We start from the raw sequence: 144179 nt of genomic DNA on the forward strand, positions 1-144179 counted from the left end.
GGATAGTTTATTAAGAAAAAACTGGTATGTTTGGTCGTCCTCCTTAACTCTGGACTTTGGGGACAGGTGCTTGCTTCCCACCAGAATTCAGAAGGCACAATGTTGATTGGAACAGTGAGCAATAGCAGAGAGATTTGGGAGAAGGTCACAAGGAAAACCTGTATACCAACTATTGACACAGCAAAGTGTGGGAATTTCCCATTGGTTCAAGTGGGGTTCATGGAAGTTAGCCAGGCTGCAAACCATCCTGAAAAAACTCTGCGTTGGAGGGTAGCCTGTGGGTAAGAGGATACCAGCAATACAAAGTAAGAGAGAGAGCCCTGGGAACCAAAGCTGAGGGTGTTCCACGTAGATCAGGCAGAGAATGCATTGCACACATCAGGGATGCATAACTCATGAGAAAATCTCAGGTGATCATTTAAGACGGTTCAACACAGAGAGACCCAGTGGTCATATGATAAATACATATTTTTGCCCTTTTCTCCCCATCCCTCCTCTTTATCTTCACTGTATCTAAGAAAGAAGGGAAAAGAAGAGAGGGGGAGAAGAGAGGCAGAGTGAGGAAGAAAAGGAGAGCTAAATACAGACCTTACCCCCTTCCCCATGTTGAATCTCTTAGCCACATGTCAGACCTAAGTCGGGACGGGGGGCAGGGGAATTGAAATGAATGTGAATTCAAACCTAAATTCAAGATACTAGGTCTTTAATATTTAAACTGCATCTGTATTATAAAAATGAAAGTATTCCCATAACTGAAAGAATCCTGAAAACAATGGGATATGCTTAAGAAGTGATTAAAGAGAGAGTGGAGGATAGTTGGGAAAGCATATATGAAGAAAAATGAAAACAGTTATTGTTTACTCCCCATTGCATTCTGGGTCTTCAATATTCCTTTTAATGTTCACATTAAAAAAAAATACTCTCCACAAACATATGGCCAACTAATCTTTGACAAAGCAGGAAGGAATATCCAATGGAATAAAGACAGTCTCTTCAGCAAGTGGTACTGGGAAAACTGGACAGCGACATGCAGAAGAATGAACCCAGACCACTTTCTTATACTATACACACAAGTAAACTCAAAATGGATGAAAGACCTAAATGTAAGACAGGAAGCCATCAAAATCCTCGAGGACAAAGTAGGCAAAAACCTCTTTTATCTTGGCCGCAGCAACTTCTTACTCAGCACATCTCTGGAGGCAAGGGAAACAAAAGCAAAAATGAACTACTGGGACCTCATCAAAATAAAAAGCTTCTGCACAGCAAAGGAAACAGTCATCAAAACTAAAAGACAACCAACAGAATGGGAGAAGATATTTGCAAATGGCATATAAGATAAAGGGTTGGTATACAAAATCTATAAAGAATTTATCAAACTCAACACCCAAAAAACAAATAATCCAGTGAAGAAATGGGCAAAAGACATGAATACACGCCAAAGAAGACATCCAGATGGCCAACTGACACATGAAAAAATGCTCCACATCACTCATCATCAGAGAAATACAGATCAAAACCACAATGAGATACCACCTTACACCTGTCAGAATGGCTAACATTAACAACTCAGGCAACAACAGATGTTGGCAAGGATGTGGAGAAAGAGGATCTCTTTTGCATTGTTGGTGGGAATGCAAGCTGGTGCAGTATGGAGGTTCCTCAAAAAAGTAAAAGTAGAACTACCCTACGACCCAGCAATTGCACTACTGGGCATTTATCCACGGGATACAGGTGTGCTGTTTCGAAGGGACACATGCACCCCCCATGTTTATAGCACTACTATCCACAATAGCCAAAGTATGGAAAGAGCCCAAATGTCCATCGATGGATGAATGGATAAAGAAGACGTGGTATATATATATATATACACACACACACACACACACAATGGAGTATTACTTGGCAATCAAAAAGAATGAAATCTTGCCATTTGCAACTACGTGGATGGAACTGGAGGGTATTAACTAGTCAGAGAAAGACAAAAATCATACGACTTCACTCATAAGAGGACTTTAAGAGACAAAACAGATGAACATAAGGGAAGGGAAACAAAAATAATATAAAAACAGGGAGGGGGACAAAACACAAGAGACTCATAAATATGGAGAACAAACTGAAGGTTACTGGAGGGGTTGTGGGAGGGGGGATGGGCTAAATGGGGAAGGGGCACTAAGGAATCTACTCCTGAAATCATTGTTGCACCATATGCTAACTAATTTGGATGTAAATTTAAAATAAAATAAAAAAAAAATAACCACTCTTACTCTTTCAAATATTGCTCTTACTCCCTTCTCCAAAACTCCCAATTCTATATATCAGTCCACATTTACTGAGGATAAATTTTCAGACAATAAAATTCCCATTTCAGGTGGATTTTGGTAATTATATACAATCATGTAACCACCACTATAATCAAGCTATAGAACATCTCCAACACCCTAAAATTTTTCCTTGTGCCTCTTTGCAGTTTATTACCTCACCTGACCCTATCCCCACATAATCTCTGATCTGCTTTCTGTCATCTTTTCTACAAGGTCATATACATGAAATTATAAAGTATGTAGTTTCTTATATTTTTCTTTCACTTAGCAAAATATTTTTCAGGTTCACCTGTGTTGTTGCATGTGTCCATAGTTTGAACCTTTTTATTATTGAGCATAGACATATCACAATTTGTTTATCCACTCGCCAATTAATGAACACTTGGGTTCTTTCTAGGATTGAATTATTAAGAATACAGCTGGTATGAATGTTCACACGCACATCTTTATGTGGACGTATGTTTTCATTTTTCTTGGGTGGGATTGGTGGCTCATACTGCCAGGGTATGTCCTCATTTATAATGAACTCTAATACAATCACTTACAGGAAAAAACATCTATGTCTAAAAACATGAGCAAATAATTACACAAAACGATCCCCCACACACACACCAACTTTGCTTGTCTGGAAGTAATAGTTTGTGGGTTTTTTTTTCAAATTTCTCAAAGGATAACAATTAACCTACAGGTGCAGGAGAATGGCTCTTTACTGTGGTGACTACAATTATCACATTTATTCTAATAAGAATAACAGCAGATAAAAGGAATTTATAATTGATGAAATGATCTCAGCATACCAAGTTTATATGTTTATTTTAAGTGAAATGATCTACATCTGTTCAGTTTTCTTAAGTGTGTGATAGGGATGGGGCATCATAGAACTGTGTAGTCATCGTAAAAACTTGTGGGATTCAGGAAGGCTCTCAAAGGTGAGGAGTGGTCATTTTAACTTTGCTACCATATGCCGAGGCTGAGGTACCCCCAGACTGGACAGGGGATATTCCTAAATTTCTTTGAAGAAAAATGGTTTTTGAGTACTCCTGCATAAATCATCTTAAATTTTCTCAAACCTGCACAATATAGACAGCTAATCCGCTGTAAATAAGCAAAAGTGTGAAGTAACTAGAATGAAGGAGCAATGAATTGCACAGGTCTCCGTCTTGCATTGACTGAGAATGACAAATGTTCAAATGGGCAAATGGAGATCCAAGCAGCCCTTTATCAGTGATCATGCATCATGTAAACACATTATATATAGTTTAAGTAATGTTATCTGTATAGATTTGTTAATGGTGCATCCTTGAAATAGACATATCTGCCCTCAAAAAAACCACGGTCCTTTCCTTATAAGGATGAAGATTTTACTGCTAGGCTTACCGAAAGGTCTAGGGCAGGTCAAAGCTCAGGCTTTCCTGAACTTGCAAAGACAAAGCAGCAGGAAATTGTCTAAGCCACACCAATCAGATCATTCACATCTCCCCTAGAAAAGTGCAAGGAGGCAGAGAACAACAAGACCAGTGAGGTTCTACATGAAAACATGAAGCTAGAAAAAAGTGGATTTTGCCATCCCAGATTTTTCCAGCTTTCTATACTTTTCAGTTTTTAAGTCTGTGGTTGACCAAACTTTGACCATCACCATTTGGGGAGGAAATCAGCCATCTATTAGTACAGTCCTGTGATTAGTTTATCAGACTCTTCTTATAATCGCAACCACTGTTTCTGTGTATACTCTTGGGCCAACTATTTAATAAGTTTGATTTTGCTGCTTAGAAGTCTTGAAAATAGGTCAAAAGATCACTTTTATTAAATTAACTACATGACTACTATACCCTAGGCTGCACTTCCATTGCCTAACCTATTTCCAATTTCAAATTAAGTCTATCTGTGCTGTTCAACACATTTTGTGAGGTCCATTTATTTACTATTTTACCAAATATGAGCTGGGAGTTCATGGCAGGCATTGTTACAGCCCAAGGCAGCAACCAGTGAAGAAAACACCATTTCTGCTTTCATGAAATGTAAATGCTATAGGAGAAAAACTAAAATATACCTATGAAGATATAAATGTATATTAGGTTATGATTAGTGGAACAAAGAGAGAGAGGCAAGAGAGGGGAAGGTGGAAAACTTACTTAAGATAAAGTGGTCAAGACGGATTTCTTTGAGGTAGCGACATTTGATCAGAGAATTGAAGGAAGGACGGGAGAACACTGGGGTGTCAGGAAACAGTGTATTCAAGGCCCAGGAACCAGAAAGTATAGAGAAGCAGAGTGAATGGCTGGAGTGGAGTAACAAGAAGGAGATGAGGCTGCAGAGGCGGAGAGGAGGCAGATCACACAACCTTGTAGCCAGAGTGAAGACGGCGGCTGCTACTTTGAATGAAGGCAAAATGGGAAGCTACTGGAAAGTTTGAGGTTATAGATGGCATCGTAAGACTTACATTTTAAATGAATCATACTCGGTTTGGTGTAGAAATGAGAATCTAATGAGGCGATTGCAGGGATAATCAGGGACTGTGGGATTCGGTGGCTTGGATCACAGTAGTCTTAGCGAGAGCGGTGAAAAGTCGTGAAATTTCTGGGTACATTTTGAAGATAAGGGAACAGAATAGTGTAACATCCTGCTATGGAAGAAGAAAGAAAGAGCAGAATTAAAAAGATTTGGCTTAAGAATAGAGGCTACACTTTCTATGATGGGGCATATTGCACGAAGAGCTGGTTGGGTGAGAGAGCTGGTGGAGTAGAAATCAGAAGTTTGTTTCCAGATATGTAGCATTTGATATATTAAGTGGATGCCCAAGTGATCATCTTGAGTGGCTAATTAGATATGCAAGACTAGACTTTAGCAGAGGTATATCAGATTTCATCAAAGAGACCGCATTGAAAGGTGTATGCCTCGATGGGATCATGTAAGCAATGAGTGAAGACAGAGAAAATACTAGTACTGCTTCAAGAGCCCTGTGACACTCGATCACAAACAGGGAAAACTGAAAGGGAGAAATCAGCAAGGAGACTGAGAAGAATACCTCGGTTCCACATCTGGTTCATATCTCACTACCCAGCCCAATGAATCAGCTAAGGTGTGAAGGAGCTAAAAAAATAACACTGAGAAATTCAAGAGTTGGACATATTGAAATAAAAATACCAGAGAGAGTTGGTGAATGTTGCTCAAGTATGTGAAAATGGTGGACTGCTTGGTATTGGCCCATAGTTAGCGCCGAAAATCCACTGACGACGTTGGAGGCAAAGTCTTCACCATTAGACTTACCACAAAATTAAGAACAGGCCAGTGCACAACACTATCTGAAAGCAAATGAATCCCAAAGAAGAAAAGATAGAAGCAACCACCTTTCCTCCCAACTCACAAATTGGACAATTTGTTGTCGTTCCCTAATGCAGTGGTGCCAAATCACTGGAGAAGGGCGGTGACTTTGACCACCAGAAGACACTCATTCAGCAACGTTCAGAAATGGTTTTGGTCATCACAACTGGTTGGAGGTGCTACTGGCATCTAGTGGGTAGAGGCTAGGGCTGCTGCTAAATGCCCAGTTAAGCATAGGACAGCCTCTGGCCCCCACAACAAAAAATAACCTGGCTCCAAATGTCAAGAGTGCTGTCGCTGAGAAACTTTGCCCAAATGGGAATGTTTCGGGAGAGTTATGTAGAGTTATTTTGCATGGTTATATTTGTAACTTATAGAAATGTACTATGTTGTGATTTAAATTTATTTTTCTTTCTCACTCAGAAATTTTTTTTTTTCTTGTGGTAAAATACAAATAACATAAAATCTACCACTTGAGCCACTGGTAAGTGTACAGTTCAGTGGCATTAAGGACATTCACATTGCGACCATACGATTCCACTTACACAAGGTGCTCAGAGTAGTCAAATTTCATCAACCCAGTTTTGAATACACACTTATTTTAGGAAATACTACAGGACTCATTTCATGTAGAAGGGATATCATAAAGGAAGTTAGTTGCAACCCTTTTGGAGAGCTCAAAACACAAAGGGAAAAAAAAAACAAAGGTAACCCATGTCTATGAGCTATAGCACGACATTACAAAATTTAGGGCTGGGCAACAAAAGGAAAGAGAAATCTAAGAACTTAGAGGAAAGGCTCTCATGTTATTGGAGCTCAGACCTCCCTGCTGGTGGTGCCTTCCAGGAACTGCTGATACCTCTGAGGGGACTCAGACAAAGAGGATGCTCCTAGAAGCTAGAGGTGGACCCAACGGCAGCTGTGGCAGCAGTTTTGACAACCGTAGGATAATCAAGAAAACAGGATAAGGGAGAACTTTTCAACTTCCTTTCATCTCTGCCTGATAACTTCTTCTAATGCCTCCTCTTGGCAGAATCTAAGAAAGAAAGATGCCTTTCTGGGGAAAGTAGTTTGTAGCATCTTAGTTACGGCATCACAGAGAAAATTACTGAGGAATGGGCACGGAGCTGACGCATAAGAGGTACGTAACAGCACAATGCGTGTCAACCAATGCGGTTAGCTGAGACGTGATTTGTGTTCTGATGTGCATCCACCATATTTCACCTATGAATTTACCCATCGACTTTCTCAGATTGCCCCAAACATCTGCCACCTGAGAATGATACTGATTGGAATGATACTGTAATAGAGAACTAGCTACTAGATCCCTGGGGTCATGAATATACGTATTTTAATGAGTAGTTCCAGATTAATCTTTAAATTGCTTGAGCCTCTCTAAAATCATGCCACTCATCCATAAAGTTGAATCTTCACATTGGCATTTTTTAAATAGAAGTATCTTGGTTGTTTTATTAGATTTTTAGAATTTCTGAAAAAAAAAAAAATAGAGCAACTATTTGACTCTCCTGAGACCTAGAATGGATTGATCTTACAAACTTTTCGGTGTTCAAAACCCTCTCCTCCAAATCTCTCACTTTCATTTTTAAGTTTATTTATTTTGAGAGACAGAGAGAGCATGGAGGAGGGGCAGAGAGAGGAGGAGAGAGAATCCCAAGCGGGCTCCATACTGTCAGCGCAGAGCTCTATGTGGGGCTCAATCCCGGGAACTGTGAGATCATGACCTGAGCCAAAATCAAGAGTCGGATGCTTAACGGACTGAGCCACCCAGGCACCCCTCTCACTTTCATTTTTATCTAGAAAATATTACATGTTCATCATTGTAGCCACTCCACTGGATGTACTTTACCCAATGCTCTTGCTTTGCATTTGTCTACCAGGTTACATCCCAATCTGTCTACTGCATTTCTGCACCCAGACAGCTGAATACAGTAGAAAAGTCACACAACCATGCTTCTTGGTCTTGCTTTAAATTCTGGTCACTAACTCAAGTATTCTGGCTAACAAAATATCTGCAGAGAAAACTTACAGAACAAAATAAATTAAAATCACTTTAATACACTAAATTGCACAATCTACTCATGATTGAAGATAAGCAAATTATAATTACAAGATATCGTTGTTATCAAATTGGCAAAAGATAATAATATTTGATGATATCTGGTGTGGGAAACAAGTACAATCTTACACTTTTTATTTATTCACTTGATAACACATATTTACTGAGTTTCATCCACATGCCAAGCACATTTCTAGGCAATGAGAAAATAGCAGGAAACAAGATAGAAGATGCCTTTGGCTCAGGAAGTTAATTTTTATAAGGAGAACAAATACAGAATTATATGTAACACATTGATAAAAAGAAATACATCAGAATCAAAGAATGGGTGGTGATTGATAGAACAATATTTTTTTCATAAGGTGATCAGCACATACCTCTATAAAACAGAAGCTTAAATTAAGCGGGACAGCAAGTTACATAAACATTTGGGTCAGAGTGTCCCAGACAGATAGGATAGCAAGTGCGAATGTCCTGAGGCAGAGGTATTCTTCACCCATTGACAATAGGGTGGTAATGGCAAAATGAATAGAGAGGATAGTATCTGATGGGATCAGAGAAGTAGGGAAGTGCCAGGTCATGGAGGACATGGTAATTACTTATATTTAATTAATATTCCTCTGGGATTTACAGTTTTGCTCTTAAAAGTATACATTGGTATGGACTTCCTAAAAGGTAATTTGTAATATTCACAAAAATTAAAAAGGCACAACTCTCTGATCCAGAAGTTCAAGTTACAATTGTTTTTCTCAGAAATATTCTCACAAGTGTGAAAGGTTAAAAAATGTATTTCAGTAATTGTGACTAATAATAATAATATAGAAATTAACAATTTATATGTAGGTGGGTGACCATGTAATTTATCATCTGAACTAGGACAATCCTGAGAATGAATGAAGAGCTGTTAACGATGATGCAAGGGTATCATGTATAAACCAGAATTGACCATGGAAAACATGGAAAACAGAAATGTTCCCTATCAATGAGAAATTGGTTAAAGGAATTATACTATATGTAAACATTGGAGTACCATAGAGCTATAAAGACCTTTGTAACTACCAACAACTTATCTATCTTTACTGAGATTTCCTACATAAAATTCCAATTGAAAACAGACACATAATTTCCAATTATATTAAAGAAGTTATAGGGATATAATGTACAGCATAGGGAATATAGGCAGTAACATTTTAATAACTTTGGATGGTGGCAAAGTGTAACTAGACTTATAACGGGATCATTTTATAATGTCTAAAAATATTAAATCACTATGGTGAACCTGAAACTAATAAAATATTGCATGTTAATTACACTTTTTTTAAATGTAAAGGAGATATAGAGTCATAAGAAGATATAAATATATATACAAATAGACTTTTGCATAGGAAAAAGGGGCAGAAGGTTTATTTGAACAAATTATAGCTGAGAATTATCTGGGAACAGATACAGGCATTCAAGTCCAAGAGGCACAGGGAACTTCCCTTAAGATCAACAAAAACAAATCAACACCTAGACATATCATAGTGAAACTTGCAAAATACAAAGATAAAGAGAGAATTCTCAAAGCAGCTAGGGACAAAAAGTCCTTAACCTACAAGGGTAGACAGAAGGTTAGCAGAAGAACCCGTCCATAGAAACCTGGCAGGCCAGAAGAGAGTGGCAGGAAATATTCAATGTAATAAATGGGAAAAATATGCAGTTGAAAATACTTTATCCAGTAACGCTGTCATTCAGAATAGAAGGAGAGATAAATAGTTTCCAAAACAAGCAAAAACTAAAGGAGTTCATGAACACCAAACTGCTCTGCAAGAAATATTAAAGGGGACCTTTTGAGTGGGAAAAAGAAACCAAAAGCACAAAGACTAGAAAGAAAAGGAAACTATCTACAGGAACAGTGACTTTACAGGTAATACAAGGGTACTAAATTCATATCTATCAATAATTACTTTGAATGTAAATGGACTAAGTATTCTAATCAAAAGACATAAGATATCAGAGTAGATTAAAAAAAAAAGCCCCATCTATATGCTGCTTATAAGAGACTCTTTTTACCCAGAGACAGCTCCAGATTGAAAGTGAGGGATTGAGGGGCGCCTGGGTGGCGCAGTCGGTTAAGCGTCCGACTTCAGCCAGGTCACAATCTCGCGGTCCGTGAGTTCGAGCCCCGCGTCAGGCTCTGGGCCGATGGCTCGGAGCCTGGAGCCTGTTTCCGATTCTGTGTCTCCCTCTCTCTCTGCCCCTCCCCCGTTCATGCTCTGTCTCTCTCTGTCCCAAAAATAAATAAAAAACGTTGAAAAAAAAAAAAAAGAAAGTGAGGGATTGGACAACTATTTATCATGTTAAATGATATCAAAAGAAAGCTGGAGTAGCCATACTTACAATGCCTTAGATTTTAAGTCAAAGACTGTAATAAGAGATGAAGGGCACACTATATCATAATAAAGGGGTCTTTCAAACAAGATCTAACAACTGTAAATATTTATGCCCCCAACTTGGAAAAAGCCAAATATATAAATCAATTCATAACAAACTTAAAGAAACTCATTGATAATATTACAATAATAGTAGGGGACTTTAACACCCCACTTACAACAATGGGCAGGTCATCTAAGCAGAAGATCAATAAAGAAACAGTGGTTTTCAGTGATACGCTGGACCAGATGGACTTGACAGATGTATTCTGAGAATCTCACCCTAAAGCAGCAGAATACACAGACTTTTTGACTGCACATGGAAAATTTTCCAGAACAGATAACGTACTGGGTCACAAATCAGGCCTCAACCAGTACAAAAAGACAGAAGATCATACTACGCATATTTTCAGACCACAATGCTATGAAACTTGAAGTCAACCACAAGAAAAAAATTGGAAATACTACAAATACATGGGGGTTAAAGAACATCTTACTGAAGAATGAATAGGTTAACCAGAAAATTAAAGAAGAAATAAAAAAAATACATGGAAGCAAATGAAAATAAAAACACAACAGTCCAAAACCTCTGGGATGCAGTGAAGTTGGTGATAAGAGGGAAATAAATAGTAATATAGGCCTTACTCAAGAAGCAAGAACAGTCTTAAATATACAACCTAACCTTACATCTAAAGGAGCTAGAAAAAGAACAGCAAATAAAGCCCAAAGCCAGCAGAAGAAGGGAAATCATATAGATTAGAGTAGAAATAAATGATACAGAATTTTTTAAAAAATGATAGAACAAATCAATGAAACTAGGAACTGGTTCTTTGAAAGAATTAACAAAATTGATAAACCTCTAGCCAGACTTAGCAAAAAAGAAAAGCTACAGGACCCAAATAAATAAAACAAAAAATAAAGGAGGAGAGATCACAACCAACAACGCAGAAATACAAACAATTTTAAAAGAATACTATGAGCGATTATATGCCAACAAATTGGGAAATCTGTAAGAAATGGATAAATTTCTAGAAACATATAAACTATCAAAAATAAACAGGAAGAAATAGAAAATTTGAACAGACCCATAACAGCAAAGAAGTTGAATCAGTAATCAAAACTCTCCCAATAAACAAGAGTCCAAGGCCAGATGGCTTCCCAGGGAAATTCTACCAAAAATAAAGAAGAGATAATACCTATTATCTGAACTGTTCCAAAAAATAGAAATGGAAGGAAAACTTGCAAACTCATTCTACAAGGCCAGCATTACCTTGATTCCAAAACCAAAGACCCCACTAGGAAGAATTACAGACTAATATCCCTAATGAACATGGATGCAAAAATTCTCAACAAGATAGTAGTCAGTCAAATCCAACAGTACATTAAAATAATTATTCACAAGAATCAAGTGGGATTTATTCCTGGGCTTGCAGAGGTGGTTCAATACCTGCAAATCAATCAACATGATATACCTATTAATATAAGAAAGGATAAAAACCATATAATTCTCTCAATAGATGCAAAAAAAAGCATTTTACAAAATACAACATCCTTTCTTAATAAAAACACTCAAGAAAGTGGGGCTAGAATGAACATACCTCAAGATCATAAAGGCCATATACAAAAGACCCAGAGCTAATATCCTCAAGGTCAAGAACATGACAGGGATGTCCACTCTTACCGCTGTTGTTCAGCATAGTACTGGAAGTCCTAGCCTCAGCAATCAGACAACAAAAAGAAATAAGACATTCAAATTAGCAAGGAAGAATTCAACCTTTCACTCTTTTTCAGGCAACTTGATACTCTATGCAGAAAACCCAATAGAGTCCACTAAAATATTGGTAGAACTGATACCTGAATTCAGCGAAGTCGCAGGGTATAAAAGCAATGTACAGAAATCTGTGGCATTTCTGACACCTATAATGAAGCAGCAGAAAGAGAAATGAAGGAATCAGTCCCATTTACGATTGCACAAAAAACCATTAAGATGCCTAGGAATAAACTTAATGAAAGAGGTAAGAGATCTATATTCTGAAAACTATAGAACACTTATGAAAGAAATTGAAGAACACACAAATAAATGGAAAATGTACCATGCTCATGGATTGGAAGAACAAATTTGTTAAAATGCTGATACTACCCAAAGTGATCTACACATACAATGGAATGCCTATCAAAATGACACCAGCATTTTTCGCAGAGTTGGAACAAATACTCCTAAAATTTGTAAGGAACCAGAAAGTACCCTGAATAACCAAAGTAATGTTGCAAAAGAAAAAACAAAGTGGGTAGCACCACAATTCTGCACTTCAAGCCGTATTGCAAAGCTGTAATCATCAAGACAGTATGGTACTGGCACAAAAAGAGACACATAAATTAATGGAACAGAATAGAGCACCCAGAAATAGACCCATAATGATATGGCCAACTAATCTTTGACAAAGCAGGAAAGAATATCTGGTGGAAAAAAGCACAATCTCTTCAACAAATGGTGTCGGGAAAATTGGAGAATGACATGCAGAAGAATGAAACTAGACGACTTTCTTATACTATACACAAAAATAAATTCAAAATATATGAAAGACCTAAACCTGAGACAGGAAACCATCAAAATCCTAGAGAAGAACACAGACAGCAGCCTCTTTGACCTTGGCCATAGCCACTTCTTACTAGACACGTCTCCGGAGGCAAAGGAAACAAAAGCAAAAATGAACTATTGGGACTTCATCAAGATAAAAAGCTTCTGCATAGCAAAGGAAATAAACAACAAAACTAAAAGGCAACCTATGGAATGGGAGAAGATATTTGTAACTGATATATTGGATAAAGGGCTAGCATCCAAAATCTATGAAGGACTTACCAAACTCCACACCCAAAAAGTAAGTAATCTAGTTAAGAAATGGGCAGAAGACATAAACAGACATTTCTCCAAATGGCTAATGACATACAAATGGCTTATAGACACATGAAAAAATGCTTAACATCATCAGGGAAATACAAATCAAAACCATGGTAAGATACCACTTCACCCTTGTCAAAATGGACAGAATTAATGACTTAGGAAACAACGGATATCAGCGAGGATGCGGAGAAAGGAGGACACTTCTGCTGATGCAGCCACTCTGGAAAACAGTATGGAGGCTCCTCAGAGAGACAAAAATAGAATTCCTCTATGACCCAGCAATTGCACTACTAGGTGTTTATCCAAAGGATACAAAAATACTGACTCAAAGGGGCACAATGTTTATAGCAGTCTTATCAACAATAGCCAAATTATGGAAATAGCCCAAGTGTCCATTGGCCTGATGAGTGGATAAAAAGATGTGATACACACACACACACACACACACACACACACACACACACACACACGTATATATACATATACACAATGGAATATTACTCAACATGAAGAAGAATGAAATATTTCCATTTGTAACAATGTGGATGGAACTAGAGTGTATTATGCTAAGTGAAATAAGTCAGTCAGAGAGAGACAAATGACATATGATTTCACTGATATGTGGAATTTAAGAAGGAAATAGATGAACGTAGGGGCAGGAAACAGAAAAAAAAAGATAAAAACAGAGGGGGCCGAATCATAAGAGGCTTTTAATTATACAAAGCAAACTGAGGGTTGCTGGAGGGGTGTTTGGTGGGGGGGTGGACACCAAGGAGGGCACTTGTGATGAGCACTGGGTGTTATATGCAAATGGTGAATCACTAACTTCTACTCCTGAAACCAATATTACACTATATGCCAACTAACTTGAATTTAAATGAAAACTTGGAAGAAAAAAAAAATAATAGGCTTTTACAAGTTCTTTTTGAAAAGATAAGAAAAAGCTTTGAAAAATGGGATATGGAAAAGAAAAGGAGAATTTTAATTTCTTTAAACATCATTCTGAATTTTTGGAATTTTTGGCCATAAGTGCACCAAATAAAGCCCTAAAACAATTCTATTCTTTGCATGTGCTAGTCTGTATTAAGAAGATCCCACTGAACCGTACATTAAATGCTTGTTTGTTTGTTTTCCCTTATATCAGCTCACTATAGCTCCTGGCTTCCTTTGCCCTCTGCTTAAGACGTGTACTTTAATTTCACTTCCTCCATCTCAGGTCAATGAAATAACATTTAAAAAAACAGTAGAAACCCTCTTAACCAAGATCCACTTAAGTGACTTGAATTGTCCAAGTTGTCCCTTTTTCTGGTACAACTGGATCTTACTGCTAGTTGGCAAATATGCAAGTTTCTAATGCACCTGCACATTTCTACTCCTACTGACCAGGTTGAATGCTTACCAAGCTTCAGTTTTGTTTGTAACCAACTTGTTCAAGTTAGTGGCATTTGTCCTAGTAATTATGTAACTTAATTAAATATTGCCTCAAAAAACACATGATGTGGGCGTGCGTTCGTGTGTGTATCAATGCTGCAAGCTTTGAGAAATAAAGTAGAAATAAATGCAAAAAGAAAGCAGCATGCCAAATTGGGTGAGCATAGGAACTGTGAAATGAAACTTTCAGGGAGAATATAAAGAATTTTTAATTTTCCACACAGATTGCTCCAGAATATTTAAAAATTTTTACTTTATTTTAAAGACATTAAATTTGGAAATGATAAACACTGCCTTTCTAAGCGTGGTTTCAGTGAAAAAAAAATAAAATTTCACTAGAAAAGGCCTTGACCCCACTTCAAAAGTTTGGCAAATAAAAATACACTCTATTTTTAAGCTAAAATGCAGATTTTGAAGTGGCTATGTATTTACTTATGACTTTCCTTTTCAGCCTACTTTTCCAATTAACATCCCCAACTCAAATTTCCCTATTTATTATTTTTTGGTTGTTATTCTCCAACTCAACTATTTCTTTTTCCATTTCTGAAAAATTTCCTGAACTTTCGTAATTGCCTGTAATGAACATTTACCTGCTGATGAGTTAGAAAGAAAAAACAACAAGACTCTTTCCAGTCCTAATCTTGGCCTTAAGTTTCATGATTTCCTATCCGCATGCCACATCATTCATTCAAAGAGTGGCGTTCCTCCAGTTGTTAAAAAAGTATTTACTGAATGCCTACTATATGCAAAGCACTCTATTCTACACTTGGAAAACAGTGAGTGAATTCTTCAAAAAATTCACGTTTGTGAAATGAGAGTTACAATAAAAAGCACACATTGCAACAAGATGCATAAGTATGAGCTCCTGGGGGAACACATGAGGAGGGCTTTTTTATCCGTCTGTAAGGAAGCGTCTCAAGCAGAACACATCTCAACCACTCCACTGTTCATGGTGTTTTCTGCTTCAGTTGACATCCAAGTGAAGGGGACAACTGTCCACCCAGCTGACCAAGGCAGAAAGCTGTACATCCAACCACAAACCGTGTTCTATTAATTCTATCACTTAAAGATTGTTTGATCCCCTTCACCCCAGCTCAAAAGCCTTCCTTGTGGTTCTCATCATTTCTCTCCCTTGATTCATAAAGTAGGCTTATACACCTCTTCAAAGTGAACTGCTTCTCCTCCCCTCCCCGCCCCTACCTGCTTTACTGAGGTATAACTGACTAATAACATTGTAAGATGTTTAAAGTGTACAATGTGATATTATACAGGTATACATCCTGAAAAGATTCCTCCTCTTAAGTTAATTCACACATACACTACCTCATATGTTTACTTCCTTTTTTTTTGATGAGAACATTTACATTCTACTCTCTAGAAAACTCTGTTCATACAATACAGTATTATCAGCTTTAGACACCATGTTATACATTAGATCTTCAAACCTTCATACCTTATAGCAGAAAGTTTGTACCTTTTTACTGAGTTCTATTTCTACCACCCCCAGCTTCTGGCAACGACTTCTCTACTTTCTGCTTCTATGAGTTTGGCATTCAGGTCTTATGTTCAAGTCTTTAATCCATTTTGAGATGATTTTTATGTATGGTTTTAGAAAAGGGGTCCAGTTTCTTCCCTTTCTCTCTTCCTTCCTTTTTCCCTTTTTCTTTCCTTCCTTCCTACTTTCCTTCCTTCTTCCTTTCTTTTCCTTTCCTTTCCTTTCCTTTCCTTCCCTTTCCTATCCTTCCCTTCCCTTCCTTCCCTTCCCTTATTTCTTTACCTTCCCTTCCTTCCCTTCCCTTCCTTTCCCTTCCCTTTTTGCCTTTGGCTGTCCAGTTTTCCAAACACCATTTAACAAAGAGACTATCCTTTTCCCATTGTGTATTCTTGGCAATTTTGTCAAAAATTTATTGACTATATATGCATGTGTTTATTTTTGAACTCTCTGTTCTATCAATCTATGTGTTGTTTTTATGTCAATACCATATTTTTTGATCACTATCACTTTGTAATATAGTTTGAAATCAGGAAGTGTGATATCTATAGTTTCATCCTTGTTTCTCCAGATTGCTTTGGATATTCAGGGTCTTTTGTGGTTCACACAACTTTTAGAATGTTTTTTTTTTTTAATTTTGTGAGTAATGCCAGTTGATTTTTGATAGTGATTGCACTAAATCTATAGTTCACTTTGTGTTATCTCGACATTAAAAAAAAATTCTTCTAACCTTCTGATACATTCTCCACTCTGGCACCCAGACTGCCTCTCCAGAAGGTAATTTCGGGCATGTCTCACTCTTGTTTTCTCCTTCTATGGCTCTCCACCGCCTTCAGAATGATTTGCCTCATCTCTGATCATCCTTTGACCTGTACTTTTTGTTTCTTATACTTACATTATAGTCTGATTGAGAATTAAATTTTGGAACACTGTTACAGTAAGCATGTTCTTTAAAAAAAATGTTCCGACTAGTTTTTCTCATAACTTCTGCCTCTCAACAAATAGCACTACAGTTTCAATTTTCTCTGGATCCGATTGTAATGGATACATTGCTATTACAGATTTAGAAGCATGGCATGCCTTCATGGTTATGTAATTGAGTGATTATGTGGTCTAATTAGAGCTATCACCAACTTGGACTTGAGCCTTTGTTTCACATGGCTCCCTTCCCTGGAATCAGGATAACAGCTCCTGGAGGGTAGAAGTTTGCAAAGTGTTCAGGGTTTCTCTTAGACATGACACTCAGAGCAGGACGATTAATATTATACTCCACTACCTGGCACAAATAATTATAAAGTTCTATTTTAATGTTACTCTTAGAAAATTAGGAAGTTCCTATAATATCTATTTGTTTATTCACCTAATACATCCTCAATGTCTGCCATGTGAGAATCACTACTCTGCATGATGGGATTCAAGCATGAATACAGTGTAAACTCCATCTTAAATGGGAAGTGGAGAAAATATAAAGATAACTACTGCTTACTACTTTCCACGAATAAGGAGGATGATAAATTATCATCCTTTGCTAACGTTTGTAACCTGAGAGCTGTATAGCAGACAAAGAGGAAAATTTCATCTTTCCCCTCACTTTGTCAATCAGTTAAAAAGCAGTCACTGAATTTGTGTTTTATTCTTTTATTTTTAAGTAAGCTTCACACCCAGTGTAGAACCCCATGTGGGGCTTGAACTCATGACCCTGAGATCAAGACCTGACCTGAGATCAAGAGTTGGACGCTTAACCGACTAAGACTCCCAGATGCCCCTTGAATTTGTATTTTACACCAGGTGTGAGGAACTACAGGAAAAGAGGTGAGTAAAAACCAATAATAATTCCTGGCTCTTGCTTTCAAAGATTCAGCAGCCTACTGTACAGTGAGGCTATTGAAATAGTCACTTAATTCAGTGAAAAAGCACAACTGCATTAGACACTTTCATGTGAAGACTTATGATGCTGTAAGAACATTTAACAGTGGGATGTGATCTGATCGGGGTTGGCCAGGGAAGGCGCGGAAGTGGTGATGGAGCTTAGTTCCAAAGAGTGGTTAGGAGTTTTCTAGACACAGAGGAATGGAAGGGTTTGCTCTTGGCAAAGAGCACTGTGGCAGGAAGCAACATAAAAACTAATAGAGCAATCTAGTCCAAGTAGAGTAGGCAATGGGAACGTAGGCATGGAGCAGGTTTTGAAGAACCTTTAAAAGTAGGAATGGGAGCAGCATGAACAGTGGGTCCAAACAGAAGAGAATGGAGGTGGGAAGGTTAAAAACAGATGTGTTTTCTAAGGATCATAAGCTACCTTGTGGAGAACTGACTGGAAGGGACAGCAGTGATGGTGGGGACACCTACAGGAGGCTTTTACAAGGATCCAGGTATGACACGGTGACACTATGGAATAGAATAATGATACCAGTGCAGTTGAAAAGAAGTTACAATTATGACGATAATCAGGATGTCCAATTGCTACAATTTGTTGCTGGGTTAGTTATAGACAATTAGGAAAAAGTACATGCCTTGTTTTCTGATTTGGTAACCCAGATGGAGGGTGTTAGTGTTACTGTTCTCTGAGAGAGGGGGCAATTTATGTAAAAAAAAAAAAAAAAAAAAAAAAAAAAAAAAAAAAAAAAAATCTGCCAGACTCCTTTTCTCCTGTTGTTTTAATTTTTTCTTAACATTTATTTATTTTTGAGAGATAGAGACAGAGTGTGAGTGGGGGATGGGCAGATACAGAATCTAAAGCAGTCTCCAGGCTCTAAGCTGTCAGCACAGAGCCCAATGCGGGCTTGAACCCACAAACTGTGAGATCATGACCTTAGCCGAAGTTGGATGCTTAACCGACTGAGCCACGTAGGTGCCCTTCTCTTGTTTTAAATGTCAAATGCCCAATAGCATCAAACCTGGATTTGAATATATTAAACTGATTTCATTTTTCTAATTGTTCTTGTAGAAATTAAATCAATCTACTCTAAAACATCAGAGAGCACTTAATACATCATATTTGCTTGAAAGGGTAGCATGTAAGTAGACTGTCATGGGTTGGCATCCAAGCAAGCTCACAACCCCATCGGCAGTTCACTGGTTTGATATGATCCAAATGTAAAATATCCAGAAGATGATGCCAGAGTTTTGACTGTTAAACACGGGATTCTTAAATAGCACTGACAACTTAGAGGCAAACTTATGTCTTGAGCTCTGTATGCCAGGAGTTAAAAGCAAGAGGTAAGGTTTGAATTAATTAATGTGTCAGCTCTTATTAAGGCAGTTCAAACCTCTCGAATGATGGTAGTTTTAGAGGATGTCTTTTGCTCCTAGGGAACCCTTATTTGTGTTAACCACAAAATGAAAGAAGCAATCCCCACTCTGCCATTTTTAAAACTCTAATCAGTTTAGAGAACAGATTTAATTTCTAAATTCAAAGGCCAGGGCATCCTTTAACTATCAATGTTAAAGTTTTGGTAAAGGGGTATTATATTTTTAATTGAAAAATAATTGTAATTTTGATATCAAATCACTCTTTTATGTTAAGGAGGCTGACTATAATAATTATTTGAAGCTTCTTTCTTATTTCTAAAGAAAAAGGGATCGTATGCACAAAAGTGAGCGAAAAGAACTGGATGATGATGATGATGTTGAGGTTGATAATGACAATGAGCCCTAATAAAAAAAAAAGTCTACTAAATGCCAGAATACAGCACATGAATTAGCTCATTAATCTACCTAGGAACCCATAGGGGCAGATACTACTATTCCAGTTTTACATGGGATGGGGAAACTGAGGCACAAAGACACTAAGCAGTTCGCCACAGGTGAGACAGCTTGTGTAGGTGAGCAAGATCTTAAACCTTAGTAAACTCACTTTAGAATCTGCAATGTGCCCCCACAATCATCCCTCTTGATGGTAACTTTAGCTTAGAATCACTAAATTCCTCTAGTGTTATTACGGGTTAGAAGTTTTGAATGGAAATGAGGAGAGGGACAAAACGTTCCCTTCCCTGATGTAACCTACTGTGAAACCCTGAAACAAAGTAAACAGGAAACACTCTACTAATACAAGATTGAGGTGGGTTTTCCCCCCTCTAGTAAAAAGCTCCTCTATAATTCACTACGAGGCTGGGATTCTAGTGGAATGCAGAACACATATATTTAAATACAATAATTGAAAATTTAGAGTTGACTTTTTATCTCTGTGGTGCGCCAAGCACTGCGACCTGAAGTGCAAAAGCCTGCTGTGAGGAAGAATTGACAAATGACTTTTCCTCCAGGGAAAAAAAAGAAAAAAAAAAAAAAAAGAACAGAAAGAAAAAAAAAAAAGGAAAAACACCTGCAAATTGTTGTGGGATCCTAAATGTAACCTATAATCCCCAACGGTGGCTGTGGGCTGTTCTTTCACACTGCTCACCTGAGCTCATTAATTAGTGTTTCAGGGGGTTTTTGTTGTTGTTCCCGGGGAGATGAAGACGCGAGTCCCGTAGGAGGGGGAGCCTGGCTTCTAGTGTGAGAAAGATGGTGGCTCAAATCCACCACTTAAGCAGCTACATGACTTAAACGAGTTACAATAATTCCTCTGTTGTTTATTGACCTCATATGCAAAATGGAGATTCTAATCATGACTACCTCTAAGTGCTGTTTGGAAGTTTAAATTACAGTTGATAATACAAGTTATCAATTAATATGGATATCATAATATACGCTATAATCAAAATTAAATATTAATTATATAAATATATATGATATATAATATATGAATATCAAACATTTAATCAATATTAAATCAATATATATATATATGTATAGCTCAAGCTCTTAAAACAGAGCCTGACAGATAATAATACTCGAGAGATGCTCACAGTTACTACTGTCATCTGACCTTAAAGTTCTATTTTGTTAGAGGCTGCAAATAAGAACACATACTGTTATTTATTCATTGATAAATGCTAACTTTGGGAGAGAATAAAAATGTGGCTTTTTTATTTCTAGACTTTAAAAAAAACACATTTCTGGTAGAATAAAAACAATTGGGGCAATTTAAATTTAAATATTTCATTCTCTAATTAAAAATTGCTCATGGTTGTATTGACTACAAACGGTAAAAGAGAGACAGCTTTCCAGACAGCAGCCTGGAGGCTACGACTGAGTGGGTGCCCACAATCCCGGGCTGTGCACTAAAGCTCTGACTGCTTTGTGTCAAAGCAAAAAGAGTAATTGACATGCTAGGAAACACAGGCTGAAAAATGACCTTGATTTTCACTTTGTCCCTGACTCAGCAGGATAGTTAATTCTGCTATCCTTTACCTGGTTGAATAAAGTCCATAAAACACTATTTTAAAACAAAATCAACAACATCCTCATGGGCATAGGCTGAGCAAATATCTCTTGTATGTATATTACTCTTTTTAGCGTTCACATTTTATGGATTGATATGAACAAATATAAATGCAGTTGCTCAGTAGTTATCTGCCTCCATGCTAAATAAAACCATGGGGGAGGGGAAGGGGGAAAAAAAGTTACAGAGAGGGAAGGAGGCAAACCATAAGAGACTTAAATACTGAGAACAAACTAAGGGTTGATGGGGAGTGGGGGAGAGGGGAAAGTGGGTGATGGGCACATGTTGGGATGAGCACTGGGTGTTGTATGGAAACCATTTTGACAATAAATTATATTTAATATAAAAAAAGGAAAAAAAAGGAAGAAAAACACACACTTAACATTATACTTAATAGTATGAGTGCTTTCCTCCCAAGATCGGGAGCAAAGCAAGGATATCCATTCTGAGGTGTCTAGCCAGTACAATAAGGCAAGAAAAATGAGGTCAACGGCCTCTAGATTGGAAAGGAGAAGTGAAAATAATAATAGTAATAATAAAATAAAATAAAATAAAATAAAATAAAATAAAATAAAATAAAATAAAATAATATCTATATCCATTTGTAGATAAAGGTATACATGTATATGTTATATATATATGTATATATGTGTATATATATGTATATATGTGTATATATGTGTATATTATATATGTACATATTTACACATATGTATATGTGTAAATTCTATATATGTATATTCATATATATATAATTTTAAAAAACCATAAATTCAAAAGTTATTATTGTAATATGCCCTATTCCATTTAAACAGATACCAAAATTCTCTAAAACCTGATATTTTATTTTATTTTTAATATTTTATTTTATTTTTGAGAGACAGAGAGACAAAGCGCAAGCAGGGAAGAGGCAGACAGAAAGGGAGACACAGAATCCGAAGCAGGATCCAGGTTCTAAGCTGTCAGCACAGAGCCCAATGTGGGGCTTGAACTCACGAACCATGAAATCATGACCTGAGCCGAGGTTGGACGCTTAACCGGCTGAGACACACTAGTGCTTCTATGACATGATATTTTAGATGTTTTTAGTTTGCACCCTAAATTTAATAACTTAATTATTTGTGCTTTTTTAAAAATTTATGTTTCTCACCAAAATCTAGTATTTCACGATATTTTTCTCCTTTGATCATATGCCATGGAACAGAATACTTAGAAGTAACATTATAATGGGGTTTTTCTACATTGAGATTTACAAGGCTGAAAACTCATTATCTTAAGGCTTTTCCTTGCAAATAACACATTAGACAACCAAATTTGGCATATATCTTTATATTTTCTGATCTTGTTGGCATCCTCTGTTTTCATGGTCACTGGGTACTGCTGCTAAAGTCTGCAGCTAATAAATTATGCCTGGATTTCTTGCTTGGGCAAGATCTTCATTGGCACATAAGATAGACGTAGAAAGTTCATTTTAACATTAGTAGATACTTTGTCAGGTGGTATTAAACAGGATTATTGTCATTCCATATGAAGCAAACTACAGTAAGTTGAATAATCATGCTCTTAATATAACTAGTACATTTAAGAGTCAAAGCAGTTGAAATTTTTCAGTTAAATTCTTGTTACGGCATCTATTTTGAATTTTACTATAGTAATTTTTTTTCTTGCTTGAATAGCAAAAAATAAATGGAGCATTCAAATAATAAATTTGATATTTGTCATGACACTTAATAACTGACTTTTAAAACAGCACTTGTGTGGATAGTTATTAGGCATAGACTGCTACCATTCATGGAAACTTCATACATCACTGAGATCAAAAGAAGCACATTTAGAGGGCTCAGACATAAGTGCAGGTAAGTGTGAGGCAACAGGTCCTACTAAATGGAAGAAAAAAACAGGAAAAATCAATGTTATCTACAATCAGTACAGAATGGTTGAAGGACCAAGGCAGTAAGCAATATAAAATTACACTGCACTGTTGTCAGAGTTCTAGAAATGCTGGGATATGTTCAATCTACTCAATCCTGCTATATAAATGTCCTTTGTTTCCTAGAGTTTGAATCAAATGTGCACAGAAATATTAGCTTTGCAATCACAACCTCATAGCATAGAACTATATCTCATAATCTAGTTGGAAAATCACAAGATTAGCTCCATGGCATACAATATACAGCTACTGTGGATAAACACTCACAGTATAACAGAATTAATCAAAATAATGTTTAGGGTGCTCCCATTATAGAATCATTTGCTATTCATTAAAATATTATGGTTCAGGGCGCCTGGGTGCCTCAGTCAGTTAAGTGTCCGACGATTGATTTCAGCTCAGATATCACGGGTTCATGGGTTTGAGCCGCACATGGGGTTATGCATTGATAGTGCAGAGCTTGTTTGGGATTCTCTCTCTCTCCCTCTCTCTCTGTCCTTCCCAACTCATGCTTGAGCGTGCTCTCTCTCACATAGTAAATAAATTTTTTAAAAAAAGGAAAAAAAAAGAAAATATGATGGTTCAAAGTAACTTCATTTGGTATTCAAAAATGTCATACGGCCTTCCATTGGTTGTTCATGGGCACTTAAAGTAAATTGCTCTTTTCCTTTCTTGACGATAAACGAATGCAAAATACGTTTGCATTAACAGAGTGTCTACCAATCCGTCTGGTATATGAGCACCAATACCATTCAGTAGCTTCTGGAATATTAAGGTAAAGAGTGATCTCACTTCCTGAAACTGTAATCTGGTGATCTGAATGATAGAAAGACTATGGAAACCTGATCCCCTTATAACTATGATTCACTTCAACTGATATGATCTACTCATCAAGAGAATAATTTCAAATTTTCAAACATAAGAACACAGAAGCATAAGACTGTATTGTTTTAACTTAAGATTCCAAAAACAGGTAGCTAAGACAAGATATTAACAGTCTTTAAATCTCCTTTGGATTTCATGGAAAAAACACTGTGATCACCACTGTTATGATTCCTTCCCTAAAATGCCAAACTATAAATTGGCACCTTGGAGCTAGTTTTTGTTTTGTTTTGTTTAAATCTCAGCTGGCACTTTAATAAAGAACTCTTTTTTTACATGTACTTCCTGTCCCAGGAGACTTGTATACCAGCTTTTGCATCCGTTAGAGACTAAGGACCTCACCCATAAAGGAAGAGTGTGGGATAGGCCTTGCAAAGCTCTCATCTGCTTTTGCCTATTCAGGATAATTTCATACTCCACCTATAATAAGTACTTTTTTTTTTTGAAGTTATCTGTATATCCTCCCTGACTTTATTTATAAACACATCCTTCTTCTCCTTTTAACAGTAAGTTTCATGAAGGCCAGTGACCACATCCTAGGAATACGTATATGGTACTGAGATCTTGGCACTGGAACAGAATATAGTATATCCTCAGTGGCTTGAAGACCAAATTGGATAAAGATATACTAAAATATTAAATATTAAGAATAATGAGCAAACTGGGGCTCAGTATAATTTTAATATTTCAACTAAGATATAAAGCCTGATGGTTTCTAAACTGAATAAACATGGAAGTTGACTTTTTTTTCAATGTTATAGGCCTTGTGCATGCTTAGAAACATTAATCTGTTCTTAGATTTCCAATCTCTATTTTGAAATAGGCTGAAGAATCTCATACACTTAACCTTGAAACATAATTGCATGTATTGCTTTCCAAAGTCAAAGTATAAGGATGTATCATCATTGTTAGAGATAAAGTCAAAAAATTATGTATGACCTTGTGAATGGAGTTAGAAAACACAGTAAAGATTCAAGATGATTCCCATTATTTCTGAAGTATATGCTACTATCCACAGGAATCTTAGGGTGATATTTTACTAAATTCAGTAAAACAGAAATCTAAGTTTTACATATTACAAAGAAGTGTAATTCAAATTTACTTGTAACAAATTTTCAAAGACAATGAAATAATAACATAGAGTCCATAGCTCATTGAATGACCTACCAATTCTATTTATGATTTTATATTATTGAGAAATTTCCCTACATGTGAACCAGGAGAACTGTATCGTATAAGCATATTGTCAGGAGTATAACCTTTAATAATAAACAAGTTAAATCCTCATAATTAGATAAGTGCATAAATAAAATTTAGTACATGTAAAATGGAATAGTATACAGAAAATACAAGCAGTCAATTCAATCCATAAAAGAGATTTCAAAATGTAATACTGAGTTTAACATTAACATGTGGAATGATAGATGAAGGTTGAACATATTTATGTAATATAAATATGCAAACACACACAAAAACAATAACATTACCTATCAGTATGCACACATACATGTACCAAATGTGTATGTATATGGCACTTAAAATGGATTGGAAGGTTTAAATTAGGCTTGTGGTAAGGATTCTTTGGAAAGAGGGAAGGAGATTTAGATTCAGGGTAGCAATAAAAGGTGATTTAGATATACTTATCTCTCTCTCTGTCTCTCTCTCTCTGTCTCTCTATTATCTATCTATCTATCTATCTATCTATCTATCTATCTATCTATTTATCTATCTTTCTATCTATCAATCATCTATCTAAAAAACTAGAGGGGCACCTGGGTGGTTGAGTTGGTTAAGCGACCAACTAACTCTTGATTTTGGTTCAGATCATGATCTCATGGTTCGTGGTTTCGAGCCTTGCTTGGGGCTCTGCCCTGGTTGTGCAGTCTGCTTGGGATTCTCTTTCTCTCTCCCCTCTTTTTCTGCCCCTCCCTAACTTGCACATGCACTTGCTCTCCTCTCTCTCTCTCTCTCAAAATAAATAAACATTAAAAAATGTAAATTTTTGTGTCAAGAACATTTTCCTTTTTTATTTTCTTTTTTGAATTTTTAAATGTTTATTTATTTTTGAGAGAGAGACAGAGAGAGAGAGCATAATCAGGGGAGGGGCACAGAGAGAGGGGGACACAGAATCCAAAGCAGGCTCCAGGCTCTGAGCTGTCAGCACGGAGCCTGACGCAGTGCTCGATCCCATGAACCAGAAGATCATGACCTGGGCCAAGGTTGGATCTTTAACTGACTGAGCCACCCAGGCAACCCTAGAACACTTTTTCTAAATGGCAAACAGACAGAAGGCGTGAACTCTTGCTCAAACTATGCTTTTGATTCCTACTATGAGAAATGGAACCAGTCACCAATGATGTGTAAGCAGACCTTTCAACTTGTGCGATTCTGCTTTCCTGTAAGACTTAAGAGTAGGTCCTATTGCACTCATGTCCAGGTTCAGGGGCTTCTCTTTACATTTCTCTAGAATTTGGGGGGAAGTGAAAGTGATGAGAACTAATACATTTTAAGTAACTGTTGTGGACCTAATATTTCATATATGTTATTTATTCAGTTTTTAAACCAGTCCTAAATGGCAGATACTATTTTCTCCATTATTGCAATAAAGGACGAGGGTTCACTGAGGTCAAGTGATGATTAGAATAAAGACACTATCTAAATCTGAAACCTACTTTTTATACAGGAAAGTGCATTCAGAGCTCCTATTAAAATATCTTATCACCAGAATACCAGAATGCATAGAGTGATTTAAATGATTTGATGTAGTTGTGACCATCTTAACCCTTACAATTTAGCTAAGAACAAGGGTGACATATTTAAGGATGAAGAAGGTGTTTGCTAAAAGGGACTTTGAGTTTGTCTTAAAAAAATGAATACATATATTCGCGTGATTTTGATAGACCCATCTTAACCTCTCTGTTGAGAATCTGATTTAGAGAAAAAGGTTAGAGGCTTGGCTCTTTAAACACATTATCATCATCTAGTGGCTCTGGAAATAGGTAAATGACAAGGTGACTGAGCAAATGCTAGGTCTCCTAATTCACTGAAAGCTGATAGCTATTTTGCATACTTTTGCCCACCATTTGCCCAAGCCAAGGGAGCAATTGATGTCTTAAGTATTGTTTGCTTGGGCACCAAACCACACACATACCTATTCCTCCTGTTGAGTGTAATTGAGCCTCATTTGATGGGCAAAGTGGGGAAACAGTTCAGGAAACCTTCCGGGACTCATCTGTACAATTACCTTCAAAGATAACTTTACATGGAGAAAGGTAAAATTATGGCAAGAGAATTGGGTCAGTTCAAGTAGTTGGTTTTTGGAGCAGGTAAAATATTTAAGAAAGCAAAATAAAAAAAAAAAATTTAACCATATATTTGAAAGGGGGGCATTTGGGAGGTTTTTAACTTTACGTATCACATAAATTTCTTATAAACATATTATAAAAGCTTTGATGTGATCGTTTTAGCTAACAGTATAAAAGATACATATGGTTTTCTTTTTAACAATTTGCATATTTCCATAAGTAAAAAATATTTAATAGATTTAACAGATCTGTATTCTAACTCTGTACACCTTGTTAAACTATGTCAGAAGTTTTCCAATTTTGTATGATTTAAGGGCTTTTTTTAATTTTTATTTTTTTTCTTTAAAAACTGGGGTTATTAAAAGTAGCTACTTGCCAGTGACTAACCCAGCATACAAAACATATTTGTCTTGGCGGGTTCCCAATCCAATTAAGTCAGAATCCCTGGGGGTGGAACCCAGGCAATTGGTCTTTACAAATCATAGCAGGCACAGCCAATTCTAATGTGCAGCCAACATAGAGAACCACTGATATGTTCATCATTGCACTGACCATCTGAAGCTGGCCACCTTGCTAGAGTTTACAACACTGCTATTCTCTCCACACGTATCTCCACAAACAACTGAATATATTCTATGGCAAATATAAGGAGATCAACTAAACCTTTCTGATAACATTTAACTTTATCTGTTTCATTAAAGTAGAGGTACATGATCTTCAAAAAGAGATCCTATTTTTTTTCAAAGTTTATTTATTTTGAGAGAGAGAGAGAGGGAGAGAACGAGTAGGGGAGGGGCAGAGAGACAGGGAGACAGAGAATCCAAAGCAGGCTCCTAGTTGTCAGCACGGAGCCTGACACAGGGCTCTAACTCACGAACCATGAGATCATGACCTGAGCCAAAGTTGGACACCTAACTGACTGAGCCACCCAGGCGCTCCAGATCCTACTTATTTTAATCTCCCTTAATAGATTATTTTACTAGTGAAATATTTTAACAAATTATTTAATGACCTAACATTTTACAGCTTCCATCGAGAAGTGTTCTGTTTTGTTTTTACTTAAGAGGATATTGCCACATCCCATTATTTCATATTTGGTTATTAGCAGATGCGTTTAACACGTCTTCCAAATGCACAGGTTTATCAGTACTACAGGAAATGTACTATAATCTATTATCTTTCCCAGATAAGTCTCATCTCATTCCATAAGCAATAAAGCCAATTAAATATACTATTACATATGAACAATTCTTAGTTTATAATTTCCTATTTGCATATCATTATCCTATACAACTTTGACAACTTAAATATTAATTTTATATATTATTATAATTATAAAGCTTGTGAAAAAATTTTCAAAAGGTGAATAACTGACTCTTACTCCCAGATGTACATATATTGTAGGTACACACAAATAGTGTCTATCAATTAGTTTAATACAGAGGAAATGATAGAAACAATTGTTGAGAAGTAGACATTTCTGAGACAGAGAAAGCCTGGGTAGAACAGCATCATTATTAAACACCAAAACACTAGCAAGGCGAAAAGATTTGAATAAATTTTGTTGCACACATATTGTTTCTCTGTGACTTCTATTATTTCTACGATCTTAATTTTTGTATAGTTTAGAATTTTAAGTAAGTCTCTTAACCACTATCAAGAATTCCACAGATGTTGTTCTGTGTTATATTTGTCTCTTTTTCTTGCTAATGACAGGATTGAAATGTTGTTTTGGTGAAGTCAAATTAAATTAGAAGTTATTCAAAACAGATGACCAAAACTCAGTGTAATGCTTCCCTGTTCTGCTGAGATCTGCCTCAGATGATGCCTAATGTCTAGGGACTAACCAAACATGTATTCGTTCTAGTAGTGGTATTAGAATTTACATACTCATGGTAGCATTATTATGGTTTTGTCTACAGAATGGATAATACAATAGGAGCCCTAAAAATTATTTGTAATTTTCTGAGTTCTTTAAATAAAAATGGCTAAATGCAGGAATTTCATTTAAAAGCTATTTTTGCTCAACTACCTTCAGTTATGATTTGGGTCTTCTGTACATTCACTAGCAACATATTCAGAGACTGAGATAAGAGATTTATTAAATTTTGAGAATTTTGCTTTATGTTTGCCATCAAATTTCAGTATAGATTTAGATTGGTGAATTTAGATATAAGGAATCCCATGAATGACAGAAGCCATAATTGCCTCTAATCTTTTCAAGGTTTTTTATAATTATAGGTTATAATTTTATTCCAACTCAAGAAAGTTTCAGGTCACTTCATAAGTATCTACCTTTGATTTATTTTTCAGAATTCCTTACCAGCACATTGTTGAATAAACATCTTTAATCCACAGATACCTTTTTGAGATGTCTACATACCATTATTTCAATTGTAACGAGGCCAATTCACCTATGGAAATAAATTTTAAATAGAACATTTTTTTTCTCTGTGGCTCCTAAGCTAAATTGAGGATGGATTATATTAAGGAATCATTTGTGAAATATAACAAATACAGTTACTGATGCTTGGCACCCAAGCTCTATAGAGTTGACATTGATCCCACAATGATCACCAATACCATTTTTTAAAGACATCTTCTTCCCCTGATAAAAATAAAATTTATCAGGAGATGGACAAAATATAATTCACAGTCCTAACTCACTAAAAGAATTGTATTCTTCTTTTGCTTTGAAATGCAAACAAGTGTATTAAGTACAATGGGAGTACATCTTTGATGAAAACAGTCTAAATGACATATAAACATATCAGATAATCTATCAAATCCATTTTCCAGTGGAAATCTTTCTTACAGTCTTTTTTTTATGCTTTAAATTCGATTTTAGCTCTCTAAGCCCAGAAATTTCTGTAACCTCTCTCTGGTGGAATATGCCCTGTTTGTTCAGTCAACCTCTGCCATGACTTCAGTCCAAATCTCAGTCAGCTCTTGACCAGATCACTGTGACGTTCTCTTCTATCCCTACTTTTTCTACATTTGCCCCATTGTAGTAGTCACAATCAGCCTTTAAAAGATAAATCAGATCATTTCATAACCCTGCTCAAACCCTTCAGTGGTTCTCTACACATTTAAATGAAAACTCAAACACCTTATGATTAGAAGGCATCCCTTGCTTACCTCAATGGCTCCTCTTGGTATTCTCTCTCTTGCTTTTTGCTCCCTTGAAGACATCATTCTTGTTTCTACTTCAAGGATTCTAAATTTGCTGTTCCTTCTTTCTGGAATATTCTTTGTTCATATATCCACATAATGCTCTCCTTTCCAGACTTCATCTTTCCTCAAATGTCACTTCCTCATGGCAACCTTTCTGACCATCCTATCTAAAAAATTATTCGACTTGCCTTTCTTTATCCTTTGACCACGCTACCTTGAACCTGCTATCTGAAAACATGATATTTGTTTGTTTGTTTACTTCTCTGTCCCCTCCAACAGAGTTCAAGTTGAATGAAAACAGGGATCATGCCCTATTCATCCATGAATTCGCATAGAAACTGATACATAGGTAGAGTACAGTACATTTTTTTGAAATAAGTAAATTGATGAATCAATGGAAGCATGAATTGTGTGACAATCCATTCACACTTTTTATTGATTAAAAAATATTGTCAGAAAAACAGAAGAACTATTTCTTTACCTAGACCTATTCCTAATTCTTTCTGGATGTACATAGCAAGACTACATATATCAGGCTTCTTGATCTAGGTGTGGCCCATGGCTATCAGCAGACTTTATTTATGATATGCACTATTCCCCACCTAAATTAACAAAAGCTCCTAAAGCATTCTCCATATTCTTTGTCCTTATGTCAAGATGTCCGTGCCCACAGCAAACTTGGAAGCCACATGTTGGAGATGTGAGAATCTCATCAGCTTGTGTCTAGGGTTTACTGTGTAGAACAGAGCATACCACCAACTTCAGAGTCTTAAGGACTATTTACATAAGTGAGAAATAACTTCTATTGTTTTTACTTTTTAATGATTATTTTTTAATGTTTATTCATTTTTGAGAGAGAGACAGATTCAGAGCACAAGTGGGGGAGGGGTAGAGAGCAAGGGAGACACAGAAACCGAAGCGGGCTCTAGGCTCTGAGCTGATTCTGAGCTATCAGCACAGAGCCCGATGCAGGGCTCAATCTCATGAACCATGAGATCATGACCTGAGCCAAAGTCAGACACTTAACAGACTGAGCCACCCAGACACCCCAACTTCTATTGTTTTTAAAGAAGCGTATGTTTTTCAGTCTAGTTTTACAACAATTTGACTAATGAAGTTGTTATCATAACTGTCCAATTTCTGCCTGAAGGGATGAATTCCAGACACAATATTCCTAGATGTCAGATAAAGAAGGTAACTATGGTTCCAACACAGAGTACGAATATTATTATGTATCCTGTATTTGCATATCTGAGCCTTCTGGTAAGCCTCATATGTTCAAAATCAGAGCTATTCCAACTGATTCATTTTTTCTAGGAGTAGGAGAAGGACTTCAATCCCCTCATTGGAATTTGGGAAGTAACCCCCTGGTCAAGTACAAGTGGTTGAGCACAGGTGGAGAGACGACATGTAAACCGAATCACTCCAACTTCAAACTTTCAATCAATTCCCCCACTTTTATCTCTGTGCATCACACATACTTTCTGAGCTACCTTTGACCTTCTGGTGCTTGGGTGGTAAAGTAAACGTATTTCTGTGGAAACTTAAGTTATGGTTTCCTCTGGTCTGCTACCTCAGTAATCACTCCATCTCCTTTCTGGCTTAAAAAATAAAAATCGATTTAAATTGCTCATTTGTTCATGTCTATTCTACTATTTCCTTTATCCTTCTGAGTATGTGTGTATCTCTTTTGACCCTTTATTATCACTGTAATTTTAGTGAGGCTTCAGGAGAACAAGGAGGCAATTACATACAGTCAACCTTCCATGGATAATTAGAAGTTACTCTGCCAACTTTAAATATACTCAAGCATCTTCCATCCTAAAGCAAAACAAAACAACTTGAAAACACAACACTTCACAGGACATTATACCACTCTTGTGATACTGCTCAATTTCTCTTCTTTCCTTTAGAACAGTGGTTCTCAACCGGGGGCAATTTCGTCCCCAAAGGACATTTAGCAATGTCTGGAGACATTTTTAGTTGTCATGACAGAAAACACTACTGGCATTTGGTGAGTAGAAACTAGGGATGCTGCTAAATATCCTAGAATGTATAGAACAGTCTCTCCACAAGAAACTATCGTCTGGCCCCAAATGTCATTAGTGCCAAGGTTGAAAGCTCTGCGTTAGAGCCAACCTTCTCAAAGCCTAGGATCCACTTTACCTTCCATTCAGATCTCAAGCCAGATCAATCTGGATTTTTCCTTCCTTCTCTCTTCTGCCTTCTTCATTTGAGGGATGGAACAGGCAGAGTATATGGGGATATCTACCAAAAAAAAGTCTAAAACTAATAAACAAGATCTGATTGAGTCTCCTCTAGCCCCACCATATTAGTCTATTAGGATCTCACAGCCCAAAAGGCAATAAGGCAAAATACTTAGGGCTGGGTTTCTTGCTTTATGAAAACTTCCCTCTCTAAGTAGGAGACACTTAAGTTGTGGAAGTTCATTTTCATATAATATCTGGAGAAATCACAAAGGTCATCTCCAGGAGAAGGAGAAATAGACTGACAGGGTTCACTTTCATGGGGTTAGAGGTGAAAGGATACACTGATGAAGGCACACTGGCTAATCCCACATGTCTAGGACCTGAGGTCTTGTCTTAGTATTATCTAGATGAACTAACTATTCCTTAGCCTTCCAGGTCACCACCCAGTTGTTAGTATTATAGGGTCCCCACGATTGGACCTGACATGATCCTTGTTATAGACTGAATTATGTCGCTCCCCACAATTCATATGTAGAAACTCTTATTCCCAGTGTGAGTGCATTTAGAGATAAGGCCTAGGGGCACCTGGGTGGCTCAGTTAGTTAAGCATCTGACTTCAGCTCAGGTCATGATCTTGTGGCTCATGGGTTCGAGCCCTGCGTCGGGTTCTGTGATGATAGCTCAGAGCCTGGAGCCTGCTTCAGATTCTGTGTCTCCCTCTCTCTCTCTCTGCCCCTCCCCCACTCACGCTCTGTCTCTCTCTCTCTCTCAAAAATAAACATTAAAAAAAAGAGGGAGAGAGAGATAAGGCCTATAAAGAGGTATTCAGGTTAAACGAAGACATAAAAGTGGGACTCTACCCTAGTAGGCCTCGTGCCTTTATAAGAACAAGAAAGACATCAGGGATGCATTCACACAGATGAAACACATGAGACCACAGAGAGAAGATGTCTGTCTGCAAGCCAAGGAGACAGGCCTCAGGGAACACCAAACCTTTTGACACCTGGCTCTTGTACTTGAAAGCTCTAGAACTTTGAGAAATCAATGTGTGTCACTTAAACCTCCTGGTCTGTAGTATTGTGTTATGGTAGCCCTAGCAGACTAAACCAACCCCCTAGATTCATGGTGGCTTGGAAAGACCAAAAAAATAAATAAGTAAATAAAAAATAAGGCTGTTTATATACCATGGTATCCTCTATTAAAAAAAATAATGAAATTCTGCGTCTTTGCATTATTTCTATCTGTATTTTAAAAACAGCTTGACCTTATCAGGGAAATACAAATCAAAACCACACTCAGATATCACCTCACGCCAGTCAGAGTGGCCAAAATGAACAAACCAGGAGACTATAGATGCTGGACAGGATGTGGAGAAACGGGAACCCTCTTGCACTGTTGGTGGGAATGCAAATTGGTGCAGCCGCTCTGGAAAGCAGTGTGGAGGTTCCTCAGAAAATTAAAAATAGACCTACCCTATGACCCAGCAATAGCACTGCTAGGAATTTACCCAAGGGATACAGGAGTACTGATGCATAGGGGCACTTGTACCCCAATGTTTATAGCAGCACTCTCAACAACAGCCAAATCATGGAAAGAGCCTAAATGTCCATCAACTGAGGAATGGATAAAGAAATTGTGGTTTATATACACAATGGAATACTACGTGGCAGTGAGAAAAAATGAAATATGGCCTTTTGTAGCAACGTGGATGGAACTGGAGAGTGTGATGCTAAGTGAAATAAGCCATACAGAGAAAGACAGATACCATATGGTTTCACTCTTATGTGGATCCTGAGAAATGTAACAGAAACCCATGAGGGAGGGGAAGGAAGAAAAAATAAAAAAGAGGTTAGAGTGGGAGAGAGCCAAAGCATAAGAGACTCTTAAAAACTGAGAACAAACTGAGGGTTGATGGGGGGTGGGAGGGAGGGTAGGGTGGGTGATGGGTATTGAGGAGGGCACCTTTTGGGATGAGCACTGGGTGTTGTATGGAAACCAATTTGACAGTAAATTTCATATATTAAAAAAATAAATAAATTAAAAAAATAAAAATAAAATAAATAAAAACAGCTTGATATGTCACAAGTAAAAGGGAAAAAAAGGAGAATCAAAGTATCTATAGAATTTTATTTTATTTTTATTTTTATTTAAAAAAAATTTTAATGTTTATTTATTTCTGAGACAGAGAGAGACAGAGTGTGAGAGGGGCAGAGAGAGAGAGGGGAACACAGAATTCGAAGCAGGCTCCAGGCTCTGAGCTGTCAGCACAGAGGCCGATGTGGGGCTCAAACCCACAGACTGAGAGATCATGACCTGAGCCGAAGCCGGACATTCAACCGACTGAGCCACCCAGGCGCCCCTCAAAGTATCTATAGAATTTTAATAAGTCTATTTTACTGGGAGAAAATGGGAAAATTAAAATAATAATAATAATAATACTTAAATAGGTGTTTATTAAAAAGTGGAATTTTACACAATAATATACTGCCAGAGTTTTTCAATGACAATATAGACAGATATGCTCTCAACAAGACCAAATGTATAATATAAGCATGCAAGTTTCTTTCCTACTACATTTTTGTGGGGTTTTTTGAGGCTATTTCCCATTTCCATTATTCTACTCTCAGATGGTTTCCATTTGGCCTCCTTAATGAGGTTTCTTAATTCATGTTTCAAATGCAAGTACTTTTCAGTGAAGCCACTTCAGAGCTTTGTTTTCGGAGTATTCAACTATCACCATTATTTAAACCAGTATTGTTCTTTAAGATTTTCTGTGGTTCTCATACATTCGCAAATTCCAAACAGCACTGCACAAACATACATGGGTTGCTTTCTCCCCATTCATTTGCCCTTAATAATTTTGGCCAAATATATTCCCTTAGGTTCCAAAATTAATGGAGTCACTTTCCCAAATGAAGTCACTTTCCCAAAATGTTTCTCTGATTGTCTAGGTATTTCTCATTTGCTTTCTGTTGTTTCACAGATACTCAGTATTTTTTCATTAAATTCCAGATGAAACTGTTCATACTTGAGTTAACATTTCATATTCTGATCTGTTAGCTCTTTCCAAATGCATCTGGCAATTTTGGTTTATATCAGTCTTTACAGTCACTGTAATTCCTGTGCAAAGCTTCTGGCAGTGCTTGACTTTTCCTCTATAAAAACAATTTTAGAGGAGCATTGCCATTGCTTGGTCCTTACCAAAGCAGTAGTTCCGGGTAGAGTCCATTTCAGCTATATTTCTTACATGATCAAAATAATCTGCCTTGTTAGAAGTCAATTACAGAGCCCCAGAGGTACTCTTATCCTTGTGAGGACAACGTGGGGCCCAAATAATGAAATTTTTATGTTTAGTCTATTCTCATGACTGATTATGTAACCCACTATAAATTAATAGGACTAAGTCCCTAAATCTGAGCCTGCTCTCTTTTGTAGCTCTTTGAAGAAGAAAAGTAAAACATGTTTGGTAACTTTAATCCAATTTCTGTCCACCTACTCTAGGATATTGCTCTATCAATACCCTTTGTTTATTATTTTTTAAAGTTTATTTATTTATTTTCAGAAGCGGGGGCAGAGACAGAGGGAGAGAGAGAATCTCAAGCAGGCTCTGCCATGTCAGCACAGAGTCCGATGCAGGGCTTGAACCCATCCAGGATCCGTGAGATCATGACCTGAGCCAAAACCAAGAGTCAGACATTTAACTGGTTGAGCCTCCAGTGCCCCTACCCTTTCTTTAAAACTAACGTTTTCCTCTCCAATCTTCTTTTTTATGTTAATGTGTACAAGGCTTCCACACTATTTTGTTATTTTTTTTAATTTGTTTTTTTAAGGTGTATTTATTTTTGACAGAGAGAGAGAGACAGAGCATGAGCAGTGGGGCAGGGGGGAGAGGAGAGAGAGGGAGACACAGAATCAGGAGCAGCCTCCAGGCGCTGAGCTGTCAGTGCAGAGCCGAAAGTGGGGCTTGAACCCATGAGCCTTCAAGCTGTGAGATCATGACCTGAGCCTAAGTTAGTGGCTTAACTGACTGAGTCACGCAGGTGCCCCCACACTATTTTAAAACAATGCTTCCTCAGCCTTGTCTCTCATCTCTAGATATTTGCCTTTACCCCCTCTCAACGCAGGTAACCTTCTATAATATCATTTTTCACCTGTGTTCTTCCTATCCAATTAGGTTTCTTTTTGCCTTTGATTAAAGAATAATTTACATACTATCAAATGCGAAGTAGACAATTGTATGAGTTTTCACAAATGCATATAATTATACAACCCGCACATCTACCACAATATAGAATAATTCCATTCTTCGAAAACTCCCTAGGTCTCTTCCCAGTCAATCCCTCACCACCACAGGCACAAACACTGTTCTTACTTCTATCATCGTCATTTAGTTGAGCTTGTATAAAACTTCACCTACACGGAATCACACAATAGTTGCTCTTATGTCTTTTTACACTTAGTGTAATGTTTTTGAGATATACTTATGGTGTAACCTGTATCAGTGTTTTTTTTTTTGTTTGTTTTTTTTTGTTTTGTTTTGTTTTGTTTTTTTTTTCCTTTCTATCACTGTGTTTTACTTCATTGTATAAATATACCACAGTTCATTCTCTGGTTGACAGACTCAGGGGCTGTTTTCAGTTTTTGCTATTTTGAAGAAAGCTACTATGAACATGTGTGATCATGTTTTTGCTGTTGTGTGATTTTACTTTACTTGGATAAATTGCTAAAAGTGAAATTAGTAGGTGATAGGGTAAAGGTCTATGTCAAACTTTATAAGGTACTTCCTAACTTACTTTGCATTAACCTTTATGATTTTATAATCCACATAACCCATTTCCACTGTAGCATATCAGACAACAGAGTTTGGAAACTCAAAAAACACTCTCTGAGACATCTTCAAATGGCTTTCCCCACACTGCTCATTTTTGTGTTAAGACTAGTAACCATTTCCAGTTGTCATGTTTACTGGTCATTTAAAGAACTCGTTTTCTTTTAGTTCCATGTGTTATTAAGCATCGTCTATTACTCATCTGCTGAAATTCTCTCCCTCTTAGACTTTTGGGATATCTGTTTTCCTTTCCATCTTCAACCTCGTCAAAAATTGCTCTCACCCCTTTGTATAGCTCTTTAAAGTTTGAATTCCACAGGCCCACCCCTAGTGTTCGTCTCTCTCTTTTTTCTGGTTATTGCCTTGAAAATCTCGAGCGAGACCCTGGTGTTCTTTGTGATCTCCGTGGGCGTGATGCCTAGATTGAAATCAGACCCTTTGCCATTTTGGAGCTCTTGACTTATATTCTTTTTGTTATCAACTGGTTATTTTCGTGTGGATATATTACATATTTGTCCCATGAAGGATATCATTCTCATCTTAAGACTTCTTCCATAGTCATAAATGGCTTTTTCCTCTAATATGCGGAATGTGGTCAATAAAAGAGAGCCAAAGTCTGGCTCTTTGATAATGAAACAACATGTGGATATACTGTCAGTGACTGATGATTTAAAAGATTGCTTTCTTGAACTCTGATTTAGAGTTTCTATGTAACTGAAAGGATGCCACTCACAATTTCTCATCACTTATTCATTGGTCAATGAAAACCTGTAATTCAACTGAACCCGAAGATGAGAAAGGTGGGTAAAGGTTGGAGGTAAAAGCAGCAACTGAATAAACTGGCATTTTAGGCAGAACAATCCATCCATGTGCCTAAGTAATTCTGAGACAGATTCCTAGTATCTTTTGGAAAGGGACGAGACCATTCTTCTTTTAACAAAGAGGAGTTGATGAATTAAAGAATCAAAGGGAGTTTTTTGGAAAGGAAGATGCCACACTTGTTTGTGTGTGTGATTGTGCATGTGCACGTGTTAAGCCTTAAGACAGATCTTATTTCAGTGATAACGCCATAAATACACGTTCTCAGGTTATTTTTTAAAACTCATCCTCCTTTTTTCATCCAGTTGATCAATTTTGTTTGCCACTCTTAAAATTTACGTTTTTTAAATGTCTATTTATATATTTATCGAGAGAGAGAGAGAGAGAGAGAGAGCGCGCACGCAAGCAGAGGGGAAGAGAGAAAGAGGAATACAAAGCGAATACAAAGCAGGTTCCACACTGTCAGCGCAGAGCCCAACACAGGGCTCCATCTCACGAACCGTGAGATCATGGCTTGAGCTGAAATCAAGAGCTGGGCACTCAACTGACTGAGCCACCCAGGCGACCCTTGTTTGCCACTTTTAAGCTTTACATACCCAGCGAGCCAATTTCAACTGTAAAATACTGTCGAATCTCTCTTGTACACTTTGTTCCCATTCCTAAATCCTCACGTAACATATCTATCATTCTTGTCTGTAATCTTCAAATGAATTCACTACTCTACATCCAGGTGCCTTCTTCTGCAGTGCCTAACATATGCTGATTGTGGGGTAAAACTGTTTTAATACTATCGGTATTATGTTACTACTCTATAAACCCATTTGGCCAACCATCACCACCAAGCTTTGAAGACTGTTTTGTATCCTGAACAAAACATGCCAGGATTATTTTGATAGCAGCTATACCTCTGTGCCCTCCATTTCATCACCAAACATTTGCCCATCACTCTCCCACTACCATTCACTTTAGCCATAACTGAAGTACTTTCTCTTCCCAGACACAAGACACTCTTTCATATCACCTCGCCTGTGCACACGCTACTACACTCTGCCTTACATCACTTTCTCCTCTCTGTCTACTTTGCACGCATATATTCAGCCTTCATAATTCAAATCAAACATGAGTAATTATGTGCAGCCTTTATTCTGACTGGTATTACAATTCTGCACATATGATATGAAAACAAAAGTCCTGTTAGTCTTGGTATCTCTTTCCAGAGAATGTAATTGAATTTAGTAAAACTTAATAGACTTTAAAGCATATTCTTCATAATCACTACTACTGAGGTAAGCAAAATGAATTACATTTTTGAGGCACCTTACTTGAGTATGTATAAATAGAAGAATTAAAGAAATTTGATCCTCCTTCCCCCAAAACGTGAAGATTTCACAAGAGGTGACTTATCTAAAAACCCAAGTCAAGTTTAAAAGTAGTCATTTCAAAACTGCAGCTTTATTTTGTAGTTTTAGAATGCAGCCATTAAGAGGAGTCTCCTTAGTAAAGGTATCATTTGATCTAGGCATAGGCGGACAGGGAAAAGAAAAAAAAAAAACAAAATAATTATGGAATGATGCAGAGGATTAATTTCACTGTGGAAAAGGCAATATACCAATTATGGTGGAAACAGAAAGATTTTTTTCCCCTTATAGGTTAGATTAAGACTTGGCTGCAAACTTATGTTCTAAATACCTGGAAGGTAAGAGACAAGTTGCTGACTAGAAGGACATACACGTGTATCATGTGAATGATGGAGAGGGTATAAACGGAAAGCTTAAGCACTGTCAAAAGTACACCATTGCTCAGATCCAATGATTGTTACCACATGGGGGATGTCAAGGTATTGCTTCTGTGGTGAAGAATAAGTTGTTACATTTGACCCCTCCTATAAGCAAAAAAAAGAGGTACCATGCTTAGTGGGACTCTTTGGATTTTGAAAGCAACATATTCCTTATTTGGGTTTGTTATCCTGGCTCAGTTAACAGTGACCTGAAAAGTGACTGGTTTTGAGAGGGGCACAGAAAAGGAGAAGGTTCTGAAACATATCCAAAATGCTGTGAAAGCTGTTGTTACCACGTGGGCCCTATGATCCAGGAGATCCAATGGTGTTTGAAGGGTCAATGGCAGACCGGGGTGCTGTTTGGAGCCTTAGGTAAGCACCTACAGTTGTGACTTGCACCACAGACCTTCAGGATTTTACAGCAAAGCCCTACAATCCTCCACAAAGGACAATTTTCCATTTGATAAATAGCTCTTGGCCTGCTACTGGGCCTCCGCAGAGACGGAATGCTTGATCAAGAGCCACCAAGTGACCATGTGACGTGAGCTTCCCATTATGTACTGGGCAGTGCTATCTGGGCTTCCAAGCCATAGAGTTGGACACACACAACAAAATTCCATCATCAAATGTAAGTGGCATATCTTGGATTGGACGTAAGCAGGTTCTGAAGGTCAGAAAGTTGTATGACATGGCCCAAATGCCCATGGTCACCACTTTTGCTACACTGTCTTCTCTCCTCTGGCCTATACCTATGCCCTGATAGGGTGTTCCCTATCATTAGTTGACAGGAAGAGAAAACTTAAGTTTGTTACAGAGATGGATTTGCGTGATATGTGGACACCACTTGCATAATGTTGGACAACTGCAGTGAATACTAGTGATGCTTTCTGGGACAACCTAGAATGACAATAGCAAAAGGTAATCTTCTCAGTGGTCAGAACTTTGAGTGGTACACTTGGTTGCTGGTCACAGGGAAGGAAAAATGACCAGACACAGGTGATTACATACTGATTTAAAAGCTAAGGGAAATGATTTGGTTGAATGATCAGGGACCTAGAAGAATCATGACTGAAAAACTTGTGACAAGGAAATTTGAGAAAGATGTATGTAGATAGATCTCACTGCATGGGCAAAAAACAAAAACAAAACAAAAACAAAAAAGTGAAGATATTCATGTTCTCCATGAATGGTCACCAAAGGGTGATTTTAACTGAGGAAAATTTTAATAAGCAAGTAGAAAGGATGACCTATTCTGTTCTATGGATATCAGTCCATCTTAGCCACTCCTGTCATTGCTTAATGGGCTCAAACTGGCCATGATGGTATAGATGGAGGTTTATGCATAGGCTCAACAGCATGAATTTCAATTTACCAAGGCCAACTTGGCTACAGCCACTGCTGAGTGCCCAAACTTCCTGCAGCAGAGACCAACACTAAGTCCCCAGTATGACACCATTCTCCAGGGTGATAAGCCACATACCCAGTAGCAGGCCGATTACACTGGACTGCTTCCATTACATAATGGGAGTGTTTTGTTCTTACCAAGATATCCACTTAGTCTGGATATGGATTTTCCTTCCCTGCATGCAAGGCTTCTGCCAAATCTGTTATCCATGGACTTATAGAATGCCTTTATCCACCATATGGTACCCCATACAGCATCACTTCTGATCGAGGAACTCACTTCATAGAAAAAGAAGTCTGGCATTGACTCATGCTCATGAAATTCACTGATTTTACCATCCTTAAACAGCTGGCTTAGTAGAAAGTTGGAATGACCTTATGAAGACTCGTTACAGCCCCAGCTAGGTGGTAATACTTTGTAGCCTGCAGGGATGCTCTTCAAAAGGCTGCTTATGCTCAAATCAGAGTCAAATATGTGGTGGTGTTTATCCCATAACCAGGATTCATGGGTCCAGGAATCAAGGAGTGGAAACAGGAGTGGCACCACGATTACTCCTAGTGACCCACTAACAAAACGTCTGCTTCCTGTTGCCATGACCTTTGCTCTGCTGACCTAGAGGATGGAGTTCTGCTTCTACTAGGAGATACAACAATGATTCTGCTCAACTGAAAATTAAGACTGCTGCCTGGCCACGTCAGGTTCCTCATGCTTCTAACTAAACAAGCAAAGAAGGAAGTCAATGTGCAGGGTGGGGTAACCCAGAGCACCATGGGAAAATATGGACTGCTATTCCACAATGAAGGTAAGGAAGAGTATGTCTGGAATACAAGAGGTCTCTTGGGGTGTCTCTTAGTATTACCACACCCAGGGATTGAGTTAAAAAGCTATAATAACTCAGACCAGGCAGGACTATTGTTGGTCTAGATTCAGAAATGAGGTTTAGGTCACATTTTTAGGTAAAGAACCATGGAGTATTAAAAGACCTGCTGAAGTGTGGAGGTTCCTCAGAAAATTAAAAATAGACCTACCCTATGACCCAGCAATAGCACTGCTAGGAATTTACCCAAGGGATACAGGAGTACTGATGCATAGGGGCACTTGTACCCCAATGTTTATAGCAGCACTCTCAACAATAGCCAAATCATGGAAAGAGCCTAAATGTCCATCAACTGATGAATGGATAAAGAAATTGTGGTTTATATACACAATGGAATACTACGTGGCAATGAGAAAAAATGAAATATGGCCTTTTGTAGCAACGTGGATGGAACTGGAGAGTGTGATGCTAAGTGAAATAAGCCATACAGAGAAAGACAGATACCATATGGTTTCACTCTTATGTGGATCCTGAGAAACGTAACAGAAACCCATGGGGGAGGGGAAGAAAAAAAAAAAAAGAGGTTAGAGTGGAAGAGAGCCAAAGCATAAGAGACTCTTACAAACTGAGAACAAACTGAGGGTTGATGGGGGGTGGGAAGGAGGGGAGGGTGGGTGATGGGTATTGAGGAGGGCACCTTTTGGGATGAGCACTGGGTGTTGTATGGAAACCAATTTGACAATAAATTTCATATATTAAAAAAAAAATTAAAAAAATAAAAAATAAAAAATAAAACTCATTTATATTCCAAAAAAATAAAAAAAATAAAAAAAAAAAATAAAAGACCTGCTGAAGGCAAAGGGAATGCAGAATGAATAGTAGTAAAAGGCATTATAAATACCAACTACAACCATGTGACTAGAAATGAGTTATAGAAATGAGTACCCTAATTGTCAAATCTTCTTCCTTATTTTGTTATGAATGTTTCTTGTATATATTTTAATATATATGACATATTAATCATGTATTAATATAATCAATAATATATATTAATATTATATAATATATAAGGATATATTTTATTAGTATATATCTTTCTTTTTCCTCCGTGTTTTATTCCTTTATCATATATGATGTACTGACTTATTTTCATAATTAGCAATTTGCTGATTATCATATCATGTACTAACTTATAATATTTAAATATTACAAATTTTACATCATAGTATTTAATATTATAGTACTTAAGTTGAGGAGAATAAACATCACTTGCGGACTTTACCTCCTCCTGGGGAAGGGGTTAGTGTGTTTTTGGTTGGACACAGGATAGTTGTATCATGTTAGGTGGAACTATGACCCTATCATTGTCTTTATAGGAAATTAAGTGTGGTTTCAAGATATGTGTATGAGTGCCAAGGTAATGAGATGTGGACTTATGATGGTTAATTGTATGTGTTAACTTGGGGCCAGTAACATTATTCTGGCTGTGGTTCAAGAGTGTTTCTGGATGCAACTAATCCTTGAATTGGTAGACTGTCCTCCTCAAGATGAGTGGGCTTCATACAATCTACTTGAGTTCTGAATAGAACAAAAAGCAGGTAAGGGAAAATTTGCTTTCTCTGACTGTTTTCAAGCTGGGACATTGCTCTTCTCCTCCAGTTGGACTGGAACTTACACCACCACTTCTGGTTCTTGTGCTTTAGAACTAGAACTGTACTACTGGCTCTCCTGGGTCTTCAGTTTGCAGAAGGCAGGTCATAAGACTACTCAGCCACAGTAACATGTAAGCTAATTCCTTTGTATATATGTAAAGGAATCATGTAAGCCTCCATAATTGCATGAGCCAATTATATATATGTGCGCGCGCGCACACGCACACACACACACACACACACACACACACACACACACACGTATTATTAATTCTGTCTCTCCAGATCATTCTAATATAATCCAAACATGTGTTCCAGGGACCTGGAAGGTAAAAGTGACAAGTAGCTCGTTGGAAGGGCATACACACACTTTGTGTGAGTGATGGAGAGAATGTCAAAATGGAGAGCTTACGTTCAGTCAAAAGGATGCATCATTTTCAGATTCATCCATCTCTTGCCGCTTGGGAATGTCATCCTGATGTAACAAGGTCATATGAACTTTAAAAAAAGTCAATATCTTGAATTTTATGTGAAGTTTCCTGATTTGTAAACTTTGATTTTTTTTAATTTTATAGGGTTAAAAAGAATACATTCTTGCAGTTCATAAACAACTTGCTTCTTTGCACTTTGATTTAGATCGATGTGTCTTTGAGAATTTGTTTTTATCCATGAGATTTATGTATTTTGTGTGTGTGTGTGTGTGTGTGTGTGTGTGTGTGTGATAGAGAGAGAGAGAGAGAGAGAGAGAGAGACATATAAATGTGAGTCACTGCAATTCAAACCGGCTAGATACTTAGGAAATGATTGATCCTCAATGACAAATAGGAAAACGTATGTCTTCCACTCACATTACTGAGAAAATCTGAAAGATGAACAGAATTATTACATCTTTATTCTTCCTAGACTGCTGTATGGGACTTTCCATATCAAATATCCTTGTGAAGTCCTGTGGGATTTTTATTCTAGACTGAAAAACACCTATTTTTGTAAATGTATTCTGTGGATGGATTGGAGGATGAACAAATTATGTGAATAGGAGGTATGTTTCCCTGAAAGGTAGATATGAGAAAAGTTAAGAAAACAGTATTTCTGTGAAAGAAGAATAATTCAAGGAAGGTAGCTCTATCATACTAAAGAGAGCAGTCCAAGAATTTCAAGCTATGTTCTTGATCGGGGAGATTTGTGTCCAAAGGCAAGCAGGCAGGCACGCCCAACTCAGCAACAGCTGAGGGGCAAACTCAGAAGCACTGTAGTGTGCCTTCCCTTCCCCATTTTCTAGAATCTGTTTGGGCAAAGTGTCTCTTACAAGAGAAAAGGGAAAACTTCCCCTTGATTTATGGATTTTTATTGTCTTTGGGGTTCTACACACATACACACATACCATTTTGTGTTATCTTAGGTCATAATAAGGGTTAGACAATAAGGTAAAAAAAAGAACCATCAATTTGAACCATTCTGATATCTTGGAAATTACTATAAAGAGATGAAGAATTACATGATGCATCACATTAATACAAATTACATGATGCTTTAAAAATATTATAATGTCTTATAATTACTTCAAACTTAAGAACCATAGTGTCAAACATAGGCCAATTCATCTCACAATCCCCAAATAAGCCACCACTCTTTCCAAGCCTTGGAAATACTTAAATTTTAACTCTTTATTGTGCCATTTGTTGGAAAAAAATTACTAATTAACAATGTAAAAAAAAAAAAACCAGTAATAGAATAGCCATAGCATTCAGTAAATTTAGTTTAGATTTTTGGAAGACTAGTTTTATAAGAATAGGTGGCTAGAGCGAACTAGCTACAAGTACTATGAAGTGCGATATATTTTCCTTTATCTACAATTCTTTTATTCCTCAGGGAAACTTTTTTTTTTTTAAATAAAGCAGGATATACAGTCTCATTCTAGGAGTGAAAAAAAAAAGTATTCATATCAAAAAGATGAATGTGGGGGCGCTGGGTGGCTCAGTCGGTTGAGCGTCCGACTTCAGCTCAGGTCACGATCTCGCGGTCCGTGAGTTCGAGCCCTGCGTTGGGCTCTGGGCTGATGGCTCAGAGCCTGGAGCCTGCTTCCGATTCTGTGTCTCCCTCTCTCTCTGCCCCTCCCCCGTTCATGCTGTGTCTCTCTCTGGCTCAAAAATAAATAAACGTTAAAAAAAAATTAAAAAAAAAAAAGATGAATGTGGTATCTTTCTCCTTTTTACTGCTTAGGACTGGAACAAAAATAACATTTTGGAACTTCTCTCCTCTTTGCCTGCTTATCTGTCATCTGCCAATTTGTTACTACGTAAAGATTAATGGGAAATAAATGGGTAAGCTGCAACCGGCGAGATCTGTGTAAGGAAACAAAGGTAGAAATTGGCACCAGTAGCATTAAAGCATGCTGAAAACATTAAGAAAACTGGAGTCAGGAAGAAAACAGTGGTACTGTTGGCTTTTTTCATTTAAACTAGTAGTGTTCACATCTCCAAACAAAAATTTGGAGGAAAATTAAACTTTAAATTAAATGGCATTGTTTTTGCAAATCTGCTTGTTTTTCATTCTTTTTCTGAATCACCCAGAAACATATAGCACTATGAACTAAGTGAATTAGCGATAACATTTCTCTCCATCATCCATCTGTCCATCCAACCTTCCACTGGGGATGGCTCAGTAAACTACAGATTTCATTTTTCAATTCAAAGCTTAATTGAAATCTGAGAGATGGTTTTTTTAAATTTAAATAGTTGTTTAAAGGAATGTATGCGAAGAAACCAATATCGCAACCCCATTTTCACTATGAAACAATGGGCAGGATCCTGTCTCTTCAGCAAGATTCCATTGACATCTCAAAGTGTATTAGAATATACTGAGCATAATAATAAGCTCTGATATTTTAAATGAGGCTTGCTAAAGTTTACTGAGCATAGCCAAATTTCTAATTAGATACCCAGTGTATTTTACAGAGAAAGAAAATGTCAATGATGGGGGCAATTTCAAAAATAAATGTATGAATGATTGAGATCTAAAAGTAAGTTCATTATCCAAATCTCTTTTTTGATTTAATGATCACTCAATTTTCAATATTAAGTAGTGCTGGCATTTACTTTCCTCTGTGTAACCTCCTACTCATTACTGCTGTAATATTTGAGAAGTGACATTTTGTAGCTGTCCATTTGGCAAATCTCTGACAAACTATATTGAAAAAAATATGTGGGCTCCTTTTTTGGGTATTTGTTTGTTTAATAAGTAAGATTTGGGGAGTTGAAAGGGATCTTGTGATTGACTTGATTCCCACACAAATTTTACAGTTGATCAAAAGTTAGCCTCCAAACAAGCATTTGATTCTACACGTCCCTGAGAATCTCACAGCAGAACAAAGGCCATACAACACTTTAAAAAAATAATCTAACTGGGTGTTGTATGGAAACCAATTTGACAGTAAATTTCATATATTAAAAAATAAAAAAAAAAATAATCTATCACACTCAGTTTTCTTTTTTTTCTTTTTTTAATTTTTTAATGTTTATTTATTATTGACAGAGAGAGAGACAGAGCATGAGCAGGGGAGGGGCAGAGAGAGAGGGAGACACAGAATCCAAAGCAGGCTCCAAGTTCTGAACTGACCAGAGCCCGATGCGGGGCTCAAACCCACAAACCGTGAGATCATGACCTGAGCCAAAGTCGGACGCTCAACTGACTGAGCCACCCAGGTGCCCCACACTCAGTTTTCTGTAGAAAGTTTAATCCTCTTCAAAGAAAAATAAGGCAGAAGTTTATTTTTTCCCTTTTATCCCCCTAATTCTGGTTTGTACACATGTTTACAATTAATTTGCCTGTTAATTTGTTTTGTTCATTTGATTGTTTATTTTTTCTTGGGAGGTTTGGCTTTGCTTTTCTCCTCAAGTCTTTATAAATAAGGCACAACTAGGAACTTAGGAAACTGTGAAGTGTTTTTGTCAAAAATGCATTCAGTTGGAAAAATTGGTAAATAAGTTAATGGGAAAATCACCCAATTGGTGGGTTAGGAAGCCAGTTCCCAGGTTCACATTGTCATACCCGACCATGCAATTTGTTCATGCGGCTTTTCCAACTAAATGAAAATGTTGTAATAGAATATCTCTATGTTCCCTTCCAAGTCACATCTCTCTGATTCTATGAAACAGACACAAATATGTGTCACTGCCCTTAAAAATACAACATTTTATAAAACAAGGCTTAACACCCCTCCAAAGAATAACCTAGTTTTTCCCTCATTACCAAAGTATAGAAAAGTCAAGTCAAAAAATGGTTAATATTAGTAAAAGTTTGGAGTAGGGAAGACTTTTTTTTTTTTTAACCACAGTATCTATTTATTTGGACCCACACTTGTAAGTTATTCATTAAGATTTGCCAAGCATGAGAATAAATGTTCTTATTATGTTTTAAATTCACAATAAAAGAAAAGAGCTCATTTAAGCAGATAAATTCTGCTGTTTTACTTCACCAAGCCAGGCACAAAATCCAGAAAGTCCAAGAAAAATGTGTATAGATTTTCTGTAGAAACACTGGAAAATGGTAAGATTAAAAAATAAAATCTCGTTTGGAATAGGAGTACCAAGTATCTAGGTAAAGGTGATTATTTTTAGTGCTGTTCAAATTTGAATTTCAAAATCACTTAACCAATTTCCCTATGTGGGGGGTGGGGGAGAGAGATAGAGGGAAAAAAAAGAAAATTATGTAGAGGAAGAGGAAGTGCTTAAAATTTGTAGTATGGCTTTTGGTCATTGTTAGTTATGTATTTTATCCATGTTTTTAACATGAAAAAAGATACATATTAATCTCATAAAGAAAAAAAATTGCAATGATTTAAAATACTAATAAGTAATTATATAATTGTTATTTTTCTGTTTCAAAATCTTAATTTTATAAGCCAATAAATAATCTTGCTCTGAATGGAAAATAGAAAGAATATATAGGTTTGGGTAAAAACGATCAAATGATAATAGTAATATAAATTACGGTGGAAAAAGCAATTTGAAAAATATTTTAAATATCCAGTATCAGGGCACCTAGGTGGCTCAGTCAGTTAAGCATCTGACTCTTGATTCAGCTCAGTCATGATCTCATGGTTGGTGGGATCGAGCCCCACGTGGGGCTATAGCTGACAGCACAGAGCCTACTTGGGATTCTCTCTCCTCTCCCTCTCTCTGACCCTTCTGTGTGTGTGTGCACACGTGCTTTCTCTCTCTCTCTCTCTCTCTCAAAATAAATAAATAAAGTTAAAACAATAGCCAATACCATAATAAAAGTGTGTACCGTTGAACTAACTTTTTCAGATGTCTCCTCTTGGCTCTTTAACTTTCTTTCATGAAAGCAGAAATTTCGGCTTTAATGAAGAATGGTTATTTAAGTAATAAACAAACAAAAAACCTACTATGTGTCTGAAATACATGTATAAGGCAAATACATTGACAAATACATTTAAGTTTATCTCAACTCTAAAATTTAGTTCATTCAAAATAAATGTTTAATATGTAGATTTAGAAGCACACTGTTGAGAATTTTCCACATAATAGATAGATTTTCCACATAAATAGATTTAACATTCAGAAAGAAACAATATTTCTATAGTTTGGATTGTTGCCTAAGAAAGAAGAAATGAGCATAATTTTATTTTGGTGGAATCTGAAAATTATATTCATTTTTTTCCATTAAAAATTTATTTTTCTCTTTAAGAAATTAATCATGACTTTATATTCTGTTTTGCTTTTTTTTAAATGTTTGTTTATTTTTGAGAGAGAGAGAGAGAAAAAAAATACAAGTAGGGAGGGGCAGAGAGAGAGGGAGACAGAATCTGAAGCAGGCTCCAGGCTCTGAGCTGTCAGCATAGAGCCTGATGCGGGGATCGAACCCACCAACTGTGAGATCAGGACCTGAGCTGAAGTTAGATGCTTTACCAGCTGAGCCACTCAGGTGCCCCTCTGTTTTGCTTTTTTTCAAAAATTAAGTTACTTAACCTTTATAGTTATATTTTATTGTTCACCATCACTGATACTTCAGTTTCTATTCTTTCATTAAAAAAATATTGCTCCTAAACTTAGCAGTTTAAAATGACAATTTGTTTTGTTCATGGTTTCTGTGGGTCTCCATGATGTTCAGGTCCTCAGCTAGAAAGATCCAAAGGTAGGGGTGACTATGCAAAGTCCAGAAGCAACTGAAGGCACAAACATTCACATCTCTGGCCCCTAGAATGAGATGAATCTAAAACTAGGACTACCGACCAAAACACCTTTGTGTGGTTTCTCCATATGGCTTGGAGACCGTATGGAGAATGGTCTCCATAATGTCAGAAGAGTCAGACATTCTGCATGGTGGCTCCAGGTGTCAACTTCCTGTGCACGTGTGCACACATGCGTGGACATGAACACGAACACAACACACGCACACATGCACACACGCATGCACACACACACGAAGAAGCTTTTTATAAGTCTGCCGCAGAAGTTACACTCCTTACTTCTATCTTACTTTGTGGAAGGACGATACGCCTTCTCATAACCAAAGGAGAGATTACAGACCAGGATGTCCATATCTTTATCCTACAGGACTTTATCAACTCAAGATACCACAAACACATGGAAAAAAAAAATAGCAAAGATACCCAGGGTATGCTTACGGGTGTGATTCTTCTTTTGGATTGTCAAAAGGGATATTTACACATTAATCGCTCTGGGAAGGCTCTTAGTACAAAATTGTTTATTTTTTAATTATGAACTTCATGTATATATGCATATATATATATATATGTATATATATATATATATAAACAAAAATCTATGAAATATTTTAGAAATTGCCAGAGAATCTCACTGCATTTCAGAAAATTATGCCTTTCATCAAATCTACACCAAATCACTTACAAAATGCTTTGCTGAAGTGTTTCAAATATTATCTAACAGAACATTTTGATATTTTAGCCTTTATGGTTTATTTATGCATTTTTTGTTAATTGAGAACGGACAGGGTTTAGCTCATTCTTGACCACCCAAGGTTATAAAATCATGTCATAGATAGCTGTGTAAGTTCTTATAAACAAGAAAGATAACTATCTGTTCTGAACTGTTCAACCCCAAGAGAAATTCTGGATCTCTCAAGTATTTTCCAGCTTCATTATTTTTGTGTTAGGAAATTTTAGGAAGATATTACATGCTGACGTTTAAGATCAAAATATTATAAATTTGCAAACGTCTTCAATACAATGTTTCTTTATTGTTGGGTGGAACAGAATGATGGAAATGTAGGAACGGTTGTACTAGGCTTCCTTTACTTTCTCTAACTAGCGGAAAATCACTGTGCATATATTCTCTTTTACATTTGTATTTCAAAAAGAAGGGAACGCTAGAAATTCATTTATTTTACGTTAGCTCTCCTTTTGTATTACTGTGGCTTTCATGTATGGAAAAATAAAAAGAAATTTGGGTGAGAGGTTCATGGCATTCATGGGGTGGGGGCTGGGGGCAGAACATTAAATCCCATTATCTAAGTTTCCATTTTGCTTTGGTTGCTAAATTTAATGTCTATTTTAGTCATTCCAAATATTTGACAGCCTCTACGTTTGCTGACTCCTTTTTAAACTTATAAATGTTGTACTCTTTGTTGTATTTTAATTTCTAGGTGCTTTTAGTAGATATAAAAGGTGGAGTAGAGTTTGTATGTAAATATAATAATAACCAAAATGTCTATTTTTTTGAAGTTCCATACAAGTGAAGATGAGGAACATATTTATTAGAAGGATTTATCTCTGGATATTGAGTTTTTGAGCTGGAGCATGGCAAGTAATCCTTTGGGGTGTACTGAAGAAGAGTTTGCTGCATGAAAAAAAAAAAAAAAAGTTGAAAGGCATATCCTAAGGGCAGATTAAAGTATAAGGCTAAATGATCTAACCATTACTTGCTAAGGGGTGAAAGCCACACATCGACATTGCATGATGTGGGGGAAGTCAAAGAAGAGAAGTTACGCTCTGGAGTCAGAGGTAATCAGCAGCAAAGCACAGCTCAGCCTGTGTATAATGGTAAGGACCCCTATCATCTTTCCCATGGAGGGAACTGTGGTTAGCTCTTAGATGAGCTTCAATAGAGAAAGACATAAAGAAAATTACCCCCATTGCAACTCCAAGATGGTTCTTGTATTACATAACTAATGGTACTGACTGCCTTAATCCTACATAGTCTCTAAAATATAAATGTGTCTATGAATGTAACACCTAAGTCTGAAGGAGTTTTTCGAGATACTGCTACTCTGAGACAGAAGGCTAAATTAACTTAAGCATACAAGAATGCAAGTATTTGTTAGAGGTTGAGGAGAGGCTGAAGTTAGAGGGAAGGGAAAAACAGGATGGGCAAGAAAGGAGAGGTAACGTTTATGAAGAAAATGTAGCATATTGAGAAGGGTATTAGCATTTTCCCACTGGAAGATGTTAATGTTGTGAATTAAATCAGTTAAGCCTTGCCTTCCTATGCTAAAATTTACTTCATCATCATGTATTGTTTTTGCCAGTTACGATCTTAGGAATTATGTTCAATGCTCTTGTCCAGTTTGATCATCAAAGTTATTTTAGATCTTATCATATTATGAGTTTGGGAGCCTTACATTTCATGGAAGGCTCTGTATATAGAACAGAAGTGATCAGTTTCTTTAAGGTTTGGTATAATTCACCTGCACAATTTTCTGGATCTGAGGGAACTAAAGACAAAACTTTTGAATTTTCGCACTTACCAGACACTTGTTCTCAATGTGAACTGTTTACAGAGATGTTCATTCTACCATACCAAAACAGTCAGCAGAAAAATCTGCAAATATGAAAAAGAATGACATCACCTTAAGAATTTTAGCAACACTAATGATTTTTTTATATGCTTATTTATTTATTTTTGAGAGAGACAGAGTGAGCAGAGGAGGGGAGGAGAGAGAGAGACAGAGAGAGGGAGAATCTCAAGCAGGCTTCACGCTGTCAGTTCAGAGTCTGACATAGGATCTCACAAGAACCATGAGATCATGACATTAGCGAAAATCAAGAGTCAGATGCTTAATCAACTGAGCCACCCAGGCACCCAGTAACATTAATGATTAAATGAAATCATCATGTATGTTGGTTAAGCTGTTTAAGAGTAAAACTCTTCTGTTTTCTAATATCCAAACTTAAATGATTTAAGCAAATATATAAATATAGATATTTCTCCTCTTCACTTGAAATATGACCTTTAGCAACCAATGACATTGTGATTTTGAAGTTTGCTAAGAGTTTAACCACATGCGATCTTAAATCTAAACCATCAAAATGCAGCAAATGTTTTAAGTCAAACTTTCTGTTTTGGGATTTTCTTTATTCATTACCTTCATTGAACTTGAAATGCTTTTAACTTTCACATGGTATAGCTGTAGTCATATTTATTAAGTAGCTTTTTCCTTTTTAAGATAAAACATTTATTTTTATAGAGAAGGGAAGAAATGAAAGATCTCTCTTTAAGTCTTATTAGAAATTATGATAAGAAGGTTTGTGGCAAAAAAATATCAAAGTAGAGAGTGTTAAGATTTCTTGTATTTGGTTGTTTAAAATTTTCTTAATCAAAACAAACTTTTTGACACTATCCAAGGAAACATAAATTTTGTCTATAGAACACCAATGGTTCAGAATGACAAAAGGAAACTTAGAGGAAACATTATGGTTTTCTTTTTTAATTGGTGTCCTTTTATATAAACATGATCAATCACTACAAAATCCTAGAAGTTATCTTAATAATATGTTGAAGTAGTAAATATTGTAATATTCAAATGTTTGGAAGTATTTGCTCATTGTATGTCAGACTGTAAATAAAGTTTTTGTATTGTGTATATTGGCATTGTATAAATTCAAAATACACTGACATTGTATAAATTCAAAAATAGCATGAATATGGGGCGCCTGGGTGGCTCAGTCGGTTAAGCATCCGACTTCAGCTCAGGTCATGATCTCACGGTTCATGGGTTCGAGCCCCCCATCAGGCTCTGTGCTGACAGCTCAGAGCCTGGAGCCTGTTTCAGATTCTGTGTCTCCCTCTCTCTCTCTGACCCTCCCCTGTTCATGCTCTGTCTCTCTCTGTCTCAAAAATCAATAAACGTTAAAAAAAAATTTATAAAAAAAAATAGCATGAATATGCAGCTTTACAATCTGAGTTACCCTTTGAACAGCATTTTAGAGTTTACAAGTATTTTCACATATCTGTTTTCTGCTTTGCCCTCCAGTGTATTTGGAGTAGCTATAGGGGACTATAAGTTACATCAGCTACTAATGGCATTTAACACATGAAGAGCGAAGTTGAGAGAGTTAAACCACGTATTAAGTGGCAGAGTGAAAACTGGTATTGACATGTCTCTTCAAATTCAATCATTCCTATAACAGGAAAGTCATGGCAATACCCTGTAATGGCATGCAGATCTAGAAAGGAAACATGACAGTAATAATAGGGATAGACATTAATAGAGTTTGTGTTATGTGTTTTACAAACCATATCTCATTTCATGCTAATAACAACTTCGTGAAGGAGAAAAACTTATCACCAATGATCAGACAGCAACTCTAAAATGTTAATTAATTTTCCCAAGGTCATAAAGCTAATCATTTTGCTTGTGTGATATATTTTCAAATCTGAAACAATCAAAATGACGACTCCTTACAATTTAATAGAGATGCTGTTAAAAGCTTCAAGTTTTAAACACTAAAGGGCCAAATCTGAGATTTGAAACCCATTCACTTAAAGTAGATAATTGAAGTTACAAATATGTTTCCATATGCTTGATAGTTGCCATTTTTGACAGTCCAGGAAATGAAGGAAAAAGGTATGAATAACGTTCCAGAATTTTAGAAAAGCAACATCAAGAGGCTGGGTCTCAGTTTTTATCTTAGCCAATTCATATTTAAATTATTCCATTTTTCTGATTAGAAGTCACCATTAAAGTCTTCCTGACCTGCCAACCACTCACGTCTATTACTTTGTCCTATAAAATTAGAAAACAGAACAAAAAGAAAGGAGAAAGTTAATATATCCGGTGATATGGGCTATTGTTGCTTTGAACATTTTAAGACAGAATTTATGTGGAACCAGATTAATTTTAAGGAACTCCCTGTGGGTTCTGTTTGTTGTTTTGAATTGCTTTAATAGTAAACTTGCATTATTTATGTTTATTAATATTTAGAATGCACTCTGCGAGGATGATTTTCATCTGAGTTATAATTAGTCTCAGCTGATGAATGCAATAAAATGATTATAAACAACTTTGTGAGATCATTATCAGTATCGTGGGAGAAAATGTTAAAACACTGCTCCAACATTTTACCTTCAAAGATCCATTGAAATGAGCTTCAACCCATTTAAAATCTTACGTAGATCATATTGAATTTATTTTCTTCCTTATATTGAACTTCATATACTGGCTCATTCTTCCAAAATCCAACTCACATTTCTTCTGTCTAAAATCCTTAAGCATTGTGTTTGTTATTTATTTCTGAATTTAGATATATGTTCTTTATGAAATATTTAGAAAATATACAGTGATAAAAAGAACTAAATATCATGCATAAACTTATCTTGCAGAGAAAACAATGACAGGCTTTAATTAGGACTTATGTTGATTTGCATGTTGGTGTGGTATACATATGGTTTATGCCCTTTACAGAATTAATATTTTATGTACAATATCCTATGAATTATTTTCACTTAACTAAATAATACTATAAAATTTAATTATGTGTTTATTACAGTTTATTCATTTCTTTAAGTAGTTTTTTTATTTAAATTTTTTTAATGCTTATTTATTTTTGAGAGAGAGAGAGAGACAGAGACAGAGACAGAGACAGAGTGCGAGGGAGGGAGGGTCAGAGAGAGGGAGACATAGGATCAGAAGCAGGCTCCAGGGTCTGAGCTGTCAGCATAGATCCCACGCGGGGGTCAAACTCATGAACTGTGAGATCACGACCTGAGGGAAAGTTGGACGCTTAACCGACTGAGCCACCCAGGCGCCCCTAAATAGCTTTTTATAACACTGTTTTTACTAACTAAATAATGCAGATATACCATAGTGAAATTAACCACTTCATCATGATATCTTTATGTGGTGTTTTTGTCAGTACAATGATATAATAATAATCAGCTTGCTTGAATATTTGCCTAGATAAATATGATTTTTGAATTAAAGCTTATCATATAATATTTAGTCTTTCATATATATTGTAATTTATAGTCCAGGAAAGTCTTATCTATGTACATGACTACCAGTGTTTGAGAATAGCTACCTTAAGATTACTAAATATTATCAGCAACAATATTTGCATATTTAGTAAATGTAAGAGCTTTCCACTTTATATTTAATCTGTTTACTTCAGCTATATGTAAGGATTTTCTTCTTATTTCAAATAACCATTTATAATTTTTCCAAATATTTTCAAAATAGTTATTATAAACAGTTTCTATTTACTTTTTTTAAGTTTATTTTTATTTATTTTGAAACAGAGATAGAGAGCTAGCAGGGGAGAGGCAGGGAGAGAGGGAGACAGACTCCCAAGCATGCACTGTCAGCACAGGCCAGGTACGGGCCTCGAACTTGCAAACTGTGAGACCGGCACCTGAGACAAAATCAAGAGTCAGACACCTAACCGACTGAGCCACCCAGGTGCCCCAAATGGTTTCCTTTTTCTAAAAATAGATTTTTCAGAATTTTACCTAATGCATTTTTGTTGTTGATATTTAAAAACAAACAACAACCCCCACATAATGGGGCTGCTTTTTGATATTTTATAGCATTATTAAATATATTTCTCCTGTTTCTGCTTCCTTGTTTTTTCTTGTTATTTAGCCAAGGGCATAGTCTACATTTTTATTCTTTTTATTAACAAAAAATATATATACACCATTTGTGGGAATCTTTGAGTTTTGGTAAGTTGTATTCTTACATTTTTTTTTGTTTGTTTGCTAAAAACTAAATAATTTTAGCCAACCAATAGAACTTATTTGGGATTATTTACATTTTTTGGCAGTTTAATTATTTTTTTGTTGTTGATACATTTCTGTAGTTAAGTAATAATTATGATCAAATAAATGGCATGCACAATTAGTTCTGTGGAAATTTTTTATACAAAATTATAATTTGTCTCTAAACATTTTCTGGATATTGTGGGCCAATGAGTGCAACTTTATTTTATTTATATTATTGATTTTTCTACCATGTATTGATTCTCTTCTTGATACACCCGCTGTAACACATTCTTCTCTGGTTTCTCATCTTTAGTCAATCTCTTTGCATTTACTTCAAGGCAAAGTCCTAGGACTCTTTTTTCCCCCTCTCTCTGTCTATACCCCTTCCTGAACTGACTGAATCGAGTAGTCCTGGGGATTCAAAGAAAATCAGTATGCCTATGTTTCTCCTACATTTATATCTTTAGCTCTCATCTCTCCATTTAGCCTCTCAAATCTAGAACATGCTAGTTTGAGTGATATATATATATATTCGCATATATTATATATTATAACAATATCACATACACAGTATATATATTATATATATTATAACTACTGTTAAACAGAAAACGACAGGCCCAAATGGCATCACTTAGGCCAAGTCACCAAACCAGGGCTTAATACCTAATCTAACTGCAGTTTCAAGGTCCCCAGAAATGTAACTCTTAACTGGCCCATTAGGTATTTTCTCACTAGCACCAGTGAGGCAATTTATCACGTGGGGCCCTCTCCACTCCCCAAAGGAAGATGAGGTAACTTGCATGATAAAACCCGCTGCTCTCCCCTCTAAGGGAAAAGGACCTTGTTTGGAATAATCCCTTTTTTGTGATAATTTTCTTGACACACCCTCCTTCCTATAAGAACCTTCCATTTCATACAAATCCTTGGAGATTCCCCTCTGTTGCTAGATGGGATGCTACGGAACTCATGAATCTTTTAATAAAGCCAATTAGATCTCCAAATTTACACAGCTGAGTTTTATTTTTTAATGCTATACATACACTGTGTGTGTGTGTGTGTGTGTGTGTGTGTGTGTGTGTGTGTGCATATTTTTATTCCCTCTCTCCTTTCCCTCCCCTTCTTTGTTTTGTGTTCACCAGTGTCTGGTCTAGTGGTTTGTTTTGTTTTCCCAGTACCTATACTTGCCACTCCCTCTCCTGCGACTTTCCAGAATGATTTTGCATATCAGCTCTCACACTGAGGTGATCTTGATGATTAGTAATTTGGTCAGCAAGTCACTTCCTGTATGTCGGGTTGTGTCTTCATCCATTACCTTCTCAGGTCCATAGCTTTCCATTAAATTGTAGCACTGGCTAGCAGGGAAACAGGCTTATCTGGCTTATTTCCTTGAGTGGGAAAGCCCTATTGTAGTTCCACAGGTTGACTCTGGCCTCTGCTCTCCTGCAGAATACTTCCCCTATATCACAGGACACAGCTCAATCTCATCCTCAGTCTGCTGCTTCCAGATCAAGAGCCAAGCCAGCCTGTAGTTTTAACCACATGCCACGAGGTGTAATAAATGCCTTGGTGACTGTGTTTACCAGACTGTGGACATGTACATGCTGTTTTTGATCCCAGTGTGTTTTGTGATTTCACTTTTTTTTTAAAGTTTACTATTATTTATTTTGAAAGAGATACAATGAGCAAGAAGGGTAGGGTCAGAGAGAGAGGGAGAGAGAGAATATCAAGCAGGCTCCGCATTGTCCACATAGAGCCATAGAGCCCGATGCGGGGCTGGAACTCACGGATGTGTGAGATCATGACCCGACCTGAAATCAAGAGTCAGATGCTTAAACGACTGAGCCACCCAGGAGCCCCAATGATTTCACTTTTTTTAATCCCCCTCTTCATCTCCATCAATAAGCCACTTAAGTTAAAATTTAAATCAAGACAGCCGTTAAAAGTAACAGAGATGATTTTGCTGGTTAAAGCACCACAGAATAAAACCAATGACGTGAATTGTAAAATATTGAATCTAAATTCGTAATTCAACATTCAAGGTTTACACTTGAAATATTAGCTTCTCTTTACTTCAATACCTAATTTATATAAGCTTAGTCTTGTTAAAAGTGACACCATAATTTTTTTTTTTAAAAAGGCCTCATTTACTTCCATGCTTTGCTCATGATCACTGGAGGATTCTGTGTTCTGAAGATACATGTACTGATGTGGAAAACAAAGACAAAAGAAAAAAAGTCAATTTCCTTACAACTCACAGCCCGCTGACAGGTCCTTGAGACAGCAGAGTGACCTTCCTCTAGGAGCTCAGCTGCCTCGATGTTAAGACTTTAGTAGGGGCATAAGGCAATCTTAGCTTAACATTATCTTGACCTCCAGAATCCTGTAAGTCTACTTTAACATATAAAAAATGCCTTCAGAAACTTCCTTTATCTCAAACCACCCCACCCCCACCCCCAACCACTAAGCTCTAACCATCCTCCAAGCATATGGCCCACTAATATACATCTGAAGGGTCTTGTGAGTAAGGTTTTCTTAGACAGTAACAAATGGCCTTTTCCTAACAAAAGCTAGCCCCCTCAAGGTCTTGGAAACCTTGTTTCCAATATTCCTTAGAGACTTATGCTATCCCTAACCCCTCCCAACTTTAAAGTATACATATCCCTAACCCCCTCCCAACTTTAAAGTATACAATCAGTCACTCCTCACAACCCCTGTGGAGCTCTTTCTGCCCACAGGTCCTGTTCCCATGCTTTAATAAAACCACCTACTTGCAGTGAGGATGTCTCAAAAATTCTTTTTTTTTTTAATTTTAATTTTAATTTCTTTATTGTTTTATTTTTAGAGACAAGAAGGAAAGTGCAAGCAGGGGAGAGGGTCAGAGGGAGAGAGAGAATCTTAAGCAGGCTCCGTGCTCAGCAAGGAGTCCACCACGAGGCTTCATTCCAAGAATCAAGAAATCATGACCTGAGCTGAAATCAAGAGTTGGACGCTCAACCGACTAAGCCCCCCAGGCACCCCTCAAGAATTATTTCTTGACCATTTGTTCTGAATTCCAACATTTTCATATCACGTACCACCTTGGGTGGTCAAAAGAAAAGTTATACCAGATCTCACCTATAAATTTAACATAATTGGTTTTCAGTTCTGTATACTTTATTCCACACACGGTGTCACTGTTTTATGGCTCTCAATGCAATGTCTTGTCTATTATCAGTCCCATGTAGCTTGACATTTTACATATTGAAATCACCGAAGTATAACTGTATCTACGTTTCTAAGGAAAAAAAAAAAAAAAAGCTTTTATTTTCCTGATCGGGCAGGATCAAGCCATTTTGGCAAGTCAAGTATGCTGATTGTGAAAATGTAAAGTTTGCCTAGACCAAAGGAATCCTTGCCGAAAGAGATATCTCTGCTTTTTCCAGGATCTAACAATAAAAAACTTTAAAGTTCTTATTTAGCTTCTTAATATATAATGGTTACATACTTAGCATGACTATGACTCAGCACGCTATTAACCATGGTAGAATGGATAATGGAGACTTAATGTGATACCAGAAGTACCCTAAATGAGGAGTTTGTGGTTTAATTGCAGAATGCAAGGTTTTAACAGGGTTAGGAATGACACTATCATAGAGGCAGGAGGTCAGCATGGAATCAAATCTGAGTTTTTCCCTTTGAAAAAGTTGTTCTTGTTCTTCTACCAATAATAGGTATATATCAAAGTAATTGAAAGAGAAAAACGTGTCTAGGATCATGGTGGAGACTAAAGAACTGGTTATAGACGGCACAGAACAGTAAGTAGCATCTCCCATCCTCTTGCAGTGGGTTCAGAGAGAAACAAACCAACTCATATTCAGTCAGTGGGACCAAGGTAAACATAGGTGAAAACAAAAGAAATCTGGTAGAGTTAGGGATTGGTTCATCAGTTTCATTTTTCACCAAATGATTTATGGTTACAGCCTCTTTTCTGTTGATTAGGCTTCGTAATAAAACTTCATAACAATAATGTTTGTTAAATACTATGACTAGGTACTATATATCTGATTCAGTGAGAGTGTGTGTGTGTGTGTGTGTGTGTGTGTGTGTGTGTGTGTTTAATGTTTATTTATTTCTGAAAGAGAGAAAGCACACAAGCAAGGGAGGGGCAGAAGAAAGAGAGAGGGAGACACCGGATCTGAAGCAGGCTCCAGGCTCTGAGCTGTCAGCACAGAGCCCAACCCAGGGCTCAAACTCATGAACCATGAGATCGTGACCTGAGCCAAATTCAGAGGCTTAACCGACTGAGCCACCCAGGTGCCCCAGAGATAGCGTGTTTTATGGGGATCATAACCTAGGGCCTTCATTGCAGCACCAGTCAGAAAACAACTTCCAGATCATTGTGTATTTGCAAAAGATTTGGAATATAAATTAGCTTCAAAAAATAAACATGATTTCAAGTATTATACCTACAGAATGGTTATATCCAAAGTGCTTTAAAAAAAAGATTTTTGTTCTGCTTTCAAATGACCACATACACGAAAAATTATTTAAATTCTACCAACATTCCAATAAATGTATCAAGGTACACTTTCTGCCTGAAGATTCACCACCACAGCGTAAAATAATCCTTCTTCCTGTGCATCCTTCTGAATTCTTCTCATTTATTATATGTTTTATTAATTTGGCATTGGCCCTGTACCACATTATATTGCTAGTTATCCTGGAACTTGCCTTTTGTTCAACTTAATTGTAAGCTTCATTAGGGCAGAAAGTATGGATTATTTCAGTTTATGTCTCTAACTTTCAGTGTAGTATATTCCTATGACCAGTGCTAGGTGTTCAGTAAATGGTGCTTAAGGTATACAAATTTCATTAATAGTTTATTACATCCAACATTATTTAAATATTATTAAAATATTATTAAATATTATTAAAATAGATTTGATGACTAAAAAATATTTCCTCTGTTCATCGGATAATGTGTGAAATAAAATTTAAATATATACAGAGCCTAGATATATATGCACTGTCACTTAAATGGGGTTGGTTTCATTTGTTTGACAATGGCAAGATTCCCAATCTACAAAGACACATTTGAACTTGGTTTTATATTGAGATATTACTCACATAAATTTCCATTTAAAATCCAGGATTTTCTGTGTCTTTAACTTACACTCATTTTGAAATATAAGGGATGATACATTGCTTTGTTCTGACTCAAAGTAAGGGTTAACTACATCGAAGATATCCAGTGTGATCGGGGTTAACTAAAAAAGCTAGAAGCTTCTATTCTCTTTAACAAACTTATCTCTAATTCAATTAGCTTTCCAGATCTCTCTTCCTTCAGATATTCACCTCAGTCCTTTGGAGAAGACGTATGATGTCATTGTCAATAGTGCCAGAAAAATACATTTTCTCCAACCAAACTCATTTCCAAAAAATTCCCCAAGTTTTGAGTAAAGAAGATAAGCTTCACAAGATGAGTATCTAGAGGGAGGATGATTCTGCATTAGTGTCCTTTGCTCTCCTACAATCACTCTTGAATCTCAATTGCCACAAATATCCAGTACTCCCCTCCCCTTTAGATTTCTTGCTCACATATCCACAAAACCCCATTTCCTCGATTTTCATGAGCATCTATCAAACAGACTGACCTCCTAAAAGATTTCATGAAATATTAGCTATAAACATAAACAATCAGAACAGACAGCATTTATCAGCCCTCCTTAAACTTGCTATAACCACATGATTAAGTCTGGCCAGTGGGATAGAAGTAAAGGTGTTTTATGTGTCTTATGTAAAGTGTTCCTAAAGATGAGGGTTGGGGTGGAGAGCTATCCTTCCTTTTTATTTTCCTTCTTCATGCTGGCCAAAATACTGTCTTCATGGATAAAGCTTCATCCAGGAGTCACATACTGAGACTAATAGAACAGCAAGATAGAACAAGCTGAGATTTTTACATGTGATAGAAGGAAACATCTATCTTAAGTTATTGCAGCATTAACTTTCTGAAATCCATACATGAACTTGACCTGAATAATACACTCATGTATTCCAAATATAAAGACATACTTATTTCTCAATAAATATTTGTCATATAATGCTACAATACTTCATTGGGTTAACTAATTGTGTTTTAATACCCTTTTTAGGAAGCTGCTAATTGAGAATTCTTAATTGTGATTTCATTCTTTTTCCACTTTCTTATTATCCAGAATGGACATCTTATATCTAGAGAACACATTATACTCCCCAGAGAACACTGAGATAAAAAATCTATTCATCACTCTTTCCTGATTACAAACCTTCTTATTTTTTACCTGGAACTGGTTATCATAGAAAGAGAAAATGTCCAGGTATAAAGAAGATACTACCCTTGCCACAACAGAACAGTTAGAGAGTAGGGCTATACATTTATAGTTCATGTTCTTGTTTCTACAATTTATTGCTAGAACTATTCTCAAGACTTTTCATATTCTTCAGGCACTAAAACTATTAAATATAGTTATACATATACATATATATGTATATATATACACATACATAACATATGTATACATATACATATATACACATATATATGTATATGTATATACACACACATAAATAGTGTCTGGAATATACAATTTTATGATTATATATTATATAATTATAATTATAATTATGGAATATATATATATATATATATGTATATGACACAACCAAGATATATATATTCTTGGTTGGGAGTAGGTGTATGTTAAATCATTTTCAGGGAATGACCTCGTGAGTGTCAGGGACAGCTTCCACTTTCCCATAGTTCTTATACAATTTCAGAAGAGACTATCAAACCCCCCTCCCCCCAGTGGTGGCATCAATGATCTCTCCCTAATAAAAATTTTTTTCTGCACTGGAGCTGGGAAGTTGAGACTCACTTCTGTTTAGCCTTATAAAAGTATTCATAGGTAACATCAATCTAAGAGGAAAGGCATACAACATACATTATGCATTTTGAATGCAAGAAAAGCAAACCTTAAGGACCACCTGATACATAAATTATAGGGATCACATTTGATATATAACAAATAGATGAGTTTAGATGAGTTTAGCTATCCAAGTAAAGTTTATAGAGACACAACATGAAAAGTGAATACGAACATAAAAATACATTAGAATTTTGTTTTCTATTATGTTAAGACATAGTTGTTTGATTATTTTCAGATGAGATAAAACAAGCATCATAAACTAAAACAGTGTCCTGAACAACCAGACCCAAATAAAATAAAATAAAATAAAATAAAATAAAATAAAATAAAATACAATAAAATACAATACAATACAATACAATAAAATAAAATAAAATAACCTCAGCAATGTAAGATGATTTACCAGTACTAAAATAAAAGGCCTCCCAAACTTTGGCCTCTAATGAATAGAATGTTCTTGGCTGTTTTGAGAAATGATTTTGACCACTTTGTTTCTGTTTCTTCTCTGCTTCCCCAGGCAAGTCAAAGCCATGTAAGCTCTTTAAGCATCTGGCAGGCGGGTTTCCAGAACTGCTTTATCTGGATTTAGTATCACTTCATGAACTGGTCAATGGGATCCACACACAACTCCCAAGTTCCATCAGAATAGCCCAACATTTCCTTGAAAATGTCAAAAGAACTGCTCTTGGCATTATTTTGCCTTAAGAACCTCAATTTACCTCCCCAGAGATTAGGAAAAAGAGGGATTAAATGAATCCACTCAAGAACAGAGATTCTATAAACAGATTATTAACTAAAACCTAAGATTTCAAGCTAAGTACTTTCACTAAGTAGCCCATACTTTGGGAAGATGCTAATATTCACTCCATGTTTCCTTGATTTGTAAAAGTTACATTTTATTTGAACTTACAAGATTCAGGAAATAAAGCTAATATTAAATGAAAATACAAAAATATCCAAAAAATAAGAGTTAATCTTGACACATGTGCCTCTTTTAATGAAATTCATGATAAAGCTGTAAGAGGACCTCCCTTTAGAAAAATAATCACTTAAAGCAGAGAATGATTTTTTTTTTTTAGAGTTTAAAAATGTCCCCTTTTCTTTTCCTAGTTCTTTTTTCCTTTAGTTGTCATCAGGATGAAGGCTCCAAACCTCAAAAAGGGAGTCTTTCTGGCCTCTGAGTTTAGTCAGACTCTTAGCCTTATTTTTTCCTTATGCAATGTTTCCCTTTGGTTCTGATGATTCAGACCATGTCTCTGTTTTCAGTGCTAAGGTTTTTGTTTGTTTGTTTTAAATCTCTGCTTATATTAAGCCCTTTTGTACACTCAATGAGCTCATCATAAGCTCAAACACTCTTATAGATTCCCTTCTAGTAATATATAGCACTTTGCTTAATATAAAACAGGAATTAGAAAGAGAGACAGAGAGACAACGAGAGGGAGAGGGAGGGGAGAGAGAGAGAGAGAGAGAGAGAGAGAGAGAGAGAGAGAGAGAGAGAAATCTGCAGTTGGTAAGTTGGAAACCCAGAAGAGCTGGTGGTGTAAGTTCCAGACGGAGGGCAGGAAAAGACTTAAGTCCAAACTTGAATAGTCAGACAAGCAAAGTTTCCTCTCACTCAGCTTTTTTGCTCTATTTGGATCTTTGGCTGATTAGACGAGGCTCACCTACATTAGAAAGGGCAATCTGATTTACTCAGTCTAGGATCTCATCCAGAAATACCCTCACAGACACACTCAGAATAATATTTGACCAAATATCTCAACATCCTATGGCGAGTCAAGTTGACACATAAAATTAACCATTACAAATGGCCTGACTGTACACAAATCATGAGAATAAGTTAACTCAGTTACACAATGCATTTGAGTCAGAATTCAAGATTAATAAGAAAGGGATCTTTATCAAAAATTGTCATCCTGGTTGACTAGAGTGACCAAAATTTCATCATCATGGATTTTTTTTCCATTGTATTATATATCATCTATGGTTTAAAAAATCTAAATGCCTCTGGGTCATACACATCTGCTTGAAAAATAGATTATACTCTCGGAACCATTCTCCCTACTGGCAGTTACAGGTAGTAATAAAAATAGCATTTGTTAGCTGGTGGACACCATGTTAAACGTTTTCATGAATCATCTTATTGAACACTCATTACAATCTGGTGCTATAAGGCAGGCACTATCACCATTATCATTTGACAGAGAAGGAAACTGGAGCATAGCAATATTAAATAACTTATCCAAGTTTATATGGCAAGTAGGTGATAGAGTTGAGATTTAAACTCAGGACTATTTGACCCCATGACCCTAGTTCTTAACCACTGAATGGTACTAACCCTTTGCTAAATTAGTTATGTGGAAAAGCACAGTTTCCTTGTCCTAAACAAGTCAGAAAGGTTGTGAACTAAGGTGCATTACTAGGTAACAAAAGGTATAAGTGGTACAAAATCCAACTGGTAGGACTTAGAAGTATAATTGAAAAGAAAAGAACCATTAGATGGTTCTTTCAAAGGAAAAGATGGTTCTTTCAAAAAAAAAATTTTTTTTCAAAAAATGTTTCTTGGTTGTGTGCCTTTGGGAAATTCACCAAACTTCAATAATCTTTATTTTTTTATCATATATAAAATATAACTATCTCCATTATATAAAATACACTTTCCTAGAATCTACTGATGTGATATATTAAAAACAGTTATTGCTGATGCTTTTACTAAGATAAAATTTGTAAAGCAAGAGCAAAATAACATGATGTTTATTTGTTTAGAAGAATACAGAAGTGATTTACGTACTTCTGTTGTGTATTAGAAACAAGGATGAAAATAGGTCAGAAGGAAATAGAAATGGTAGAAACTACTGTAGAGTTTTGGCAAACGACATGTCGGGACGGTGAGAGAATTAGCCTTCCTGGAGGTAGAAAGATTTTCATTAGAGAAAAGTGATAGATGATGTGGAAAAAGTGAGTAAGGGACACATTTTGGAAGGCTATACCTGCTAGGTTAAGGCACCCCGTTTCTTCCTATAGTTTAGATTATGAGATTCCTCAAAACTTTCTCAACAGTGGATGAGATGTAAAACTGAGGATTTTCATGTCATGGTGATGCGCAGGTTGATTAGACTTTAGAAATAAGAGTATAGTATGAGGTCCAGACATGAGGTGAGAAATCAGAGTGAGAACAGTAATTCTGAGATCAGAAAGTAAGAAATTAATTAAAAAAAAAAAAAGAGTGGGGAGAAGATGAACAAGGCTTGAGTGATCAGATGTAGAGAAAAAACTTGTTCCTATTTTTCAGTCTTAGATAACTGGGGGCAAATGATTAATATTAGCAGAAATTATGAGAACAGTTTGTTCTGTTTTGATGGAGAAAGATATTAAATCTTGAATTTGAGGCAGTGGTGGGGACAATCATTGGAAATATTCAAAATGGAAGTGAAGGTTGGAGGTGGAACTTGGGGGAGAAATAACAATGTGTTTGCTTGGTAATCATGTAGAAGTGACCCTTGAAGTCAAGGAAATCAATCTGTTGAGAAAAGACAATTAAGAGAGAACAAAAAGCAAAAATCTAGACATAGCTAAACCATGCTTCTTTTCTATGTTGCAAAGAGTTAAAACTTTTTGACATGTGGGCAAATGTTCTTCCTAGATGAAGAGCATCTATCTTGTCAATTAAAAACCTTTTCTGCAACTACATGTTAGTCCTTTCAAATACATGCAATGCATTTTTTTCAACATATTACAAAGAAAGTTGACCTTTCAAACAAATCAATATTAAGTCATTTGTTTTGAAGGGATTGCTCCTTTTCTCTTAAAGGTAATTTTGTTTTGTTTTGTTTTACAAATATAATATATGGTGCCATTAAAATGTTGAAAATTAAAGATTTCAAATCAGTTTCATTTAAAAAAATGCCATCTTTCTTTGTTTTAAAATATGGAGATTGTTTTAAAGTTAGCGTATTTTCCTCCATGAGGACCGTCATCCTGTTTTAAACTAGTCAAAGAACTAGTCAAGGAATAATCACTGAAAACACAGGAATAATCGCTGGAAAATTGCTTTTTGTATTTGTTTGTTTATTTATTTATTTTTACCAGATTATCTGTTCTCTGCTTATATCTCACAGTAACCCAGATGGTTAGCCAGTATTTACAAGGCAAGGAAACAGACATTACCAGGATGACTTTGCAAATGACAAAATAAAATAATTCTGGAGATTGGGAGTCCAGCTCATATTACATTATTGGGGATTATGAGTTCAGAAGTAGATTTTTAACTTTTAGATAGAAAAAAAAAAGAAAAACAAAACACTGTTCTTCAAAACAGAGATAACAACTGTATCAGGAAACCCGAGAGTCTCATTATTCTCTAAAAGAAGCCAGGAACAAAATATCTAGGCACAAACAAATATTTATTGTATGCCTGTAAATTGTTTAAAGTGGTCAACCATGACTCTGCTGCAACACGCAGCAACCAATCAATGAACATTCTAGATTTGGGCAAAAGAATGAGTTGTTCACTTTTTTGTAGTCTGAACAAAAATCAGAGTTTGCCAAATTTAGGCCAAGTCTCCATGGTATTCAGGTTTCTACATATTTGAGGGGTTCTGACTATGACTAACATGGATTGGCCACGTATTTATGCCAAAGCTCTAAGTTGGAGAGTAAGAAGATAATGTAGATGACAAGCCCCTTGAGGTGTAACAGGGGTAAAAAGATTAGTATGGACTAAGAACACTATCCACAACCAATGACTTTCCAGATCCTTCTCAACTCTCTTTGCATTAATGCAATCTTTAATTAGAACTGAGTAGGATGAACAAAGTATTTACCAGAATCCAAGTGAGTTCTCCTCACACAACAAAGCAGTCAGAATAGAAAACTGACCACACTCAACAGGGTAGTATAGGTCAGGAGCTCGGGCCTTGGAAATGGTTAAGTAGAGTGTGAGCAGTACGGGGGATGAGATGGGCAAAGTGGGAGTTTTTAACAATACAGATTAAATAACACCAAGACAGTAAAAAAGGGTGTGTGTGTGTGTGTGTGTGTGTGTGTGTGTGTGTGTGTGTGTCGGGGCAAATAATTACAGCAGATACTACAAGTGTAGAAAGTTGGAAATACTGTCTCTGAGTTTCATTGGTTTTGTTTTTAATTACGACTTTATTTTTTAAAAGACATTTTAGGTTCACAGAAAAACTGATAGTAAAGCACAGAGATTTCCAATATACCCCCTGTCCCCATAAGTGCATACCTCGCCCCCATATCAATGCCCCCCACCAGAGGGGTACATTTGTTACAATTAATGAACCTAAATGGACACATCATTATCCCTCCAAGCCCATAGTTTACATTAAGGTTCAGTCTTGATGTTGTGATTCTATGGGTTTGAAAAAAATGTATAATGGCATGTATCCATCATTGTGGTATCATACAGTTTATTTGATCTGCTCCAAAAATCCTCTGTGCTCTGTCTAGTCATCCCCAATAAAACTCCTGAAAGTTATTGATCTTTTTACGGTCTCTTCAGTTTTGTCTTTTCCAGAATGTCATATAGTGAGAATCCTATAATATGTAGCTTTTTCAAATTGGCATTTTCACTTAGTAATATGAATAAAAGACTTCTCATGTTTTTTCATAGCTTGACAGCTCATTTCTTTTCAGTGCTGAACGAACAGTATTTTATTGTCTGCATGCACCATAGTTCATCTACTCATTCACCTACTGAAGAATATCTTGGTTGTTTCCAAGTTTGGGCAATTATGAATAAAGCCAGTATAAACATCTATGTGCAGATTTTCGTGTGGACATAAATTTTCACCTCCTTTGGGTAAATAGCAAGAGTGCAATTGCTGTATCATATGGCAAGAATACGTTTAGTTTCATAAGAAACCACCAGACTCTCTCCCTCAATAAATACTTGCACAAGAATCCCCTTCTCAGACTCTGAGTGATGTCTCAGATATTGCCTCCAATCTTCTCATGAGGAAACTTCAATAAAATCAAATAATAAAATTCCAGGACTTTGGGGGACTATCAGGCTTGTGTTTCTTCCAAATAAGCCACCTTGCTAATACGTAAGACAACCTAATTTTTACTCAAAGGCCAAAAGTATTATTCTATCTTTTTAATCAGTAATGGCTCTCTTTGCAATTTTGTGAATAAAAAAAATAGCTCTAACGTGGTCTTCATTTCTGCCACTGACTACAAAAACTGACATCCATTTAGTGGACTCAACCCATCATCTCTATGTCCAGGTGACACTCTTTATTTTCTCTACAGAACCACAGAATGAGGAAAAAATGACACAGTATAAAAAAATTAGTAAAATACTGTTAATTTGTCAACTTAACACAAAAATACATTTCCCAGAATTCCATTTCCCTAGTTAGCGTTGGCTACAAAAGACATTTGAGAATCACAGAAGTGAAGCAGAAGCCACGTTTCTTGAGCTTTGGTTGGTGAAAGATCCCAGGCACTGTGGCAGCCCATACATGTTGCTATGGATTTGATAGCTCCTTTATTTGGTGTGAGGCAGCTTCTAGAACCACACCTTCTCCAGTTCTCGCCAGGTCTACCTTTACCTTTTCCATGTCCCGAGTCAGTATGTTCCCTCTGGTGAAGCATACCAGCTTCTCCTGAAAGTCAGTCATGCAACACAGAGTTTCACTTACAAAGGCCACGTTAGCTACAGCCACTGTGGAATAATTACCAAACTTCCAACGGGAGAGATCTGCAAGGAGTATCTGACAGGACACCATTCTCTCCGAGGGATCAGGCAGGACCTGGCGGTTAGCTGATTACATCAGACAGGCAGCACTTAATTCTCTCTGGAATGGGTATCTATTCTGGATAGATGCCTTCCTTGCCCAGATATTGTTCTTACCAAACACACTATCCTTAGACTTACTGAATGCCTTAGTCTCCGTCATTGCATTCCATGCAGGATTGCTTTTGATGAAGAAATTCATTTTCTAACCAAGGAACTTTACATAAAAAATGAAGCACAGCAAAACCCACAGGATTAACTGACATCGCTGTGTTGTCCATCACTCTGAAGCAGCTGAGCTAAAAGAATTGTGGGATGAGGGGCACCTGGGTGGTTCAGTCGGTTGAGCGTCTGACTTCGGCTCAGGTCATGAACTCACAGCTCTGTGAGTGCGAGCCCCGCGTCGGGCTCTGTGCTGATGCCTCGGAGCCTGGAGCCTGCTTCAGATTCTGTGCCTTCCTCTCTCTCTGCCCCTAACCCACTCACATTCTGTCTCTGTCTCTTTCAAAAATAAATAAACATTAAAAAAAAAGAATTGTGGGATGAACTTCCAAAGATTCAGTTATGCAAGCCTGGGACGGTGCTCTTTAGGATGCTTATTTCCTTTAAATGAATGACCGCTACATGGTCACCATACCAGGCAAGAAACCACCTACAATGTGGGTGCTTGCTAATAGCAAAAGGAATATGGGATGGGTAGTACAAAAAAAAAGTCATAAACAATGACCACCACCATAAGACCAGATGCAGAAAAAAGGACCACAGATGGATCACCTTACCACCTGACATTGAAGAATATCCTCTGATTAGATGACTCTGTGTTTAGAATTCAACAATATTGTTCGCACGCCTTGAACCCATTATGGGTATTGCTTACTTACTTTGATAAGTGGGCAAACTTAATGAGCTGGTGACTCAAGTATCAGCTGTCTTTCCACATGTAGTTTCACTTCTGGAGTAAATCCACACATTCGCTGATACCTGATATATAGATATAGCACTGAACTGATGGATGTTTGTCTGTCTGTTTTTCCTGTACTGGCTAGAAGACAAAAATCAGATGCAGTTGTATTCAACCTGGTAAGACCAGCAGTGCATCTCCAGAGTCCTACCTGACAGCTGTATGAACTCTCCAGTTCTGTCATGCTCTGATTTCCAGGATTATCAACTGCCTACAGTCCGCAGGATACCACACTGACCCATGACATTGATGCTCTGCTCTTGTATGGACTTGGTGAAGAGTAGGTAGCATGACTCTAGAAACCTTTGTAAGACAAACGAGTGCCAGAGGGTAGAGAAAAAATCCCACAAAACTTCACAAATGTGCTATCTGATGAAATTTCTAGGTGTCCTTTGGGCTGGGTCCTAGAATTGGTTCTCTATTGGTGCCATTCAAATTTCCACAAACCTGATGGCTTAAATAAATACAAGTTTATTATCTTACTGTTCTGTAGGTCAAAAATCTCATCCAGTTTTCACCAGACTAAAATGAATGTATCATCAGGCTGCATTTCTTTCTGGACGGTTCTGGCAGGAAATCTCCAATGTGGTGGCATTTTTAAAAAGATCTAGAGGAAATCAAGAGCCGAAACGTGGATAGCTTGGGTACAGAATTTAGGCAATAGGAAAAACAAGTGTCAAGGCCATCAGGTAAGAGCATGTTTTTATCAGGTCTGAGGAACACTGAAGAAGCCAGTAAGCACAAGGGAGACTGGCAGGAAGTGAGTCAGGAGCAAACAGGAGGAAACATGTGCTGGCAGGAAATGTAACACCTGGTTTATATGGGATCTAATTTACTTTTTTTATTTTTATTTTTTTTATTTTTAGAGAAAGAAACAGAGACAGAACACAAGCTGGGGAGAGGGGCAGAAGGAAAGAGAGAGAGAATCTTAAGCAAGCTCCAAGCTCAGCCTGGAGAGCGACTCAGGGCTCAATCTCATGACCATGAGATCATGACCTGAGCTGAAATCAAGAGTCAGGGGCTCAACTGACTGAACCACCCAGATGCCTATGGGATCTTATTTCGAATGACATGGGAGCGGAAGGGTATTAGAAGAATTTCAACAAAGGAACAGCATGACCAAATACCATATTCTTATAAGGAAACACAACATAAGAATTATTCACAAAATATATAAAATGAAATATTGGTACCTGAGAAATAATCTAAGAAATGGCATCTTTGTGTTTAAACAGCCCTGGATTAGATACCAGCAGACTAGTTTTCTTGTGAATTTTGTAACTATCTATTTGTGTGACATTGGATTTAATGCAAACCCGATTGTTTCTATGTAACAAATAGGATGTGTATGTGCAATAAAAAAATAAGATTTATTAAAGGAAATCAGTTTCTTCCCCATCTTACCCTAGTCACGTGTTGAAGTTTCTGATAATTTTTTATATCTTTCCCAGCTTATTTTCAAATTAAGTCAAATGTATCTGTAATTGTAATCTAGTGATTCATTTCCAATAGTCCTATACAGGAAGAAGCAGGTAATAACTTTCTCAAATGAACACAATGATTTCTACAGCACTGTCTCTATTTCCTTGGTTTGACTTACCTTCCCATTGAACTATCCACAGTAAGTCTCCACTGAGTGCAAAGCCCCCAAATTCTGAGCCATTAGGAAGCTGATAATTTTCTGAGCATATAAAATAATTTTTTTTAAAGAATGTAACCACAGTATCTTTATTTTTTAGTTCCAAACTGAGATTTTGAGGAGAGCTAGAAAAATCTCTAGGCTCACTTTGTCAAAAACCTCTGGCATTTCATCCATCGTTGTTATTTATTTGACTTTGACTGCAAAGTTGATAAAGGTTTCAATCTCGGGTTATAATAAATGATATTTTAATGTTGAAAAATATATCATTACATAGAGCAAAGTATAGCCATAATGTGATAAGGCCGTTACTTTAACAAACTAACCAGCTACAATAAATTCATAGAAATGGTGACCTTTTCAAGCTCTTCACTTTAACAAGGTGCCTCTGATTGCAGTGTTGTTATTATTTAATTCTCTAAAATAGGTCCATTCTTTGTTGATAATTATAATTGTTTTAATTATAGGACCAGCCGGCTTTCGCAGTACAATTAAAATTCCATGTTGAACAGTTATAGTGTGCCAAGTTCCTCCCTAAGTGCTAAGAACATAAGGTAAATAATACAGATTTGAGCATTTGCTTAGTGCCAGTAACTTTCCTAGGTGTTAATCTATCCATTCAAAATGCAAAATTCTTAAGGGACCCAGCAGAAGCTGTTATTTCCTACTACATCTAGCAGGACTTAACCTCATCACTTAGATATGGTAACTACCTGACCAGATCATTTTAAAACTAGCAAAACCGAGATAACAAAAGAGCTGAGATTCATTTACAAATAGTGAGTAGATACTTTTGGAGAGCACATAAATGCTATTTTATAGGGAGAAAATTCCTTGTGATGCTGTTTGACATACTGGAGTCTCTTTTAGTCATGTTTTGGCCATAACTTCGATAAAGCTACTAGTCTTATTTTATTGCCAATAAGTCTTTTGAGTTGGCATGTTCTTTGGACTCCATTTGAAAGAAATATGGGGAAAAGTGACATTTTATAGCACCATTTTTAATGTTTTTTTTTTTTAATGTTTATTTATTTTTGAGAGACAGAGTGTGAGCAGAGAAGGGGCAGTGAGAGAGGGAGACACAGAATCCGAAGCAGGCTCCAGGCTCTGAGCTGTCAGCACAGAGCCTGACGCAGGCTCGAACTCACGGACCACGAGATCATGACCTGAGCTGAAGTCGGATGTTTAACGGACTGAGCCACTTAGGTGCCCCAATAGCACTATTTCTTTATATCATGATTGTAAAGGATAGCCCTGGACAGTGATACTGATGGCCAAAATATAAAAGGATGATTATAATTTTAGTTAAATGTTAATATCATAGGTTCAATGCTTTTCTTTCTTCATTTTTATTTAGTGGATTTTAGCACTGACCATCTAATAATGTTGCTTATTAATATACCAATAAAATAAAATAATCTCCTATGAGATTTCAGATATTTTTAATTGTTGTAATCAACTGCTCATGAAAAACTAGAGGCCAAATACAATATCACATAAAAATAACAGCATTGAATCATTTATATTTTTAACTATAGCTTGTTAGTCTTTTTTTTTTTTTTTTTTTTTTTTTTTACTAATTAAGAATAAAGCTACAATAAACATTCATACTGATGAGTTTTTTTGGTGTGTGGACATAAGTTTCATTACTTTACAGTAAATATCCAAGAGTAGTAATGCTGAATTCTATAATAAGTGTATATTTAGCTTCATAAGAAACTGCTAAACTTTTTTCTGAAGTAGCTATATAATCTAAAAGGTCTGTACTTCAAGACTACCCTGGTTTTAGTCCTCTGGCCAGACTGACATGTTCAGGTTGTTGTTTTTGCTCTTGTTTTTTTCTCTTTGCTTGTTGAAATGTCTTTTTTTTTAATGCTTATTTTTGAGACAGAGAGAGAGAGAGAGAGAGAGAGGGAGAGAGAGGGAGCTCACTCACACTCACACAAGTGGGGGAGGGCTGGGAGGAGGCAGGAGATCCAAAGCGGGCTCTGCACTGAGAGCAGGAAGCCTGATTCAGGCTGGAACCTACCAACCTAGAGACCGTGACCTGAGATAAAGCAGGATGCCCGGCCAACTGAGCCACCCACGTACCTCTCTTTGCTCACTGAGATTTCTGAACCGTGGGCTGCTGTAGCACCCAGGCCAAGATGTATACATTTTCCCTCTGCAACTGCCCACTGGGGCATCCGTAGCCATCTACTGTGAGCTCTCCGCCTGTTAGAGGCTCCTGAGAGTTGTTCTAGAATTGTAGTTGTAATTAGTGGGTGAGGTCTGGTGGAATGTGTGTACTCCATCTTAACTAGAGCTCAAGTCGTCAGTCAAGATCATTTCTATTCAATTCTCACGTATCATGAGAAAAATCACGGAGTCAATCCTGTCACGTTGAAGCAAATTGTTTTCGCTATTCCATACCCCTGTCTGAGAGGGAAACGTGTCTCTAGATGAACATGTGTCCCAACATCTCACATTACAGGAAGATTCTACATGAGCAGCTCTGAGCACTGCATGAGTGTATCAAGGGCAGAACAAGATTCACTTTAAGAATGAAAACAAACTTCCACATGGCTGCCTTTTTTCAGCTTGCGAAAATTCATAATTTAAAATTCCATTTAATTGAACTGAGAAAGTGCCAGCCTCTCCACCCACATGCCCAAAAGCCATTCTGCTCACACTTTCTTGTTTGGAGCACTATACTTTTATCCCCTGCTTGAAAGAACTCACAGGACATCTGTCAAATAACCCCACAGAAGCTTTACGCCAGGGTATCAAAAATATTCTTTAAAAGAATTTCATTCCAAAGCCACAGCTTTTCAAAATTAGCATGAGTAACTCACAATGCCTTGTCATTAATATCTATTAGTAGAGTTTAATTTGTTAAATTTTCACATTGCTCCTAATGTCTATGTATTATTTAGAAATTAGTAATTCATGCATAATGGATGTACAGTTTGCTAATCTCTTTTAAAAGTATAATTAATCCACTATTTGTTTTTAATAAGGTAATTATTTGATATAATTACTAATATACATACTATATGCATGTGTATGTATATTAAATGTATGTGCATATACACATTTATTATACTTATTGAGAAATGAAAAGAACATTTGCTTGGGGTTCTTAAAAAAACATTCATATTACTTAGAATCTATCTAAGTAAAATATAATAATGTCTTATCTGGATCAAATGTAGACAAACTGAAATCACTTAATATATCTAGATGTGTGTTTGCATTTGTCTTTATCTTACAAGGTCATACATCAACATTCAGCTGTTAAAGCAACATGAAGGATGAGAGACAGTTTGGATTTTCAAAAGAAAGTATACCTTTCTCAAGAGGAATAGCATTGGTTGAGGATATACCAGTTGGTTATATGATATTCTTTTCCTAGTGTTTATTCCCATATGATATTATGGCTTATAGGAGTTTCAAAAAAAAGATATTAAAGATCACATGAAATCGTGACCTAAAGATGCCAATTAACTAACATGTCGTTTGTACATTTGCTTGTTTGAAGCCATAGTTAAGCCAAATTTTATTTGAAGTTCATGTTCCATAGAAGATCATATTTTCATTTTCATTTTATGTGACAATTACACATGTCAAGTTTCTTTTTCCAGTCTATTCCATAGGTGCAGCCTATGGAATAGGCAAAGCAAAGCAGAAGAGTAAAGTTCTGGTCCAGTATAAAAGCAACTCATCTGTGACATCCCAACTAATTTTAATGGATATTTGGCAAGAGAATCTCTGTATGTGACCTTGAAAGTCTTTTTTTCTTTCTCTAAAAGGACAACTATTAATAAATACTATGGAGCTGGAAGCAGAAATTGTAGAAGCTCATCCATCACTTTGACATTTTTCTCTATGGTATGAGAGGATTGTATGTGGGTACACACACACACATTTACACGCATGCTGTAATTTTCACTCATGAAAATAACAATAATTTATAGCAAATGATTCACTTTTTAATTAAAACACACAATTATCTTTTCACTGTATGGTTAAAAAAAAAAAGGAGTTAAAATCAGTATCAGCTGAAGCCTAACCATCGTGACCCTGAGTCAACGAGAGAGCAAATAATCCTCTCGTGGGAGAAGTTCAAATAATACTGATGTGGTAATGATAAAGCCACTGATTATTGATTTTGGTTCTCTGCCTTCATGGGACTTGAAAGGATTGTACACCCCAGATCTTATAAGTTAAGCATGGCTATATGCATTGCCTGACTAGTGGAATTAAATTGAAAGTGGCATAGGTTGCTTCTAGGCAGAAGCATTTAACTGCTGGTGTTGGACTTGCCTTTCTCTACCTCATCAATCCTAAAGGCAGATGTTGATAGGGAAGGGCAATAATAAATTATAACAGAGACAACAGCTGGCTTAGAGAGTCCCACAAACTTGTAGAGGATTTTGCATGAGGTAGAAAAAACATTTAGAATTTTTTGAGCCGCTGAGATGTTTGGAGTTTCTTGTTACTGAAGCATAACCTATCCTATCCCGACTAAGCCCATTGGCAGTGTGTAACTAAGAGGATTAACGTTTACTGAGTGAGCCTAGTACTGTATAAGAGGCTTTTGAAAGATTAGCCAATTACTCTTCACAATAATCCATATAGGGTTTGTATTACTGTTGTTTTACAGATGGATTGTCAATACAGCTTTGTCACATGTGCCATTAATTGCTGTGGCACACTCCTCAACTCCATTTCTGATGAGTTCCAACAGTGGAGTGCATGATATAGTTTCATACTTTCTAATGAAAAGCAATTTTCTACATAACCAAGGACCATCCTTGTTCCCTGTGAGTCTCTATCTGGCTGCTCTGAAATTTGCAGAAGAGTGATCCCAAGAGGAACACGTAAGAGTATAAGAGTATAAGCCCATCCTCACATTTTTTGTTTGTTTTTACATGGATTTGTTTCCTACTTAATGTGAGTTAACAAAAAATGTAAATGATTTACGACAACAAATATACCCAAGTAAATCACACTTCTTGGATCTAGCAAGTTCACATTTTAACTCATGTTTATGGGCAGGGCAGTATGTTAAATTAGGTAGGCACTGGTCTCTGGGCCCAGAATAGCTGTCACTAATCCAGACTGCCACTGACCGGTTTTCTGATTTCAGGTAAGCCTTGCAACTACTCTGTGCTCTTTTCTTCATATGAGTGCTGATATTGCATAGGAGTTGATGGAGGATTAAATGAGATGATCAATATGAAAAGTTTACAACATAGCTTGACATATAAGAAATAATCAACATACGTTGGTTATTATTATATACTACACAAGCAGAAAATAAAAACAGCTTAATATTATAGTTACTTTTGAGCACTTACACTATGCTAACACTGTACCAAGTTCTATTCCTAAATGACACCATCACGTTTTCATGATAACGCTGACACCTCATTGTTCTCACACTCATTCCATAGATGAGGCAATTCACATTTGTGAAATGATAAGTTGATTTTAGGTGGCTTATTCTCATTTCTACGTTTTATGCTACCAGTCTGAGGACCCGTAACCACCATTCCGAGACGACCAGCCAGACCAAGGCCCAGGGTCTCAAGAATATTAATCTGGCTATTGTTAAGATGAGAAGAAAAAAAAAAAAACACTAAAAGACATAATGTGCCAAAAGAAATGTACAAATGAAGCACTGTGAGAGTTCTGAGGAAGGAGCTTGCCTCTTACTAGGCAGATGGTTACACGGAGAGGGAATTTGGAATTTCAGCAAGCACAGAAAGATAGGTGGAATTTTGACAAGTGCAAAAGCATCCCTGGAGAATGGAACAGCAGGATAAAGGAGCTTACAAAAAAAGTGTAGGGCTTATTAAAAATAAAGCTAAGAGACTTGAATTTATGAAAGTATTTTCTTTTTTTTAATTTTTTTTTCAACGTTTTTTATTTATTTTTGGGACAGAGAGAGACAGAGCACGAACGGGGGAGGGGCAGAGAGAGAGGGAGACACAGAATCGGAAACAGGCTCCAGGCTCCGAGCCATCAGCCCAGAGCCTGACGCGGGGCTCGAACTCACGGACCGTGAGATCGTGACCTGGCTGAAGTTGGACGCTTAACCGACTGTGCCACCCGGGCGCCCCTATGAAAGTATTTTCAAAGTAACTGTGACTAAATTATTCTCAGTAAATGGTCGTATTATTCCTATTAGCAGTTGTATTTATCTATTGCTGAGTAAGCCAGAAATTCGTGCCTTAAAACAAGAGATGTTTATTATTTCACTTTTTCTGCAGTTCAGGAATTTTGGAGAAGCTTAGTCAGATGGTTTTGGCTCCGAGTCTCTCGGGAGGTTGCTTTCATTCCGGATGTTGGCTGGTGCTGCATTCATCTGAAAGTTTGACTGGGACTGGAGAATGTGCTTCCAAATTAGTTCATTCACCTACCCGCTATCAGGATGCCTCTCTATCTCTTGACATGTGGAGCCCTGCATCGGGCGGCTTGAGGGTCCTTACCACACGGCAGCTGGCCTCCTACAGAGTGAGTCATTCAAGAGGAAGTGAGATGGAAGTCTCAATATTTTCTAACCACCTAACTTTGGAAGTCACACATCAAAATCATTTCTTCAAAGTCCTGGTGGTTACACAGGCCATCTCTATTCACTGTAGGAGGGGAGTTTATTTACCAAGGTGTAGATACCAGGAGGTGGAGTATCACTGGGTCTATCTCAGAAGCTGGCTACCATAGCTACTTTTTACTTTTAGAATAAAATCCTACGTCCTACATTATTATGAGAAAACAAGAAATCAAGTCAGGAATCATACTGAAAGAGTTATCTAACAAGGATATCTACTTTCACACACTCAATAGCACGAGATTAGAAATATCTAATGTCTTCTCTTGTATACCTTCTTCCCATATTTCCTTTCTCACCAAAGTTTTAACTGCCGTGTGTCTTCTAAACCATCACAAAGCAGCTGTCGTGTAAGATGATATACGTCTCAGTCCTTCATCACTTTCTCAAATCTGATTTCTGTATTCATATTTTTTTTTCAATAAAATGCACATCTGAAAGTTAGGAGCTCACCATGACTACTGGGAATCAAACTAAACATGAAAGGTTGGCAGACGATTTATCTTGGGGCAACTTATCAAGACCACTGCTTGAAAGGAAGGAAAAGACAGTGATGAATCCTGGAGACACTGTGTTCTGTGAAGTGATGTGCTAAAATGGCCCAGGTAATGAAGATGGGCCAGAGTTAGACCTTACTACCTTACCACCAATCTAACAATTTTGAAAATAAAGCAATCTAGGATCTGTCACTTTATAGATTATTTTTTTATCACTACCAGCTTTAGTTATGTTCCCAAGCCATAGCTATTTCCTCTTGCTTTATCTGGTCTCTTGCTTTTATTGGTCCCAAGTTCAATCAAATGAACTGCTGAAAGTGAAACTCTTGAACTAGCTCATCTGCTGAACAATGAACTCAAAACAAGCCTAGGGCAGCAAACGGGATTTTAATTGCTTACTTCTATTTCTCCTGGGCCTGGCTCTCTAGGTGACTGTGTGACAAGAGGTCTCACTGAATTCAGAATTGCGGGACAAAATATCTAAGCGCAAGTTGTAACCATCCATGACCTTGATCTTCCTGTTTGCATGTCTTTCCTTAGTCCAGGTAATGCTACTTAACACAGTCACCTGAAGATATTAAGAGATTATAGACTGCCCTCACTTCAGAGGGCTCTTGAAAGGGCGGAGGGGGTAAATAATCACATCATCCTTGCCATTATTAAGCACTTATTGAAAGCCACCAGAGGGCTAGACATTACGCTGAGAGTATCCATTTTGCACACATTAGGAAATGCATACGCCTTTGACTTTACAAACATATTAACACCATTGCTCTTTCTGTCACTTTTACTTTCATTTCCTATAGAATCTTTTGGGACGTGTTAGGTAGTAAGAACTCATTTGGATTGTTTCTCTAGAATGACCTCTCATCCTCCTTGTCAGTTTATCTCAGCTGGGAAATATGTCTATTCCCAGAAATGCTCTTCCTCCTCAGCCATTTCTATATTGTCAGAAGGGCAAGGATTCAATTCATCCCGATACAGTTTAATGGAAAGAGTAAGAAGTGACAGAGACGGATAACTGTTTGCAGCATTTGCTTATGGCTGGCCGCTAAAGCTCTTAATATTTCCAGGGAGCCATTCTGGATTCTGCAGTATACCAGACACTTTTGCATTAAGTACTTACTTAAAATACACAATGACCAGTAAGGTGGGAAAATGCCCCCATGCTGTAGATGTTGAACTTGCGATGCAAAGAAATTTAGGAACTTTCTCAAGGCTAAACCAACAGTAAATAGTGGAGGCAGAACCTCCACTTTCTGTCTAGCATAAAGTGTTGGTGATTTCCAGTTGGCCGACATTGATAGAAATACAGAAAAATAAAAAAAAAAAAATCAAAATCTACTTAAAGAGTTTTCCACTTATAATTTTAGTATGAAAAATCATGAGCAACTAATGTATGGATATGATTCTGAGTTTGTAAAGTTGTGTTTGTGCTTATTTCTTTAAGAATATTGTAATTTTAGGGAACAAGTCAAACATATTAACATATGGGAAAGAAAAATGATCATGGCTACCTTCACTATTTGTGCTTATTATGACATCAGAATTCATAGATACAAAAAGTCTAGTCATTTCTGAAGCTTATATAATTTTTAAACTCTAAAATAATATCTTTGCATATTTTGACTATTTTGTTTGAAGGCTTACAATTTTAAAATCACTTTAAAAGACAAAAATAATCTTCCTAACATGATAATCATGCTTACCTTTACATGTCCATATTAATAGTTCTTCCAACATTAAAAAAAAAAAAAAAACCTCAGATTTATAAAATGTCCACATTTTCATTCTGCTATACTTAGTATCATACATTATTAAAATATATATATTTCCTGCAGTTACTAGTTTTTACAACAATTTACTTATGTAGGTATACAATATGTAATTGAACAGTTTACTACCATGATTCTACCATTATTTGTTTTACATTTAGATGTATTGTGTTTTACAATTATAAACACTGTTGAAATGAGTATCTACTGGCATATAAGATTTGTCTTCTTTTTAAATTGTTTCTTCACAATATATTTCTAGGACTAGAGAAGATACAAGAATATTTGGTATTTGTGAACATATTTAATGATAATTCTTTCTTTTTTAATTATCAAAGTAACACATATCAATGCAAAACATTTGGAAAACACTGAAAAATATCAAGAAAAAAATTAGCAATGGTAGTATATCTTGGTGTTTTGCCTTGCCAACATTCTTTTCTATCTTTATTTCTATCCAATTTGGAGTGTCAGGGGGCGCTTTTTTCCAACACCTGATGAATATGTTATATATTCATTATGTCAGATAATGGTCACCTCTCCACTTTAGGGTCAAAATATGTATTACCCAAATCTGACCAATTAGCCCAACATATGGTCTTTAAATCATGCTGATGGGTATGTGTATATATATATATATATATATATATATATACACATATATATATATGTGTATATATATACACACACACACACACACACACATGTATGTATGTACACATACATATATATAATGTATGTATATACATATATAATACATATATATTATATAATACATATACATATATACATATGTACATATACATATACATGTACATATATATACATATAATATATATATTATGGGTACATATATACATATATATACATATATACACATATATATACATATATACATATAATACATATATACACATATAATATACATATAATATATACATATATGTACATATAATATACATATACTATATACATATATGTACATATACATATTATATATATGCATATATATACATATAATATATATATTATGGGTACAGGGGCAGCAATTAGTGGTCCGAGCAGAGTGACTTCTGGGAACTTATATAGAAGTTGCTGAAAAGAGATGCTTTTATTTTTCTTTACCCTTGGATTCAATCATGAGAAGACAGAAACTTGGAGATACCAGGAACAATCACTTGTAAATAAAGGACACACACACACACACACACACACAGAACAAAAAGAGAGCAGGGAGCTGAAAAACGAAGACAAATGAAGTCCTTCTAAAATTGTTTTAACCTTGAACCATCTTTGCTAGGAAGCAAACCTATCCCTGGAATTTTCAGTTATATACAGCAATTAAATATTATTTTTACTTGTCTTTTTGAATTAAGAGTTCTGTCACATGCAATCAAAAGAATTCTGACAAATACACCTACTACTCTACAACCAAAAGAATAATCACTTAGAGTATATCCTGCCAGTCTATTTTTAAATATATAGGACACATGGTTCTGAGTTTGTAAAGTTGTGTTTGTGTTTTATTTCTTTAAAAATACTGTAATTTTAGGGAACAAGCCAAACATCTTAACATGCTAGGACACTAAGCAGAATATATTTTATCTAAGACACTAAGTAATATATATTATATCTAAGACACTAAGCAATATATATCTAAGACATGAAGAAATATATAAGACACCAAGCAATATATATATTTATTTCTAAAGAAATATTTATTTAGAAATAAATATTTCAAAATATCATTATATATTAACCTTCTGCACATTTTAATTAACAATGGCATAGTCCAAGATATAGATGTATAATCAATTCTCTACTGTTGGATATTTATGAAACTAACACATTATTGCCATTATAAAAGCATAATAGAAAAAGACATCAGATCTGTGTTGACCAGAGGTGGGGGCAGGAGTGAAGAGGACTTGGAGGAAGGTGCTCAAAAGGTACAAACTTACAGTTATAAGATATAAGTACTAGGGATGTAATGTACAACATGATAACTTACAGTTGACATTTAACTTAGGAAAGTTAAATACATGTTCACCACTGACTATTCTAAAAGGGTAAATGACTTAGGACTAAAAGGTGAAAACTAGAAACAAAATTGTTTTTTTTTTAAATGCATACCTATTTTTAAAATACATAAAATTCTGCATCTCTGAAGACCCCATATTTACTCTTGATAAAAGGGTTTTTGTTTATAACCTTTCTCTGATATTCAAATTACCCATCCTGTTTTCCTTTCCTCAATATTTTTGTCCATACTTAAAAAAAAAAAAAACTCTTAAAAAATCTTATTTTAAATAACTTTCCTATAACTAGCAGATTTTATTTCTGACCCAATTTGATATTCTTACTCTTTTAGTACAACAAATTCATTTTTGCATTGTTACAATGAATATGCCTAGTTTCATTTTTATCCTCCTAATTTCCTGGTTAGCCTATTTTGTATTTTTTACATTGTGGGGGCTTCACTCCCCATGTGTTCCATGTCAAGCAGCATAAACTCTTCCCTGTTCTTAAGCTAGTCATTTTAAAAGCATACAACCTGCTTTAAATTATAGTAGTAAAGCTCTGTAGTTTTAAAGAAAATCATTGGACTGAAATTTCTCTGTTATCATCAAATAAATGGTAAGAAAACTCCTTTCAATTCTAGCCTATTAAGATAGGCAATTAAACCACCTTTACTGACTAATCTCAGCCTGGCAGTTTTTATTGATATTCTCATAGCTTTATCTTCATTTTTATTGTTAATTATTATTTCATGATACATTGTAATCTCCAGAAATTATTGTTAACATTTTTATTGTATTGTTATCTATATGTATGAGTCATTTAGATTTTATTCAATATTTACATAGTTACTTCTCTTTCTTTCATAATTTTTTCCATATCCTTCATGTAATTTCTTCATTTGTGTTTTTATTTGTTTTTACTTTTCACTTGAATGAAGTACATTTTTAATTATATAGATGATGTCTTTTGCATGTGAATAATTGACTTTCGTAAGTAAAATATTTAGAAATTACCCTCTGCTTTGCTCAAATTCCATAAACCGTGTTCCATTATTTTCTGTAGATACAAAGTTGTCTTTCTTCTAATTTTTTTTCTTTAAGTAGTTACTCCATATTTCCTCTGGATGTTTGAAGATTTTTAATTTATCCTTTAAATTCCAATATATCACTAGGTTATGTCCTGCAGTTCTATCATTCCACAAGTGTGCTTCCATGATAACTAATCATGATTCCATGTCCATTTGTCCTAGTAGCTTCACTAGGAATAACATTTGATGTATTGGGTTTTTTGTTGTTGTTATTGGCTGTTGTCAAACTTTATTTTCTCTCACAGTTAGCTTTTGCCTTTCTTTTTCTTTTATGTTTTGGAAAACTTTCTGGCTTCTTATGTACTTTCTGATCCGGTCTTCTTCAATGCAAATTCTTGATTTCAAATGATGTCATTCTAATTCTACTATGCTTCATCCATTTTTCTATATTCTTCCTTTATTCTTTTTGATGGCTCCTTTTCATTTTATTCTGTAATTTTACCTCATCTTTTATTTCTCAATATTTTCTTTAATTAAGTAAACACAGCAGATGATACAAACTGAAAAATATGATTTATATTTAACAAATCTTATGGGATTTGTTGGGTGCCTGGGTGGCTCAGTTGGTTAAATGTCTGACTTTGGTTCCGTTCATGATCTCACTGTTCATAAGTTCGAGCCCCACGTTGGGCTCTGTGCTGACAGCTAAGAGCCTGGAGCCTGCTTTGGTTTCTGTCTCCCTCTTTCTCTGCCCCTCCCCTACTTGTGTGTTCTCTCTCTCTCTCTCAAAAATAAACATTAAAAAGAAAGATTTTTTCCTTATATTTTGAGTGCGATCTGTATTTGTTATCTTTTAAATTGCACTTCCTTCACAGATTCCATTATTTTATATTTTAGTCATTCATCATGAAAGGAGACAAAATACCTCTGGGTATTTAATTTGCACACACAAAAAAGAGGAGTAAATCCTTTTGCAGGTCATGTCGCTGATCAACTAGGTGACACTAGAATTCACATCTCAAATATAAAGCTCGAGATCCAGATGATAAGCTTTCGTGTTACCTTCAAATGACTCAGTAGCACAAAGGAGAACAGAAACATAAAGATTATAGATATTCTTTTGAATACTGTCTGAATTCTATACAGGGCCAGTTTCCACAACCAATTTTTCGTTCCGACTTTCACTCAAGTGGATAGATGTAGGTTCATTATTTGTTCTAATTCTCTGAAATGTGCACCATGGTCAAAACAAAGCAATCACTGACTTTGTATTCATTTTGGCTGTGTTTGCATTTAGAATTATATCTGCAACTAACTACTTTTAGAATTGGTAGCAAATGATGTCAAGCTAGACAGATCAATATTTATACAAATTTCCTCTTGATTTTTCATTTCACCATTTTTGAGAAACTTAGAGATGGAATTTCTTCACTTACTTTGCCATCTATCCATAATGAGGGTTGGGTTGAGTAGGCGAAAATAACACAAAAGAAATGTCATCCATTAGTGATGCCCCAAGTTGATTACACTCAACTGTAAGACATGAAATACCCAAAGTGATACTTGAAGGAAGGGAAGAAATACAGTATTTTATAAGGGTGTTGGCCTACTCTGAGCACCAGAATCTGACAACAATGAGCAGATAAATTTTACTGTATCTCTCTATAATAATTACTAAGACAAGTTCTTTATGAAGAAAACTAGCCAACTCTTTGACAATCTCTAGGCCAACATTTATAAGGTTATAATGATAGTGAGGTTCTCATGTACAGTTTCAATCATTACTAGTATCTGAACCAATGTTGTTTTACTAACATTAAAACGAATAACCCCATATATCATAAACACCCTGTCAAGTATTCATTTGCGGTAATTACCCAGGATCTATCCCCATGCCACTTTTAAGCTACTGACACTTTATTTCTGTTAACTAGTGTACTGCCCTGTCAAAACAATAAGGGAAATGCTGGCCAACTATTTTGCTCTAGGTTATGAGCAGGACTGTGACAGTAAAGAATCTCTTCCTTAATCCGCATTCTGAATCCTTACTGTGTTATAGCCAATTCATTTCACCCACTGTTTTCTGCCAAGGGAATAAGGGCTATATTTAGCACGATGATTAATTTTTGTTGTTTTCTAGAGCAAAGCAGATCTTCCTTTAGTTCTACTTTTACATCAATCCCCCCGACCCGCACACACAAAGATAACTAAGCACATATATGAATGGCTAGCAAACCTATATACTGGCTGAATATGATAACTAAACCCATTTAGTAAAGAGTTGCCTTTGAAATTATGATGTTACCTACATCCTATTTTTCTAAGAATTACCCTTATCTCTTCGTAGAATATACCTGGATCTGATTGGACTGGAAAAATAGACTCTTCTTTCTACCCTTATTCTTCTCTTAAAAGGGAATTTTCCTTGGAAAGTGGTGGGTTTGAGGTATAGCCCAAATCTCTCATTTAAAAAACAGTATAAATTTTGGAAAGCATTTAATCTCGCTAAACCTCAATGTCTTTACCTAACAAATAATAAAAAGATAATATAGGTTTAATAGATTTTTTAATAAATGGTTGAGATAACATATATAAATAAATTTAGCACAATTACTGAAAGTTATGTATTCAATAAAGTTAGTTTCCTGGGTGCACCTGGCTGGCTCAGTCGGCTAAGTGTCTGAGTTTGGCTCAGGTCATGATCTCAGGGTTTCTGACTTTGCATCCTGCATAGGGCTCTGTGCTGACATTTCAGAGTTTTGAAGCCTGCTTCGGATTCTGTGTGGGTTTCTCTCTGCCCCTTCCCTGCTTGTGTTCTTTCTCAGAAAAAAACTAAACATCAAAAAATAATAATAATAACAATAAGGTTAGTTTCCCTGAAGAACCAGACATAAACCAGAACAAAAAGTGAGCCTTGAATTAAAACTACAGATACTTGCAGTAATGAAATACTATTTTCTGAATTCTAAATGCTGGAGATTTATTTTAAAATCTTGAAGCTTCTACTATTATTGTTGATTAAGTTTTACATAAATTATATCTAAACTAACTTTATTTATATTAGAAATATAACTTACCCTTTGATGGTAGAATGTGTGTTACTATCCAAATATTTTGGCATTTTCAATTCCTGGCTTATTAGAAATTGGAGATCTACATTTATTCACAGATAGCTCAGTGCATACCAATAGTTGATGAGTGAATGAATACCAATTATTCCCCCTTAGGAAGGTAAGTTTATTTATCGTACTTGGTGGATTTGAATTATTTTCAAAAGTTAATTTGCAAGCTTTTGATCTTAATTTTAAAATCTTGATTCTTCAGAGAGAACTCTGACCTCAGAAATCTCTATTCTGAACAGGTAATTTGGTTACTAAAAGACAACGATACATACGAACAGTTTCTACCCTGTGCCAGAAACAATTCTGAGATTAACACATTTAATCATCACAACGAATGTATGAAGTAGATTCTGTTCTAGTCCCCTATTTTTTAGATGATCACACTGAGCTCTGAGAAATGGCAAGTTACTCACTTGCCCAGAGTCACGTAGCCAGTGATGGAGTCCCCACACTGTAATGCTCACATCAAAACAGACATCCTAGGTTCTGAAGAGAAAGTTTGCTTTTGAATAATTATGTGAGACCAAACCTGCTGTTTAGGACACGAGAAACTTGAGTCCTTATACTAATTCCTGAATTATGGAAAGGACCGGAAATTGACACACGACGTTAGATGAAAGACTAAATGCAAAATAATCAACCTTGTTCATCAGCATGTATTTGAAACCTCACAGTTGCCACTGAAAGTTGGTAAAGCACAAGGCTGGTGTATATATGCTGTCCCCAACTGGAATACATCAAGAACTTTGCCTGATTACAAAAATAAATGGAGTAATTGAGCCCATGACTCATGTGAAAACTCATGTTTCTAGCAATTATTCCCCCTTAGGAAGGTAAGTTTATTTATCAATGTCTACTTGCTACACAGCTCAAATAAATCTTTTTCTAAGTGAAGCGTCTGACTTGCAGCCCCTGACTATCTGAAAAACATGACCATGCAACCCAACCTAAGATTTACACCTTCGCTCAAAACATGCTCAAGTGCAGTATGCTGCCTTAAGTCCTGGCTGACAAAATGTTGATCTTTTATTTGACATTAAAATCAATTATCGCGAAAAGGAGGAGCAATCAGCCCATTAAGGAAATTGCCACTATTTTATATTCTGTCACATCAAAGCCAACTGGAGATAAATATTCTCATATTTTATTGTTAAAACATTTTAATTTCTTTTGAGTGTGCATTTCAGGTTGTGAATCCTTGATGAGAACCAGCTCCGTCGTTCCAATTTGCATATGAAAGCTACAATATTGTGACACCTACCTGTCAGTGGGTACCTTACCCTCTTGAAGGTGTTCCCCTGCCAAAAGTTCTTTAATCTTGGGATCTAACTGGAGAATTAAGGAAATAAAAAATATATATATATATAAATAATATGCCTAATGCTTATTTAAAAACTCTTCCAGATTTTCTGATTTACTTATTATAGAAAAGAAAGAAAAAGATATTTTCACTTTCTGGAGTGACTAAAGAAAGCATTCAACTTTGTTGGGCCTAAATTTGTGGATAACTGTTGGACCCTCCCATATGGGACATATTTAAATGCTCTCTGAGCCTGTTGTATTCTTCTCTTTTTATTTTAAGAAAAAGGAATCTCCAGCCAAAAGCGGATTCTGTGCCCTAGCAGAGATTGTACTGGATGTACTGGGCAGAATAAAATAAAAAAGAACCCAAAGTTCCATTAAAATCTATCTTTCTAAACCCCCCCCCCCCCCCGCCCCACCGACTTCTCTGAAGTCTTCAAGTTGAAGTGTCACAGAGAAAAACCACAGCAGCCTAAAAATTAAGAGGATTGATTCAAAGTTTATTCAAGTAACTAGACCCCAAGAAAAGCAACTTCTCCCTGGTTATAATGCCCCACTTCTTCTACTCAAAGACTCTCTTGAAAAACACATTTTTGAGTCTAAAGTACTGGAAAGGTATGTCTGCCTCTGCATTCCTTCCTTCCTTAGGTCCTTCCTTCTTTCCTGCCTTCCTTTCTTCCTTCATTCCTTCTTTCCTCCCTCCCTCCCTCCCTCCCTCCCTCTTTCCCTCCCTTTCCTTCTTCCCACCCTTCTCCCTCCCGCTTCTCTACCTCCTTCCTTCCTCTCTCCCTTCTTTCCTTTTTCCCTCCCTTCCTTCCTTCTTTCCTTTCTCTCTCCCTCCCTCACTCTCTCCCTTTCTTCCTTGCTTGCTTTCTCCCTTTTTTTCTTTCTTTCTATTTTGCCTGGGATAGCTGTGGGAATTATTCACACTCATTATATTTTCCTCCCTCTGATAACCCTCACACTCCTCCACTAAGGAGATCACAGTGCTCCGGGGCCAACAGGTTTTTGTGCAAACAGATATTCTGATATTCATACATGTATCCATCCATTTGTTCTTTCCACAAACTTCTACCCTGTTGGTAAAGTGATGCAATAATAAATGCTGGGGTCAGACATATGTGATTGTGATCCTTTATTAACTATGTAAACACAGGCATGTTATCTAATCAAGGGAATACCAGCATCTTTAGCCGAACAAAACATGCTGTAACGATTAAGGGATACCGCATATGGAAAGTGCCTAGAACAGTGAGTGCCTTTATCACTGGTACACGTTCTTCAAATAGTAACTTTAAAAATAAGGGGAAGACTTACAGAGAGAAAATGAAGAAGTTTTAGTCAAAGAAATTATACAGTTTCTATTTTTGCCATTAGCCATGTGAATTTGGCAAAATAATCTATCTCAAGTTTATTTTCTAAATGGCCTTAACCATAATATCGACCCCCAAAACTATTGTGATATGTGAGATAAAGCCAGACAAATCTCCCAGCGCAAAGTACATAAACACCTATACCCATTATTAGATTACTGTTATTGGGAACTGATTATGTTGGTGACAGACTAAGTGAAGAAAGAATATGCTCTAAGGCCCTGAACAGAGACATGTGACATCACAAGGGCTGTGACAGCATCTTACTCTGCAGGGGGGAATCTGAAAATGTCCACAGTGAGTTACAGATTGACTTCAGGTCATCGAGCCCAAAGAGAAAGCAGGACTCCCAAAAGAGATTCCCCAAACTCTGGAGAAGACAGAGATTGTAAGGTTCAGTTCAACTTAATAAACACCTCCTTTCTGTGTGACCCGGCCACTATGCTAGGTGCTGTGACTATAAAGATGGGAGCAACTAATTTTCCTCCAATGTGCTAGAGTGCTTAATTTGAGGTACATATCCTAGAACACTGGTTAGAGAGCTTAATTCTGAAGAAATGGGAGGAGAATAAACACTGCAGAGAACATGGGATTTGGGGATCAAAGAAACAGGCATTCACAAATTGCACAAGGAAAGAAAGGATGTATGCAGAGACAGAAAAAAATGAAAGTGGAAGAGTTGGAGATTTCATAGTATCCTCAGGGAAGACTTAAGAACATACACCCTACTGAGATTCTGCACTCTCTTCTCCATGCAGCAGGGTCTCTATGCAGCAACACCATGATTAGAATTGCATTTTCAAAAGATGATTCTGAGAGTAGTGAATCAGAAAAAGGGGTTTAGGAGAAGGTGGACCCCGACAAGGGGTCACTTGTTTCTTACAGAAACATGTATTAACTACCAGCTAAATATGCGAGATGGGTGCTAAGGATTCAAAAGTAAACAGTAGGGTCAAGGCCTTGCTCATGTCTTGTGCATGGCTATAGAAGGATTAAGAATCATGGTGAATTGGGGTGCTTGAGTGGCTCAGTCTGTTAAGCATCGAGTTTGGCTCAGTCTCATGGTTTGTGAGTTCGAGCCCTGCTTCGGGTGAGCTCGAGCCCTGCTCCAGGCTCCTCACTCTTTCTCCCTCTCTTTCTGCACCATGTGGGACTCTCTCTCTCTCTCCCCTTGTTCACTTGCATTCTCTCTCATAAATAAATAAATAAATAAATAAATAAATAAATAAATAAATTTTTAAAAAGAATGATGGTGAATTGTTTTGTTTTGTTTTAACTTGGGCATGACGATGTAGAAAAGTACTTTTCAAACTTTGAAGTTGAAATACTCAAATGGGTAAGGAAACTTGATGCATAACTTCAAAGGGATTGTTATGAGGGGTAGGTGTTTGCTTTGTCATTGCTTTCAATGTCCTCGTTAGAGTGATAACATGCAGATACATGGAATCTTAAACCTCTTTCCCCTCACTATTCTTATTTTTCATCCCTTATGAGCTTATCTCTGCCTTTAGTTCTTTTACAATACAGGCAAGCTCTTAGTTTTGGCCCTTGGTGCTTTAGATCTGATTCTCCTCCTCCTCCTCCTCCCCCCTCCCCCTTCCCCACCTGTTCCTCTTCCTCCTTCTTCCATTTTTTTTTTTCCTGACTTCCTCACTTCACTATCAGATTGACATCTTTAACTGAAATCATCCAGTGCCATTGCTACTGGTAAGATGCCACCCTTCCTAATGCAACTAAGACTTTCCTTTTTAATTACAGAATGAGTTGCCAGATGTCACAGCAGTCAGAGTTCTTTAAGTTAAGGTGGGACCTTTATGCTTAGAGGAAGCAAGGGGTCCATGCAAACAAATTGCAAATCATACTTAAAGCCAATTCTTCATTAATTATGGGCAATATTCACATTTCATTATTTGCATTAACACATTGGTATTAAGATTTTTAAATGGTGCAAAAGATTATACAGCAAAAAGTCCCTGTCTACTCCTGTTACCGAACACCCACCCTCCTTCAAGGGTGGGGGTAAAGGAGGGTAGTATCTCTAGTCCCTCCACTGTCCTTCCAGAATATTTTATGCATATAGCAGCAACAAAATAGAGACTATTTTACTTTTATAAACTATATATAGGGTTGTTTACAGTTTGTTCATCACTGTGCTTTTTTCACATAATAATGAAGAGTGTTTTCACTTTTTTTTTTTACAGCTGCATAATGTTCTCTTTTATGTGTGCATCATAAATATAACAGTTAAGTTATATTTAGGGACTGCAGTTGGAAAAAATATGAAAGTTTTATCAATAGTCCCTTTTGGGTCCTAAACTGAACAGAGTTATTTGAGATGACAAGCTGAAAAATTAGAAAAGCTCTATGTTCTCCTGAACACTACCGACTAGACAAACAGTCCTACACGTTTGTGCAGTCAGACCTTGAAACACATCAGGAAATTGCCAAACCCCAACATTCAAAAACTGAATGTTATAATACTAACAAATTCACCTATGCCTTTATGAAAAGGTTCCCCAGAAATGACCACTGATGGATGTTTATCTTTAGAGTATTAAGCACAAATGGTTGAAAACAGAAAGTTACAGAATTTAATTAATATCTGCCTTTTAAAAATAAAACTCTTCAGGAATATCTCCTCAATACACAATGTGTTTAAGGTTTGTGCCTGTGTTTCTGCTCAAAAGGCTACAGTGATTCACAAAAATTAATCTGTATCACACACAATTAACAAATTTTCACTAGATATTTTCACAAACATTATTTAATTTTGACATACACACTTTTTTTTTTCTATTCTTGGGCATTGTTTCTCAATGTTACTATTAAGCGAGATACATTAAGGCTTTTAGAAATCCCCAAACCTACAAACTCCAAATAGTTTTAACACTGCTAAATATAATACCCATTTCATAGCTCCTAATTTTCTGGGTCTCACAACAGGATAGTATTTTCATTAATTCCTTGCCTCCAGCTTATCTTCAACCATAATTCTGTTTTACTTAACTACATTTAAAAGAATCCCTTTTAGCACTAGGGAAAACATCACACAAGCCAAGTAATTTTCAATGTGGCTTACTTAAAAAAAAGAAGAGGGGGGTAAGACACTCAAATGGCTTTTAATGTTATTATTAAATGACCTTAAGTCAGTAATTATTTGAATAAATAAACATTCATTTCTTCTCTGCCAATATTTACAAGCAGATGTTTGTTGTATCAATGCCAAATTGATTAAATGTAGGTTGGGTAGGGCTAACTCATTTAGTTCAGCCATTACACAAGTGTTCATCAATAAACCATGTTAGCATAATTTTTCTAGGTAATTTGGGGGAAAATATTAATTTCCCTTAATGTCCTCACACTTAAATCATCAAGAGCCCTTACCATCACCTCCACTCAGTCACCAAACATATGCGTGCGTGCACACACACACACACACACCCACACACAAAATCCACTGTGCCTCAGTAAAGTTTTACTTAATAGTTGTGGATACAGGAGAGGATGCAAACACAAAGCACCTACAGGTAAGTTATATTTGGAAACAAAATATATAAATTTGATAGCCCTTTTCTTTGTCTTGTAAACATTCGGTTCCAGTACACCCACGGGGGGAAAGAAGTGATATGGAAAAACGATTGTAGATTATTTGAATAGTAAACTAAAACAAACCAAAACAGTGAAAGGGCTGATATGTTCTGCATTTACACACGAAGAATTTCAGGGACTTAATTTTTCAGGAAAAGAAAAACAGGTTAGGAGATTGCTTCACTCTGTTTTCCAAGTATAGAAATTAACTCCAGCAAGCCTGAGACACTAGTTCAGCGGACAGAAAGCCGGCTAGACCCAGGATTTCAAGAAAAGACTTAAAAATGGTGTGAGCACTCAAATATCATCTGAATCTGTTGACTTGTTTGTTTTGTTTGGTTTTTACCAGTAAGAGTTGGAACAAAACAAAGGTTTTCACACCGGTACCAGTGCGCTACTGAGCAGCTAGGTTTGAGATGTCCCACCTCCACAGGGATGACTACATCAAAGTCTTTTTTTTAAATCCCTTTACCATATGTACCTTTAAGTAACATTTCACTTGAATAAAAAATCTAGTCCAGTGAGCATGAAAATCACTAGAGAAAGCCTCTTTCCACTCAAGGATCTAAATGTTCTGTAGCTCTCTAATCAGGCAAACTCACAGTTGTGTACAAAGCAACGTTTTGATTTACAACTTGGAAAAATTGAAGAGTGACCTACTGAGTGAAGGTGAGGCCAAGGAACTGGGGAACATCAGCCACATTTTTGCCGCCATTTATTCTCCACTGCGTAACCATAACAGATTTGTAAAGAGTCAGCGTTTATAAAATGTAGACCAAATCCCCCTTTAAAATCTTCAGAGGCTACTGGTTACTCTTGGATAAAATTTATTCTCCGTGGGCCAGATAAAGGACGTCCTGTGGCCTGGGCGTGAGGCCTGCCTCTAGCCTTAATATCCATCACACCCTACAAAGGCCCCACTTTCCAACCTCCTTAAGCTACTACACCTACAGTTATTGGGACTCGCCATGCTTTTTACTCGTCACACCTTTGCACATGCTCATACATGCTCCTGCTTCTTCCTAAACTCCCACTTCCCTGATTCCTCCTTCTTTTTACGTATAATCAGGGAAGATTTGGGCTAAGGGATTTTATTGCTTTCAGGAATCATCCTCTGACTTTCTTCTCCACAGGCTGGATTAAACGCCTCTCAAAGTGGTGATCATAAAACCTAAATTTACCTCTGGCAATGTGCTTATCCTTCTGAGTTGTGATTTTGTTTAAATTGCCTTTGTCATGGGCCGCCTGGTTGCCTCAGTTGGTTAAGCCTTGGACGCTTGATTTCATGCTCTAGTGGTTTGTGAGTTCAAGCCCCATGTCAGGCTCTGCTCTGACAGTGCAGAGCCTGCTTGGAATTCTCTCTCTCTCTCTCTCTCTCTGTCTCTCTGTCTCTCTGTCTCTCCCTGAAAATAAAATTTAAAAAATGTTCCCAGAATAAATGAATGAAGAGATAGTTAAGGATTACATACTCTGAAGTTATTACGATCAACAGGCCAAAGAATAATGGTCTGTGAGGCTTTTATATTCATACTGCACTAACTGCAGCAATTTTCAGCTGGGACATAACCATGCACCTGTCAATTCTAAGATACAGATTTTTAAAAAAAATATTTTAGTATTTCTAATATCTATTGGTATTGGTTATTGCCATTGCCTGTCCTTCAGTAAAAATAAAAATGGCTATGTCAAAATTTGCAGATTGCCAGTCAGTAGCTTGAAAGAAAATCTCAGAGACAATTGTGAAGCACTGTTTTATCCCCTCAAAACCAGATAGTTGCAGGGAAGGGCTGGGGATGGGTGAATTGGAGGGGTCTGTCATTATCGATGACTGATCAAAAGTGGCCCACCTCCAGATAACCACAAAACTGATTTAAGGGTACTGCCTTGATGACACTTAGTTGTCTCTCAAATAATTCAAGAAACATCTTTTGTTAAGTAGAAGACCACAGGCCTACAGTGATGTCACTTAGGCCAAATCACCAAACTGGGGTTTAACACCTAATCTAACAGCAATTTGAAATGTAAGTCTTCTGGCCAGTCAGGAATCAGCACCAGTGAGGTCATCCGTCAAAAAACCCTTCCAATCCCTCAAAAGGAGATGAGGTAATTCACCTGAAAGGCCTCTAGTCCCTTCACCCCGGGGAAGGTGACTTTCCTTGGAACAAACAACTTTCTTACCTCACCCTCGTATCCATAAAAATCTTCCATTTTGTACCACTTGTCAGAGCTCCCCTCTGAGGGGATGGGATAGGATGCTGACTGATTCATGAATCGTTTAATAAAGCCAACTAGACCCTCAAATGTACTCAGTAGAATTTTGTCTTTTAACAACTTGATGGGACAGAAGACCATATTGTATGGGGAAAAAGTGGACAGCAGTATTCTCAATTGAAAAGAGATTTTAAATGTGGATACCTGAAATACTGTAAACCGATTTATTTCACTTACATTTTTTATATGTGCTCAAAGTAAATACTCATTTCTAATTGATTATGAAATGGTTCCTTCAGTAAGTATAAAGGAAAAATTCTAACTTATAGAAAGTGCTATATCAAATTTAATTAGCCGTGTTTTGTTGTTTTCTTCCTCTGTTAGTGATACACGAAATAATGGTGGGATTTCTGATCAATGGTACTTTAGGCTTAATTTTAGGGAGTCACTTATGGGACAAGGCATTAGGTCAACATCTAAAATTTGGGCACTTTTGTTATTTAAGTGATTTAGGGTCACAGCTTAGGCTTGGTTAAGTTATCCTATACTTTGTTAAATTACTTCTCAGTTTCTCATATTTAACCTAAACTATCAGTGAGATTGAACGGATCATGCGTTTTGTTGTTGTTGTTGTTGTTGTTTACCACTCAAAAGAGATTGTGGAAATGACGTGTTGTATTTTTACTCAAATTTGAAGTCGTGATATAGAAGTAAATATGCAAAGCGGAGAGTTTCATTAGGAGCTAGCATGAAACAGAACATGGGCATTTTAGCTACTAGTATTTCCAGTGAATATACCCATCCACATATCAGATTCACTTTACTTATCCAAATCTGCTTTGATTTCCTTACCACCCGTTGAGAAAAATCCATTTTTTTTGTAGCCTTTTAATGCCTTGGTTGTTTGTCTTTCAGCACAGGGATAATTCACTGGCAGTGAATAGCTGGGATAGAAATCCTGGTGCGTTTCTCCTAAGCATATGCTGCATGTGGCACAGCACTTCATATTGTGAAAGGAGATATATTTAATGGATGATTCATACCATTTTTTTAAATAAAAAGGAAATAGCTTTCTTTCAAGCACAAAGGACTTGGAGTGAAATTTTAAAGAAAAACAACAAAAATACATGTAAAACTCACTTGGTAAATAAGATTTTTAACAGGCATATCGCTGTTGTCTTGTTTTCTTCATCTTTAGACCTATGTGATTAATAATTCAAAGTTTGCATTTAGATTAATTTTGCTGGAAATATTTCTAAATAAAGATACTGTAAATAACGATATTTGAGTGCCCCCAATAGCGCACTTTGTTATCAAAAGATATGGCAAATCGAATAATTGCTAGAAGAGCTGAAAGTCATAATCAAGATTGCAAAAAGCCCCAGAGATTGTGTGTGTGTGTGTGTGTGTGTGTGTGTGTGTGTGTGTCTGTGTGTGTGACTTTAAAGAAGGAAGATAGCCCATCTTCAATGGGAACCAAATGTGTGTGTGTGTGTGTGTGTGTGTGTGTGTGTGTGTGTGTGAGACTTTAAAGAAGGAGGATAGCCCATCTTCAATGGGAACCAAATTATCTAGAGCTGGTTCTTTAGTGGGGTCACCAGCGGACCAATTTTGTAGTCAGGCAATGTTTTCCTTCCGTGAAGACACTGCCTTTTCCCTTTCCCACTGCTGCCTCTCTGTGCCAATGTTACCCTTCAGCTTGCATTCACTCACTAACCCCAAACACCTTATTTAAATTTCAGACAGAGAATGGACTTAAGTTTAAGAGTTTAAGATCTGGATTGCCTTCATTTTGATTGCATTTCACAACCACTCTTTCTTCTCTTGCTAACATTTTGGTATTTATTATGTTTGGGACACAAACTGTTTTTATTCATAGAAAACATTATAGTAAAACCTTGGATTGCGAGTAACTTGTTCTGCAAATGTTCCACAAGAAGAGCAAACATTTCTAATAAATTTTAACTTGGTAAACAAGCGATGTCTTGGCAATACAACTAGTGTGCGAGGCCGAATGTTACATGATCACAACTGAGGCAATGGGTCTTGAAATTCACTTTGATATACAAGTGCTTTGGATTACAAGCATGTCTCTGGAGCAAATTATGCTCACAAACCAAGGTTTTACTGTTTTTTATTATTTTGATTACAGGAAAGGAAAAAAGTGTCTCCCAATGATTCTTTTTGAAAAAAAATTAAGTTTATTCATTTTGAGAGAGAGAGAGAGTGCAAGCAGGGTATGCACTATCCACACGAAACCCAGTGTGGGGCTCGAACCCACAAAGATCATGACCTGAACCAAAACCAAGAGTCTGATGCTTAACCAACTGAGCCACCCAGGTGCCCCCCAGTGCCTCTTTTCGGAAAATGTACAAACACACGCATGTGTGTATATATGAAGTATGAAATGTCTCAAAAGCATATTATGGATTTTTTGAATGACAAAGGAAATAGTAGATAAAGGTGCATAAATCCTACCATGTGACTTCTATCCTGCAAAAGCAGTTCTCTGAAAGTATACCTCTTTACGATGTATAATCTGAGTTAACATTCATTTAGTATTTACTATGTACCAGATACTACTCTAAATTCTTCATATGTTAAATTATTTCATGTTGACAGTGTACCTATTTTATATTCAAGGAAACTGAGATGCTGGGAAGCATACAGTTAATAAGTAGAAATCCTGGGATTTGAAGACAGTCTGAGAAGAACCCTTACTTTTATTCACCATACCACAACATCTTAGTTATTCTAGACTCATCTATCATTAGTTATTCTAGATCTCAACTTGTCTGGCTTTCATCTAATTACTAAACATCTCCTGTTTTCTAGATACTTTCTAAGGACCTTTCCATCTTCTAGCTTTAAAGCCACATACCTGAGAGGTTGAGCAGCAGAACCTGCAAAATTTGACTGCTCAGGAAAGGAAACACATGCCTGAGGAAAGATACTATTTCCCCATCACAGGAAAGATACTATTGCCCCATTATATATCGCTTGTCTTCTGAGGTTCTGCCCCGCAACAGACAAAGAAGTATATTACGAACTTCTAATCCTTAAGAACGATTATTCCAATACATAGCAGGCAGTTAAAACACATTATTAGACACTCCATTCCAGGTATAAGCACTAAACACAAGGGATGACCAGAGGTGATCACTCAATTTAGGGAGGGAGTGGTCAATGCATTTAATTCACTCTCCTTGTTCTGACTTCAGAGGATGTATTTGGTCTGTGTGACCATACTCTCAATCTCTACTTTCTTTCTTTTTTTAAATCTTTATTTATTTTTGAGAGAGAGAGAGAGAGAGAGACAGACAGACAGAGTGTGAGTGGGGGAAGAACAGAGAGAGAGGGAGACATAAGATCCGAAGCAGGCTCCAGGCTCCGAGCTGTCAGCACAGAGCCCGATGCAGGGCTCGAACTCACGAACCACAAGATTATGACCTAAGCTGAAGTCAGACGCTCAACCAACTGAGCCACCCAGGCACCCCTAAAACTCTACTTTCAATGTCTAAACTATGATCACTCAGAACGATAATGGTACGTTTGAGTAAATTAAATTATACCCAAACATAACAATCTGCAATTTTATTTCATAGTCAAAGAAGAGTTGAAACTAAGTGCATAGGAAACAAATGAAACATTATTTCTCTTACATTGTGACTTTTTTTACTGGAAAAGAAAGTTTTTGTTTCAAATGGGAACCCTAATTTATTAAAGCTATGACTGCAAAAAAAAAAACAAAAAAAAAAAACAAACAGAAAATGCTTAGATCTAATGTATATGTGTGAAAGTAGCATAATGATAGGGTTTACCAAATACAGGATCTTAAAATCCTATTATACTTAGTACTTTTGGTATTAATATAAATTTCCTAAGGAAGGTAATATTAGGATCTGAAGTGACAGATTAATGATACCTCCTCTCCAGCATTCATTTTATACCAACTGAAAAGTAGAATACAGGTCAAGAAAACAGCACTGGCATTAGTGGATATTTTAGACAGTACAGTTTATATGGGTGGTACTGATGAGCTGTGGGGTTACTTTCAGAGATGTTCTTGAAGAATTCAAGCATCAGATGAGAACAGAGATAAGACAACTTTCATATTCCTTTCAATCATGTGATGACTGATTCTAAACCCAATATGTTCACTGGATTATTTGATATTCTCCATACTCATGAATAAATTATCATGCTTTGGGGCACTTAGAAATATGAAAGATAATAAAATGGTATATAAACAAACAGAAATCCATAATTTTATTCAGCTTAAATATAATACCTACCATCAAATCATTTTTAAGTTGTAGAGAGTAAGATATCAAGCAAGTAACGAAAAATATTAACCTCAACCTAATGTACTGACTTGAGGGACAAGACGATATCAGTAAAGATAGAAATGATGGTGGGTTGCGGTAAAGGGAGATGCCTCATACTGGATAAGAGTTTCAATCTAAAGCACAGAGGAGGAGGTCAGAGAGGGGAACAGAACAAGGAAACAAATGTTCAGATATGCACACAGTGTATGCTCGATACGTACCTGATGAATGAGTCGAGGGACACTTGTAAAGGACAGGGAATGATTTAGGCTGGGATAGAGGATCCATGATGAGGACAAAGAGTAGCCTGGACCATGTAAGGTGAAAACGGACTTACAGGTGCTTGAATGGCAAAAAGAGAAAAGCCCCTTTTGCTCCTGAATGGGTCTTACATAAAGAAGCTATTGTAACAATATTGTCCTAGAGGGGAAAATCTAGAGATGAATAAGAAACAGAAAGGCTATATTGGCAATGCAGGTATGAAATAATGAAGACCTAGAAAAAATGGGCAGCGGTTTCAACATAAAAGAGGGTGAATCTGAGAGACACTGGGGGACAAGAGACTCTACAATGGGTCTGGCAGCCTATGCTTGTAGAATTGGCACTAACTGGAAAGTCCTCATTAGGACCTGAATCTTTGAAAATAGATGATATATGAATTTATAAGAAAGCTAGAGATGCAGTTCTGGATATTTTTTCTAACCTGTGAAACATGAAATCTTGTTACAACTGAGAGAAAGAAAGTTCTCTGACCAGGAACAGAACTTGTTTCTTTTCTGTCTCCTTTTTGCTTCCAACTAGTTTCAATAGTATGAGTGCAATTATAACTAAACAGGGAAAGACAGACCTTCAGGGTGTTCAAATCCATACGGAAAACAATCAGATATTCTAGACTTAACGGAAGATTCCAGTTGGCTTTTCAAGATGCAAAGAAGACTGAGGTACATGCCATTCATAAAATGGGGTGTCTACAATTATTCAAAGGATACTTAGACTCTCACTAGAGTTAAAAGGGTCGGAAATGATAACCGTGTCTTTTCATCTTAAATGAAGCAAGTATAAATAGCACCTGATCATTTATATTTTTTGTAAATACCTCCTTCCCATCATGTAGTTATATTTATGATACAACCTATGTTATTACCCCATGTATCTGACCAAAAATATTCGTATTGCGGGGCACCTGGGTGGCTCAGTCGGTTAAGCATATGACTTCAGCTCAGGTCATGATCTCGCGGTTCATGAGTTTGGGCCCCGCATTGGGGCTGACAGCTCAGAGCCTTGAGCCTGCTTCAGATTCTGTGTCTCCCTCTCTCTCTACCCCTTCCCTGCTTGTTCTCTCTCTCAAAAATAAACATTAAAATTTTTTAAAAAAATATATTCATATTGGATCTGATTTTTATAAGTCTGCCAAAAATATATGGTCCCTTCTTTGCTAAAGGCAATTTGGTTATATTTGCAAAGGAAAGGTTCTATTCTGCTCTTAAGTAATCTTCACAAGTATGATACAATTTATCACAATTCTCAGAGACAAAGGGAATGCGCTTGCACAGCCATAAGCTTTAAATTATAAGAAATAATCCTAGATTTCAACTCTATGCAATTTGTAACATTTATGCATATATTATACAGTTCTCTGATTAATTTTAGTTTCATTCGCTCATTCATTCATTCATTTTCATTCATAATTTTCCTGAGTAAAGTTTTAAGTACTTCTAACTTTTTAAAATGTGATCTTTTTAAATATGATCTAAGGTTTTAAAAATGTGAGCCAACTGTGCTAAGGATTTTAATATTTTAATTTTTATTAACAAAGTTTAAATCTGGAGAAAAGGATTTTCAGTGCGTATTTCCCTCCATCGTTACATCTGCTAACTGATTAAGTTATGCTGATGAGACAGTAGCTCCTATAAAACCAGCACTGGGCATTTTTCGATAAATGGAAACAAAAGTCTGTCAATTTGGTACTTGTCAATTTGCATTCTTGTAAACAACAACAACAACAAGGGGTAGGAAGAGCTAAGGTGAAAAATGTGCAATTTCAAAATTGTCTTAGTCGGGGTAGTATTCTGCAGCTCATTGGTAAGGTCAGCTGACACAGGATTTCAAGGCAATTAGAGTAATTCAAACCGCAGAACATCCCCATGGGCTAGTTTGGAGGTACCTTGGAAAGATGCTCTTTTCTTCCCGCTAACCCTGGTTGCTGCCACATCTAGCAGCTGCTTTCTTTTTGACAATTCGTCACTCCTGAAAAATGTTTGCAAGCAGTTTGGATAATTTCCAATTCATTCTTGCAGGAAATGAGGATTTGCTTCCTCACTTGGGATACCTGCTGCTAGGTTTATTCACTAATAAGCATGATAAATGTTTTAGCCTTTGATCAGTGCTAATTTAACAAGTAAGTTCCCCAGAAAAAAAAAGTCTTTGAGGCTCAGAGGCTCAAGACGGCACACAAGTTGGAAATATGATTGATTGTGTTGCTGTGAGAAATTTCCATAAAAAACTTTTATCACACTGCTATGTTCTGAACAATTAAATCAAAAATGAAAGATAGTTACCCTCCAAAGAAGGACAGAGGCAGCCCAGCAAACTTCACAAGACACTGAAAAAAACAAAACAAAACAAAACAAAACAAAACAGCTCAGGCTAATCTTCCGGGGAAATATCAGTCTTTTCAAACTCCATCCACATTACTTTATCTATTTCTTTATCCTCATCCTGACCATCCCCTTCACACAAGATTCTTTTTTCTCCCCCCTTGCCAGACCTATAATTAATACTTTTATTTTTTTAAAAAATTTTTTTAACGTTTATTCATTTTTTTTTGAGAGAGAGACAGCACAAACAGGGGAGAGGCAGAGAGGGAGGGAGGCACAGAATCCGAAGCAGGCTCCAGGCTCCCGGCTGTCAGCACAGAGCCCGACGCAGGGCTCGAACCCACGAACCCTGAGATCATGACCTTAGCCAAAGTCAGGACACTCGACCGAATGAGCCACCCAGGCACCCTTATAATTAATACTTTAAATAAACTTTAACGCGGTATGTATTATGAAAACTGAACAAACCAAAAGGTGGAGAAATAGATGTCTGCGAGTTGTGCCTTTAGAAGTTACTGCTGTCAGAAAGACTCAGACAAAACCTACTACCTAAATACTAGAAATTACTATTTATTAATTGAAGAGCAGTCCACATATCCATTCACCCAAGTAGACACCAAAAGTGAACAAACACAGAAAATGCCAAGTTCTCTTGGTTCCATACCAAGTTTTTGAACTCTCTCTAGCATGAGACCATACAGTTTTTTTTCCCACCATATGGAGAAATTATGTTTTCAGTTTACCATGAAGAAGTAATCTGAACTGCTACCTTAAATCAGTTATTGAGAATAGCAAGGGTTGTTTTATGAACTGCACTTCCAAAGCACGTTTGGAAATGTCTAATTTTTGTAAAATAAAAGATACACAACCAAATGAGTCATCCCCTTGTCATTGAATTCACTCAGCAAAATGCTCTCTGTGGGAGAAGCAGGCATAGGGATACAGGGGTCTGTAGAATCTAGTCATCAGTAAGAACCATTTTCTGTTATTAAGGTTTGGACTCCAGGATGACAACATTGAGAAGTAATTCCATTTAAAAGAAGAATCTGAAAAGTAAAGAGGAGAGAGAAAACCACCTTCATGATCCAAGGATATAAGGGTAGCTCAAAATATTAAGGCGATACAGGCACAGTTTACTACATACAGACATACATAGCAGTAAAGTTTAGAAACAGAGAATAGTGGCTACTGTATTCAGTAAAGGAGGCAAATTGTATCAAAAAAGGTTATAAAGAGGGCTCTTCTTGTATCTGCGTTTTATTTTCAGAAAAACAAGCAGAACGCTTTTTTTTTTTTTTAATCTTAATGGTAGGTAGCCACATAGGTGCTCATTATTTTTTTTCTGAACTTTTCTGAAGGTTTGAAATATTCCATAATAACATATAAAATATTAAATGTATTACAGTTTATACAACAATTATTCTGATTTGAAAAAAGAAAAGGCTGGGAGGTTGCTAGATTGGGGAAATGTTCTAAATTTATTACATTCCCTTGACTAATTTGACCATATTTCACATTTTATCCTATGGGAAAGATGGAAAAACATGCAGTTGAAAAGTTTATAATCAAAACATGTTTTTTTTTCGATAATCAGTTTGCCTAAAATTGTGTGTTTATTTATATATATAACCTGCCAAAAGGATATACAGATAACTTTCCCAGCTTATATTGGAGCTGTGATACTATATTTTGATATTATGTAATAAGAAATGTTTAAAAAAAACTATTCATATATACTCTGGATGAGAAAATCTAGTTTTAGGGGGTTATTAGGTCCCTAAATGCCATTATGAAATATGTGAGGCTTTAGCATATGGAAGGTGAGTAGAAAAATAAGTTAATCCTAAATATAAAATTAACATCAGTTGGTGAAAGTTACAATTAGATATATTTTGGTTTGGCACAAAACTCTAAGACCATTCTGGTAATTCAATAATAAGACATTTTGCCTTATGAATTAGTGAGTTGTTAAAATGTATCACAATATATAGCACTTTGCAATCTCGGGGTCTATGAATCAAAGTTAATATTTGTTTATTTATAAACAAATATACTATGTAGTGTTTAAGATTTTTTAAAATAATTTTTTAATTAATTAATTTATTTGGGGGAGGGGCAAAGAGAGAGGGAGGGAGAGAGAATCCCAAGCAGGCTCCACTCTGTCAGTGCAGTGATGTCTCTGGTCCTTATGAATTTTATTGTATTGCCTCTTTATATTTAAATATCTTCTGAATGACAGCATTAAAATGATTGTTAGAATCTTTGCTACTGAAAAAACAAAGAAAAACAACAAATTTTTAAAAACCCACAAAACTCTTCCACAGTATGTATATCCTTTCATCGTTTCTCTTTCTCTTTTTTCATCTTTCCTTCACCAAACATCTTAAAAGTGTATTCTACCCTCTCTCATTTAGCTCAACTTTCTATCGTCTGTCTTCTGGCTTCACTACTCAGCGCGAAAACATGGTGAAGGCTGCCAGTGACTTCTGGAATCCAATGACCTTCTTGTACACTAACTCCTCCTGACCATATCTTCAGCATTATTTTTTTTTCTTATTTACTATCTCGATACTAGAATCTGTCTCTTACTCTGTCCTATTGACTTTGAATTCACATATTTTCTTCTCGACCTTTCTGATCAGCTTTTATCCATCTCATTTGCTGCCTTGTCTTCTGAAAGTCTCTCAAAAACAAAAGCTCTTAAGCTCGCCTTTGGCACTCTGGAAAATCCATGGACTCAACAATGAGCGTTATGTAGACAAAATCTAAACAGAGAGCACAAATCTCACCCACGCTGAATTTCAGTGTTCCCCTTTCAATTTGTTCTCCCATCAGCACATCAAATTCCTCACACAAATGTTACACACAGCCTGTTCTCTCTTCTTCTTCAGCTTTCTTCTGCCTCTTTCAACTGCTACACTTAGCTTTAAGGACATCTGGAACTCTCCCATCTCTCTTGCCTCCTGACAACACTCAGGTTCCCCATCTCTAGCCATTCTGTTTTGTTTCCTGCTCAAACATTCATTCTCCCCACTTGAACCGCTATTACTCAAGCCCAAGTCCTTTTTACCTTTCAACTTCTTTAACTGATTTGCATAAATCCATTTCTCTTTTCATTCTGATTAGAAAGTGTCTCTATTCTAATTATAAGATTCTTTCACAACAATATTCTGAAGTTGTTCCACTCATATTAATTCCATGATGGAAAAAAAAAAGTGTCGGGTCCCTTCTCTGCATAGAGAATAAAGTACAAAGTCTTTGACCTGGACAGTAAGTCTTGCGATGATACTGACCCCAAATATTTTGTCAAAGTTTTTTTTTAACTGTTCTCTAACGTATTCCATGTTATTTTCACTCTCTGTCTCATTTCATGTTTTCTTATTCTTTCTCCACATCAGCATGCGATTTAAAACCAAAAATGTCTTTGGTCTATTTCTTCTTTCTTGTGTCACGAAATCACCCGCACATAGGAAATGCTCGATAAATATTTCTTTCCTTTTTTCTTTCTTTCTTTTTTTCTTTGCTTAACTATCCTTTTTTAAAAATTTTTTAGTATTTAAAAATTTTTCTTTTACATTTCTTTCAGGTTTTATTTGGATTCCCATTAGTTAACATACAATGTAACATTAGTTTCGGGAGCAGAATTCAGAGATACATCACTTAACCTCTAATACCCAGTGCTCCTCACAACAAGTGCCCTCCTTATTACCCATCACCCATTTAACACATCCACCTCCCCTAGTTTGCCCTCTATAGTGAAGAGTCTGTTTTACAGTTTGAGAGTTTGTCCCTGTCTCCCCCCCGCCCCCCATGTTCATCTGTTCCATTGCTTAAATTCACCATGTGAGTGAAATCATATGGTATTTGTCTTTCCTTAACGGACTTACTTCACTTAGCATAAATATTTCTTTCTTAAGTTAGAATGTTAATAACATGGATAAAATACCAGCCAGACTATGAACTTGAGGTTGCACAGTATTTTTTAAGCTAGCATTTTACTTTTAACATCGTTTATTGCAATGAGATTTGAGTTTTCCAACATGTAAGTATTATTACAATTTTCTCTCTGAATTATAATATCTTTCCAATTACTGGAGTGCTGGAACATATTTAACCTAACAGACCCCTCCAGGGAGCAGAGGTAGAAAGGCACTAGAGGTTCATTACATGAACACTTTCATACATGTCGTGGTACCCTCCTGAGGAGCTCAGTGGCAAGGCTAATCCTGTTGTAAGAGCTCATTGACAACAGATGCTGCAATTGAGATGAGTTTCCAAAGGTTAATGAGTTCTACACACAACTATAAATAGCATCATGTTTTCCTTCAGCATCCAGTTTTTCGGTAAGAGAGAGTCTTCGCGTGGAGCTTCTCTACAAAGGAATTTTCCCTAAGAGTTCACCGCTAGGGGGGCTTTTGAGTCAAGGAGCATTTGATGAGAAGTGAGCACATTGCAATGCGTGTAAATTACTGACAGTGACAATGGTAGAGATTTTATATCTAGAGATCCTGTTCGCCCTGAAACTACTGGAGGGCTTACCTTACAAAGCTCTAGTCTTTTGAGGGTACCTTCACCATTTCTCAGCTTGTGCCACGTTGAGCATAAAGTGTGAGATACTTTTGATTTCGTGATTCTAAAACTTTAGATGGCATCAGAATCACTTGGTGGGTTTGTGAAAACACTTCAAGGGCAGGGAGCGAGTTGGGAGGTACCCCCAAAGTTTTTTTTTTTTAATTAGCATGTCTTCAGTGGGATATACAAATTTGTATTTGGTGAGATTCAATAATTTGAATTTCTAGTATGCTCTTACATGATATTGCTGCTGCTGGTCTGAGGACCACACTTGAGGACCACTGTTCCAGTCCCTAGTCCTCAAACTTGGTTGTATACTGAAACTACCCAGTGAGTTTTAACCGCCACCCCTCAACTTCCCCTTCTCATCCCACCCCAACTTCCTGAGATCCTGAATGGTATAGGGTGTGGCCTAGTCATAGGGATTTTTTAATTCAGGCGATTCATGATGGCAGGTGTGGTCCACCGAATTAGTCTCGGAGGGGTTATTTTAGGTAGAGATTAGGAAGTCACCCTCTGAAGCTGAACAACAGGGACAGGATATGATGCAGATAAATAAAGAGAATGCCACACTGGCAGCTTACTGCTAGTCCACATTAGTAAAATTCCTTATGGGTCGATAAAAAGTGCCAAAAGAAAATCACACTGCCTATATGGAATGGCTACTGGTAACATTTTTTCATCTTTACAGCATCTAGTAAAACCAAACATAAAGTCATCTGTTCAGGAATTCAGAGAATCAAATTTCTTCAGGTCAGTTCTCTTAGTTGTCTCATCCAGAGGTATTACTAAAGCACAGAGCACTGAGTACCACCTCCTGAGTTTCTGGGTGTAGGGTCCATGAATTTCATTTCTATTTCTAAGTTCCTAGGTGATGCTGAGGTTGTTGGTTGGGTACCAAAGTCTGAGAATAATTACTCTGGAAATGAGTTCAGCAAGACCTTCAATATAAAGGCAGTTCTTGAGACTACCAAGCAACAAGACAAACTCTCTTGACAACCTCACCCAGTTGGTTCCAGGTTAACTAGGAATCATTAGTGAAGGTCACAGGGATATATGTGGATAAGATAAAGATATCATATACTAACCTACTCTGTATTAACTAATTGCAATCTTTTTAAAAGCTTAATGTTATATGTTATACACTAATATTTTTATTTTAAATTATTGGAACAAAAAAAAAAACAGTCCTAAACACATCACACATATTAAATCACTAGATGAACTCTAATTTAGTCCAGATCCCTTTCATAACTCTTCAGAATTGATCTGGCTTCAATCCAAAGAAAGAAAAGATGACTAGTGCCAAGTGGTCTTTACCACTGTCATGATGCCAAACCAGCAGTTTTGTGGGGTTTTTTTTTTTTTTTTTGGTATCTAATATTGACTCTATTTTTTGAATAATTAGATGCTGAAATCTTTGAGAATACCCAAATTTAAGAATGCTCTTTAGCACATAATTCACCTATTCATTAACTAATGAACTAGACATTCTGCTAGGCAGAATGATAAGATAATCAATCTGATAATGATAAAATAATAATTTTAGATGGTAAAATGGCCAATTAAACATAGGAGACATTATGGCTACCTTTATGGATGTTAATAGGGAAGATATGCATTAATCAACTAATTCACTAAGTATATTACAAACTGTGATGTTGCAGTGAGAAGGTTTATAAATAATTTACCTGTCACAGGGAGTGTTTGAATACTCAAAAAAACACCCTGTGCTCTCAAAGCTGGTGAACATTAAAGGAGATAATGAACACACTGAGTGGCACACTCTCAGCTCAGTGCCTGACACACAAGGCCAAGAAGGTTCAAATCTGTGTCTTAAGAAAATCACAGATCAATATATGTCACTGACGTTCAGGAATTATTCTTAGTGATTGCAAATAGGGATATTAAAGCTACATATGCTAAAGGTCTACCGTACTTCACAAAGCTGATTTTTAAAAAGATAATTGCGAGCAGAAGGGAGTCTCCGGAGTCAAGCGCAGACTAGAGGCCCACGGAAGAGGGTAGGAAGGGCGGCGAGGCGGTGCACGCTCCACGGACTGGCGGGAGGGAGCCGGGGCGGAGGGGCGGCTCTCCGGCCAAGCAGAGCCCCCGAGTCTGGCTGGCAAAAGCGGAGGGGCCGGACAGACTGTGTTCCGACAGCAAGCGCGACTTAGCGTCTGGGAGGTCAGAAGTTAACAGCTCTGCTCAGAAAGCGGGAAGGCTGGAGGACAAAGGGAGGGAGAGCTGCTGAGCCCCCGGACGGCAGAGCTCAGCTTGGCGGGGAACAAAGGTGCCAGCGCCATCTCCCCCGCCCATCCCCCAGCCAAAATCCCAAAGGGAACCAGTTCCTGCCAGGGAACTTGCTCGCTCCGCGCAAACACCCAACTCTGTGCTTCTGCGGAGCCAAACCTCCGGCAGCGGATCTGACTCCCTCCCGCTGCCACAGGGCTCCTCCTGAAGTGGATCACCTAAGGAGAAGCGAGCTAAGCCTGCCCCTCCAGCCCCCGTGCACCTTGCCTACCCACCTCAGCTAATACGCCAGATCCCCAGCAACACAAGCCTGGCAGTGTGCAAGTAGCCCAGACGGGACACGCCACCCCACAGTGAATCCCGCCCCTAGGAGAGGGGAAGAGAAGGCACACACCAGTCTGACTGTGGCCCCAGCGGTGGGCTGGGGGCAGACATCGGGTCGGACTGCGGCCCCGCCCACTAACTCCAGTTATACACCACAGCACAGGGGAAGTGCACTGCAGGTCCTCACCACGCCAGGGACTCTCCAAAATGACCAAACGGAAGAATTCCCCTCAGAAGAATCTCCAGGAAATAACAACAGCTAATGAACTGATCAAAAAGGATTTAAATAATATAACAGAAAGTGAATTTAGAATAATAGTCATAAAATTAATTGCTGGGCTTGAAAACAGTATACAGGACAGCAGAGAATCTCTTGCCACAAAGATCGAGGGACTAAGGAACAGTCACGAGGAGTTGAAAAACTCTTTAAACGAAATGCAAAACAAAATGGAAACCACGATGGCTCGGCTTGAAGAGGCAGAGGAGAGAATAGGTGAACTAGAAGATAAAGTTATGGAGAAAGAGGAAGCTGAAAGAAAGAGAGATAAAAAAATCCAGGAGTATGAGGGGAAAATTAGAGAACTAAGTGATACACTAAAAAAAAATAATATACGCATAATTGGTATCCCAGAGGAGGAAGAGAGAGGGAAAGGTGCTGAAGGGGTACTTGAACAAATTATAGCTGAGAACTTCCCTGAACTGGGGAAGGAAAAAGGCATTGAAATCCAAGAGGCACAGAGAACTCCCTTCAGACGTAACTTGAATCGATCTTCTGCACGACATATCATAGTGAAACTGGCAAAATACAAGGATAAAGAGAAAATTCTGAAAGCAGCAAGGGATAAACGTGCCCCCACATATAAAGGGAGACCTATAAGACTCGTGACTGATCTCTCCTTTGAAACTTGGCAGGCCAGAAAGGCTTGGCACGATATCTACAGTGTGCTAAACAGAAAAAATATGCAGCCGAGAATCCTTTATCCAGCAAGTCTGTCATTTAGAATAGAAGGAGAGATAAAGGTCTTCCCAAACAAACAAAAACTGAAGGAATTTGTCACCACGAAACCAGCCCTACAAGAGATCCTAAGGGGGATCCTGTGAGACAAAGTACCAGAGACATCACTACAAGCATAAAACATACAGACATCACAATGACTCTAAACCCATATCTTTCTATAATAACACTGAATGTAAATGGATTAAATGCGCCAACTAAAAGACATAGGGTATCAGAATGGATAAAAAAACAAGACCCATCTATTTGCTGTCTACAAGAGACTCATTTTAGATCTGAGGACATCTTTAGATTGAGAGTGAGGGGATGGAGAACTATCTATCATGCTCCTGGAAGCCAAAAGAAAGCTGGAGTAGCCATACTTATATCAGACAAACTAGACTTTAAATTAAAGGCTGTAACAAGAGATGAAGAAGGGCATTATATAATAATCACAGGGTCCATCCACCAGGAAGAGCTAACTATTATAAATGTCTATGCGCCAAATACCCGAGCCCCCAGATATATAAAACAATTACTCATAAACATAAGCAACCTTATTGATAAGAATGTGGTCATTGCAGGGGACTTTAACACCCCACTTACAGAAATGGATAGATCATCTAGACACACAGTCAATAAAGAAACAAGGGCCCTGAATGATACATTGGATCAGATGGACTTGACAGATATGTTTAGAACTCTGCATCCCAAAGCAACAGAATATACTTTCTTCTCGAGTGCACATGGAACATTCTCCAAGATAGATCATATACTGGGTCACAAAACAGCCCTTCATAAGTTTACAAGAATTGAAATTATACCATGCATACTTTCAGACCACAATGCTATGAAGCTTGAAATCAACCACAGGAAAAAGTCTGGAAAACCTCCAAAAGCATGGAGGTTAAAGAACACCCTACTAACGAATGAGTGGGTCAACCAGGCAATTAGAGAAGAAATTAAAACATATATGGAAACAAACGAAAATGAAAATACAACAATCCAAACGCTTTGGGATGCAGCGAAGGCAGTCCTGAGAGGAAAATACATTGCAATCCAGGCCTATCTCAAGAAACAAGAAAAATCCCAAATACAAAATCTAACAGCACACCTAAAGGAAATAGAAGCAGAACAGCAAAGGCAGCCTAAACCCAGCAGAAGAAGAGAAATCATAAAGATCGAGCAGAAATAAACAATATAGAATCTAAAAAAACTGTAGAGCAGATCAACGAAACCAAGAGTTGGTTTTTTGAAAAAATAAACAAAATTGACAAACCTCTAGCCAGGCTTCTCAAAAAGAAAAGGGAGATGACCCAAATAGATAAAATCATGAATGAAAATGGAATGATTACAACCAATCCCTCAGAGATACAAACAATTATCAGGGAATACTATGAAAAATTATATGCCAGCAAATTGGACAACCTGGAAGAAATGGACAAATTTCTAAACACCCACACTCTTCCAAAACTCAATCAGGAGGAAATAGAAAGCTTGAACAGACCCATAACCAGCGAAGAAATTGAATCGGTTATCAAAAATCTCCCAACAAATAAGAGTCCAGGACCAGATGGCTTCCCAGGGGAGTTCTACCAGACATTTAAAGCAGAGATAATACCTATCCTTCTCAAGCTATTCCAAGAAATAGAAAGGGAAGGAAAACTTCCAGACTCATTCTATGAAGCCAGTATTACTTTGATTCCTAAACCAGACAGAGACCCAGTAAAAAAAGAGAACTACAGGCCAATATCCCTGATGAATATGGATGCAAAAATTCTTAATAAGATACTAGCAAATCGAATTCAACAGCATATAAAAAGAATTATTCACCATGATCAAGTGGGATTCATTCCTGGGATGCAGGGCTGGTTCAACATTCGCAAATCGATCAACGTGATACATCACATTAACAAAAAAAAAGAGAAGAACCATATGATCCTGTCAATCGATGCAGAAAAGGCCTTTGACAAAATCCAGCACCCTTTCTTAATAAAAACCCTTGAGAAAGTCGGGATAGAAGGAACATACTTAAAGATCATAAAGGCCATTTATGAAAAGCCCACAGCTAACATCATCCTCAACGGGGAAAAACTGAGAGCTTTTTCCCTGAGATCAGGAACACGACAGGGATGCCCACTGTCACCGCTGCTGTTTAATATAGTGCTGGAAGTTCTAGCATCAGCAATCAGACAACAAAAGGAAATCAAAGGCATCAAAATTGGCAAAGATGAAGTCAAGCTTTCGCTTTTTGCTGATGACATGATATTATACATGGAAAATCCGATAGACTCCACCAAAAGTCTGCTAGAACTGATACATGAATTCAGCAAAGTTGCAGGATACAAAATCAATGTGCAGAAATCAGTTGCATTCTTATACACTAACAATGAAGCAACAGAAAGACAAATGAAGAAACTGATCCCATTCACAATTGCACCAAGAAGCATAAAATACCTAGGAATAAATCTAACCAAAGATGTAAAAGATCTGTATGCTGAAAACTATAGAAAGCTTATGCAGGTAATTGAAGAAGATATAAAGAAATGGAGAGACATTCCCTGCTCATGGATTGGAAGAATAAATATTGTCAAAATGTCAATACTACCCAAAGCTATCTACACATTCAATGCAATCCCAATCAAAATTGCACCAGCATTCTTCTCGAAACTAGAACAAGCAATCCTAAAATTCATATGGAACCACAAAAGGCCCCGAATAGCCAAAGTAATTTTGAAGAAGAAGACCAAAGTGGGAGGCATCACAATCCCAGACTTTAGCCTCTACTACAAAGCTGTCATCATCAAGACAGCATGGTATTGGCATAAAAACAGACACATAGACCAATGGAATAGAATAGAAACCCCAGAACTAGACCCACAAACGTATGGCCAACTCATCTTTGACAAAGCAGGAAAGAACATCCAATGGAAAAAAGACAGTCTCTTTAACAAATGGTGCTGGGAGAACTGGACAGCAACATGCAGAAGGTTGAAACTAGACCACTTTCTCACACCATTCACAAAAATAAACTCAAAATGGATAAAGGACCTGAATGTGAGACAGGAAACCATCAAAACCTTAGAGGAGAAAGCAGGAAAAGACCTCTCTGACCTCAGCCGTAGCAATCTCTTACTCGGCACATCCCCAAAGGCAAGGGAATTAAAAGCAAAAGTGAATTACTGGGACCTTATGAAGATAAAAAGCTTCTGCACAGCAAAGGAAACAACCAACAAAACTAAAAGGCAACCAACGGAATGGGAAAAGATATTTGCAAATGACACATCGGACAAAGGGCTAGTATCCAAAATCTATAAAGAGCTCATCAAACTCCACACCCGAAAAACAAATAACCCAGTGAAGAAATGGGCAGAAAACATGAATAGACACTTCTCTAAAGAAGACATCCGGATGGCCAACAGGCACATGAAAAGATGTTCAACGTCGCTCCTTATCAGGGAAATACAAATCAAAACCACACTCAGATACCACCTCACGCCAGTCAGAGTGGCCAAAATGAAGAAATCAGGAGACTATAGATGCTGGAGAGGATGTGGAGAAACGGGAACCCTCTTGCACTGTTGGTGGGAATGCAAATTGGTGCAGCCGCTCTGGAAAGCAGTGTGGAGGTTCCTCAGAAAATTAAAAATAGACCTACCCTATGACCCAGCAATAGCACTGCTAGGAATTTATCCAAGGGATACAGGAGTACTGATGCATAGGGGCACCTGTACCCCAATGTTTATAGCGGCACTCTCAACAATAGCCAAATGATGGAAAGAGCCTAAATGTCCATCAACTGATGAATGGATAAAGAAATTGTGGTTTATATACACAATGGAATACTACGTGGCAATGAGAAAAAATGAAATATGGCCTTTTTTAGCAACATGGATGGAACTGGAGAGTGTGATGCTAAGTGAAATAAGCCATACAGAGAAAGACAGATACCATATGGTTTCACTCTTATGTGGATCCTGAGAAACATAACAGAAACCCATGGGGGAGGGGAAGGAAGAAAAAAAAAAAAAAAAAAAAAGAGGTTAGAATGGGAGAGAGCCAAAGCATAAGAGACTGTTAAAAACTGAGAACAAACTGAGGGTTGATGGGGGGTGGGAGGGAGGGGAGGGTGGGTGATGGGTATTGAGGAGGGCACCTTTTGGGATGAGCACTGGGTGTTGTATGGAAACCAATTTGACAGTAAATTTCATATATTAAAAAATAAAAAAAAAATTGTTAAAAAAAAAAAAAAAAAAAAAAGATAATTGCAATCTTGGTTAAAACTCTCATTAGCAGTGAGAGATTAAAGGCCAGATCTTTCATCTGGAAGTCAATATATATGAGAGTGACATTTTAGTAACAATAATGACCAACTGAGGTTAAACATTGTTAATACCATAGGTTGTACTCACATTTGCGCTTTAAGTATAGTCAAGGATCCCAATAAATGTGTTGTCAAATGATTCATTATTAAATACATCAATGGCTTTATGAATAAGTAATATATAATAAGACAGATTTACAGTTCTACATTTTGATTCTTTCCACATACACTTATTTTATATTTACTGAAATTTTCATTGAAGTAAATTCAGACTGAGAAAGGCACAAAATTTAAGCATTATAGATCAATGAATTTTTACAAAATGCAGCCATTTAAAGAGTAGAAGATAATGCCTACATCTTTCCATTTAGTTATACCAATTTACACTCCGTATAGCAACAGATGAGAGTTGTAGTGGCTTTATATTCTTCCTAATTCTTGACATTATGTTTCATATTCATCATTCTGGTGAAGTACAGTAGCACTGAATTGTAGTTCTCATTTTTTATTTGCCTTTGGAGATTCTCTTTCTGTTTTATTTTTGCATTATCTTTTATTAGGTGATTGGTAAGAACTTACTATGCAGTTTAGCACAAATAGTTTGTAACCTATACATATTACAAATATTTTCTCCTACTCCGTGGGGTCTTTTTATTATAGAGACCTTGCCTTCCCAGCACCCTAACCTCTGCTCTGCTTTTCAAAGATTTACCACTAAGCTTTCTAGCTTCCCACTTATTCAAAATCTAGCAAAAGCACTGAGGGCGAACACTGCCATTTCTTTGAGCCCTCTGAGCCACCGATTTCTGTGCTCTGGATACATGAACCCACCAACATTGTAGAGTGCCCCCATCCCATGACCCCCAGTGTAACCTCTTCTGGAAAAACCTCTAATCCTTATTACATGAAAATCTCTTTGATGCCATTAATCTTTTAAAAGTTTCCCCCGCTTTTCCATTTGTTCTCAATGGGACTGTAGAGCTCTCAAAGGTCATACTATCCCACCTGCAAGTGGATGTCCACGCCGTATATCAACTCACTCATAAAGCACTTCAAACACTGGTTAAAAACAAGAAAATACATAAAAGAGTAGCATTATTGGGGTGCCTGGGTGGCACAGTCAGTTAAGGGTCCGACTCTTCATCTCGGCTCAGGTCATGATCTCACAGTGTGTGAGTTTGAGCCCTACATCGGGGTCTGTGCTGACAGTGTGGCACCTGCTTCGGATTCTGTTTCTCCTTCTCTCTGCCCCTCCCCTGCTTGTGCTTGCTCTCTCTCTCTCTCTCAAAATAAATACGTAAACTTAAAAAAAAAATAAAAAAAATAAAAGAGTAGCATTACCAACTCAATTTCTGGCTTAAAAATAATGAAGAAAGCATAGTTCAAACTAGAGAGCAATGCTCAAGAATAAAGATGATAATTTGAAAAGGAAGCTTTTAGGAATTAGATTATAATGTCAATTGTTTATTTTTATTTTTATTTTGTGTGTGTGTGTGTGTGTGTGTGTGTGTGTGTGTGTGTGTGGTTTGCTGTGTTTCTGAGAAGTAAAACAGAGCAGCCTATGTAGAAGCCAGGTGACTCAGTTCCTACAGACTGTCCCATTAATGAATTGTTCCTCCATCTTCCCGTTCCATAAAATGAGAACTTTACGTTACATCATCTGCAGTGTCTTTCTTTTTCCTTCAAAAATCGGTTTATGTAATTTCTATATGTTTCTCATTTGCAACTTTTTTTTTTTGAGTCTAGAGAACTAAATTTAAAATACTAGTGATCACTTTGGGCAAAAGAAGCCAGTAAAGAGTAATTACTTTCCAAATTCACACTGGTTTGATATTACTGATAATGTGGTGTATTTATTAGGGACATTACAAAATATAGAGAGTAGTATAGCATGATAATTAAAAGCAATGGCTCTGGAGCCAGACTGCTCAGGTTCAAATCTCAACTTCAACACTTCCAAGATGTGTGAGCATGGACCAGTTGTTTAACCCCTTTTAGGAACATTTTATATATACATTAAATGGGCTAATAAGTGTAAAATGCTCACAACTATGTCAGGCAATTAGGAATTAATACAAAGTGTTTGTTTTAAAAAGCAATACATAAATATGTATACATATATTTACATACACATATTTTTATGAGACACAATTCATATGAGAACATCTTCTTTGCATTATTACTCATCAACAATTAATAAATAATTGTTCCTAATGAAAAATTCCTGTTTGTTTTTTGAGAAATTGAATGTAGTCATGAAAATGCATTGCTACTTAAAGAAATTTCACTCGATATGCATATCTAGGGTAAAATTTCCATTGATCATCATTAAGTACTTGTTTTCTTAGATCAGAATATGTCTCTATTGGAGTCACATTTTCAGGGAAAAGGAAAAGGCAAAATAGTCATTCTTCTGAAACTTCTGCTTTCAATACTGAGTAATCCTGAAATAATTCCCACCCCATCCCTCACCTCAGGGTAGAATGAAAAGTTGAGAGAACTACTTTCATTATTTTTTCACATCTGTCTTTTTTTTTTTTTAAATCCCAGTCAGACCCCTAAACTAAAATCCAGAAATATATCAAGAAAGGCAGGTCTGATGTTGGCAATGAGAAGAAGTTCTAAATCCTTACATCAACCTTCACTTCAAAATCCCCTGCCAGGTTCCCCTTATCATTTGGCCTTCTTTAGTCCCTTGAAGAATGTGGCCTCACAGTCTGAAGAATGATAGAGAAGGAACTGAGAAAGTTTTAAGTAGAATTGAAGCCCAGTCTATATCATCTAAAGTACTGTATTAGAAACAAAACCTCTTTATTTGGAACTGCCTGGAATTTTTAACATTTTTTTTTCAAAGTAGTAAATTAGCAAGAACTGTCAAGTTTTCAATATTTCGTTTTGCTTCAATTTCTTCCTTTACCTTAAAATTTACTACAGGAAATCTTGGGATCAGTAGATTGATATGTCATTTATGTGAACCTTATAATCACGGGAGTCAAACGGCTTGTCAGACCATTTCTCTGTTTCCCAATTATTTTCTTTTCCGTTTGAGTCCTACGTCCCCAAAGCCCCAATATTTGGTTACAAACTTTATTAGAATGCATTCCCATGTCTTTAGTTTCTGCCCAGTTTTCCTTTGAATTTTAGTCTTAATTCTTTATCCCAGAATCCTATATGGGCCTCACTTTCTTTTTAGGAAAGTCTAATGGACTTTTAGGAATGTCTGAATGTTTATATATACTGTTGACTTTGAATTAGACAAATTTGAGATCCAGAGTATCAGACTTTTGCCTAGAATTTGATAATAGCATACAGAATTCATACTACTTTTGTTTTTCTTTTTGGTCGAGATTAAAATCTGACAAACTGAAGCCCTTCAGAGGAGGGTGTGTAGGAGGTGAGTGGAATACATAATGTGAAACTGCTCATAGGCTAGAATATTGAGCCTATGAAGAAGAATTTTCAAGATCAGATTGTAACGATACTGATATTCAACCCAGATCCTCTAGGGCCATTTTTTATCTTTATTTGTATACACCTACACTTCACCTTCTATATGGCTTTGCTTTTAACACCCAACACCTATGGCTTTTCCTCAGCAGAAGGCTTCAAGATACTAGAGCCAAGTTACCCTTTGCTCCTTAGGCACAGAGGGTTGGAAGTACCGAGGACTCTCCCAGCACTGGGTGTGATGGCCCTTAACCAGTTAATGACACACGCAGGGTCATGAAAGCTCAGCTCTCTTGCTTCCAGATACACAACTCTTAGCATACCTTACACCATAGAGATGCCCTGAAGAATCAGGCTGAAGTTCACCCTTCTAGAAAACCTTATGCGAGCTCTCCCCCTTAATTGTCTTCCTACCCCTCATGTTCAAACTCCCTCACTCTTGCCATTTTTCCCCGGATCACCCCCTTAAAAAACCACTTGCAAACACATCATTTCAGGGACAGCTTCTGGCCTACAATACCTAAGACACAGGACAAAATACTCTAAAATATTAAATTATTCACACATGTTCATCAACAAATACTTATTGAAACCTCTCTTATGTACCAGGCATCGTGCTAATGCTGATAAAGTGATGAAAAAGACAAGATACTGGAGAAGATGGACATTAAGTCAACACCTTCATACATAATTAGTTGCCAATTCATATAATTTCATATATATAGTTAGGTGACATTAAGTCAGTAACTTCATATATAGTTAGTTGCTAATTACGATTAGTGCTACAAAAGAGAAGTTGGCTTTCTACATGGCACTCATCAGAGAAAAATGGCTTACACCTATTTTGAGAGGCTTTAATGGACAGATCTGGCAAAAATGGGTAGAAGGCTGTAAGATGACAGATTTTAGCTGAATATAAGAAAGAAAGATTTAGCAACCAGACCTGTCCAGAGGTGAAATAGGGCTCCTATAAGAGATAATAACTCATCACTAGAGGTATTTACAGTCAAGCCTCAACATCACTCATTGTTGTATCCATGAAAATCAAGCCTCTGTTGGACTAGATGAATGAGCCAGAGCCTTAACTCCTGTGACTCGACTCCTTATGGTGACACTGGGTGGTGTATTAGAGGGAAATAAGAGAACAGCTCAGAAGATACCGAAGAATTTCAGTTCAGTCTGGAACTAAATGTCAGGAGGGAGTTCAGTAAAAGAGCTGGTTGTCAGAAAAGATGAAATAATCTTGTCATATAGTTTCTCTCAGGTTCAAAAGTGTCCTTCTGTCATCGCTGATACATTTATAAAATAAAAATAAAATTTGTACTTATCTGTAGAGTTGACGGCCCTACGTTCAAAATACGGATGTAACATTCATTATAAAACCCTGATGGAAAGAAGGACAACCTGAAATCTTAAAGGGCATTGCTTTTATTTTATAAACCTATTTCGTATAAATCACTGTCTTCTGTTAGACATTCATCATCATCATGCATGAATATTTATGTACATGCATGGGCCTATGACGTGTCTTAAGTGCCATGGGGCAGACGATACCTCTGGGTCTTCAATAAAATGAGCATATTTAAACTAGAAATAACCTGATACATATCTATATTACATATGATATACATTACAAATATACATATATAAAATGAAGAAATTATGTCCAATAATACATATTATGTAAATGTTTCCATATGAATATGTTTCTTGAGGGAAAAAATGATGTCTAACTCATTTTTTACCGTACCTTCAATACCTAATGTCCAGCACAAAATAAGTAAAAAATAATTATTTAGAAATAAATGCAAGATACACATTTATGAATAAAGGTGATATATGTGTGAGTATACACATACAGGTTATTTTTAAAAAAGGGTATTACTGGGGCACCTGGGTGGCTCAGGTTATTTTAAACAAGGGTATTATTGGGGTGCCTGGGTGGCTCAGTCAGTTGAGCATCCAACTTTGGCTCATGTCATGATCTCGCGGTTCGTGGGTTCGAGCCCCACGTCGGGCTCTGTGCTGACAGCTCAGAGCCTGGAGCCTGCTTCAGATTCTATGTCTCCCTGTCTCTCTGCCCCTCCCCTGCTCATGCTGCATCTCTCTCTCAAAAATAATAAACATTAAAAAAAAAAAAGGGTATTATTGCAAGTGGCAGTTCCTCATCAGAACTTAGTTTTATTTATATATTTTTAGAGTAATCATCTCTTCTGAATTAGCAAGGACTTTTCCAGGCAAGAAGACAAAATGTCCACTTCCCGTGACTGATCACTGATGCTTCACTGGCAGCTAAAACTGCATGAAGAAGAAACAACCTTTGTCGCACTGTCCTGTATTTTACAAATACTTTCTTAGTACAGTGTTTTAGATGCTACAGAGAATGAGAAAGAAAGAATGGGAAAAACCTCTTGAGTGAATAATCGAACATTTCTAACCAAATGGCTACTCTACGTAAAAGTCCATAATGAGACTAGTTCGGCATTGATGAGATATAGATGTGCTTTGTATCTTTGCCCCCGCCCCCCGCAGTGTCTTTCTACCCCATCCTCTGTCACCACCTCTGGAGCCAACATGAATTTGTTCTGGTATAAATCATCCTCATTAGCTGAACTAGATTATGTTGATGAGTTCGGCTTGAGCTAGATTTACGAAGTGACACAAAGTTTGAAATCTCAATTTATTCCGGCCTATGCATCATCTTCTATGAGCAGTTTTATGATGTGGTAATTGGGCAATAGTTCAGCACTCACTCTGATAGCCCCAGGAGCTTCAATTCTATTATAACAAAGGACGGTTGAAAAGTCTAACCATTTTATTAGAGAGCACCCTGAATATCAATGTATTTATTTTACTTTTTAATCTGAGAAATACTTCAATACCTACTTTTTTTTTTTCCTTTTTATTCGATATTGTTCAAGCTTGGGACACTGACTCACCAAAAGGTGAATTAGAAGGCGTCAGGCTCTATTGGACTAGATAAGTTCTGTACATCACTGATTACTACCCTGATGACTTCTTTATTCAGGCCCGGAAGTCAGATTTGCTTCTTTGTAAAGAAACTACAGGACCGACAGCACACAATGAATCATGCCTAACGACACGCTGAGAAGCTGGCAAGAGACAGCCTGCACAGTGACAAATACAGCTGACAACAAGTGTACACATCTGTTTGGTAGGATTTATGAGAAAGGAATACAAACAGGGAGGAGATGGGCCCTTTGGTCTTATAAGAGAATTTAGAGGCTCTTTTCTTTCTATCCAAATAACAGCAACATAAGGAATACATATTAGCTCTCAAGATTTATTTATTACAAGCACAGCCAGATTACAAATGGTCTGTGCAGATTAGCATTTTGATTATCAAACTGCTGTTCCAAATATCTGATGAACAGATATTAGAATAGTTCTTAAACATACTGATTAAACACACATTGATGCTGCTATTTTTAACGCTTGCTTATATTCAGGTGTAAATCAGTTTCCGTATCCTTCCCTTAAAGCTTCAAGTGAAAAGTATAAAATGTAGGTAACCCCGCCAGACTTCTCAGGGAGAAAAAGATCTAAGACACCATTTTTGGTTCCATTTGGGGAGTTAAGTGCATAAATTTTAAAAGGAGGTGAACAGATTCAAATGCCAACAATTAGGTATATGAATGCCTTAGCAGTAATCAAAGTGCTTTCACAAAATTTATCATTTCACAACCAGCCTACTCTCCCTGACAGGTGCCTTTGTCAATAACATAAATGCTCTGCCTTCAACACAATTAGCTTCTTTTTTTTTTTTTTAAGTTTATTGATTTTCAGAGAGACAGAGATAGCGTGAGTGGGGGAGGGGCAGAGAGAGAGGGAGAAAGAGAGAGAATCCCAAGCAGGCTCCACACTGCCAGCACAGAGCCCGACCTGGGGCTTGAACTTACGAACCATGAGATCATGACCTGAGCCAAAATCAAAGGTCGGACGTTTAACTGACTGAGCCATCCAGGTGTCCCCAACACAATTAGTTTCAAGCATCCTACTTTTTTCGATTCTAGAACAAGTTCACGAATTTTAAAAGCGTGTACTCTAATAATAATGATAATGACAAAACCAAAAATAATAATTATAATAAGCCTATTCAATGAGTAATGGGAGCCTACCTCATGTAGGAGGTTCTGTATGAGATTTAACATGACTGCAGCACAGATAAACTTTTACAAATGGTTAAGTGCTGCACTGTTCAGATGATTTAGGAAGAAAGAGAACATTTAAAAACTTTGGTTTTAGAACTTGGTTTTACTACTCTGATGGTGCCTGATCTGAGAGGGCTATTCAGTCTTATAATTGTAGTTGTTATTTTTTTTTTCTCTTTTGTCAATATTATCCTGTAAGGTCTTTGAGGGTAGAGCTTGCACTTTTCACATAGTTAATGCTTATTAATGATGTGTCAAGGAAAATGAAATTAGACTCCAGGCTGATGGGCCTAGATGTTTTTCCCTACCCTGAATGGCCACAACTCTGAACGTGGTTTCTAATGAAGCTTCCTTGTGGTCAGTTTCCTTAGAGAAGAGCTCTTCTGGGAACAGATGGAGACCTGAATATCCTGAGCTGTCCACAATAGAAATCAGAGCCTTGTCTTGTGCTCATCCTCACTTTAATCTCCTAACTTTGAAAATGGATGGCAGGAATATTATTCAGAAGCTTGGACAACATATACGTTATTCAACCCTGGGTAACGTTGGCCTCTTGAGACTCAACCCAAATTCCTTATACCCTGCCTCCCCCTCCCATTGAGGTACAGATCAAGCAGATGAGCGGACTGGTTGCTACAGGAAGACCCGTGTGTGAGAGGATATCCTTCTTGTCTTTTCAGATGTTGAACTTTAATAGTCTCGTCATTGCTACTGGGTTAGACAAAGAATTGGTTTACGGTTTCCTGATATTTATATTTAAGTTTGCTTAGAGAAATTAAATCATGATCATTGCTTTCGTGAAATCTCCATCCACAAGCTGTGTAGGGGGGGAAAAAAAACCGAAATCTTCCTAAAGCAAAAATAAGTACCTAAAATTTCAAATGTGGTGCCAATGGCTCTGTGCTGCACTGTTAAAATTTGAGAATTAGAGGATTTTAGAGCAAAAATAGAGTGTAGAGATCATTTATTTAAGACCTTTCATTTTCCTTCCTTCGTTATTGGCACAGAGTTCTACCATCCAGTTCATTCTGCTTTTATTGAGTGAATTTCAAAGTAATATTTTATCAAATGTCATGTACTTACATAATTATCATAATTACATATAAGTGCATAATTAGTGTAAATACATGTAATTACATTATTATAGTATGTGATAATCTTGTAAAAAAAAAAAAAAAGCTTTTTCTCTAACTTTATAAGCCAAAACACATGCATTGTGCAAGCATATTAGATAATTTTGAATATTCAGTATCTGGCTCTTGTTAATTGATTTAACCAAATACCAGACTTTAATATGTGTATTTGAAAGATAATGTTATCTTTACTTTTGGCAATTGTTTGATAGTTGTGTGTGTGTGTGTGTGTGTGTGCGCGCGCGTGTGCGTGTGCCTACGGTTTTAAAGAAAACAATAGACCTGGTCTTTTAGTTTCGGTTAGCGAGCAAGCAATCTTCAAATTCAAATGAAAAACAGCTTTACATGCAAATTTCATTTGGACAGAAATTAATAAAACTGTGAACTCTGTGACCTGGCAAATAATGAGTGCTAAGGAAAGGGCTGGATGTCACCTCACTATGTTGGTGCTCCCAGTGCATCAGAAAAAAAAGAAAATATCAACGAATTTTAAATACTGGACCAAATCAAGAGAAACGGCTTGTAAACAGAGAAACCCACACCTAAAACGCTGTAAACTCTTTCTTGCCAGCCTCTGTAAACAGTTCTAAATACTCCATGATATTCATTTCGTTACCCATACCCCAGGATGGTTCCCGCATCAAGCATGTCTCTTGGAAATTAACACTTCAATGTTTTTTTCCTTGCTAATGACAAAATTCTCCACCCATCACATCAACCCTGTTTGAGGATGGTATATATAGTTTATCTATGGTGATGCTTATATTCTCTGTTTGGTATTGACACTTAGTGTATACAATTATTAAGACATGATGACATTGTAGACGTATTTTCCTATGTAATTCTTTTGAAAATCCCCTATCAACACAAAACGTGAAATGTAAGGTGGAAAATAATATTGGGATGCCTGGTGGCTCAGTCGGTTGAGCGTCCAGCTCTTGATTTCGGCTCAGGTCATGATCCCAGGTTCCTGGGACTGAGCCATGTGTGGGGCTCCGTGCTGAACCTGGAACCCCCCTTGGGATTCTCATTCTCTCTCCTTCTCTTTCTCTCCCTCTCCCTCTGCCCCTCACCCCCCCATATATAATATAATATAATATAATATAATATAATATAATATAATATAATATAATAGATTTATATTATTTTTTCTCTATATGTGTGTATATACATATACATATATACACACACACATATATATATTTAACCATAAATCATAATATATAATGTTGAAAAAAGAAGATAAAATAGAAAACTCATGGGAGAAAAAAATAATTACTTCAACTTCATGTGTGAAGTAGGTATGTATGTACTGGTAAGATGGAGGCTGGTTTGCCCCCAAAACATATTCAGGAACTAGTGGCAGCACGAACAGAGGAAAGGGTAAGACCAGTGACTGAAAATAAAGACTGCATATGTCTGTAACATCGCCAATTAACCCTTCAGGTCCCTACCTACCAGCTTTTGTAGTTGGAGAACTATTCATTCCCAACCTAGTCTGGAGGTCAAAGGTACAACTATCCATGTTGAAAGTGAACCAAGAGGTTCTGAACATTGGAACTCCAGGCACTGAAGTGGCCAAGGGTGGGTTACTATACACAGAGCTAGATAGTTGAGGGAAGTACTACACGCTAAGCCATGTAACATCTAGTTCTCTTCTTTTATAGAGCTTCAATATACTTCCCTAGGCAGGAGGCCTATGGGTTCTCCAGGAAAAAAGAAATCACCTTAGAGAAAATTAAATTAAATTAAATTTCACTAAATTGTTAAAAAGAAATTAAAGAATACAGTAGTCACGGGCACGTGGGTGGCTCAGTCAGCTGAGTGTCCGACTTCCGCTCAGGTCACGATCTCGTAGTTCGTTGAGTTCTGAGCCCCACATCGGGCTCACTGCTGTCAGCCTCTCAGTGCAGAGCCCGCTTCAGATCCTCTTTCCCCCTCATTCTGCCCCTCCCCTGCTTGTACTCTACTAAAAAATAAATAAATATTAAAAAAGAATATAATAGTCACAGTCAGAAATTAAGTAGAAGGGGTGGGTTATTAAGGCCATGCCACAGAAAGGAAGACAAAAAAGACAGGTGACTGATTCATGTATTATTTGCTAAACGTCATGTTATCAGTTTGGCCTCTGAGAAAATACTCCCACTCAACTCTCTCCATAAGGCCTGTCTAGTTTCCTAAACCCCCGTACTCATTAGATAAATTTGGCTTCTTTTTCACAGAGGAAAAAAAAAAAATCCACAGATGTGGACTCTATTCTCAGTTCCACTGAGCAGTACCTTCCTTCACCTGCCCTTCCTTTTCCACCTCAGAGGAATGGGCATTTTCCTCTCTGATCCTGAGCATCCCGTTTGTGCCCAGGATGCTGGCCAAACCCAGCCTCTCTCGACCTCCCTACTGTCCTCTATTTCAGGTTCTCCTCCCTCGGAGTTGTCTTTCCCTCTCTTTTGAGACATTGCCATGTGTCTTCCTCGGGATTTCTCAGAAGCAGACACTGGAACAAAGATTCAAGTGCCAGTTGTTTGTTTGGGAGGCCATGCTAAGAAATACCAGAAGGGGAGGGGAAATTAGGCAGGGAAGGAAAGAAAGCCGCTGAGGGGCTTGTTATCAAGCCAGTTACCGCCGTGGGTCACGAAAGCTCAGTCTCCCTGGGAAACTCTGGGGTCCAGTGTGCCACCTGACAGGGAGCTGCCTGGCACAAGGCATTTAGAAACAGGGACAGTTAGCCACCAAGAGCTTGTCTGACATTGGATGAGAGCTACTTCTTGAGGCTCTGGCACTTTCAACTTTCCCTCAGAGTTAAGACAAACATGTTTCTTCTTGCATTCAGACAGAAGAACACAGACTTGCAGGTATCCCAGGAGGCATGTTGAGTGTGCAGAGGTGAACGCCCAAGGGGTCTATCTGGGTGGGCTTCTAACAAGAAGTGATACGGTATGTATCCCACAGACTAAATGCAAAGCTTTGGAGTTATTCTGGGCTTCCTTTCCCTCACAGGCTATACCCAGACAGGACCCCATAATTCTCAAAAATCTCTCGCCCATATTCTTAATCTCATTCATTCATCATGAGATCTTCTTTGAATTATGTCAAGAGCCCGCTCATTGATTTCTTTGATGTTGTATTACTGTCACTTCCACAACATCCCACACTCCACTCTTAATTTCCTAGTGTAACTTCCCATTTCCTACGGGACCTGGAGGGACTAGAATATCCTAAAAATAAAGACTCCGGAATCATATAGTACTGGGTTTGAATCCTGTCTTTGTTCCACAGTAGCTTTATGATCTTTGGCATTGCACTTTATATTCTCCTCGTCTCATTTTCCTCATTAGTATCCTGGGGAGATTTATCATTACCTTGCAGGATTATTTTGAACACGACAAACAATATGTTTAACTTGTTTTACTTTTGGCAGTTCATTAAATAGTAACTGACTTTTTAAAAATATTTTTTAATGTTTATTTAGTTAATTTTTTTTATTGTTTTTAATGTTTATTTATTTTTGAGACAGAGACAGAGCATGAACAGGGGAGGGTCAGAGAGAGGGAGACACAGAATCCGAAACAGGCTCCAGGCTCTGAGCTGTCAGCACAGAGCCCGACGTGGGGCTTGGACTCACGGACCACGAGATCATGACCTGAGCTGAAGCCGGCTGCTTAACCGACTGAGCCACCCAGGCGCCCCTATTTAGTTAATTTTTGAAAGAGAGAGAAGAAGCTGAGGAGGAAGAGAGAAATCCCAAGCAGGCTCTGGGCTTTCGGTGCAGAGCCTGATGCAGGGCTCGAACTCATGAACAGTGAGATCACGACCTGAGCGGAAACCAAGAGTTGGATGTTTAATCCACAGAGCCACCCAGGTGCCCCTGGTAACTGACTTTTACTCTCATGATCGGGATTAGCCTGTCACACAGGCCCTTTACAACATCACTCTCACTGGGGTGTCCGCGTGGCTCAGTCGGTTAAGCATCCGACTTTAGCTCAGGTTCTCACGGTTCATGGGTTCGAACCCCACACAGGGCTCTGTGCTGACAGTCCGGAGCCTACTTCAGGTTTTGTGTCTCCCCCTCTCTCTCTCTGCCCCTCCCAAACTCACACTCTGTCTCTGTCTCTCAAAAATGAATAAACGTTAAACAAAACATTGCTCCTCCTTTGTCTAGATTCTGCCCCACTTCCCTATGCAATCTCTATACACTGAAAGCATCCTAACCTTTCCTCTATAATTTGGCCATGCCCTTTTACAACTCTTACCTTGTTTACATGCCAAGAATGCCCTAGAAAACTCCTACTCAGACTGAAAGAACCAGCTCAAATGCCACGTCCTTTGTGAAATGTTTCCTCATTTTTTTTTTCCAGGCAGTTAGTCACTCCTTATGCTACCACATAACTATGTTCAAATGTTACTTTTGTACATTTTTTTACATATGTCTCCCTGGCCCGCCTATGAGCTTCTCCAAGTCAAGAATAAAATGAGGAGCACCTGGGTGGTTCAGTCAGTTAAGCGTCTGACTCTCGTCTGACTCTTGATTTTAATTCAGGTCATGATCTCACAGTTCGTCGGATTGAGCCCTGCCCCATCTCTCAGCACAGATCCCACCTGGGATTCTCTCTCTGTCTCTCCCCAGCTCTATTTCTCTCTCTCTCTCAAAAAATAAACATTACGAAGGAAAAAAAAAGAATAAAATGATGTTTATTTTGTATCCCTAGCACCAGATACAGTGTGTCAACAATAAATGTCTATTAAACGCAGAGATGAAAGAGTAGATAGATAAATGATGGATGGATAGATAGGTAGACAGACAGACAGACAGATGATATGTTATTGTGGACTACTAGTTTAAGATACTATAACTAGCGTTTGTTCTAATGTAGGGCTGAGATGAATTTTGATTTTCTAAGGCAGGGTTTTAATGCAAGATACAGAATTTTCAATGTGGCAGGTTATATGTGAAGTATTTTAAAAATACGAATATGATTGAGTTGGCTTGGATTCATATGTGCAATTAGCTTCTACTTCCAAATATGTCAAATTATTCAGTGATTGCCAAGATCACACTTAGTAACATGCCCTATAGTAAAGATTAAAAACTCTCATAACATTCATTCCTCTGGAGCCAATGAGCGTGGCAGTGCAGTTGATTTCTGTATGTGCATCCAGGAAGAGAATGGCATAAGGGCAATGCTAATTACTTCATAATCCGACCAAGGGTGTAGAAATACACCCTTGCTAAGATCCTGTATATGTGAAAATTTGCAAGTATTGACCTTTACTGTATCAGAAAGTATAGCTAAAAGAAAACTCTCAAAGTATTTGTAGACTTGTAAAAGAAACCCATTAAAAGTCACTAGTGTATTTATATCTGGTCGGAAAACACTCCTTACAATTAACTAAGTACAGAAGTATTAGAAATTTCTATAGGAAAGCTCAAAGAGATGGTAGTACAAACACTCTTTTCATTAAAAAAAAAATTCCACTTATGCCATAGAATAGTCTTTTTTTGATACAGCTTTGGTTTGTTAAATAATCTAGAATTATCCATACTCCTGATGATCAGGAACTTGCTGGAATTTAGATGCTGAGGGACAAATTGGCTCAGGTAAGGAAGGATATATTTGTGTTTGTGTTTTGACTGTTTAAAATGAAACAAAATTAAAATATAAACTTCTTCTGTCTTGAGTCACTTGTATTAAGTAGCAAGAAGCAATTTTGAAAACCACTTGTTCATAATATAAAAGTATCATCAACACAGGATTTGCCATTTAGAGTGATAATGAAGACTCTGTTTTCACACAATGGGAGCTATTTTAGTATTCTTTCTTTAGCTGCTTGCTGTTTCTGGCAATTCACCTTGTCAGCAAAGTCAATGCTGGATGTGGAATCTTATCCCTGCTTTTATTTATTTTTTAATTTTTTAAGTTTTTTTTTTTTTTAATTCCAGTTAGTTAACACGCAGTGTAATATTAATTTCAGGTGTACAATATAGTGATTCAATACTTCCATACATCACCTGGTACTCATCATAAGTGCCCTTCTTAATCCCCATCCCATATTTCCCCCATTCCCCAACCCACCTCCCTCTGGTAAACCATCAATGTGTTCTCTATAGTTAAGTAGTTAAAAGTCTGCTTCTTGGGGTGCCTGCGTGGCTCAGTCAGTTGAGCGTCCAACTTCAGCTCAAGTCATGATCTCGCAGTCCGTGAGTTTGAGCCCCGTGTCGGGCCCTGTGCTGACAGCTTGGAGCCTGGAGCCTGCTTCTGATTCTGTGTCTCCCTGTCTCTCTGGCCCTCCCCCGCTCATGCTCTGTCTCTCTCACTCTCAAAAATGAATAAATGTTAAAAAAAAAAAAAAAAAGGTATTTTTCTTGGTTCCCCTCTTTTTCTTTTTGCTCTGTTTTGTTTCTTAAATTCCACATTATCCCTGCTTTTAACATCAAGTACATAATGAGACAAATGACTTAGAGAAGGGAAGAATCAGCCCTTACTCAGAAATGGGTAGCTACTACTTCTCCAATGAGAGAAAAAAAAAAAATCTGAAAGACAATCTGTTCATTCAAGTGATCCCCATGATCCAATTCAACTTTTCTTTGATCTTATATCAACATTTCAAAATACGGAAGAATGGCCGTTCATAATTTAGGTCCTAAAATACACTAAATCCTAAGTAAAACTGCACTTTTCACATTAAAGGTTAGGCTGAATATGGAGGAGAAAAAATGTGTGCCCATGTTCTCTCTTTGTGATAATTGTTGATTTGAACAGTTTGTTTCTCTGTTAAAAACTACAGTGCAATAAGAACAATATGTTCTCTCACTACTCTCTCTCACATCATATACACCTACTTATTGTTACTCTGCTTTTTTTTTTTTAATTTTTTTAAACGTTTATTTATTTTTGAGACAGAGAGAGACAGAGCATGAACAGGGGAGGGGGAGAGGGAGAGGGAGACACAGAATCCGAAACAGGCTCCAGGCTCTGAGCTGTCAGCCCAGAGCCCGACGCGGGGCTCGAACTCACAGACCGAGAGATCATGACCTGAGCCGAAGTTGGCCGCCCAACCGACCAAGCCACCCACGCGCCCCATTACTCTGCTTTTTAAAGGAGTTATTGACAATGGGAATTGTGATTTTTAAAATAATCACATCAAATTTTGGTTTATGAAGTGTACTATAGATTTTACAGATTATGTGCTGGCCTTCAAAGCAGCAATATTGATATATATACCTCTACATTTATATCTATACCTGTATCTGCATCTGTATCTGTATCTATACCTATATCTGTATCTAGCTAGCTAGATAAATGTGAAGGGGTATTTTCTTTTGAAATGTGTTTTTGAGGGCGCCTGGGTGGCTCAGTCGGTTGAGTGCCGACTTCGGCTCAGGTCACGATCTCGCGGGCTGTGAGTTCGAGCCCCGCATCGGGCCCCTGTGCTGACAGCTCAGAGCCCGGAGCCTGTTTCAGATTCTGTGTCTCCCTCTCTCTGCCCCTCCCCAATTCATGCTCTGTCTCTGTCTGTCTCAAAAATAAATAAACGTTAAAAAATAAAAATTAAAAAAAAAAAAAGAAATGTGTTTTTGAGCCCGTTTAAAAGACACTCAACATTTAGCTATATCTATATCTTATCTATCTATTTATATGTATACCTATACCTATACCTATATCTGTATCTAGCTAGCTAGATAAACGTGAGGGGGCATTTTCTTTTGAAATGAGTTTTTGAGCCAGTTTAAAAGACACTCACATTTAGCCTCACTACTTTTAAGAGCTACTTTTCTTTGGAGTCAAAGCTATGTTCCTTGAATTTTTACTCACTTTATTCACTAAATTTGGCTCTCAATGGAAAATGTCTGTTTCCAAAAACCAAATCCAATTTAAAATCATGGTTTTTTCCATCAATCTGAGATATTCAAAATATGCACCATGGGATCTTGAAAGCATTAGCATAAGAGATACTTTCCAAAATGTCTTGAGCAGTAAGAACATTATTGAAATATTTCCCCACATTCCAAAATAACTGCCTTAATGAGGTCAATGTTTATTAGAAAATATTAAATCTGGTACATTTGAAAAATAGTTGCATTATGTAATAGTCACAAACTCAAGTGAATACACTGTCTGTTCCTTTCTTCGTTTATTCTGAACATTTTAAAATCTAAATTCCATACTGTGGTCTAGAAGATCTGACCCCAGTTTCCTTCTGTGAACTTTACCCATTTCCTCCTATTCCAGAAACACTGACCATCTGTAAAACCACAAAAAACACACTGCTTTCTCTGCACCCTGCTTGTTGTTGCCTCAAAATGAAATGCTCTATCAACAGATGTTCTCAAAGTTTGATTTCTTGCTAAACACAAATCACTACTCCACTGTCACTCTATTTGTGAGGCTTTCCATGACCACTGTACTTAACGACCTCCACCCCTTTATCTGTACGTATTTTCTTATCATCATTGATATTGCATTGTCTATGTATTTGCTTATTATCTGACTTTGACTGAAGAACATAAGGTCCATGAGGGCGAACATGCTTTGTTCATCACTGAATTCACAATGCCCGGAACTGTATGTGGCGGATAACAAATGTCCAGAAAATATTTGTCAAATACAGTGAAACCTTGGTTTGTGAGCATAATTCATTCCAGCAACATGCTTGTAATCCAAAGCACTCATATATCAAAGCAAATTTCAAGACTCTTTGGCTCAGTTGTGATCATGTGACATCTGGCATCATGTACTACCCCTAGTACAAGACATCACTCCTGTACCAAGTTAAAGTTTATTAGAAGGGCACTTGGCTGGCTCGGTCAGTTAAGTGTCCAACTTCAGCTCAGGTCATGATCTCCCAGTCTGCGAGTTCAAGCCCCTCGTCGGGCTCTGTGCTGACAGCTCAGAGCCTGGAGCCTGCTTCGGATGCTGTGTCTCCATCTCTCTCTCAAAAATAAACAATTTTTTTTTTTAATTATTAGAAATGTTTGCTTATCTTACGGAACACCCACAGAACAAACTACTCACAATCCAAGGTTTTACTGTACTGAGTGATAAACTGATTAATATATTAAATCAGAGCCTACCCACCCTGTGGTAGTGATGGGGAAAAGGGAGGGGGAAGAGCACTCTTTCCTCAAGGAGCTCAGAGTCAATTCGAAGAGATGAACATGTAAACAAATCCTCACAACGGGTAGTTTTAAGCCTCACGAGAGTGATACAGTATACAGTGGATAGCACAAAAGAAAGAAAGTGCTCTGAATGGTTCAGAAAGTTGCCATGGAAAAGGATAATTTTGAACTGAGTCAAGAATCAACTGGGATTTTAACAATTGAGGAAAAAAACGAAAAACAATACAAAACAAACAAAAAAACTAGGAACAGCAAACACGTCCATTCACTTTCACAAATTTTTGGAGTGCTTGTTAAATAGCAGGTACTATGCCAAACTCTAACAAGATACAGTAAGTAATGCTAATGATCTTGTGATATATCGGGTGGATAAATAGGGAAATAATTTCATGAATGTGAGAACTATTTCAAAGGCAATCTTGGGCTCACAGAGGAGAACCAGGTGCTTCTCTCTCAGGCGACACGTAGATGGGAACACTTATGTTTAACAAAGGTATAGCTTTCCTTATTTCATTAACCATCCACCCCTACGTGGCGGGAAGCTGCTGTCTTCAATGAAATGATCTTAAATGACAAAAGAAACAAGTTCCACGGGGAAAGAGCTCCCAGGTACTGGAGAAGAATTAAAAGATGGTATAGAAAATTTTGCCTCATGTTAGCTTTTAGGCTAGATTATCCTGCATATGAAAACAATTTTTCTTCATCAAGCAATTTGAGGCTTTAAAAAAAATGTTTGCTGCTCAGTAGTGATACAGTGATATCAGATATATCAACGATTCATCAAATCTATGCATAATTAATTTGGGGAAAAGAAAAATAATAAGAAATATTCTATTTCTTCTAACTTTGGTCGCTATTCCTCTGTGCTACTCACAAAAAAAAAAAAAAAATTGTAAGAAAAAACCTATCTTGAAACTAAGTTATAACTGTATGGTGTTTCAAATGGTGAATTACAAAACAGTTTCAATATATCTTTAAAATAAAGTGATAATGTTTGTTTAGCTAAATATAGAAAACAGATGGATGGAAAGGCTTACAAATTGGTTTAGTGGTTCAATTTTTCTTAGAATAATATTCTTCATAGCATCTTTTGTACAATTTTACAAACATAGGATAATAGCATTATACTTGGATCAGCAAAGTTAAAACACTGACAGACTTCATGACAAATATGTTCTACATACAATAACTGGTCAGGGCTATGAAGTGAAAAATTAAACGGACTTTTTAACGTATGGGAATCCTGTTCAGAGGCACAGGGTGGCAAAAGAAACAAAATTACATATTTCACGAATTATAGTCTCATCAGTGAATCAGTGGTTTAAAACTAAAAATCCTAAGACAATATTTTGTTTCAGCTTTACCTTTAGTGATGGCCAGTTAAAACCAAAGTATCTTCAGTTACTGCTTTTATCAATTAGACCATCTATAAAATTTGATGATACAACTTGTGAAAAAAAAAAAAGCCACCTTCTGGAAATCACTATTTTATTCTGTTAATATCACTTGCACACAGAATCAGTTGTGGTCATCCATATGAGTGTATCTGAACACAACTTCTCTGGAGAAAATTAGGGGCACACATGTTCAATGTATGCAGTTTTGGGCATACATTTGTTATGTTGTAAGGACAAAAAAAATCATTCTTTTAGTCCATGAATATATGTCTATCACAGTATTACAGAGAGGAAAATGCCCTTAAGGACAATATGCTTCTGTAGAAGATTTATTACAATAATAGGTTTATCTTACATTTGGAAAAAAGGAAAGTGACGGTGGTAAGAATGTTAAAAATATCTAGAAATCATTTACTCTTTTTAATTTTTGTATAAAAAAGATCGAAGTCATCCTTATTCTTTTGTGTTAGTGAAAATACACAGCAAGACAAAGCACTTGAACCGGAACAAGTCAGGTCTCCAGCTGTACAGAGTCAGCGTTAGTCACAAATAGGAATGAAGCTTCACTTTCGTGAAGTGAGGAGAAATGGACCAGGGTTGACAGACTCCCACTTCCAGAAAACAAGCAGTAAGAGGAATGGCAATCATAGGAGACATAACATTTGGGATTGTCCATTGGGAAATAAAGACTGAAACGTGGTCTCTAGCTGGTACCGTAAGGTGCATTTCCTGCTAATTCAGATGGTGCTTTAACACCAAACTTCAGCCTTCATCTTTCTTCAACAATAAGACACCAAACCGAGAAGGGTGCAACCATCTTCTGAGAGGAGTTGACTATTACTACATCTGTACTGGTCCTCCAGGGCAGGGACTTTGTCTTGCGCTGCTCTGGTGAACCTGGGGTCACTGTGGGTAATGCAGTGTCACATAGATGAGTCTCAACAGGCTCACTTAGGAATGTTTCTCACAAGAATAAGAGAAGTAAAAGCAGATCATACTCAGAAAAGAAGTTTAAATAGTCCTGTAAGTGCTTTCTGGATGTTGCCGCTGAGTCTTTCCACAGACCTTCCCAGGCTCCTCCATTTCTGTGTTGACTTTTCTATGATTGTGTCTGCCTACTTTCTTCTGTCGCTTCCACCCCTGCCAAAGTCCTAATTGCTGATTAATTCCACAGGCTTTAATCCTCTGGTTTTCCCATCTCTGAATTATTTCTGACTAGCCTTTATGATCCCTACCTCACTACTACCTTCCTCATCTTCTTCATCCAATCCTTTAAACACTCAAACCTCATGCAAGTAGGACTTAATAAATACAGCTCAATATTAGATCAAATTATTGTAAAACACACCTGATATAAAATGCAGGACTCAAAAGTAATACGTGTTTAAGGTCTTACTTTCTTCAGTTTTTTATTCTCATGGCCTTTTGGTGCTTAACCCCTTCCAAATAAAACTGTCCCATCAGGAGTATGCCGATGGCAAGTGGCTCTGTCCTCTAACACGTGATCCCCACCCCATGGGTGCCCGACCCAAGAGTAAATATTTCTAAGCTGGCTAGTGGCTTATGATGCACTCTGGCTCAAAAGATACAGCCCAGAAACTACTGGTGGTTTACTTCGCAATAGGTAACCAGGAAATAAATAGATATATGGATGTAGCTAACTCATACTAATCATTGAGAGGTTTAGAGAGAAATTGACTAAATTCTTATGCTGAAGTTTATGGAGCTCAAGTACTGCTCAGGTTTCAAGGAGGTCCTTCCCTGTTGTTCAGATTTTCCAGAGATGCTGTACTCGTTGTCTTGCCACGTGTATCCTTTTCCAAAACTCCTTTTTAATTGACCTGACCTAAGTAGGCTTCCACCTCTTACAAGCAAAAGAGACTAAATAAAACGTTTCTGAAATGAAAATTACCATACATCGAAGACCTCACTATGAATTCAAATTCTAAAAAATGCTAAAATTAGCAGCAATCCTTGTTATGATGGTCACAAATGAGGATGATGGGCAAGTTCATGATAATAACCTGTTCTAAATTGTGTGACAATAGATCAAAAATATTATTTTCTTGTGGTGCCTCTGTGGCTCAGTCAGTTAAGCATTCAACTCTCAGTTTCGGCTCAGGTCCTGATCTCACAGTTTGTGCTCTGCTTCCGTCTCCATACTGACAGCATGAAGCCTGCTTGGGATTCTCTCTCTCCCCTTCTCTCTCTGCCCCACCCCACATGTGCACGTGGTCTCTCTCTCTCTCACTCTCTCTCAAAATAAATAAAATAGGGATGCCTGCGTGGCTCAGTAGGTGAAGCATGACCTTCAGCTCAGGTCATGATCTTGAGGTTCCAGAGTTCGAGCCCTGCATCAGACTCTGTGCTGACAGCTCAGAGCCTGGAGCCTGCTTCAGATTCTGTGTCTCCCTCTCTGTCTACCCTTCGCTCATACTCTGTCTCTCTTGCTCTCATAAACAAACAAACAAATTAATTAATTAATTAATTAAAATAAATTTAAAAATATATTATTTCTTAATTACACCTGTGTACAATGGACCTTTATTTTCACTCTTAAATTGCCTAGCCCATATGTAAGTTCCCTCTGCTTTCTTTTTTACTTTTCAATTAGAAATACATATCGAATTGTTCTGATCTCAGAGCAAACTAACATCTGCCACCACTAGCAACATAAATTTGGTAACTTCCTACTTAGTGATTCAACTGTGTAAAAAAAAAAAAAAAGTCTATTGACAGAATGGAAAAAATGTGGTACATCTATGCAACAGAATACTAGTGTACTGTTAATACTATTGGTAATAAAAATGAATAGATTATTGATAAATGTAACAACACAGATAAATATCAAAAACAATTTGCTGCACTAAAAACCCACAATCTATCACAGATTCCACTTATATGAGAATCGACATCAGGGAAAACAAATCTATAGTCAGAAAAATCAAGTTGCTTGGTATTGGGGAGAAAGAGGGACTGGAGGTAACTAAATATGGCCTGAGGGGACATTGTGCAATGAAGGAATGTTCCATAGCTTGATAGGGGTATGGGTTAACAATGGATATATTTTTGTCAAAATTTATAAAATAGTATATGTAAAATCTGTGGAATATAAGTTGCATCTCAATGTAAGGGCATATTGTAACAAGAAATCCATGTAAATAAACTTCTGTTTTACTCAGTTTTTAAAGCAATGTGTCTGGCCTGTTTGCCAAATAGGAAAGTGTGATTATTTCTATTTGCAACAGTGTAAGAATATTTTTACCAGATGTAACTTGAGCCCTACATCTTTTTTTTTTTTTTTTTTTTTTTTTTTGCAATAGCACATACCTTAGGGTATATATTTAATAAAATTCTTTTTCTTAATTTTATATTACTGTCTATTCATTGCTAAATCATCGTTTTTTTAAGTTATTTTCCAATGGTTTATCCAGTCAATAAGCATACATTACCCTTGACATTTCATTGGGAACTTCTTTAAAGGCTCCTTTTTCTCTTAAGAGGAGGAAGAATTCGATCTTAGAAATTTTCATACTGAGAGATTTATGGAGACAGATCAGACTACAAAATAATGTTTTAATTTAGAACACTGAGACTTTTTAAACCAGTCACTTCAAAGTAGACTTTTCTCGCTTCAAAGCAGTGTTAATAAGGGATGTATGGAAGCAGGTCGAGAGGAGTAATAGGCATGTTTTCAAATGGTATCTTTAATTCCTGCATATGACTTTCTTTAGCCATTGGAGGAATTATCACAGTACTCAGCCATAACTCAATAGACACTTGCATTGGACGTCTTAATCTAGGCCTTTAAAAAATAATGAATAATCATTTCTCCTTTCCCCTTTGCATGTAGTAAATCACTAACTATATATGGATGGCTGGTCATGGTGGGAAACAGTCACATGATATAATAATAAAACATTTATATCACTGCAAGGCAAAAATAGCTTTTTAAACTGCTTTCTTGTTCTACAACAATTGAAAATGAGACTGTATATTGCTCTCCAGAGTATTCTTGTGTGACATCAGTCTTTAGGTTATTAGCAGCATCTATCATTAGCTGTTAAGACTGGAGATACTCGGGTTGCCCAACTGTCAGGATGAGATTGGCAATATGAACTTACTACCGGCTGGGTCCAGTCTGACCTTTGGGTGTTTGTAAGTTTAAGTAGAAAATGGCTTGACTGTGCCATTAGTCAGTGGTTAACTTCTCGGCACCTTTTAAATTTAGGTGAAATGATCTTTTCATTTGAGCTGGACTACAGAGAAGAGGCCAGTGAAGGTAAGGGCTTGGGTCACTGGAGGTAGATGTTCACCCTGCCAGTGCTTAACAACCTCTGTGTACAAAATGCCACAGAAGTGACCAGTTGCTCTGGTCTGCTTTCTAAAAAACTTTTTCAAATGTTTATTTATTTTTGAGACAGAGAGGGAGAGAGACAGAGAGACAGAGTAGGAGCCGGGGAGGGGCAGAGAGAGAGGGACACACGGAATCCGAAGCAGGTTCCAGGCTCCGAACTGTCAGCACAGAGCCCGACATGGCGCTCGAACCCATAGACCGTGAGATCATGACCTGAGCCAAAGTTGGATGCTTAACCGTCTGGTCTTCCTTCTAAAAACAGAGAGATGTGCTTACCCCAATTAAAATTGTACTATAATTGTACTTATGACACTGTATTAAAAATAGATATTTTTGCATTTTTCTTGGACTTTTACATTTTATGCAAACTGAGGTCAGTGTCAGCCTCTCATTTCATCTAATACCCTCAAATATGCCTCCTTTCTTGGATTTCCTTAAGGACCAAAGGAAGCATGGGGGAACTGTCATTTAATTCTTTCCAAAATGTTAACTTTTATCCTTTGTATTAGTTTCCTATGGCCACCGTAACAAATCACCACAAGGTTGGTGGCTAAAACAACACAAATGTATTTTATTGCCGTTCTTGAGGCCCGCAACACGCAGTTAGTTTCATTGGGCTACAGTCAAGGTGGCAGTGGGGATGTACCTTCTGGCAAGGCAGGGTCCATTCTTAGCCTCTTCCAGCTCCTGTGGCTATTGGCATCCCTTGGCTTGTAGTCACAACACTCCAATTTCTGCCTCCCTGGTCACGCCGCCTTCTCCTCCTGTGCATCAAATAACACTCTGCCTTGTTCTTCTAAGGGCACTTGTGACTATATATAGGTCCACCCGGACAATCCAGAAAAATTGTCTCGTTTGAGGATCCTTACCAAAATCATACCTGCGAAATCCCCTTTGCCACGTAAGGTAGCATTCACAAATTCCAGAAATTAGGATGAAGATATCTTTGGAGGCCATCATTCAGTCTATCGTATCCCATAGACTGGTTACTTTTCTTAAACAGAAAGCATAATAGACTTAAGGGGTGAGAAGGGGTTGCTAATGGCAGTGATGGGGATGGTAATAACAGTAGCAGGGAGTTACGACAATAAAACCTGTGGAACTGGTTGCAATAATTGCAACGATGTCAGTAATAATAGCAGTTGTAGCTATTACCGTCAGTGAGTACCTATGATATGCCACAACCTTTCTAAGACCCCTAAACATTGATGCCACTGAATCTTCAAAATAGTCCTAGATCAAAGATACTGTACTATTTTATTATTATCACATTGCCCAGAGGAGGAAACTGAGGCTGAAGTCATTGAAGAGCGTTCATAAAATCATACTACTAAAGCTTGGCAGAACTTAATTTAAATACAGAATTTAAATACAAAAAAAAAAAAAAAAAAAAGAAAGAAAGAAAAAAGACTTTAAAATCCAGATCATCCATGGCATCCTTCTGATACCCAAGGTGGCAATAATAGCTTATCTTCCAGGTTAATCTGGACCCTTTTATTTCTAACTGTGAAAGGTAACTTTGACAGCTTTGATATATTCAAATAAACTTTTGAATAATAGATGTCTCCATAAACACAATTAAAACTAAGCAACAGGCCACGGGGAAGTATTTTCCTCAACATAAAGATTTAATATCTTTTATATACAAAAAACTACAAATCAAGAAGAGAAAATACAAATAACCAATAACCATCTGGTTTCAGATAAGCACTGACATTGTCCAGGAGATCTCTAGGACATATTCATCTTACATAACTGAAACTTTGTACCCATTATTTAGCAACCCTCCACCCATCCTTTCCCCAAGCCCCTGCTTTCTGTCTGTATGATTTTGGCTATTCTAGGTAGCTGATAGAAGTGGAATCATAACAGTATTAGCAACTTTGTGTCTGCCTTATTTCACTTGGCATGATGTGCACAAGGTTCATCCATGTTGTAGCATGTGTCACAATCTGCTTTTTCAAGGTTTAATAATATTCCATTGCGTGTATGTATGAATTTTGCTTATGCATTCATCTGTTAATGGACACTTAGGCTACTTTCACATTTTAGCTATTGTGAATAAACTTGCAATGAACAGGAGAGTGAAAATATCTCTTCTATATCCTGATCTAAATTCTTTTGAATATATACTCAGAAATGGGATTGTAGAATTGTACCCCCCCCCAAAAAAAAAGAAAAACAATTGACAGGGCTTCTGGGTGGCTTAGTTAGCGGTGTCTGACTCTTAATTGTGGCTCACGTCATGATCTGGTAGCTTGTAGGATTGAGCCCTGCATTGGGCTCTGAACTGACAGCACAGAGCCTGCTTGAGATTCTCTCTCCCCTTCTCTCTCTGTCCCTCCCCTCCCCCCTCAACATAAATAAATAAACATTTTAAAAAATTGTTAGGATGATAGATCTCATGTTTAATACTCTTACTACAATAATAATACTAAGGAAAAGATAGTTCTCTGAGCACTTGGATGTACTGCTCCTCTGGAAATCTTTTAAAAACTACTGAAAAAATACAAAAGGCAAATGAAACCAAAATTCTGGATTTTGAAATTCCAGAAATGAAAAGCAGATGAGCTATTGTAACAGACAGCATAGGGAATTGTTACACAGGTGCTGGAAGACACCAAGAGCTAAAGGGAATCTGAGCTAACACGGACATTAGTAACTGCAGGAAGCAGTTAAAAGTTGCCGGGCTGAGAACACAAAAAGGAAGAAGAGACAGAGTTATCACAACCTAGGAGACTGGAGAAGAAACCCCCTCAACCCCCCACATGATTGTTATTTGGAGATGAACATGGTTCAGCTAAAGCTCCACTCATCGAGAGGGATATGGCTTACTGCCATTGGTACTTCTCAGGCAACAGGGGATGGCTGTGACTGGGAGTGACAAGGACGGGTAGGAGCCAGAGCCCCTAGCTGTCCATTGTCCCTGCAGTAGGGAGAATGCCCAGGGCTGAAAACAAAAGACAAGTTCCTTCCTACTTCTGCTTTTCACTCTCCTTCCCTTGCTCCCCATCTACAGAACCTCACTAGAAGTCAGTGCACTATGAAATGCAGAAAACGTAGTTTCAGACTCCCATTGCCAATAATTACATAAAAAAGAAAAAAAAAAAAAAAAAAAGACCTGGGGAGCCTGGGTGGCTCAATTGGTTAAGTGTCTGACTCTTGGTTTTGGCTCAAGTCATGATCTCAGTTTATGAGTTCAAGCCCCGCATCAGGCTCTGAGCTGACAGCACGGAGCCTGCTTGGGATTCTCTCTCTTCCTCTCTCTCTGCCTCTCCCCTGCTCACACTCTCTGTCTCTCTCTGTCTCTCAAAATAAATAAATAAACTTAAAAGAAGGGGGGGCTATAGGGATACCTGGGTGGCTCAGTCGGTTAAGTTGTAACTTTGGCTCAGGTCATGATCTCCCAGTTTTTGAGTTTGAGCCCCACATTGGGGTGTCTGGCTATCAGTTCAGAGCCAGCTTTGAAACAGATAATTAGCACAGTCAGGAGTCGACAGGGAAATTTAAGAAACTTCTGAAAGATGATGTGCTAGATGATTATAAAATGGCTCCGATTTTCCATTCTTCATTTTACCCACACATCCCGCACTATGACCTGGGTACTGTTCTCATCAAGATGTGATGCCTGTGTCTTCACTCCTTTCATTTTGTCTGGTCTTATCAGTTACTTTTGACAAAAATAATATTTTTTTGTCAAGAAGAATATTCTGGAAAGGGCAGTGTGCTTCTTTTAAGCCTAGGTCTCAAGGGGCCTTGTGTACTTCCTCTTTTCCTCTTAGAATATTGCCTCTCCCATGAGAATAATCCCAGAAACTCCTACTGGAGGATAAGAGATTACATGGAGGAGAGATGAGCCCCAGCCATGGAGGCCATGCTTGACCAGCCACCCCTAACTTAATTTAGAACTTTGTCTCATACACTAGAGAGAAAAGGAAGCTATGCCCAGGAGTCATCTTACACTCTACTTTGGCTCCTTCCCCTTCCCCCTCAGCTCCAGTCCATGCACTTGAAAGGGAAGCCTGTCTGTGGACACTCTGCCCACAGAGCAAAAAACCAACCCCTCTTTTGAGGGAACAGAATCAGAGAGGAAACTAATGCAGAGGAAATCCATATTAACTGAGTAAAATTGCCAACCTAGTCTCTCCACCAGATCTGTGAAACAAGAACTTCAGATAACCAAATATTTCCAGAATGTCATAGCATAGATGAGAAGGACTAGGATGAATGAAAAAAAAACCCTTAACCTGAGGAAAAATATGTAATTCAGTGAATAGAAGAGACCTTTAGAATATATTC

This window comes from Panthera pardus, unplaced genomic scaffold, assembly GCF_024362965.1.
Source record: "Panthera pardus isolate Hobbes unplaced genomic scaffold, ASM2436296v1 HiC_scaffold_20, whole genome shotgun sequence".
In the NCBI taxonomy this organism is placed as follows: Eukaryota; Metazoa; Chordata; class Mammalia; order Carnivora; family Felidae; genus Panthera; species Panthera pardus.